Source organism: Cuculus canorus, chromosome 39 (assembly GCF_017976375.1).
Source record: "Cuculus canorus isolate bCucCan1 chromosome 39, bCucCan1.pri, whole genome shotgun sequence".
Classification (NCBI taxonomy): Eukaryota; Metazoa; Chordata; class Aves; order Cuculiformes; family Cuculidae; genus Cuculus; species Cuculus canorus.
In genome coordinates, this window is record NC_071439.1 from 82,985 (window position 1) to 216,166 (window position 133,182).

The 133,182-nt window shown below is 52.7% G+C and overlaps 7 protein-coding genes and 1 long non-coding RNA gene across 14 annotated transcripts; 6 read left to right on the forward strand and 2 right to left on the reverse strand.

Moving 5' to 3' along the window:
- Positions 1–4,132: 4,132 nt before the first annotated feature.
- On the reverse strand, positions 4,133–38,078 carry APEX1 (apurinic/apyrimidinic endodeoxyribonuclease 1). Of its 4 annotated transcripts, none has more exons than XM_054053093.1 (5): positions 37,949–38,078; positions 12,817–12,933; positions 12,457–12,611; positions 10,139–10,331; positions 4,133–4,662 (listed from the first exon to the last, which is right to left on the reverse strand). In XM_054053093.1, the coding sequence occupies exons 2-5, from the start codon at positions 12,866–12,868 to the stop codon at positions 4,148–4,150; spliced, it is 915 nt and encodes a 304-aa protein (XP_053909068.1). In that variant the 5' UTR covers positions 12,869–12,933; positions 37,949–38,078; the 3' UTR covers positions 4,133–4,147. The 4 variants fall into 4 exon arrangements, with proteins under 4 accessions (XP_053909068.1, XP_053909067.1, XP_053909065.1 ...); XM_054053092.1 differs by lacking the exon at positions 37,949–38,078 and adding an exon at positions 13,508–13,590 and having other exon boundaries at positions 12,817–12,955; XM_054053090.1 differs by lacking the exon at positions 37,949–38,078 and adding an exon at positions 13,508–13,590 and having other exon boundaries at positions 12,817–12,975.
- On the forward strand, positions 13,678–23,839 carry OSGEP (O-sialoglycoprotein endopeptidase). Of its 2 annotated transcripts, XM_054053086.1 has the most exons (11): positions 13,678–13,836; positions 15,159–15,278; positions 17,517–17,692; positions 18,715–18,810; positions 19,574–19,623; positions 20,684–20,762; positions 21,107–21,172; positions 21,447–21,537; positions 22,179–22,254; positions 22,521–22,619; positions 23,713–23,839. In XM_054053086.1, exons 1-11 carry the CDS (start codon positions 13,722–13,724, stop codon positions 23,750–23,752), a joined length of 1,008 nt encoding a protein of 335 aa, XP_053909061.1. In that variant the 5' UTR covers positions 13,678–13,721; the 3' UTR covers positions 23,753–23,839. The 2 variants fall into 2 exon arrangements, with proteins under 2 accessions (XP_053909061.1, XP_053909062.1); XM_054053087.1 differs by lacking the exon at positions 22,521–22,619 and having other exon boundaries at positions 23,713–23,816.
- Positions 37,967–53,323, forward strand: TEP1 (telomerase associated protein 1). The gene is made up of 15 exons (XM_054053099.1): positions 37,967–38,136; positions 38,298–38,366; positions 39,061–39,185; positions 39,453–39,515; positions 40,924–41,064; positions 42,219–42,392; positions 43,903–44,002; positions 44,820–44,938; positions 46,618–46,734; positions 46,852–46,954; positions 48,548–48,709; positions 49,998–50,191; positions 50,547–50,679; positions 52,882–53,031; positions 53,312–53,323. Exons 3-15 carry the CDS (start codon positions 39,070–39,072, stop codon positions 53,321–53,323), a joined length of 1,584 nt encoding a protein of 527 aa, XP_053909074.1. The 5' UTR covers positions 37,967–38,136; positions 38,298–38,366; positions 39,061–39,069.
- Positions 53,324–54,440: 1,117 nt separating this feature from the next.
- On the forward strand, positions 54,441–63,897 carry LOC128850112 (uncharacterized). Its single transcript, XM_054053100.1, has 12 exons — positions 54,441–54,552; positions 56,032–56,161; positions 56,979–57,072; positions 57,742–57,926; positions 58,235–58,323; positions 58,911–59,025; positions 59,887–60,229; positions 61,582–61,696; positions 61,942–62,066; positions 62,309–62,402; positions 62,897–63,000; positions 63,630–63,897. The coding sequence occupies exons 1-12, from the start codon at positions 54,460–54,462 to the stop codon at positions 63,895–63,897; spliced, it is 1,755 nt and encodes a 584-aa protein (XP_053909075.1). The 5' UTR covers positions 54,441–54,459.
- On the forward strand, positions 62,901–75,005 carry LOC128850106 (telomerase protein component 1-like). 2 transcript variants are annotated; one of them, XM_054053084.1, is made up of 13 exons: positions 62,901–63,052; positions 63,630–63,893; positions 64,905–65,281; positions 66,011–66,259; positions 66,571–66,725; positions 66,989–67,093; positions 67,635–67,742; positions 69,273–69,387; positions 70,948–71,015; positions 71,553–71,883; positions 71,993–72,139; positions 74,670–74,770; positions 74,870–75,005. In XM_054053084.1, exons 3-12 carry the CDS (start codon positions 65,083–65,085, stop codon positions 74,714–74,716), a joined length of 1,524 nt encoding a protein of 507 aa, XP_053909059.1. In that variant the 5' UTR covers positions 62,901–63,052; positions 63,630–63,893; positions 64,905–65,082; the 3' UTR covers positions 74,717–74,770; positions 74,870–75,005. The 2 variants fall into 2 exon arrangements, with proteins under 2 accessions (XP_053909059.1, XP_053909060.1); XM_054053085.1 differs by lacking the exon at positions 71,993–72,139.
- An 11,476-nt stretch (positions 75,006–86,481) lies between these two features.
- Positions 86,482–96,546, forward strand: TTC5 (tetratricopeptide repeat domain 5). The gene is made up of 10 exons (XM_054053101.1): positions 86,482–87,015; positions 87,246–87,375; positions 88,540–88,640; positions 90,124–90,340; positions 91,642–91,733; positions 91,975–92,031; positions 93,066–93,209; positions 94,015–94,184; positions 94,944–95,088; positions 96,019–96,546. The coding sequence occupies exons 1-10, from the start codon at positions 86,971–86,973 to the stop codon at positions 96,139–96,141; spliced, it is 1,224 nt and encodes a 407-aa protein (XP_053909076.1). The 5' UTR covers positions 86,482–86,970; the 3' UTR covers positions 96,142–96,546.
- Positions 96,547–99,238: 2,692 nt separating this feature from the next.
- On the reverse strand, positions 99,239–130,009 carry HNRNPC (heterogeneous nuclear ribonucleoprotein C). 2 transcript variants are annotated; one of them, XM_054053139.1, is made up of 9 exons: positions 129,931–130,009; positions 125,547–125,572; positions 115,930–116,191; positions 108,813–108,927; positions 108,619–108,666; positions 106,145–106,305; positions 102,947–103,048; positions 100,499–100,644; positions 99,239–99,482 (listed from the first exon to the last, which is right to left on the reverse strand). In XM_054053139.1, exons 3-9 carry the CDS (start codon positions 116,168–116,170, stop codon positions 99,399–99,401), a joined length of 897 nt encoding a protein of 298 aa, XP_053909114.1. In that variant the 5' UTR covers positions 116,171–116,191; positions 125,547–125,572; positions 129,931–130,009; the 3' UTR covers positions 99,239–99,398. The 2 variants fall into 2 exon arrangements, with proteins under 2 accessions (XP_053909114.1, XP_053909115.1); XM_054053140.1 differs by having other exon boundaries at positions 99,245–99,482; positions 108,852–108,927.
- On the forward strand, positions 122,893–123,764 carry LOC128850156 (uncharacterized). Its single transcript, XR_008447554.1, has 3 exons — positions 122,893–123,192; positions 123,224–123,254; positions 123,348–123,764. It is a non-coding gene; the product is annotated as an uncharacterized LOC128850156 (long non-coding RNA).
- Positions 130,010–133,182: the final 3,173 nt, after the last annotated feature.

A 133,182-nucleotide genomic window follows, 5' to 3' on the forward strand; every position in this document is an offset into this window, starting at 1 on the left:
AATGGTTTAAAACGATGAAAATTCAATGAAAAAGTGGGAAATGAAGGAAGAAAATGGTTTAAAACGATGAAAATTCAGTGAAAAAGTGGGAAATGAGGTTAAAAAGTGGTTTAAAGTGATGAAAATTCAGTGAAAAAGTGAGAAATTGGGTTAAAAATCGTTTAAAATGATGAAAATTCATTGAAAATTTGGGAAATTATTGAAGAAAAGTGGTTTAAAGCAGTGAAAATTTAATGAAAAAGTGGGAAATGAGGGAAGAAAATGGTTTAAAACGATGAAAATTCAGTGAAAAAGTGGGAAATGAGCGAAGAAAATGATTTAAAGCGATGAATATTCAGTGAAAAAGTGGGAAATTTGATTAAAAATGGTTTAAAATGATGAAAATTCAATAAAAAGTGGGAAATGAAGGAAGAAAATGGTTTAAAATGATGAAAATTCAGTGAAAAAGTGAGAAATTTGGTTAAAAAGTGGTTTAAAATGATGAAAATTCAATAAAAAGTGGGAAATTATTGAATAAAAATGGTTTAAAATGATGAAAATTCAGTGAAAAAGTGAGAAATTTGCTTAAAAATGGTTTAAAACAGTGAAAATTCAATGAAAAAGTGGGAAATGAGGGAAGAAAATGGCGTAAAACGATGAAAATTCAATAAAAAGGGGAAAATGAGGTAAGAAAGTGGTTTAAAACGATGAAAATTCAGTGAAAAAGTGAGAAATTTGGTTAAAAATGGTTTAAAATGATGAAAATTCAATGAAAAAGTGGGAAATTATTGAATCAAAAGGGTTTAAAGCAGTGAAAATTCAGTTAAAAAGTGGGAAATTTGGTTTAAAATGCATTAAAACATGAAAATTCAATGAAAAAGTGGAAAATGAAGTAAGAAAATGGTTTAAAACTATGAAAATTCAGTGAAAAAGTGAGAAACTGGGTTTAAGATGATGAAAATTCAGTGAAAAAGTGGGAAATGAGGGAAGGAAATGGCGTAAAACGATGAAAATTCAGTAAAAAAGGGGAAAATGAGGTAAGAAAGTGGTTTAAAGTGATGAAAATTCAGTGAAAAAGTGAGAAATTGGGTTAAAAATGGTATAAAATGATGAAAATTCATTGAAAATTTGGGAACTTATTGAAGAAAATGGTTTAAAGCGATGAAAATTCCGTTAAAAAGTGAGAAATTTGGTTTAAAATGCATTAAACCATAAAAATTCAATGAAAAAGTGGAAAATGAAGTAAGAAAATGGTTTAAAACAATGAAAATTCAATGAAAAAGTGGGAAATGAGGGAAAAAAATGGTTTAAAACAATGAAAATTCAGTAAAAAAGTGGGAAATTTGGTTTAAAATGGTTAAAATGATGAAAATTCAGTGAAAAAGTGGGAAATTATTGAATAAAAATGGTTTAAAGCAGTGAAAATTCAGTGAAAAAGTGGGAAATGAGGTTAAAAAGTGGTTTAAAGTAATGAAAATTCAGTGAAAAAGTGGGAAATTTGGTTTAAAATGGTTTAAAATGATGAAAATTCAATGAAAAAGTGGGAAATTATTGAATAAAAATGGTTTAAAGCAGTGAAAATTCAGTGAAAAACTGAGAAATTTAGTAAAAAATTCATTGAAACGATGAAAATTCAGTGAAAAAGTGGGAAATTATTGAAGAAAATGGTTTAAAATAATGAAAATTCAGTGAAAAAGGGGGAAATTTGGTTTAAAATGGTTTAAAATGATGAAAATTCAATGAAAAAGTGGGAAAGGAGAATAAAAATTCAGTGTAAAAATGAAATTCTCGCGAAAATTCGCGAAATTCTTTACAAAAATGTTTAATACGATGAAAATTGAGGGGAAAAGAACGGAAAATGGGGGAAAAATGGGGGGAAAAATGGGTTTATGGCGCCGCCCACCCCCTATGTGTGGGTCCCACCCCCTATATGTGGGTCCCAACCCCCTATATGTGGGTCCCACCCCCTATATGTGGGTCCCACCCCCCTATATGTGGGTCCCACCCCCTATATGTGGGTCCCACCCCCTATATGTGGGTCCCGACCCCCTATATGTGGGTCCCACCCCCTATATGTGGGTCCCACCCCCTATATGTGGGTCCCACCCCCCTATATGTGGGTCCCACCCCCCTATATGTGGGTCCCACCCCCTATATGTGGGTCCCACCCCCCTATATGTGGGTCCCACCCCCCTATATGTGGGTCCCACCCCCCCCCGACCCCCACTTTGGGCCAAATTCCCGCGGATTTGAGGTCCTTTATTGGTACAAAACGAAACAGGGGAGGGAGGGGCGGAGCCCTGAGGAGGAGGGGGCGGAGCCTACAGAGCCAGAGGGGTCACGGGGGGGTCAAGGAGATCCATAGGGAAAAGGGGGGATCCATAGGGGGGCGTTTTGGTGGGGTTTACGCCCATTTCGGATGAATTTATCCCCATTTCGGTTAAACCTCAATTGAATTTCTCCCCATTTCATCCAATTTTCCCCCATTTCACCCCATTTTTCCCCCATTTCACCCCATTTTTTCCCCATTTCTCCCCATTTTCCCCCATTTAATCCAATTTTCCCCCATTTACTCCCATTTTTCCCCCATTTAATCCCATTTTTTCTGCATTTAATCCCATTTTTTCCCAATTTAATCCCCTTTTTTCCCATTTCATCCCCTTTTTTCCCCCATTTCACCCCATTTTCTCCCCATTTCATCCAATTTTCTCCCCATTTCACCCCATTTTCCCCCATTTCATCCCATTTTCTCCCCATTTCATCCCATTTTTTCTCCATTTAATCCCATTTTCTCCCCATTTAACCCAATTTTTCCCCCATTTCATCCATTTTTTCCCCATTTCACCCCATTTTCTCCCCATTTTCCCCATTTTTTCCCATTTCACCCCATTTTTTCCCCATTTCACCCCATTTTCCCCAATTTAATCCAATTTTCTCCCCATTTTCTCCCCATTTCACCCCATTTTTTGCCATTTTTTCCCCTTTTCTCGCCATTTCATCCAATTTTCTCCCCATTTCATCCAATTTTTCCCCCATTTCATCCAATTTTTCCCCATTTCATCCCATTTTTTCCCATTTCATCCAATTTTCTCCCCATTTCACCCCATTTTTTCCCCATTTCATCCAATTTTTCCCCATTTAATCCAATTTTCTCCCCATTTCACCCCATTTTCTCCCCATTTCCCCCCATTTTCCCCCATTTAACTCAATTTTTTTCCCATTTTTTCCCATTTTTTCCCCATTTCACCCCATTTTTTCCCCTTTTTTCCCCATTTCACCCCATTTTCCCCCATTTAATCCCATTTTTTCTGCATTTAATCCACTTTTCCCCCCATTTCCCCCCATTTTTTCCCCATTTTCCCCCATTTCATCCAATTTTCTCCCCATTTCACCCCATTTTTTCCCATTTAATCCCATCTTTTCCCATTTAATCCCATCTTTTCCCCATTCCCCCCCATTTTTCCCCCATTTTTCCCCCATTTCCCCCCATTTCCCCCCATTTCACCCCATTTCCCCCCATTTTTTCCCATTTCACCCCATTTTCCCCCCATTTCACCCCATTTTCCCCCATTTAATCCCAATTTTCCCCCATTTCTCCCCCATTTTTCCCCCATTTCACCCCATTTCCCCCCATTTCACCCCATTTCCCCCCATTTCACCCCATTTTTCCCCCATTTCACCCCATTTTCCCCCATTTAATCCCATTTTTTTCTGCATTTAATCCCCTTTTCCCCCCATTTTCTCCCCATTTTCCCCCATTTTTTCCCCATTTCACCCCATTTTTCCCCCATTTCCCCCATTTCACCCCATTTTTTCCCCATTTCACCCCATTTTCTCCCCATTTCACCCCATTTTTCCCCCATTTCCCCCCATTTCCCCCCATTTTTTCCCCATTTCCCCCCATTTCACCCCATTTTTTCCCCATTTCCCCCCATTTTCTCCCCATTTCACCCCATTTTTCCCCATTTTCCCCCATTTAATCCAATTTTTTCCCCATTTCACCCCATTTTTCCCCCATTTTCCCCCATTTTTACCCCCATTTTTCCCCCATTTTCCCCCATTTTCCCCCATTTTTCCCCCATTTTCCCCCATTTTCCCCCATTTTTTACCCCCATTTTTCCCCACTTATCCCCATTTTTTCCCTATTTTCCCCCCCGGATCCCCCCCTTTACACCGCCATCAACAGCGTAATGGGACAATGATCGCTCCCCAACACCTTATTCCGGATCTTACTATCGCACAACCCCTCCCGGAGCCGTTCGGACAACACGAAATAATCCAACCTCCACCCCACATTCCGTTCCCGAGCGTTCCCTAAATAGGTCCAAAACGTATACGCGTGTAAAAAATCGGGATAAAGGTACCGGAAAGTATCGATAAAGCCTTTCTCTAAGAGAGCTCCGAAGTTTTCCCGTTCTTCGGCGGTGAATCCGGCGGAGCGGCGGTTGGGCCGCGGGTGCCGGAGGTCCTTTTCCGTATGGGCGACGTTGAGGTCGCCGCAAAGGATGATGGGTTTGCGGTGATCCAAACGGGATAAATAAGAGCGGAAAGCCGCGTCCCAGCGTTGGCGGTACGGGAGGCGGATTAAAGCCCGCCCGGAATTAGGGACGTAAGCGGAAACCAGGAAAAAAGAAGGGAATTCCGCCGTCACCACGCGGCCTTCGCCGTCGTGTTCGTCGGCGCCTGAAAAAAGGGGGGGGAGGGGTTAATGGGGGGGTGGGAGGGGACTGGGAGTCAACTGGGATGGACTGGGAGTCAACTGGAGTCAACTGGGATGGACTGGGAGTCAACTGGGAGGGACTGGGAGGGACTGGGAGGGGATTGGGAGGGACTGGGAGGGGATTGGGAGGGGATTGGGAGGGACTGGGAGGGACTGGGAGGGACTGGGAGGGACTGGGAGGGACTGGGAGGCAATTCGGAGCGAGAAAGGGCAAAAGGTGGAGTTGGGGGTCAACTGGGAGGGACTGGGATGGAATGGGAAGGACTGAGAGTCAACTGGGATGGAGTGGGAGTCAATTGGGGGTCAACTGGTGTCAATTGGGGTCAACTGGGAGGGACTGGGGGTCGACTGGAGTCAACTGGGATGGACTGGGGGTCGACTGGGGTCAACTGGGAGGAACTGGGGGTCAACTGGAGTCAACTGGGATGGACTGGGGTCAACTGGGGGTCAACTACAGTCAACTGGGATGGATTGGGATGGACTGGGGGTCAACTGGAGTCAACTGGGATGGACTGGGAGTCAACTGAGAGGGACTGGGAGTCAACTGGGATGGACTGGGGGTCAACTGGGGTCAACTGGAGTTAACTGGGATGGAGTGGGAGTCAACTGGGGTCAACTGGGATGGACTGGGGGTCAACTGGGGTCAACTGGGAGGAACTGGGGGTCAACTGGGGTCAACTGGGAGGAACTGGGGGTCAACTGGGGTCAACTGGGAGGAACTGGGGGTCAACTGGGGTCAACTGAGAGGGACTGAGGGTCAACTGGGGTCAACTGGGATGGACTGGGAGTCAACTGAGAGGGACTGAGAGCAACTGGGAGTCAACTGGGATGGACTGGGAGGGACTGGGAGTCAACTGGGAGAGACTGGGAGGGGATTGGGAGGGACTGGGAGGGGATTGGGAAGGGATTGGGAGGGATTGGGAGGGACTGGGAGAGACTGGGAGGGATTGGGAGGGGATTGGGAGGGGATTGGGAGGGGATTGGGAGGGGATTGGGAGGGACTGGGAGGGACTGGGAGGGGATTGGGAGGGGATTGGGAGGGGATTGGGAGGGGATTGGGAGGGACTGGGAGGGACTGGGAGGGGATTGGGAGGGGATTGGGAGGGGATTGGGAGGGGATTGGGAGGGACTGGGAGGGACTGGGAGGGGATTGGGAGGGGATTGGGAGGGGATTGGGAGGGGATTGGGAGGGACTGGGAGGGACTGGGAGGGACTGGGAGGGGATTGGGAGGGGATTGGGAGGGGATTGGGAGGGGATTGGGAGGGGATTGGGAGGGATTGGGAGGGGATTGGGAGGGACTGGGAGGGACTGGGAGGGGATTGGGAGGGACTGGGAGGGACTGGGAGGGGATTGGGAGGGGATTGGGAGGGGATTGGGAGGGGATTGGGAGGGACTGGGAGGGACTGGGAGGGGATTGGGAGGGGATTGGGAGGGGATTGGGAGGGGATTGGGAGGGACTGGGAGGGACTGGGAGGGGATTGGGAGGGGATTGGGAGGGGATTGGGAGGGGATTGGGAGGGGATTGGGAGGGACTGGGAGGGGATTGGGAGGGGATTGGGAGGGGATTGGGAGGGGATTGGGAGGGACTGGGAGGGACTGGGAGGGACTGGGAGGGGATTGGGAGGGGATTGGGAGGGGATTGGGAGGGGATTGGGAGGGGATTGGGAGGGGATTGGGAGGGGATTGGGAGGGACTGGGAGGGACTGGGAGGGGATTGGGAGGGACTGGGAGGGACTGGGAGGGGATTGGGAGGGGATTGGGAGGGGATTGGGAGGGGATTGGGAGGGACTGGGAGGGGATTGGGAGGGACTGGGAGAGACTGGGAGAGACTGGGAGGGACTGGGAGGGGATTGGGAAGGACTGGGAGGGACTGGGAGGGATTGGGAGGGACTGGGAGGGACTGGGAGGGGACTGGGAGGGGACTGGGAGGGACTGGGAGGGATTGGGAGGGACTGGGAGAGACTGGGAGGGATTGGGAGGGGATTGGGAGGGGATTGGGAGGGACTGGGAGGGGATTGGGAGGGGATTGGGAGGGGATTGGGAGGGACTGGGAGGGACTGGGAGGGGATTGGGAGGGGATTGGGAGGGGATTGGGAGGGGATTGGGAGGGACTGGGAGGGACTGGGAGGGGATTGGGAGGGGATTGGGAGGGGATTGGGAGGGGATTGGGAGGGACTGGGAGGGACTGGGAGGGACTGGGAGGGGATTGGGAGGGGATTGGGAGGGGATTGGGAGGGGATTGGGAGGGGATTGGGAGGGACTGGGAGGGACTGGGAGGGGATTGGGAGGGACTGGGAGGGACTGGGAGAGACTGGGAGAGACTGGGAGGGACTGGGAGGGGATTGGGAAGGACTGGGAGGGACTGGGAGGGATTGGGAGGGACTGGGAGGGACTGGGAGGGGACTGGGAGGGGACTGGGAGGGGACTGGGAGGCAATTCGGAGCGAGAAAGGGCAAAAGGTGGAGTTGGGGGTCAACTGGGAGGGACTGGGATGGACTGGGAAGGACTGAGAGTCAACTGGGATGGAGTGGGAGTCAATTGGGGGTCAACTGGTGTCAATTGGGGTCAACTGGGAGGGACTGGGGGTCAACTGGAGTCAACTGGGATGGATTGGGGTCAACTGGGACGGACTGGGAGGGGATTCGGAGCGAGAAAGGGCAAAAGACGGAATTGGGAGTCAACTGGGATGGACTGGGGGTCAACTGGGAGGGACTGGGATGGACTGGGAGTCAACTGGGAGTCAACTGGGAGGGACTGAGAGCAACTGGGAGTCAACTGGGATGGACTGGGAGGGACTGGGGGTCAACTGGGATGGACTGGGAGGGACTGGGGGTCAACTGAGTGGAATTGGGAGTCAACTGGAGTCAACTGGGATGGACTGGGAGTCAACTGGAGTCAACTGGGGTCAACTGGGATGGACTGGGGGTCGACTGGAGTCAACTGGGATGGACTGGGAGGGACTGGGGGTCGACTGGGGTCAACTGGAATGGAGTGGGATGGACTGGGAGTCAACTGGAGTCAACTGGGGTCATCTGAGGTCAACTGGGATGGACTGGGGATCAACTGGGAGGGACTGGGAGTCAACTGGGTGGAATTGGGAGTCAACTGGAGTCCACTGGGAGGGACTGGGGGTCAATTGGGAGGGACTGGAGATCAACTGGGAGGGACTGGAAGGGAATTGGGAGCAACTGGGATCAAGAAAGGTAAACTGGGATGGACTGGGGGTCAACTGGGAGGAACTGGGGGTCAACTGGGGTCAACTGGGATGGACTGGGGGTCAACTGGGAGGAACTGGGGGTCAACTGGGGTCAACTGGGAGGGACTGGGGGTCAACTGGGAGCACTGGGAGGGAATCGGTGGCAATCGGAGCAGTTGAGGTCCATTTTGGGGCCATTCCTGAAGCTTTTGAGGTCCTTCAAGAAGCGTTTTGAAGGCCGTGAGGTCACTTATGGGTCTCAAAGTGGGGACTTATGGGTCTGATAACATAGTTATGGGTCACAAGAGGTCACTTATGGGTCAGAGGAGATCACTTATGGGTCCAGAAGTCACTTAGGGGTCACCAGAGTGGATTTTGAAGTGGTTCATGAAGCTTTTGAGGTCCTTCAAGAAGCGTTTTGAAGGCCGTGAGGCCACTTATGGGTCTCCAAGTGGGGACTTATGGGTCTGAGGACGTACTTATGGGTCACAAGGGGTCACTTATGGGTTCAGAGGTCACTTAGGGGTCACCAGGATGGATTTTGGGGCCATTCCTGAAGCTTTTGAGGTCCTTCAAGAAGCGTTTTGAAGGCCGTGAGGCCACTTATGGGTCTCGAAGTGGGGACTTATGGGTCTGAGGACGTAGTTATGGGTCACAAGAGGTCACTTATGGGTCCAGGGGTCACTTAGGGGTCCCAGGAGGTCACTTAGGGGTCACCAGAGTGGATTTTGAGGTGGTTCATGAAGCTCTGAGGTCCTTCAAGAAGCGTTTTGAAGGCCGTGAGGCCACTTATGGGTCTCAAAGTGGGGACTTATGGGCCTGAGAACGTAGTTATGGGTCACAGGAGGTCACTTATGGGTCCAGAGGTCACTTAGGGGTCACCAGGATGGATTTTGGGGCCATTCCTGAAGCTTTTGAGGTCCTTCAAGAAGCGTTTCGAGGGCCGTGAGGCCACTTATGGGTCTCGAAGTGGGGACTTATGGGTCTGACGACGTAGTTATGGGTCACAAGAGGTCACTTATGGGTCCAGGGGTCACTTAGGGGTCCCAGGAGGTCACTTAGGGGTCACCAGGGTGGACTTTGAGGTGGTTCCTGAAGCTTTTGAGGTCCTTCAAGAAGCGTTTCGAAGGCCGTGAGGCCACTTATGGGTCTCGAAGTGGGGACTTATGAGTCCGAGAACGTAGTTATGGGTCACAAGAGGTCACTTATGGGTCCAGAGATCACTTAGGGGTCACCAGGATGGATTTTGAGGCCATTCATGAAGATTTGAGGTCCTTCAAGAAGCGTTTTGAAGGCCGTGAGACCACTTATGGGTCTCAAAGTGGGCACTTATGGGTCTGAGGATATACTTATGGGTCACAAGGGGTCACTTATGGGTCCAGAGGTCACTTAGGGGTCACCAGGATGGATTTTGGGGCCATTCCTGAAGCTTTTGAGGTCCTTCAAGAAGCGTTTTGAAAGCCGTGAGGTCACTTATGGGTCTCGAAGTGGGGAGTTATGGGTCTGAGAACGTACTTATGGGTCACAAGAGGTCACTTATGGGTCCAGGGGTCACTTAGGGGTCCCAGGAGGACACTTAGGGGTCACCAGGATGGATTTTGGGGCCATTCATGAAGATTTGAGGTCCTTCAAGAAGCGTTTTGAAGGCCGTGAGGCCACTTATGGGTCTCCAAGTGGGGACTTATGAGTCCGAGAACGTAGTTATGGGTCACAAGAGGTCACTTATGGGTCCAGAGGTCACTTAGGGGTCACCAGGATGGATTTTGGGGCCATTCCTGAAGCTTTTGAGGTCCTTCAAGAAGCGTTTCGAAGGCCGTGAGGTCACTTATGGGTCCCCAAGTGGGGACTTATGGGTCTGAGGATGTACTTATGGGTCACAAGAGGTCACTTATGGGTCCAGAACTCACTTAGGGGTCACCAGGATGGATTTTGGGGCCATTCCTGAAGCTTTTGAGGTCCTTCAAGAAGCGTTTTGAAGGCCGTGAGGCCACTTATGGGTCTCAAAGTGGGGACTTATGGGTCTGAGGACGTAGTTATGGGTCACAAGAGGTCACTTATGGGTCCAGAGATCACTTAGGGGTCACCAGGATGGATTTTGAGGCCATTCATGAAGATTTGAGGTCCTTCAAGAAGCATTTTGAAGGCCGTGACGCCACTTATGGGTCTCCAAGTGGGGAGTTATGGGTCCGAGGACGTAGTTATGGGTCCCAGGAGGTCAGTTATGGGTCAGGGGTCCACTCACCGATGCCGTAGGTGACGCAGATGGGCTCGGAGCGGGTCAGGAGCCCCACACCGCTATAGCCGGGCCGATCCTTGGGAGAGGCCCAGTACTGGTGGGGCAGAGCTTGGAGGTCGCGGACTTCGGGGGGTACCGATTCTGCCCCACATTTGGTCTCTTGGAGGCACAGCACATCCGGAGCCTCTTCCTGGATCCACTGCGGACGAGAAAGTCCCTATGGGGCTCTATGGGTCTCTATGGGGCTCTATGGGTCTCTATGGGGCTCTATGGGGGCTCTATGGGGGCTCTATGGGTCTCTATGGGGCTCTATGGGGGCTCTATGGGCTCTCTATGGGGCTCTGTGGGGTCTCTGTGGGGTCTCTGTGGGGTCTCTGTGGGGTCTCTGTGGGGTCTCCATGGAGCTCTATAGGGGCTCTATGGGGCTCTATGGGGTCTCTATGGGGGCTCTATGGGGGCTCTGTGGGGGCTCTATGGGGGCTCTGTGGGGGCTCTATGGGGGCTCTATGGGGGCTCTATGGGGGCTCTATGGGTCTCTATGGGTCTCTATGGGTCTCTATGGGGGCTCTATGGGGGCTCTATGGGGTCTCTATGGGGTCTCTATGGGGCCTCTATGGGGCCTCTATGGGGCTCTATAGGGTCTCTATGGGGTCTCTATGGGGCCCTATTGGTTCTATTGATCCCATTGGTTTCTATGGGTCTCTACGAGCCCCTAAGAGGCTCTATGGGCTCTATGTGTCCCTATGGGTCTCTATGGGGTCTCTATGGGGTCTCTATGGGGTCTATTAATTCCATTGGTCTCTATGGGCCTCTATGGGGGCTCTATGGGGCTCTATGGGGCTCTATGGGGCTCTATGGGGTCTCTATGGGGGCTCTATGGGGGCTCTATGGTCTCTATGGGGTCTCTATGGTCTCTATGGGGCTCTATGGTCTCTATGGGGGCTCTATGGGGTCTCTATAGTCTCTATGGGGCTCTATGGGGCTCTATGGGGGCTCTATGGGGGCTCTATGGGGCCATATTGGTTCTATTGATTCCATTGGTTTCTATGGGTCTCTATGGGGCCCCATGGGGACCCTATTGATTCCATTGGTCTCTATGGGGTCTTTATGGGTGTCTGTAGGTTTCTATTGGCTCTATGAGATCTCTATAGGGCCCTATTAGTTCTATTGATTCCATTGGTTTCTATGGGTCTCTACGGGTCCCTATGGGGCTCTTATGGGGTCCCTATTGACTCTATTGATTCCACTGGTTTCTATGGGGTCTCTATGGGGGCTCTACGGGGCCATATTGGTTCTATTGATTCCATTGGTTTCTATGGGTCTCGATGGGTCTCTATGGATCCCTACGGGTCTCTATGGGGTCTCTATTGATTCCATTGGTTTCTATAGGTCTCTATGGGTTCCTATGGGGGTCTATGGGCTCTATGGATCCCTATGGGGCTCTTACGGGGTCTCTATTGGTTCTATTGATTCAATCGGTTTCTATGGGTCTCTATGGGGCCTCTATACGTTCTATGGGTCTCTATGGGGTCACTATGGGTTCTATTAATTCCATTGGTCTCTATGGACTTCTATGGGTCCCTATGGGGCTTTTATGGGGCTCTATGGGTCCCTATGGGCTCTTATGGGTCTCTATTGATTCCACTGCTTTCTATGGGCCTCTATGGGGTTCCTATTGGTTCTATTGATCCCATTGGTCTCTATGGGTCCCCATTGATCCCCATTGATCCCATTGGTCTCTATGGGTCTCCATTGACCCCATTGGTCTCTATGGGTCCCTATTGATCCCATTGGTCTCTATGGGTCCCCATTGACCCCTATTGATCCCATTGGTCTCTATGGGTCCCCATTGACCCCTATTGATCCCATTGGTCCCCATTGACCCCTATTGATCCCATTGCTCTCTATGGGTCCCCATTGACCCCTATTGATCCCATTGATCTCTATGGGTCCCCATTGATCCCTATTGATCCCATTGGTCTCTATGGGTCCCCATTGACCCCTATTGATCCCATTGATCTCTATGGGTCCCCATTGACCCCTATTGATCCCATTGGTCTCTATGGGTCCCCATTGACCCCTATTGATCCCATTGGTCTCTATGGGTCCCCATTGATCCCTATTGATCCCATTGGTCTCTATGGGTCCCCATTGACCCCTATTGATCCCATTGGTCTCTATGGGTCCCCATTGATCCCTATTGATCCCATTGGTCTCTATGGGTCCCCATTGATCCCATTGGTCTCTATTGATCCCTATTGATCCCCTTGGTCCCTATAGCCCCCCCGCCGGTCCCCTATAGCCCGTAACGGCCCCTCTCTCACCTGCAGCCCCCCCTTGCGCACCCACGCCCGCAGTCCGTCCACGTTCCATGAGGTGACCTTGAGGGTAAAGCGTTTCCCGCTCGGCGTCTCCTCCCGTACGGGGGGGTCCTCGTAGGTCGCCACTTCCTCCCGTCCGGCCTTGGGGGGGCGACGGCCTGGGGAGGGGGGACAGAGGCACTGGGAGGCACTGGGAGGCACTGGGAGAGGATTGGAGGGGATTGAGGGGCACTGGGAGGGGATTGAAGGGCACTGGGAGGGGATTGGGGGGCACTGGGAGGGACTGGGAGGGACTAAAGGAAGCAAATACCAGTCCGTACTGGTTCTTACTGGTCTCTACTGGTTTGTACTGGTGTCACTCACCTCCTTCGTCGCTCGCCTCCCCCGCCGCCTCCTTCTTGCTTCGCTTCGGCATGGCTTTGATCCGGATCAATGGGGCCCAAAGCCGATCAATAACCCTCAAAATGGAGCAGTCCGGGCCTGGAAGGGGATCAATCACTCCCTAAATCCAATCAATAACCCCTAAAATGGATCAATCGCCCTCAAAATCCCATCAATAACCCCCAAAATCGATCAATCACTCCCTAAATCCAATCAATAACCCCTAAAATCCAATCAATAATGCCTAAAATCGATCCATCACCCCCAAATTCCAATCAATAACCACTAAAATTGATCAATCGCCCCCGAAATCCAATCAATAACCCCCAAAATCCAATCAATAACCCCTCAAATCGATCAATAAGCCCTTAAATCCAATCAATAACCCCCAAAATCCAATCAATAACCCCTCAAACCGATCAATAAGCCCTTAAATCCAATCAATAACCCCCAAAATTGATCAATAAACCCCTAAATCCGATCAATAACCCCTCAAATCAATCAATAACCCCTCAAAGCCGATCAATCACCCCTCAAATCGATCAATAAACCCCTAAATCCAATCAATAACCCCTCAAATCAATCAATAACCCCTCAAATCGATCAATAACCCCTCAAAGCCGATCAATCACCCCTCAAATCGATCAATAACCCCTCAAAGGCGATCGATCACCTTCAACGCCGATCGATCCCCTCAGAGCACCTCCAGGCGCGCTCGTGCTCGTCCCCCTCCCCCCCAAAAACCGGAAGCGGAAGTCCCTCCTCCTCCTCCCCCTCCACTTCCTGTTTGTGTTCTCTAGGAACGAACCGCAGCGAAAAAAAAGGCGGGAAAAAGGGGGGGCGGGGGGAGTCGCAGGGAAGTGACGTCACCAAGAGGCGCCGCGGCGATGGCGACGGTGTTGGGCCTGGAGGGATCGGCCAATAAAGTGGGAGCGGGAATAGTGCGCGATGGGAAAGTGCTGAGTAACCGCCGAGAGACCTTCGTCCCCCCCCCCGGCACTGGTGGGACTGGGAGGGGACTGGGAGGGGATTAGGGGGGACTGGGAGGGGACTGGGAGGGGATTAGGGGGGACTGGGGGGTACGGGGGGGACTGGGAGGGGACTGGGAGGGGATTAGGAGGGGATTAGGGGGGACTGGGAGGGACTGGGAGGGGATTAGGGGGGACTGGGAGGGACTGGGAGAGGATTAGGGGGGACTGGGAGGGGATTAGGGGGTACTGGGATGGACTGGGAGGGGACTGGGAGGGGATTAGGGGGTACTGGGATGGACTGGGAGGGGAATGGGGGGGACTGGGATGGACTGGGAGGGGATTAGGGGGGACTGGGAGGGACTGGGAGGCAGTGGTTTTGAGCCCCCATTGACTTCAGTGGAGGGGGCGTGGCTTGAGCCCACATTGACTTCAATGCAGGAGGCGTGGTTTGAGCTCCCATTGACTTCAGTGGAGGGGCGTGGCTTGAGCCCCCATTGACTTCAATGGAGGGGGCGTGGCTTGAGCCCCCATTGACTTCAATGGAAGAGGGTGTGGCTTGAGCCCCCATTGACTTCAATGGAGGGGGCGTGGTTTGAGCCCCCATTGACTTCAATGGAGGGGGCGTGGCTTGAGCCCCCATTGACTTCAATGGAGGGGGCGTGGCTTGAGCCCCCATTGACTTCAATGGAGGGGGCGTGGCTTGAGCCCCATTGACTTCAATGGAGGGGGCGTGGCTTGAGCCCACATTGACTTCAATGGAGGAGGCGTGGCTTGAGCCCCCATTGACTTCAATGGAGAGGGCGTGGCTTGAGCCCCCATTGACTTCAATGGAGGGAGCGTGGCTTGAGCTCCCATTGACATCAATGGAGGGGAGACTGGGGGACTGGGGGGGACTGGGAGGGGACTGGGAGGGACTGGGAGGGGACTGGGAGGGGACTGGGAGGGACTGGGAGGGGACTGGGAGGGACTGGGAGGGGATTGGGGGGGAGTGGGAGGGGATTGAGGGGAACTGGGAGGGACTGGGAGGGACTGGGAGGGGATTAGGGGGGACTGGGAGGGACTGGGAGGGGATTAGGGGGAACTGGGAGGGACTGGGAGGGGATTAGGGGGGACTGGGAGGGGATTGGGGGACACTGGGAGGGATTAGGGGGTCCATACTGGCCCATACTGGTCCATACTGGTTTATACTGGTGCTCAGGCTTCACTCATACCCCATCAATTCCGAGTTCCACTGGGATTGAGGGGCACTGGGAGGCACTGGGGGGGTCCGTACTGGTCCCTACTGGTCCCTACTGGTCTATACTGGTCCATACTGGTCCATACTGGTTTATACTGGTCCATACTGGTTCTCAGGCTTCGCCCCGGGCCCCGTCGGGCGCCATCACCGCCGAGTGCTGTTGGAGTTGGTGTCGTCGGCGCTGAGCGACGCCGGATTAACCCCTCGGGACGTGGACGCCATCGCTTTCACCCGAGGTCGTTCATTCACCCCCCCCTAATTAGCTCTTAATTAACCCCTCATTAGGCCATTAATTAACCTTAATTCAGCCCTTTCATCAGCGCTGGAGACGCTCCAATTTGGAGACCAAGAGAGAGTCTGTGGGCCCTTAATGAGCCCTTAATGAGCCCTTAATGGGCCCTTAATTAGCCCTTAATGAGCCCTTAATGGGCTCTTAATAAGCCCGTAATTAGCCCTTAATGGGCCCTTAATGAGCCTTTCATTAGGGCTTAATGGGCCTTTAATTGGCCCTTAATTAGCCCTTAAGGGGACTTTAAAGAGCTCTTAATAGGGCCTTAATTGGCCCTTATTGGGCCCTTAATGAGTCCTTAATTAGAGCTTAATGAGCCCTTAATGAGCCTTTCATTAGGGCTTAATGGGCCCTTAATTGGCTCTTAATGAGCCCTTATTTGGCCCTTAATGGGCCCTTAATGAGCCCTTATTTGGCCCTTAATGGGCCCTTAATGAGCCCTTAATGGGCGCTTAATTGGCCCTTAATGAACCCTTAATTAGGGCTTAATGGGCCCTTAATTGGACCTTAAGGAGCCCTTAATAAGCCCTTAATGGGCCATTAATGAGCCCTTAATGGGCCCTTCAGGAGCCCTTAATTAGGGCTTAATGGGCGCTTAGAGAACCCTTAATGGGCCCTTAATTAGTCTTTAATGAGCCCTTAATTGGCCCTTAATGAGCCCTTATTTGGTCCTTAAAGAACCCTTTATGAGCCCTTAATGAGCCCTTAAAGGGCCCTTAATGAGCCCTCAGTTAGGGCTTAATCGGCCCTTAATTGGTCCTTAATTAGCCCTTAATTAGCCCTTAATTAGCATGTAGATTTGGGGCTTTTCAAGGGCGACTCCACTGGGTCCTAATGCCCACCCGGTCCCATAGAGAGCATCAATGGGGCCCATAGAGAGCCTCAATGGGCCCATATAGAGCCCGAATGGGTCCATATAGAGCCCGAAGGAGCCCCATAGGGCCTGAATGGGTCACATGTTCTTAGCATGTTCTTAGCATGTTCGTAGCGTGTAAATTTGGGGGTTTTAAAGAGCGACTCCGCTGGGTCCTAATGCCCACCCGGTCCCATAGAGAGCCTCAATAGGGCCCATATAGGGCCTGAACGGACCCATATATAGCCCGAATGGGTCCACATAGAGCCCGAAGGAGCCCCATAGGGCCTGAATGGGTCACGTGTTCTTAGCATGTTCTTAGCATGTTCATAGCGTGTAAAATTGGAGGTTTTAAAGAGTGACTCCGCTGGGTCCTAATGCCCACCCGGGCCTATAGAGAGCACCAATGGGGCCCATAGAGAGCATCAATGGGGCCCATATAGAGCCTGAATGGGTCTATATAGAGCCTGAATGGGCCCATATAGGGCCTGAATGGGTCCATATAGAGCTTGAAGGAGCCCCATAGGGCCTGATTGGATCACGTGTTCTTAGCATGTTCTTAGCATGTTTGTAGCATGTAGATTTGGGGGTTTTCAAGAGCGACTCCGCTGGGTCCTAATACCCACCTGGTCCCATAGAGAGCATCAGTGGGGCCCATATAGAGCCTGAATGGGCCTATATAGAGCCCGAATGGGTCCATATAGGGCTCAAAGGAACCCCATAGGACCTGAATGGGTCACATGTTCTTAGCATGTTCTTAGCATGTTTGTAGCGTGTAGATTTGGGGGTTTTAAAGAGCGACTCCGCTGGGTCCTAATGCCCACCCGGTCCCATAGAGAGCATCAATGGGGCCCATATAGGGCCTGAACAGGCCCATATAGGGCCTGAATGGGTCCATATAGAGCCCGAAGGAGCCCCATAGGGCCTGAATGGGTCACGTGTTCTTAGCATGTTCTTAGCATGTTCGTAGCGTGTAGATTTGGGGGTTTTAAAGAGCGACTCCGCTGGGTCCTAATGCCCACCCGGTCCCATAGAGAGCATCAATGGGGCCCATATAGGGCCTGAACGGGCCCATATAGAGCCCGAATGGGTCCATATAGAGCCCGAAGGAGCCCCATAGGGCCTGAATGGGTCACGTGTTCTTAGCATGTTCTTAGCATGTTCATAGCGTGTAAAATTGGAGGTTTTAAAGAGCGACTCCGCTGGGTCCTAATGCCCACCCGGTCCCATAGAGTGCATCAATGGGGCCCATAGAGAGCCTGAATGGGTCCCTATGGGGGTCACGTGTTCTTAGCATGTTCTTAGCATGTTGGTGGCGTGTTCCCGGCACAGGGCCCGGCATGGGGGCTCCGCTGGCGGTGGTGGCGGTGGTGGCGCGAGCGTTGGCGCAGCTTTGGGCGCTGCCCCTTTTGGGGGTCAATCATTGCGTGGGGCACATCGAGATGGGGCGATTGTTGGGGGGCGCCCGGGACCCCGTTATCCTCTACGTTAGCGGGGGCAACACCCAGGTGGGACTGGGAGGGGACTGGGAGGCACTGGGAGGGACTGGGAGGGGATTGGAAGGGGTTAAAAGGGGGTTTGGGGGCACTGGGAGGGACTGGGAGGGGGTTTGGGGGTACTGGGAGGGGACTGGGAGGCACTGGGAGGGGATTGGAAGGGGTTAAAAGGGGGTTTGGGGGGACTGGGAGGGACTGGGAGGGAACTGGGATGGGATTTGGGGGCACTGGGAGGGACTGGGATGGGGTTTGGGGGCACTGGGAGGGACTGGGAGGGGACTGGGATGGGGTTTGGGGGCACTGGGAGGGACTGGGAAGGAACTGGGAGAGGTTTTGGGTGTACTGGGAGGGACCGGGAGGGGGTTTGGGGGCACTGGGAGGGACTGGGAGGGAACTGGGGTGGGGTTTGGGGGCACTGGGAGGGACTGGGAAGCACTGGGAGAGGATTGGAAGGGATTAAAAGGGGGTTTGGGGGCACTGGGAGGGACTGGGAGGGGACTGGGATGGGGTTTGGGGGCACTGGGAGGGACTGGGAGGGGGTTTGGAGGCACTGGGAGTGGACTGGGAGGGACTGGGAGGGGGTTTGGGGGCACTGGGAGTGGACTGGGAGGGACTGGGAGGGACGAGGAGGGGACTGGGATGGGGTTTGGGGGCACTGGGAGGGACTGGGAGGGACTGGGATGGGGTTTGGGGGCACTGGGAGGGACTGGGAGGGGACTGGGATGGGGTTTGGGGGCACTGGGAGGCACTGGGAGGGATTGGGAGGGGACTGGGAGGGGGTTTGGGGGCACTGGGAAGGACTGGGGGGACTGGGATGGGGTTTGGGGGCACTGGGAAGGACTGGGAGGGGAATGGGGGTGTACTGGGATGGACTGGGAGTCACTGGGAGGGCTCAGACTGGGACTGGGATGAACTGGGAGGCCCTTCAGTGGCTGCTAAAGCCTTTGCGGCTCCCAGTTTGGCCCAGTGGCTCCCAGTTTGGGCCGGTCAGGTTTCCAGTTTGGCCCAGTAGCTCCCAGTTTGGCCCCCTGTAGGTACTGGTTTTCTCGCGGCACCGATACCGGATCCTCGGAGAGACTCTGGATTTGGCACTGGGGAACTGCCTGGATCGACTGGCGAGGGAACTGGGGGTACTGGGAGGCACTGGGAAGCACTGGGAGGGCACTGGGAGGGAACTGGGAGGGACTGGGAGGGAACTGGGAGGGACTGGGAGGCACTGGGAGGGAATTCGGAGGCACTGGGGGGGCACTGGGAGGCACTGGGAGGGAACTGGGAGGGAACTGGGAGGCACTGGGAGGGAACTGGGAGGCACTGGGAGGGACTGGGAGGCAGTGGCTTCAGCTCCCATTGACTTCAATGGAGGGGGCGTGGCTTGAGCGCCCATTGACTTCAATGGAGGGGGCGTGGCTTGAGCCCCATTGACTTCAATGGAGGGGCGTGGCTTGAGCCCCATTGACTTCAATGGAGGGGGCATGGCTTGAGCCCCATTGACTTCAATGGAGGGGGCGTGGTTTGAGCCCCCATTGACTTCAATGGAGGGGGCGTGGTTTGAGCCCCCATTGACTTCAATGGAGGGGGCGTGGTTTGAGCCCCATTTATTTCAATGGAGAGGGCGTGGCTTGAGCTCCCATTCACTTCAATGGAAGGGAGACTGGGGCAACTGGGAGGGGATTGGGGAGACGGGGAGGGACTGGGAGGGACTGGGAGGGGACTGGGAGTGGATTGGGAGGAACTGGGAGGGACTGGGAGGCGACTGGGATGCAACTGGTTTGGACTGGTCGAAACTGGGATTGCTTTCTACTGCTTCCTACCGCTCTGAACTGGTTTGTATAGGTCTATACTGGTCTGAACTGGTCTGAACTGGTCTAAACTGGTCTAAACTGGTCTCCGCAGCTCTCCAACGACCCCAGTCCCGGCTACAACATCGAGCTCTTGGCCCGCAGGTGAGTGTGGCCGCTGAAAACCCCCCTTTGGTGGCCACCAAACCCCTTTAGTAGCCCAAATACCCCTCCTTTTTGGTAGCCACGCCCCCTTTTAGGTAGCCACGCCCCCTCTAGTAGCCTAAATCCCCCTTTAATAGCCCCAAACCCCCCTTTAACAGCCTCAAACCCCCTTTAATAGCCCCTTTTCTTGGTAGTCACGCCTCCTTTTTAGTAGCCACGCCCCCTTTGGTAGCCACGCCCCCTCTAGTAGCCCAGATACCCCTTTAATAGCCCCAAATTCCTCTTTAATAGCCCCAAACCGCCTTTAGTTGTCCCTTTTTTAGTAGCCACGCCTCCTTTCTGGTAGCCACGCACCCTTTTTGGTAGCCACGCCCCCTCCAGTAGCCCAAATACCCCTTTAGTAGCCCCAAATACCCCTTTAATAGCCCCAAATACCCCTTTAGTAGCCCCAAATACCCCTTTAATAACCCCAAACCCCCCTTTAGTAGCCCCAAACCCCCTTTAGTAGTCCTCTTTTTAGTAGCCACGCCCCCTCTTTGGTAGCCACGCCCCCTCTTTGGTAGCCACGCCCCCTCCAGTAGCCCAAATACCCCTTTAATAGCCCAAATACCCCCTTTAGTAGCCCCAAATTCCCCTTTAATAGCCCCAAACCCCCTTTAGTAGTCCCTTTTTTAGTAGCCACGCCTCCTTTTTTAGGTAGCCACGCCCCTTTTAGGTAGCCACGCCCCTTCTAGTAGCCTAAATACCCCTTTAGTAGCCCCAAATACCCCTTTAATAACCCCAAACCACCCTTTAGTAGCCCCAAACCCCCTTTAGTAGTCCCCTTTGTGGTAGCCACGCCCCCTTTTAACGTAGCCACGCCCCCTTTCAGTAAGCCACGCCCCTTCCCTACCCCACCAAACCCCTTTCATAGCCCCAAACGGCTTTAATAGACCTCTTTTAAATGGTAGCCACGCCCCTTTTCCGACTAACCACGCCCCCTTTTCGGCTAGCCCCGCCCCCTCGGGGGTTGGTAGCCCCCAGGGGGTGGTTGGTAGCCACGTTTTTCCTCTCCCTTTAGGGGCCGTCGCCTACTGGAACTGCCCTATGGGGTGAAGGGCCTCGACCTCTCCTTCTCGGGGCTCCTGGCGCACCTCCAGGTACTTATGGGGCTGAGCCCCACACTTGTGGGGCTGAGAGTCACATAGAGGGGTCGGGGGGGCACTTATGGGGCAGAAGGGCCCCAATCTATGGGGCTGAGACCCCACTTATGGGGCAGAGACCCATATATAGGGGTCGGGGGGTCACTTATGGGGCAGAAGGGCCCCAATCTATGGGGCTGAGACGCCACTTATGGGGCTGAGACCCACATATGGGGCTCTGAGACCCACATCTATGGGGCTGAGACCCACAAATAGGGCTCTGGGACCCCACTTATGGGGCTGAGCCCCACATAGAGGGGTCGGGGGGGCACTTATGGGGCAGAGCCTCTCTCCCCCCTCAGGCCGTGACCCCCAAGTTGTTGGAGTCGGGAGAGGCGACGCCGGAGGATCTCTGCTTTTCCCTTCAGGTTTGGGCTACCAAGATGGCCGCCGTGGCTACTAACTGGGGGGGCGGGGCTACTAAAAGGGGGCGTGGCTACAAGAGGGGGCGGGGCTACCAAAGGGCTCTGGTGGCTATTTATGGTGGTTGGTGGCTATTTAGGGGGTTTGGTGGCTATTAAGGGGGTTCGGTGGCTACTAAAGGGGGTGTGGTGGCTACTAAGGGGGTGTGGTGGCCCGGTAGCCCCCCGAGGGGGTTCGGTAGCCCCCCGGAGGCCCTTTGGTAGCCACGGTTGCCCACAGGAGACGGCGTTCGCGATGGTGTCGGAGGTGTCGGAACGAGCGCTGGCGCTGACGGGAGCCGAAGAGCTGCTGCTCGTGGGGGGCGTGGCCTGTGAGGAAGGGGTTAAAGGGGCGGGGCTTCAGCGCCTATTGACTATCATGGAGGGGGCGGGGTTTCAACCTCCATTGACTATAATGGAGGAAGCGGGGCTTCAACCTTCATTGACTATAATGGAGGGGGCGGGGCTTCAACCCCCATTGACTATAATGGAGGGAGCGTGGCTTCAGCTCCCATTGACTATAATGGAGGGGGCGTGGCTTGAGCCCCCATTGATTTCAATGGAGGGGGCGTGGCTTTATCTCCAATTTAATTCAATGGAGGGGGCGTGGCTTCAGCTTCCATTGGTTTCAATGGAGGAAGAGTGGTTTCAGCGCCCATTGATTTCAATGGGGGGGCGTGGCTTAAGTCCCCATTGACGTCAATTGAGGGGGCGTGGCTTGAGCCCCCATTGGTTCCAATGGAGGGGGCGTGGCTTTACCTCCCATTGACTCCAATGGAGGGGCGTGGCTTCACCTCCCATTGACTCCAATGGAGGGGGCGTGGCTTCACCTCCCATTGACTATAATGGAGGGGGCGTGGCTTCACCTCCCATTGACTCCAATGGAAGGACTGGGGGGAACTGGGGGGGTTACTTATGGGGCAGAGTGGGTCACTTATGGGGCAGAGGGAGTGACTTATGGGGCGCCCCACAGGTAACCAACGGCTCCAGGAGATGCTGAGGACCATGTGCAGCGCCCGAGGGGCTCGACTGTGCCCCATAGATGAGAGGTGGGGCTGCGACCCACATCTGGGGGGCTGCGACCCACATCGAGGGGGCTGGGACCCACATCTGGGGGGCTGGGACCCACATCTAGGGGGGTGGGACCCACATATAGGGGTCGGGGGGGCACTTATGGGGCAGAAGAGCCCCAATCTATGGGGCTGAGACGCCACTTATGGGGCTGAGCCCCACATATAGGGGTCGGAGGGGCACTTATGGGGCAGAAGGGCCCCAATCTATGGGTCTGCCCCCCACTTGTGGGTCTGCCCCCCAGGTACTGTGTGGACAATGGGGCGATGATCGCGCAGGCCGGCGCCGAGATGCTGCGTGTGGGGCAGGAGACGGCGCTGAGCGACTCGGGGGTCACGCAGAGGTCAGCCCCACACTTAGGGGGCACAGACCCACAGCTATGGGGGCTGAGAGCCACATCTAGGGGGCTGGAGGTGGATCTATGGGGCTGGGACCCCAATCTATGGGGCAGAGGGGTCAATCTATGGGTATACAGCCCCAATCTATGGGGCAGGGAGTGAATCTATGGGGCAGAGAGCCCAATCTATGGGGCAGAGAGCCCAATCTATGGGGCAGGGAGTGAATCTATGGGGCAGAGAGCCCTTTCTATGGGGCTAGAACCCAATCTATGGGGCTCAGACCCCCATCTATGGGGCAGGGAGTGAATCTGTGGGGCAGAGGGGTCAATCTATGGGTCTAGACCCCAATCTATGGGGCAGAGAGATCAATCTATGGGGCAGAGGGGCCAATCTATGGGGCTCAGACCCCATTCTGTGGGGCAGAGGGGCCAATCCATGGGGCAGAAGAGCCAATCTATGGGGCTAGAACCCCAATCTATGGGGCAGAGAGTGAATCTATGGGGCAGACAACCCAATCTATGGGGCAGAGGGATCAATCTATGGGGCAAGAACCCCAATCTATCGGGCAGGGACTCAATCTATGGGGCAGGAAGAGCCTCTGTGGGGCAGAGGGGTCAATCTATGGGGCTCAGACCCCAATCTATGGGGCAGAGGGGCCGATCTATGGGTCTAGAACCCCAATCTATGGGGCAGGGAGTGAATCTATGGGGCAGAGGGGTCAATCTGTGGGTCAAGAACCCCAATCTATAGGGCAGAGATCCCAATCTATGGGGCAGTGAGTCAATCTATGGGGCAGAGAGCCCAATCTATGGGGCAGAGACGTCAATCTATGGGGCAGGGAGCCAAATCTATGGGTCTAGAACCCAATCTATGGGGCAGAGACCCCAATCTATGGGGCAGGGAGTAAATCTATGGGGCAGAGGGGTCAATCTATGGGGCAGGGAGCCCTTTCTATGGGGCAGGGAGTGAATCTATGGGGCAGAGGGGTCAATCTATGGGGCTAGAACCAAATCTATGGGGCAGAGACCCAAATCTATGGGGCAGAGACCCCCATCTATGGGGCAGAGACCCCCTCTGACCGCTCCTCTCCCCCCACAGGTTCCGCACAGACGAGGTCGAAGTCACGTGGAGGGACTGAGGCTCCGCCCCCTCCCTCTCGAGCCACGCCCCCTCCTCTCAAGCCACGCCCCCTCCCCGCGCTTCAATAAACCCGCGCTTTGGTTTCTTGGCTCCGCCCCTTTATGCAAATGAGGTCGCGGCGGGAGGGGGAAAAGGGGAGAGGGGGGAGAGCGCCTATGGGGCACTTATGGGGCAGAAGGGCCCCAATCTATGGGGCTGAGACGTCACTTATGGGGCTGAGACCCACATAGAGGGGTCGAGGGGGCACTTATGGGGCAGAAGGGCCCCAATCTATGGGGCTGAGGCGCCACTTATGGGGCTGAGACCCACATAGAGGGGTCGGGGGGGCACTTATGGGGCAGAAGGGCCCCAATCTGTGGGTCCCTTTTATGCAAATGAGGCCCGGGAGGGGGCGGGGCGGTCGCAAAGGATTGTGGGAACCCGGAAGTGAAGGCGATGGACGGTGAGAAGTGGCTCTGCCCCATAGATTGAGGCCTTTGCCCCATAGATTGGGGGCTCTGCCCCATAGAAGAGGGCTCTGACCCAGAGATTGAGGTCTCCGCCCCATAGATTTGGAGCTTTGCCCCATAGATTGGCTCTCTGCCCCATAGGAGGTGGTTCTGCCCCATAGATTTGGGTCCCTGCCCCATAGATTCGCTCCCTGCCCCATAGATTGGGCTCTCTGCCCCATAGATTGGCTTTTCTGCCCCATAGATTTCGGCTCTTGCCCCATAGAAGGGTTCCCTGTCCCATAGATTTGGGTTCCTGACCCATAGAAGGTGGCTCTGCCCCATAGATTTGGGTCTCTGCCCCATAGATTGCCTTCTCTGCCCCATAGATTGTTTCTCTGCCCCATAGATTGTCTCCCTGTCCCATAGATTCGCTCTCTGCCCCATAGGAGGTGGCTCTGCCCCATAGATTTGGGTCCCTGCCCCATAGATTCACTCCCTGCCCCATAGATTGGGCTCTCTGCCCCATAGATTCGCTTCCTGCCCCATAGATTGAGCTCTCTGCCCCATAGATTCGCTCGCTGCCCCATAGATTTGGGTCTCTGCCCCATAGATTGGGCTCTCTGCCCCATAGATTTGCTCCCTGCCCCATAGATTGGGCTCTCTACCCCATAGATTCGCTCTCTGCCCCATAGATTTGGCTCTCTGCCCCATAGATTGGGCTCTCTGCCCCATAGATTCGCTCTCTGACCCATAGATTGGGCTCTCTGCCCCATAGATTCGCTTCCTGCCCCATAGATTTGGCTCTCTGCCCCATAGATTGGGCTCTCTGCCCCATAGATTCGCTCTCTGACCCATAGATTGGGCTCTCTGCCCCATAGATTCGCTTCCTGCCCCATAGATAGGCTCCTCTGCCCCATAGATTGAGCTCTCTGCCCCATAGGTTCGCTCCCTGCCCCATAGAAAGGGCTCTCTGCCCCATAGATTGGGCTCTCTGCCCCATAGATTCACTTCCTGCCCCATAGATTGGGCTCTCTGCCCCATAGATATGTCTCCCTGCCCCATAGATTGAGCTCTCTGCCCCATAGTTGTGCATCTCTGCCCCATAAGTGGGGCTCTCTGCCCCCTAAGTGTGGGTCTCTGCCCCATAGATTGGCTGCGAGAGCCTCGACCGCCGCCCTCCATGGACGAGGTGAGGGGGGCACTTATGGGGCACTTGTGGGGCACTTGTGGGTCACTTATGGGGCTGGAGGGCACTTATGGGGCACTTGGGGGGCACTTATGGGGCACATGTGGGTCACTTGTGGGTCACTTATGGGTCACTTATGGGCCCGGAGGTCACTTGTGGGGCAGTTGTGGGTCACTTATGGGGCTGAGAGTCACTTATGGGTCACCTCTTGGTCACTTGTGGGTCAGTTATGGGTCTGAGGGTCACTTATGGGGCACTTATGGGTCACTTATGGGTCACTTATGGGGCTGAGGGTCACTTATGGGACACTTATGGGTCACTTATGGGTCACTTGTGGGTCACCTATGGGGCTGAAGGTCACTTATGGGTCACTTGTGGGTCACTTATGGGTCTGTGGGTCACTTATGGGTCACTTGTGGGTCACTTATGGGGCTGAAGATCACTTATGGGTCACTTGTGGGTCACCTATGGGGCTGAAGGTCACTTATGGGTCACTTGTGGGTCACTTATGGGTCTGTGGGTCACTTATGGGTCACTTATGGGTCACTTGTGGGTCACTTATGGGGCTGAAGGTCACTTATGGGTCACTTGTGGGTCACCTATGGGGCTGAAGGTCACTTATGGGTCACTTATGGGTCACTTATGGGTCTGAGGGTCACTTATGGGGCACTTAGGGGTCACTTCTGAGTCACTTATGGGGCTGAGGGTCACTTATGGGGCACCTGTGGGTCACTTATGAGGCAGTTATGGGGCAGTTATGGGTCTGGGGGTCACTTGTGGGGCACTTATGGGTCTGGAGGTCACTTATGGGGCACTTATGGGTCCCCTCTGGGTCCCTACTGCCTCGGGGAGGGGTCACTTCCGGCTCTCTGTCCGTCACTTCCGGTTTCTCCCCTTCAGGCCACGCCCCCCGAGGCGGATCCGGACCCGGAAGAAGTGGCGGAGCTCACGGTTTGACATCACGTGACACCCTCCGGGGGGGGTGGGGGAAGAGAATCACGTGGTACTCCCGCGCGCGCGGCACCACGTGACTCCGTTGCCAGGCGCGCCTCTCGCGGGGGGGGGGGAGGAAATACAACACGCGTGTCACATGACCGGAAGTCTCTCTCTCTCTCCCCACAGGCGGAAGTGACGTTGGCGGCGCTGGGGGCGGGGCGGGGCCTGCGGGAGCGCGCGGAGCGGCTGGGAAAGCGCCAACCGGAGAGGCTCCTCCAGGTCTGACCCATAAGTGTGGGGCGAGACCCATAGATTGGGGCCCTTCTGCCCCATAAGTGCCCCTCCGACCCCTATATGTGGGTCTCAGCCCCATAAGTGGCGTCTCAGCCCCATAAGTGTGGGTCTCGGAGCCCTATGGGTGGGGCTCAGCCCCATAGATGTGGGTCTCAGCCCCATAAGTGGCGGTTCAGCCCCATAGATTGGGGTCCTTCTGCCCCATAAGTGCTCTTCCGACTCCTATATGTGGGTCTCAGCCCCATAAGTGAGGTCTTAGCCCCATAGATGTGGGGCTCAGCCCCATAAGTGGGGGCTCAGCCCCATACATGTGGGTCTCAGAGCCCAATATGTGGGTCTCAGCCCCATAAGTGGCTTCTCAGAGCCATAGATTGGAACCCTTCTGCCCCATAAGTGCCCCTCAGACCCCTATATGTGGGTCTCAGCCCCATAAGTGGCATCTCAGCCCCATAAGTGGGGTCTTAGCCCCATAGATGTGGGTCTCAGCCCCATAAGTGGCGGCTCAGCCCCATAGATGTGAGTCTCAGCCCCACAAGTGGTGTCTCAGCCCCATAGATTGGGGCCCTTCTGCCCCATAAGTGTCCCTCCGACCCCTATATGTGGGTCTCAGCCCCATAAGTGGCGTCTTAGCCCCATAGATGTGGGGCTCAGCCCCATAAGTGGCGTCTCAGCCCCATAGATGTGGGTCTCAGCCCCATAAGTGGCGTCTCAGCCCCATAGATTGGGGCCCTTCTGCCCCATAAGTGCCCCTCCGACCCCTATATGTGGGTCTCAACCCCATAGATGTGGGTCTCAGCCCCATAAGTGTGGGTCTCGGAGCCCTATGGGTGGGGCTCAGCCCCATAGATGTGGGTCTCAGAGCCCTATATGTGAGTCTCAGCCCCATAAGTGGCGCCTCAGCCCCATAGATTGAGGCTCTTCTGCCCCATAAGTGCCTCTCTGACCCCTCTATGTGGGTCTCAGCCCCATAAGTGGTGTCTCAGCCCCATAGATGTGGGTCTCAGAGCCCCATATGTGGGTCTCAGCCCCATAACTGGCGTCTCAGCCCCATAGATGTGGGTCTCAGCCCCATAAGTGGCGTCTCAGCCCCATAGATTGGGGCCCTTCTGCCCCATAAATGCCCCTCCGACCCCTATATGTGGGTCTCAGCCCCATAGGTGTGGGTCTCAGCCCCATAAGTGTGGGTCTCGGAGCCCTATAGGTGGGGCTCAGCCCCATAAGTGGCGGCTCAGCCCCATAAGTGTGGGTCCCAGTGTCCTATATGTGGGTCTCAGCCCCATAGATTGGGGCCCTTCTGCCCCATAAGTGTCCCTCCGAGCCCTCTATGTGGGTCTCAGCCCCATAAGTGTGGGTCCCACCCCCTATATGTGGGTCTCTGACCCTCTTTGTGGGTCTCAGCCCCATAAGTGGCGCCTCAGCCCCATAGATTGGGGTCCTTCTGCCCCATAAGTGCCCCTCCGACCCCTATATGTGGGTCTCAGCCCCATAAGTGGCATCTCAGCCCCATAAGTGTGGGTCCCAGTGCCCTATATGTGGGTCTCAGCCCCATAAGTGGTGCCTCAGCCCCATAGATTGGGGCCCTTCTGCCCCATAAGTGCCCCCCCGACCCCTCTCTGTGGGTCCCAGCCCCATAAGTGGCGTCCGTGCCCCCTAAGTGTGGGTCCCGCCCCCCAGGTGGCTCTGTTCTGCCGCCGCGCCGTGGGGCAGCGCGCCGTGGGGAGTTTCCTGCTGGCCTTGGCCGCCACTCTGCCCCACTGCCGGCCCCACTTACGACGCTACTTATGGGGCGCAGCTCCTCTGCCCCCCGACTGGGCCGCCGTGCCCTACAACTACCAGGTAACCCCCTTCCCTGCCCCATAGATGGGGGTCTCAGCCCCAGAGATGGGATTTCTGCCCCATAGATGGGGATTTGTGCCCCATAGATGGGATTTCTGCCCCATAGATGGCGTTTCTGCCCCATAGATCCCCTCTCCAGCCCCATAGATCCCCTCTCTGCCCCATAGATCCCCTCTCTGCCCCATAAATCTCCTCTCCCGCCCCATAGATCCCCTCTCCTGCCCCATAGATCCCCTCTCCAGCCCCATAGATCCCCTCTCCTGCCCCATAGATCCCCTCTCCAGCCCCATAGGTCCCTCTCCAGCCCCATAGATCCCCTCTCCCGCCCCATAGATCCACCTCCTGCCCCATAGATTTGGCTTCAGCTCCATAGATGTGGGTCCCAGCCCCATATATATAGGTTCCAGCCTCCTATATGTGGGTCGCAGCCCCATAGATCCCCTCTCCCGCCCCACAGATCCCCTCTCCTGCCCCATAGATGTGGGTCCCAGGCCCCTATATGTGGGTCCCAGCCCCATAGATCCACCCCCAGCCCCATAGATCTGCCTCCAGCCCCATAGATGTGGGTCCCAGCCCCATAGATCCCCTCTCCAGCCCCATAGATCCCCTCTCCAGCCCCATAGATCCACCTCCTGCCCCATAGATGTGGGCTCCAGCCCCATAGATATGGGTCCCAGCCCCATAGATATGGGTCCCAGCCCCATAGATGTGGGTCTCAGCCCCATAGATCCCCTCTCCCGCCCCATAGATCCGCCTCCAGCCCCATAGATATGGGTCCCAGCCCCATAGATTTGGCTCTCAGCTCCCTATATGTGGGTCCCAGCCCCATAGATCCCTCTCCAGCCCCATAGATCCTCTCTCCAGCCCCATAGATGTGGGTCCCAGCCCCATAGATCCCCTCTCCAGCCCCATAGATCCACCTCCAGCCCCATAGATCCGCCTCCAGCCCCATAGATGTGGGTCCCAGCCCCATAGATGTGGGTCCCAGCCCCATAGATCCCTGTCCAGCGCCATAGATATGGGTCCCAGGCCCCTATATGTGGGTCACAGCCCCATAGATCCACCTCCAGCCCCATAGATATGGGTCCCAGCCCCCTATATGTGGGTCACAGCCCCATAGATCCCCTCTCCAGCCCCATAGATCCCTCTCCAGCCCCATAGATGTGGGTCCAAGCCCCATAGATGTGGGTCTCAACCCCATAGATGTGGGTCCCAGCCCCATAGATATGGGTCCCAGCCCCATAGATCCCCTCTCCAGCCCCATAGATCCCCTCTCCTGCCCCATAGATGTGGGTCCCAGCCCCATAGATCCACCCCCAGCCCCATAGATCCGCCTCCAGCCCCATAGATCCGGGTCCCAGCCCCATAGATCCCCTCTCCAGCCCCATAGATCTGCCTCCAGCCCCATAGATGTGGGTCCCAGCCCCATAGATGTGGGTCCCAGCCCCATAGATCCACCCCCAGCCCCACAGATCCGCCCCCAGCCCCATAGATCCGGGTCTCAGCCCCCTGTCTGTGAGTCCCTGACCCCCGGCTCTGCCCCACAGCGCCTGGTTGGGGGTCAGGGCCCCATAGCGCCGCTCCCTCGCGCCCTCCGCGACGCCCTCAGCGCGGCCTTCGCTCGCTTCGACCCACACCGAGTGGCCAAATACCGCCGGAGGCCCGGAAAGGTGTGGGGCTGCCCCATAAGTGGGGGGCGGGGGGGTGGGGGGGGGGCTCTGACCCCTATCTATGGGTCCCAGTGCCCTATAGGTGGGTCTCAGCCCCATAAGTGGCATCTCAGCCCCATAGATTGGGGCCCTTCTGCCCCATAAGTGCCCCCCTTATTCCTATCTGTGGGTCTCAGCCCCATAGATTGGGGCCTTTCTGCCCCATAAGTGCCCTCCGATTCCTATATGTCGGTCTCAGCCCCATAAGTGCCCTCTCAGCCCCATAGATTGGGGCTCTTCTGACCCATAAGTGCCTCTCCGACCCCTATATGTGGGTCTCAGCCCCATAAGTGGCATCTCAGCCCCATAGATTGGGGCTCTTCTGCCCCATAAGTGCTCCCCCGACCCCTATATGTGGGTCTCAGCCCCATAAGTGGCGCCTCAGCCCCATAGATTGAGGCCCTTCTGCCCCATAAGTGGCCCCCGACCCCTATATGTGGGTCTCAGCCCCATAAGTGGGGTCTCAGCCCCATAGATTGGGGCCCTTCTGCCCCATAAGTGCCCCCCCCGACCCCTCTATGTGGGTCTCAGCCCCATAAGTGGCGCCTCAGCCCCATAGATGTGGGTCTCAGCCCCATAAGTGACTCTTCTCCCTTCTCCTCCACAGCAAAAACGAGGCGGGAGGAGGTGGGGGCGGGGCCAAAAGGTGAGGGGCGGGGCTAATAAGGGAGGGGGCGGGGTTAATGAGAGAGGGGGTGTGGCCAAAAGGTGGAGGGCTTATAAAGGGGGGGCGGGGCTAATGTCGGGGGGTAATACGGGAGTGGCTAATAAGGGAGGGGGCGTGGCCTAAAGGGAAGGGGAGGGGCTAACATGGAGGGGGCGTGGCTAATAAGAGCCTGGGCGCCATTTTGGGGGGGGAAGGGGAGACATTTTGGGACATTTGGGGTTTTTGGGGGCGATTTTGAGGGGTTTTGGGGTCATTTTGGGGCAATTTTGGACGTTTGGGGATATTTTTGAGGTGATTTTTGTGGCTTTGGGGATTTTTGAGGCGGTTTTGGGGGTTTTGAGGTGGTTTTTGAGGTAATTTTTTGTGGTTTTGGGGATTTTGAGGAGATTTGAGGGTTTTTTGGGTCTTTCTGAGGTGATTTTTTGTGGTTTTGGGGATTTGAGGGAAATTTGGTGGTTTTTGGGTGGTTTTCAGGCGTTTTTTTTGTGGTTTTGGGGGTTTTTGAGAGGATTTTGGGGTTTTATTGGTGGTTTTGAAGTGGTTTTGGGGATTTTGAGGCGGTTTTGGGTGTTTTGAGGTGGTTTTTGAGGTGATTTTTTGTGATTTTGGGGAAATTTTGGGGTTTTTTGGGTCTTTCTGAGGTGATTTTTTGTGGTTTGGGGGATTTTTGAGAGGATTTTTGGGTTTTTTTGGTGCTTTTAAAGTGGTTTTGGTGATTTTGAGGCTCTTTTGGGTGTTTTGTGGTGGTTTCTGACGTGATTTTTTGTGGTTTGGGGGATTTTGGGGGAATTTTGGGTTTTTTTGGGTGTTTCTGAGGTGATTTTTTGTGGTTTTGGGGATTTGAGGGAAATTTTGCGGTTTTTGGGTGGTTTTGAGGCGATTTTTTTGTGGTTTTGGGGGTTTTTGAGAGGATTTTGGGGGTTTTTGGTGGTTTTGGTGATTTTGAGGCATTTTTGGATGTTTTGAGGTGATTTTTGAGGTGATTTTTTGTGGTTTTGGGGATTTTGAGGGGATTTTGGGGTTTTTTGGGTCTTTCTGAGGTGATTTTTTGTGGTTTTGGGGATTTTGAGGGAAATTTTGTGGTTTTTGGGTGGTTTTCAGGTGATTTTTTTGTGGTTTTGGGCATTTTTAAGGGGATTTTGGATTTTTTTGTGGTTTTGAAGTGGTTTTGGTGACTTTGAGGCGGTTTTGGGTGTTTTGAGGTGGTTTTTGAGGTGATTTTTTGTGTTTTTGGGGATTTTGAGGGGATTTGAGGGTTTTTTGGGTCTTTCTGAGGTGATTTTTTGTGGTTTTGGGGATTTTGAGGGAAATTTTGTGGTTTTTGGGTGGTTTTCAGGCGATTTTTTTGTGGTTTTGGGCATTTTTAAGGGGATTTTGGATTTTTTTTGTGGTTTTGAAGTGGTTTTGGTGATTTTGAGGCAGTTTTGGGTGTTTTAAGGTGGTTTTGAGATGATTTTTTGTGTTTCGGGGGATTTTGGAGAAATTTTGGGTTTTGAGGGTTTTTTGGGCGATTTGGGGTTTTTTGGGGGGGATTTGGGTAGTTTTGGGGTGACTCTCATCTCCCTCCTCCCCACAGCCCCCCCCTCCCCTCCCCCCCTCCCTTTTCTCTCTTCGTTCTCTCGTTCGACGTCTTCACATCCGCGAACCCTCCGACACCGTCCGAGCCCTTCTGGGGCGCAGGTTAGACCCCCAAAACCCCCAAAATTCACCCCAAAAACCCCCAAATCCATCCAAAAAACCCAAAATTCACCCCAAAAAAACCAAAATTCACCCCAAAAAACCCAAATTCACCTCCAAAAACTTTAAATTTGCCCCAAAATCCCACAAATTTACCCAAAAAAACTTCAAATTTACACCAAAAATCTTCAAATTTACCCCAAAAACCCCCAAATCTGCCAGAAAAAAATCAAATCCACCCCAAAACCACCAATTTCACCCCCAAAAACCCCCAAATTCACCCCAAAAACCTTCAAATCTACCCCCCCAAAAAAAAACTCTCTCAAATTCACCCTAAAACCCCCAAATTTACCCCAAAAACCTTCAAATTTACCAAAAAAAGCCCTAAATCCACCCCAAAAATGCCAAATTCACACAAAAAAGCTTCAAATTTACCTCAAAACTCCCCAAATTCACCCCAAAAACCACAAATCTATCCTAAAACCTCCAAATCCACCCAAAAAATCCCCCAAATTTACCCCAAAAGCCCACAAATCCGCCCCAAAACCCCCAAATCCACCCCAAAAATCTCTAAATTCACCCCAAAAATCTCCAAATTCACCCAAAAACCTCCAAATTCACCCCAAAAACCTTCAAATTCACCCCAAAAAACTCCAAATTCACCCCCAAAATCTCCAGATTTACCCCAAAAACCTTCAAATTCACCCCAAAACCCTTCAAATCTACCCCAAAACCCCCCAAATCCACCCCAAAACCCCCAAAATTCTCCTCCAAGATGGCCGCCCATCCCCTCCCCTGCCAAGATGGCCGCCAAAGCCCCTCCTCCCACCCCGTGAGGCCCCATTTTACCCCCAAAATCACCCCAAAACCCCTAAAATCCATCTCCTCCCCTTCAAGATGGCCGCTAAGCTCCTCCCCCTTCCAAGATGGCCACCCTCTAAGCTCCTCCTCCTTTTTTTCCTCACAGGGGTGGGGGAGGGGCACCCCCTCCCCGCCTTTCGCCCCCCGCGACGTGGGAGCGAGCGCTCAGTAGGGGCGGAGCCAATCGCACCTCCCCCCGGGTCACATGGGAGCGGCTGATAGGTGAGTGACCCCCAAGTGACCCCTAAGTGATCTCCATGACCTCAATATGGCTTCACCTGACCCCTAAGTGACCCCTAAGTGACTCTACGACCTCAATATGGCCTCACCTGACCCCTAAGTGACCTCAAAATGGTCTCTTGTGACCCCCAAGTGACCCCATGACCCCTCAGTGATCTCACCTGACCCCCAAGTGACCTCAATGGGGCCTCATCTGACCCCTAAGTGACCTCTTGGTGACCCCCACATGACCCCTGTGACCCCCAAGTGACCCCATGATCTCTCCGTGACCCCGTGACCTTTGGGTGACCTCTATGGTCTCCTGACCTTTTGTTGACCTTATGACCTTTGAGTGACTCTTGTGACCTCTGTGTGACCCCTGCGTGGCCCCATGACCTCTGGGTGACCCCTCAACCCCCCTGACCCCTCTCTGACCCCGTGACCTTGGTGTGACCCCGTGACCCTTAGGTGACTCCCCCGGCCCTTCAGTGACCTCTTGACCCCCAGTTGACCCCGTGACCTCTGTTTGACCCCTCCCAGCACGAGGCCAAGTGCCTCTCCAGGCCCTGGTGAGGAACCTGCGGTCGATTTGGGCCTCGAGGCCGAGCGAGTCCTGTTTGCGCCGCATCGAACAGCGGCTGCGAGACCCGGTGGGCGTGGCTTCCGGTGGGGTGGAGGCACTTCCGGACCCGGGGGGGGCAAGCTTTGCCATTAGGAAGTCTCCTGGGGCAAAAAGAGGGGCACTTCCGGTCATTCTGGGGGTACTTCCGGTTTGAGGGAAGGCACTTCCGGTGTGGAAATAGGCAATTCCGGTGTGGGGGAAGGCACTTCCGGTGTGGGGAGAGGTTTTTAGCAGTCTGGGGGACGCTTTTCTGCTGGGGGGGCACTTCCGGTCCCTCTGAGGGTACTTCCGGTTTGGAGGAGGTCAATTTCAATATGGGGAAGACACTTCCGGTCTGAGAAGAGGGGTTTTCCCCATCTGGGGAAGGTTTTTCTGCTCTGGGAGTGGCACTTCCGGTCCCTTTGAGGCTACTTCCGGTTTGGGACACAGCACTTCCGGTGTTGTAAAAGCTCCTTTACACTCTGAAGAGGGTTTTTCTGCTTTGGGAGAGGCGCTTTGTGTCGTTTGAGGGCACTTCCGGTGTGGGGAAAGGCACTTCCGGTTTGGGGGGGTTTAACTTAATGAAGGTCGAGGGGTTAATTAGAGGGTTAATGAGGTCTTAATTAATGCAGAGAGCGATCGCCGGAAGTCTCCTCCCCCCCTCCCAGTTCCTGCGAGCGCACAGCGCCCTCTGCAACCCAGGTGAGACCACTATAAACCACTATAGACCAGTATGGACCAGTATGGACCAGTATGGACCAGTATAGACCAGTATGGACCAATTACCCCCTGATCCTCTTTCTCTCTCCCAGTTCAGCATCGGCGAAGGCGTCGGGAGAGGTACTGAGAGGGGATCTATGGGTCTCTATGGGGCTCTATGGGTCTCTATGGGCTCTAAGGGGTCTCTATGGGTCTCTATGGGTCTCTATGGGTGTCTGTGGGGTCTCTATGGGGCTCTATGGGGTCTCTATGGGCTCTATGGGGGCTCTATGGGTCTCTATGGGGTCTCTATGGGTCTCTATGGGGTCTCTATGGGTCTCTGTGGGCTCTATGGGTCTCTATGGGGGCTCTATGGGTCTCTATGGGGGCTCTATGGGGTTCCTATGGGTCTCTGTGGGTCTCTATGGGTCTCTGTGGGTCTCTGTGGGTCTCTATGGGTCTCTATGGGGTCTCTATGGGGTCTCTATGGGTCTCTATCGGTCTCTGTGGGGGCTCTATGGGCTCTATGGGTCTCTATGGGTCTCTTTGGGCTCTATGGGGCTCTATGGGGTCTCTATGGGTCACTATGGGGTCTCTATGGGGTCTCTGTGGGTCTCTATGGAGTCTCTATGGGGTCTCTGTGGGTCTCTATGGGGTCTCTATGGGGTCTCTATGGGGTCTCTGTGGGTCTCTATGGGGTCTCTGTGGGTCTCTATGGGGTCTCTATGGTCTGTATGGGGTCTCTATGGGTCTCTATGGGGTCTCTATGGAGTCTCTATGGGTCTCTATGGGTCCCTATGGGGTCTCTGTGGGGTCTCTATGGGGTCTCTGTGGGGTCTCTATGGGGCTCTATGGGGTCTCTATGGGTCTCTATGGGCCTCTATGGGGCCTCTATGGGGCCTCTATGGGGTCTCTGTGGGTCTCTATGGGGTCTCTACGGCCTCTATGGTTCTATCTATGGTTTCTATGGTCTCTATGGTCTCTATGGTCCCTATGGGTCTCTCTATGGTCTCTATGCTCCTCTCTATGGTCTCTATAGTCCCTATGGGTCCCTATGGTCCCTATAGGTCCCTCTACCCCCTCAGCCCCCCATCTCCGCCCCACGGATTCCTCCGGGCGCTGTCAGTGGCCGCCGTGGGGTCAGCGCGGCTCCAGCCCCCCCTGCCGGGGGTCACCCACGTCCTGCTGCGCCGTGGGGTGAAGGTACGTGGGGGGCGCTATGGGGCAGGGGAGGGCGCTATGGGGCAGGGGAGGGCGCTATGGGGCACGGGAGGGGCTTAGGGGGCTGCTATGGGGGGGATTTGGGGGGCGCTTGTGGGGCTGAGGGAGGTTTGGGGGGGTTTAGGAGTCACTTATGGGGCAGTTGGGGGGCACTTGTGGGGCAGAAAGGGACTTATGGGGCAGCTGTGGGGCAGTTGGGGGCACTTATGGGGCAGCCATGGGGTAGTTCTGGGGCACTTGTGGGGCAGAAGGGCACTTATGGGGCAGGTTGGGGGATGGATGGGGCAGTTGGGGGGCACTTATGGGGTAGGAGAACACTTATGGGGCAGCTGTGGGGCAGGAAGGGCACTTATGGGGCAGCTGTGGGGCAGTTCTGGGGCACTTATGGGGCAGAAAAGCACTTGTGGGGCAGTTTGGGGTCACTTATGGGGCAGAAAGGCACTTATGGGGCAGAAAGGGCACTTATGGGGCAGAAAGGGCACTTATGGGGCAGTTGGGGGTCACTTATGGGGCAGAAAGGCACTTATGGGGCAGAAAGGGCACTTATGGGGCAGAAAGGGCACTTATGGGGCAGTTTGGGGTCACTTATGGGGCAGTTTGGGGTCACTTATGGGGCAGCTGGGGGTCACTTATGGGGCAGAAAGGGCACTTACGGGGCAGTTGGGGGTCACTTATGGGGCAGAAAGGGCACTTATGGGGCAATTAATGACCTTGAATGGTAATTAATGACCTTAATATGCAAATTAATGACCTCAAAATGGTAATTAATGACTTGAAAGCAGTAATTAATGACTTCAAAGTGGTTATTAATGAGCTGAAAGTGATAATTAAAGACTCAAAGACGGTAATTAATGATAGAAAATGTTAATTAACGACTCCAACATAGCAATTAGTGGTGTTAAAGGGTTAATTAACGCTGTCAAAGTACTAATTATGCCCTCAAATTGCTAATTAGTGTCTTGAAAGTGCTAATTAATGACGTGAAATGACCAATTAACCCCTTGAAATGCTTAATTAGTCCCTCCAAGCGCTAATTAATGCCCTAAAGTGACCGATTAACCCCTTGAAATGCCTAATTAGTCCCTCCAAGTGCTAATTAACGTCCTTAAATGACCAATTAAGCCCTTGTAATGCTTAATTAGTCCCTCCAAGCACTAATTAATTGCCTGAAATGACTAATTAGCCCCTTTAAATGCTCAATTAGTCCCTCTAATCGCTAATTAATGCCCTGAAATGACCAATTAACCCCTTTAAATGCTTAATTAGTCCCTTCAAGTGCTAATTAACGCCCTTAAATGACCAATTAACCCCTTGAAATGCTTAATTAGTCCCCCCAAGCACTAATTAATGCCCTGAAATGACCAATTAACCCCTTGAAATGCTCAATTAGTCCCTCCAAGCGCTAATTAATGCCCTTAAATGACCATTTAACCCCTTTAAATTCCTAATGAGTCCCTCCAAGCACTAATTAATGCCCTGAAATGACTAATTAACCCCTTGTAATGCCTAATTAGTCCCTCTAATCGCTAATTAATGCCCTGAAATGACTAATTAACCCCTTGAAATGCTTAATTAGTCCCTTTAATCGCTAATTAATGCCCTAAAGTGACCAATTAACCCCTTTAAATTCCTAATTAGTCCCTCCAAGCGCTAATTAATGCCCTTAAATCACTAATTAACCCCTTGAAACGCTTAATGAGTCCCTCAAAGTCGCCATTAACGCCCTGAGGTGACCGTTTAACGCCTTTCAATGCTCAATTAAAGGCCCTCCAATTCCTCATTAACGCCCCGAAATGACCAACGAACCCCTCGAATCGCTTCCCGAGCCCCTCCGCTCCCTAATGAGTCCCTCATTACCGCTAATTAGGCGTTAATTGCAGGGCGGGGCGGGTCTTTTGGCTCTCCTCCTCGAAGCCCGCGCTGAGGCGGCGCCATTTTGGCTCTACGGGGGAGGGCCGGCGCGTCACGTGACCCGCGGGGAAGGGGCACGTGACCGGAAGGGGCTGCTGGAAGCGGCGCGAGCGCTGGAGGAGGAGGAGCTGAAGGTGAGGGCACGTGACACACACACACCCCCCCCGCGCGCGCGCCCATATATTATAGTCCCCCTGGAGTCACGTGGTGGCGGCTGAATCACGTGGCCGCGCGGATCACGTGACAGGGGGCGGTGGCGCCTCCGCCCTCTCCTCTCTTCCCCCCCTCCCAACAGGAGGAGAGCGATGACGTCAGCAGCTCCTTGAGTGACGTCATCTGGGGCTTCGTGGAGAGGGGAGAGGAGGTGAGGACACCCCCTCCCCCCCATATATGGGGGTCCCGACCCATAAGTGAGGCTCTATGGGTCGCTATGGGTCTCTATGGGGTCTAAGGATCTCTATGTGTCTCTATGGGTCACTATGGGGCTCTGTGGGGCCTCTATGGGCCTCTATGGGTCTCTATGGGGCCTCTATGGGTCTCTGTGAGGTCTCTATGGGGTCTCTATGGGTCTCTGTGGGTCTCTATGGGGTCTCTATGGGTCTCTATGAGTCTCTATGGGGTCTCTGTGGGTCTCTATGGGTCTCTATGAGTCTATGGGTCTCTATGGGCCTCAATGGGGTCTCTATGGGGTCTCTATGGTTCTCTATGGGGCCTCTATGGGGTCTCTATGGGGCCTCTATGGGGCCTCTATGGGCCTCTATGGGCCTCTATGGGCCTCTATGGGCCTCTATGGGTCTCTATGGGTCTCTATGGGGTCTCTATGGGCTTTATGGATCTCTATGGGTCCCTATTGGCCCCCATTGATCCCTATTGGTCCTTTTGGTTCCCATTGACTTCTATTGAACTCTATGGGCTCTATTGGTCCCTATTGGTTCCCATTGATCCCTATGGGTCCCTATGGTCTCTATGGTTCTCTATGGCTCTCTATGGGTCCCTATGGTCCCTATGGGTCTCTATGGGTCCCTATGGTCCCTATGGGTCTCTATGGGCCCCTCCAGGTGCAGACGATGGTCATTCTCAGTCCGCAATTGGAGCTTCCGGAGGCCATGGAGGCTCTGACGTCTCTCCGACGCCGACAGCTCCGGCCGTGCCGCGTCATCAACGTCACCTCTCGCCCCACACCGTCAGTCCTGACCCACAACTTGGGGGGCAGAGCCCCACATGGCACCCCCACCCCCCTATATGTGGGTCCCACCCCCCTATATGTGGGTCCCACCCCCCTATATGTGGGTCCCACCCGCCTATATGTGGGTCTCTGCCCCCTATATGTGGGTCCCACCCCCTATATATGGGTCTCTGCCCCCTATATATGGGTCTCTGCCCCCTATATGTGGGTCCCACCCCCTATATATGGGTCTCTGCCCCCTAAGTGTGGGTCTCTGCCCCACAGAGTCCATTGGGAATCCCGCACCGACACTATGACCTTCGTGGGCTTCAATGAGTCTGTGCTCAGGTGGGATATATGTGGCCATATATGGGCATAAAGCGCTCTCTGTGCCCATATATGGGCAGGAGGGAATCCCCCATGCCTATATATGGACATGGGGGATTTCCCCCATGCCCATATATGGTTATAAGGGGCTTTCCGTGCCCTTATATAGGTTTAAGCCCTTCCCTGTGCCTATATATGGGCATCAAGGCTATGCCATACCCATATATGGTCCTTTAGCCTCGCCTTTATGCCTATATATGGGCATTAACGCTCCCCAGTGCCCATATAAGGCCATTAACCCCTTAAACGCCACTCCGTACACCCACATATGGCCCTTAAGCCCCTCCTTTTTGCCCATATATGGTCAATAACCCCTTAAACTCCACTCCCTACACCCACATACGGCCGTTAAGCCCCACCTTTTTGCCCTTATATGGTCATTAACCTTTTCCACTCCCTCTCCAATACCCAGATAAGGCCTTTAAGCCCCTCCTTTTTGCCCATATATGGTCATTAACCCCTTGAACTCCCTCTCCAATACCCATATATGGCCTTTACGCCCCTCCTTTTTGCCCATATATGGTCATTAACCCCTTCCATGCCGCTCCCCACACCCACATATGGCTCTTAAGCTCCTCCCTTATGCCCATATATGGTCATTAACCCCTTCCACACCCTCTTCAATGCCCATATAAGGCCATTAACCCCTTAAACGCCACTCCCTACACCCACATTTGGCCCTTAAGCCCCTCTTTTTTGCCCATATATGGTCAATAACCCCTTAAACTCCACTCCCTACACCCACATACGGCCCTTAAGCCCCTCCCTTATGCCCATATATGGCCATTAACCCCTTCCATACCCTCCCCAATACCCATAGAAGGCCTTTAAGCCCCTCCCTTATGCCCATATATGGCCATTAACCCCTTCCACACCCTCCTTTTTGCCCATATATGGCCATTAACCCTTCCATACCCTCCCCAATACCCATAGAAGGCCTTTAAGCCCCTTCCTTATGCCCATATATGGTCATTAATCCCTTCTATACCATCCCCAATACCCATATATGGTCCTTAGGCCCCTCCCTTATGCCCATATATGGCCATTAACTGCTTCCACTCCCTCCCCAATACTCACATGTGGCCCTTAAGCCCCTCCTTTTTGCCCATATATGGTCATTAACCACTTCCATACCCCCAAACACCCATATATGGCTTTTAAGCCCCTCCCTTTTGCCCATATATGGTCATTAACCCCTTCCATACCCTCCCCACTACCCATATAAGGCTTTAAAGCCCCTCCTTTTTGCCCATATATGGTCATTAACCCCTTCCACTCCCTCCCCAATGCCTATAGAAGGTCTTTAAGCCCCTCCCATATGCCCATATATGGTCATTAACCCTTTCCTCCCCTTTTCCCCCCTCTCCAGACTGGTGGCTTTGGGCGATCCGGGTCGTTTAGCGGCGGAAGTATCGGCGTGTCCGTCTCGTTTCGGAATAGCTCCTCCCCCTCCGCCTCCCCCCGAACCCCCAAATCCCACCGGATCCCTCCCACCCCCTCCGCTCGGCAGGTAAACTGGGAAGGGAACTGGGAGGTACTGGGAAGGGGATAAAGGGGGGGGGAAGGGACCCCGTATCCATTGGGATGGACTGGGATGGACTGGGATTGACTGGGATTAACTGGGATTTGAGGGTCTGGGGGGGTCCAGAGGGGTGGAAGGACCCCATATCCATTGGGATGGACTGGGATTAACTGGGATTAACTGGGATTTGGGGGTCTAAGAGCATCCAAGTGGGTGGAAAGGAGTGAGAGATGCACCATATCTATTGGCGTTGACTGGGATGGACTGGGATTAACTGGGATCTACTGGGATTAACTGGGATTTGAGGGTCTGGGGGTGTCCAGAGGGGTGGAAGGACCCCATATCCATTGGGATGGACTGGGATTAACTGGGATTAACTGGGATTTGGGGGTCTAAGAGGCTCCAGATGGACGTAAAGGAGTGAGAGATGCACCATATCCATTGCCGTTGACTGGGATGGACTGGGATTGACTGGGATTAACTGGGATTTGAGGGTCTGGGGGTGTCCAGAGGGGTGGAAGGACCCCATATCTATTGGGATGGACTGGGATTGACTGGGATTAACTGGGATTTGAGGGTCTAAGATGGTCCAGATGGGCGTAAAGGAGTGAGAGATGCGCCATATCCATTGGCGTTGACTGGGATGGACTGGGATTGACTGGGATTAACTGGGATTTGAGGGTCTGGAGGGGTCCAGAGGGGTGGAAGGACCCCATATCTATTGGGATGGACTGGGATGGACTGGGATTAACTGGGATTTGGGGGTCTAAGAGGGTCCAGATGGTCGTAAAGGAGCGAGAGATGCGCCATATCCATTGGCGTTGACTGGGATGGACTGGGATTAACTGGGATTAACTGGGATTTGAGGGTCTGGAGGGGTCCAGAGGGGTGGAAGGACCCCATATCCATTGAGATGGACTGGGATTAACTGGGATTAACTGGGATTTGGGGGTCTAAGAGGGTCCAGATGGGCGTAAAGGAGTGAGAGATGCGCCATATCTATTGGCATTGACTGGGATGGACTGGGATTAAGTGGGATCTACTGGGATTTGAGGCTATGGGGGGTTCTCGGAGGGTATTTAGGGGGTTTCTATGGGGCAGGGGCTCCCCCCGGGTTAACCCCTTCGTCCCCACGGCGACAGGTCGGGTCGGCGCGTGCGCCTCTTCGTCTCGTCGTCGCTGCGGGACATGGCGGCCGAGCGGGAGGCGCTGGTCAGGGCGGCGCTGCCGCGGCTCCGGGCGATGGCGGCACCTCGGGGGCTGCGCCTGCAGGAGGTCGAGCTGCGATGGGGGCTGCGGGCGCCGAGCCTCGAGAGGTAACGGGGGCGCTGTGGGGCGCTATGGGGCGCTATGGGGCTCCATTGATTCCTGTTGGCTTCATTGGTTCTATTGAATCCATTGGGTTCATTGGTTCCCATTGGGTTCTATGGGTCTCTATGGGTCTCTATGGGTTTCTATGGGTCTCTCTGGGGCTCTATAGGTCTCTATGGGGCTCTATGGGTCTCTATGGGGCGCTATGGGGCTCTATGGGGCTCTATGGGGCGCTATGGGCCCCCATTGATCCCTATGGGCTCCATTGGTTCTATTGAACCTATTGGGTCCATTGGTTCCTATTGATTCCCATTGGGTTCTATGGGTCTCTATAGGGCTCTGTGGGTCTCTATGGGCTATATAGGGCTCTATGGGGCTCTATGGGGCGCTATGGGGCACTATGGGGCTCCATTGATCCCTATTGGCTCTATTGGTTCTATTGAACCTATTGGGTCCATTGGTTGCCATTGTTTCCCATTGGTTTATATTGGGCTCTATGGGTCTCTATGGGTCTCTATGGGTCTCTATGGGCTCAATGGGTCTCTATGGGGCGCTATGGGGCGCTATGGGCCCCCATTGATCCCTATTGGCTCCATTGGTTCTATTGAACATATTGGGTCCATTGGGTCCCATTGATTCCCATTGGTTTATATTGGGTTCTATGGGTCTCTATAGGGCTCTATAGGGCTTTATGGGTCTCTATGGGCTCTATGGGTCTCTATGGGGCGCTATGGGCCCCCATTGATCCCTATGGGCTCCATTGGTTCTATTGAACCTATTGAGTCCATTGGTTCCTATTCATTCCCATTGGTTTCTATTGGATTCTATGGGTCTCTATGGGTCTCTATAGGGCTCTATGGGGCTCTATGGGTCTCTATGGGCTCTATAGGTCTTTATGGGGCTCTATGGGGCGCTATGGGCCCCCATTGATCCCTATGGGCTCCATTGGTTCTATTGAACCTATTGGGTCCATTGGTTCCTATTCATTCCTATTGGTTTCTATTGGGTTCTATGGGTCTCTATGGGTCTCTATAGGGCTCTATGGGGTCTCTATGGGGCTCTATGGGGCTCTATGGGTCTCTATGGGGCTCTATGGGGCTCTATGGACCCCATTGATCCCTATTGGCTCCATTGATTCTATTGAACCCATTGGGTCTATTGGTTCCCATAGGGTTCTATTGGGTTCTATGGTCTCTATGGGCTCTCTATGGGTTTCTATGGGCTCTATGGGGCTCTATGGGCTCTCTATGGGTCTCTATGGGGCTCTATGGGTCTCTATGGGGCGCTGTGGGGCTCTGTGGACCCCATTGATCCCTATTGGCTCCATTGGGTCTATTGAACCTATTGGGTCTATTGATTCCCATTGGGCTCTATGGGGTCTCTATGGGTCCCTATGGCTCCCTATGGGTCCCTATGGTCTCTATAGGGTCCCTATGGTTCCCTATGGCTCCCTATGGGCTCTATGGGGCTTTCTATGTCCCCATAGGCCCCTATAGGTCCCTCTCTCCCCTATAGGCGAGTGGAGCTCTGTCTGGAGGAGGTCGATCGCTCCGACATCCTGGTGGGAATTCTGGGCGAGAGATACGGAACCCTGGCCCCCAGCCCCGCCCCACGGGTAAGCCACGCCCCCTCCTTCAAGCCACGCCCCCTCCTTCGAGCCACGCCCCCTCCAGTGTCCTCCCTCCACCCCTTCTTTTCTCCTTTGGCTTTGGTGCTCTTCTCCCCTTCCTCTTTTGTCTCGGTGTCACCGTGTTTCCATCCCCCCGACCCTGAGCTTTGGTTCCGCCTCACTTTGGTTCCTCCCTATGGGGCTCTATGGGCTCTATGGGGCTCTATGGGTCTGTGTGGGGCTCTATGGGGCTCTATCGGGTCTATGAGACTCTATGGGTCCCTATGGGTCCCTATGGGTCTCTATTGTTTCTATGGGTCTCTGTGGGTCTCTATGGAGTCTCTATGGGGTCTGTATGGGTCTCTATGGGGGTCTATGGCTCTCTATGGGGTCTATGGGTCTCTATGGGTCTCTATGGGTCCTTATGGGGTCTGTATGGGTCTCTATGGGTCTCTATGGGTCTCTGTGGGCTCTATGGGGTCTTTATGGGTCTCTGTGGGTCTCTATGGGGTTCTGTTCTTTCTGTGGGTCTCTATGGGTCTCTATGGGGTCTCTATGGGGTCTCTATTGGGTCTCTATGGGGTCTCTATGGAGTCTCTATGGGGTCTCTATGGGGTCTCTATGGGTCTCTATGGTCTCTATGAGTCCCTATGGGTTTCTATGTGTCCCACCTTTCCCTTTCCCCCAACCCCTTCCCTTTGGTTCCGCCCCACTTTCGTTCCCCCCACCTTCTCCACCCCATAACCCTCTATTCCCCCACCAACCCCTGCCCCACAACCTCCCCCCCCTCCTCAACCCCTGCCCCACAACCACTGCCCCCCAGGGACTGCCCGACGGCCGCTCGGTGACGGAACTGGAGCTGCGCACGTTCTTGGGGCGCTGGAAAGAGGGGGAACCCCCATTGCCCGCCCTCATCTACATCCGTGACCCCGAGGTGCTCAGGTGAGGGGCGCTATGGGGTCTCTATGGGTCTCTATGGGTCTCTATGGATTTCTATGGGGCTCTATGGGGCTCTATGGATCCCATTGATCCCTATTGGCTCCATTGGTTCTATTGAACCTATTGGGTCTATTGGTTTCCATTGGGTTTTATGGGTCTGTATTGGTTTCTATGCGTCTCTATAGGGCTCTATAGGACTCTATGGGTCTCTATGGGCTCTATAAGGCACTATGGGTCTCTATGGGACTATATGGGGCCCTATGGGGCGCTATGGGGCTCTGTGGACCCCATTGATCTCTATTGGCTCCATTGATTGTATTGAATCTATTGGGTTTATTGGTTCCCGTTGGGTTTTGTTGGGTTCTATGGGTCTCTATGGGTATCTATAGAGCACTACGGGGCTCTATGGGGCGCTATGGGGCTCTATGGGTCACTATAGATCTCTATGGACCCCATTGATCCCTGTTGGCTCCATTGGTTCTATTGAACCCATTGGGTCCATTGGTTCTCATTGGGTTCTATTGCGTTCTATGGGTCTCTATGGGATCTCTATGGGGTCTCTATGGGGTCTCTATGGGTCTCTATGGGGTCTCTATGGGTCTCTATGGGGTCTCTATGAGGTCTCTATGGGTCTCTATGGGTCTCTGTGGGGTCTCTATGGGTCTCTATGGGGTCTCTATGGGCTCTATGGGGTCTCTATGGATCTCTATGGGGTCTCTGTGGGTCTCTATGGGTCTCTATGGGGTCTCTGTGAGTCTCTATGGGTCTCTATGGGGTCTCTATGGGTCTCTATGGGGTCTCTATGGGGTCTCTATGGGTCTCTATGGGGTCTCTATGGGTCTCTATGGGGTCTCTGTGGGTCTCTATGGGTCTCTATGGGGTCTCTATGGGGCTCTATGGGGTCTCTATGGGTCTCTATGGGTCTCTATGGGGTCTCTGTGGGTCTCTATGGGGTCTCTATGGGTCTCTATGGGGTCTCTGTGGGGCTCTATGGGTCTCTATGGGGTCTCTATGGGGCTCTATGAGGTCTCTATGGGGTCTCTGTGGGGTCTCTATGGGTCTCTATGGGTCTCTATGGGGTCTCTATGGGTCTCTATGGGTCTCTATGGGGTCTCTGTGGGTCTCTATGGGTCTCTATGGGGTCTCTATGGGGCTCTATGGGTCTCTATGGGTCTCTATGGGGTCTCTATGGGGTCTCTATGGGGCTCTATGGGGTCTCTATGGGGCTCTATGGGTCTCTATGGGTCTCTATGGGGTCTCTATGGGTCTCTATGGGTCTCTATGGGGTCTCTATGGGGGCTCTATGGGTCTCTATGGGGTCTCTATGGGTCCCTATTGGTCTCTATGGTCCCTTTCAGCCCCCATTGATCCCTATTGGGTCCCATTGGTTCCCATTGGCCTTTATGGGTCCTTATGGGTCATTAAAGCATTAATGCGTTAATTATGCCCTAAAAAACATAACAAAGACAATAATTAAAGCGTGAAATGATTAATTAAGACACGAAACCACTAATTAAGAGCATAATTAACGCTTATGAGGTGTAATTAGGGTGTTAACGAGCTAATTAAGGGCAGTAATTGGCTAATGAAGGTGATGAGAATATCAATGGGGGTATTAAGAGTAATTGAGGTTCTAATGAAGCGCTAATTAAGCACTAATTAAGCACTAATTAACCCTTCAGGGAGGTCCCTCCGGCTCTCCTGGAGGATTTCGTCTGCCGGGATCCATCGTCGGCCTCGAAGCTGTCGGCGCTGAAGGAATATCTCCGACACCATCCGGGAGTCGCCGTCCTCAGGAGGTACCGGAATGTCTTCCATTCCTCCATCTATGGGTCGTGGGTGGCCCCCCCTAAATGGATCTATGGGTCCCTCTGCCCCATAGATCTATGGGTCACACCCCACTGGGTCTTCCGTAGTTTCCGGTGCCGTTGGGGCGGCTCCGAGACGATGGATTTGGGCGATTTCGTGGAGGAGGTGGTGACGGACGTCTGGAACCTCCTGGAGAGACGATTCCTGACGGTGGGGCGCTATGGGGCTCTATGGGGCGCTATGGGGCTCTATGGGGCGCTATGGGGCTCTCTTGGCCCCCATTGATCCCTATTGGACCATTGGTTCCATTGGTTCCCATTGGTTTCTGTTGGGGTCTATGGGGACTCTATGGGTCTCTATTGGGTCTCTATGGGGTCTCTATGGGGTCTCTATGGGTCTCTATGGGGTCTCTATGGGGTCTCTATGGGGTCTCTATGGCTCTATGGGTCTCTATGGGTCTCTATGGGTCTCTGTGGGGTCTCTATGGGGTCTCTGTGGGGTCTCTATGGGTCTCTGTGGGGTCTCTATGGGGTCTCTATGGGGTCCCTATGGGTCCCTATGGGGTCTCTATGGGGTCTTTATGGGTCTCTATGGGGTCTCTATGGGTCTCTATGGGGTCTTTATGGGTCTCTATGGGTCTCTATGGGGTCTCTATGGGGCTCTATGGGGTCTCTATGGGGTCTCTATGGGGCTCTATGGGGTCTCTATGGGGGCTCTATGGGGCCTCTATGGAGTCTCTGTGGGTCTCTATGGGGTCTTTATGGGGTTTCTATGGGTCTCTATGGGGTCTCTGTGGGGCTCTATGGGGTCTCTATGGGTCTCTATGGGTCTCTATGGGGTCTCTATGGGTCTCTATGGGGTCTCTGTGGGTCTCTATGGGGTCTCTATGGGGTCTCTATGGGGCTCTATGGGGTCTCTATGGGTCTCTATGGGGTCTCTATGGGTCTCTATGGGTCTCTATGGGGTCTCTATGGGTCTCTATGGGTCTCTATGGGTTTCTATGGATCTCTATGGGGTCTCTATGGGTCTCTATGGGGTCTCTATGGGGTCTCTATGGGTCTCTATGGATCTTTATGGGGTCTCTATGGGTCCCTATAGGGTCTCTATGGGTCTCTATGGGTTCTCTATGGGCTCTATGGGTCCCTATGGGGTCTCTATGGGTCTCTATGGGTCTCTATGAGGTCCCTATGGGTCTCTATGGGTCTCTATGGGTCTCTATGGGGTCTCTATGGATCTCTATGGGGTGTCTATGGGTCCCTATGGGGTCTCTATGGGGTCTCTATGGGTCTCTATGGGGTCTCTATGGGGTCTCTATGGATCTCTATGGGTTTCTATGGATCTCTATGGGGTCTCTATGGGTCCCTATGGGGTCCCTATGGGGTCTCTATGGGTCTCTATGGGGTCTCTATGGGGTCTCTATGGATCTCTATGGGGTCTCTATGGGTCCCTATGGGGTCTCTATGGATCTCTATGGGGTCTCTATGGGTCCCTATAGGGTCTCTGTGGGTCTCTATGGGGCCTCTATGGGTCCCTATGGGGTCCCTATGGGGTCTCTATGGATCTCTATGGGTCCCTATTGACCCCTATTGGTTCCCATTGATCCATATTGACCCCATTGGTTCTATTGCTCCCATTGATTCCCATTGACTTCTATTGCTCCCTATGGGTCCCTATGGGTCCCTATGGGTCCCTATGGGTCTCTATGGGTCTCTATGGGTCCCTATGGGTCTCTATGGGTCCCTATTGGTCCCTATGTGTCCCTATGGTCCCTATAGGTCCTTACAGCCCCCTCTCTCCCCTCAGGGCCCCCCCCCTTCCCCCCAGGCCTCCTTCTTGGCCGCCCAACGCGGCTCTTTCGTAGCCCGTTCCCGCCTTTTAGTGGCCACCGTGGAGTCCCTCCTGCGCGCCCACCAGCGACGCCTCCTCGTCACCGGCGCCCCCGGCAGCGGCCGCACCGTCTTCATGGTGGGCGGGGCCTCAAGGCCATATATGGGCGCGGGGGGAGGGGCTTAGGGGCCATATATGGGCATAAGGGTGGGATTAGTGGCTTTATTGGGTGGGATTATGACCTTAGAGGGTGGGATTATGACCATATATGGCCATAAGGATGGGATTAGTGGCCTTATATGGTGGGATTATGATGTTATAGGGTGGGATTATGACCATATATGGGCATATTGGGGGGATTAATGACGTTATATGGTGGGATTATGACCTTATAGGGTGGGATTTTGACCATATATGGGCATATTGGGGGGATTAGCGATCTTATAGGGTGGGATTATGACCATATATGGGCATATTGGGGCATTAGTGGCCCTATATGATGGGATTGTGACCTTATAGGGTGGGATTATGATCATATATGGGCATATTGGGGCATTAGTGGCCCTATATGATGGGATTGTGACCTTATAGGGTGGGATTATGACCTTATAGGGTGGGATTATGACCATATATGGGCATATTGGGGGGATTAATGACATTATATGGTGGAATTATGACCTTATAGGGTGGGATTATGACCATATATGGGCATATTGGGGGGATTAGTGGCCTTATAGGGTGGGATTATGACTTTATAGGGTGGGATTATTACCATATATGGGCATATTGGGGGGATTAGTGGCTTTATAGGGTGGGATTATGACCTTATAGGGTGGGATTATGACCATATATGGGCATATTGGGGGGATTAATGACATTATATGGTGGAATTATGACATTATAGGGTGGGATTATTACCATATATGGGCATATTGGGGGATTAGTGACCTTATATGGTGGGGTTATGACCTTATAGGGTGGAATTATGACCATATATGGGCATATTGGAGCGATTAGTGGCCTTATATGTGGGATTATGACCTTATAGGATTATATTATGACCATATATGGGCATATTGGGCGGATTCGTGACCTATAGGCTGGGGTTATGACCTTATAGGGTGGGATTATGACCATATATGGGCATATTGGGGGATTAATGACCTTATAGGGTGGGTTTGTGACCTTATAGGGTGGGATTATGACCTTCTAGGGTGGGGTTATGACCATATATGGGCATATTGGGGAGATTAGTGACTATATATAGTGGTATTATGCTGATCTATGGTGGGATTATGCCCTTATATGGTCATATTGATGGGTTTATGGTCCTTTATGGTGGGATTATGGCCTTTTATGGTGGGATTATGACCTTTTACGATGGGATTATGGCCGTTTATGATGGGATTATGACTCTTTCCGGCAGGCGGCGCTGGTGGGGTCCTTACAGGCCCCTCCCCCCGCCGGGCCCCGCCCCCCTCGCCGCCGCCGTGCCGCCATTTTCCACTTAGCCGGAGCTGGGGGCGAACAAAGCGACGTCCGCGTGGCCCTCTCTCACCTCATCCAACAGCTCCGGAGCCTCCGTGGGGCGGAGCAAAGGGCTCTGCCCCACACTTATAGGTCAGTCACGTGACCCACTTCAACTTGGGGCGGTCACATGACTTCCCTACTCCAATCCAGGACCATTATGTTCTTCTGAGGGTCCAAGATGGCCACCACCGCCGTACGGAAACCATTGAGTTTCTTAACCCCTAAGTGACCCCTACGTGACCTCTGTGACCCCGAGACTCCATAACACGTCACATGACCCCCGCGTGACCCCTACGTGACCCCGGGAACCACCATGTTCTCCGTGACCCACCATGATTCTGAGAGACCTATTGAATCTCCTGACCCCTAAGTGACCCCTATGTGACCTCTGTGACCCCGGGACCCCATAACACGTCACGTGACCCCCACGTGACCCACCCCACAGGGAGCTGCGGGCTCTCTTCTGGCGCCTTTTGGCCACCCCGGGACGTCGCTTGGTCCTCGTGGTGGACGACGCCGATGACCTCCATGAAGGGGGGACCCCTCGGCCCCATTGGCTGCCCCCCAACCTGCCCCCGGTGAGGCACTGGGAGGGGACTGGGAGGGGACTGGGAGGCACCGGGAGGGAACTGGGAGGCACTGGGAGGCACTGGGAGGGACTGGGAGGGAACTGGGAGGGCACTGGGAGGGAACTGGGAGGGGATTCGGATGTGCTATAAGGCCTTATTGGAAGGGAGAGGTGGGGCTTTAGGACCCTGTTAGAGGAGAGGGGCGTGGCTTGAGGGGAGGGGGGCGGGGCTTCAGACCCTATTGGAGCTTTCTATGGGCTCAATGGCTCTCTATGGGTGTCTATGGGGTCTCTATGGGTCTCTGTGGGGTCTCTATGGGTCTCTATGGGGTCTCTATGGGTCTCTATGAGTCTCTATGGGTGTCTATGGGGTCTCTATGGGTCTCTGTGGGGTCTCTATGGGTCTCTATGGGTCTCTATGGGGTCTCTATGGGGTCTCTATGGGTCTCTATGGGGTCTCTATGGATCTCTATGGGTCTCTATGGGTCTCTATGGGGTCTCTATGGGGTCTCTATGGGGTCTCTATGGGGCTCTATGGGTCTCTCTATGGATCTCTATGGGGTCTCTATGGGGTCTCTATGGATCTCTATGGGGTCTCTGTGGGTCTCTATGGGTCTCTATGGGGCTCTATGGGTCTCTATGGGGTCTCTATGGGGTCTCTATGGGTCTCTATGGGGTCTCTGTGGGTCTCCGTGGGTCTCTATGGGGTTTCTATGGGTCTCTATGGGGTCTCTGTGGGTCTCTATGAGGTCTCTATGGGTCTCTATGGGTCTCTGTGGGTCTCTATGGGGTCTCTATGGGGTCTTTATGGATCTCTATGGGGTCTCTATGGGGTCTCTATGGATCTCTATGGGGTCTCTGTGGGTCTCTATGGATCTCTATGGGGTCTCTATGGATCTCTATGGGTCTCTATGGGGTCTCTATGGGTCTCTGTGGGGTCTCTATGGGTCTCTCTATGGGGTCTCTATGGGTCTCTATGGTCTCTCTATGGGTCTCTATGGGGTCTGTGGGTCTCTATGGGGTCTCTATGGGTCTCTATGGGGTCTCTATGGGTCTCTATGGGTCTCTATGGGCTCTATGGGGTCTCTATGGGTCTCTATGGGGTCTCTATGGTCTCTCTATGGGGTCTCTATGGGGTCTCTATGGGTCTCTATGGGGTCTCTATGGGGTCTCTATGGGTCTCTATGGGGGTCTCTATGGGTCTCTATGGGGTCTCTATGGGGTCTCTATGGGGTCTCTATGGTCTCTCTATGGGGTCTCTATGGGGTCTCTATGGTCTCTCTATGGTCTCTCTATGGGGTCTCTATGGGGTCTCTATGGGTCTCTATGGGGGTCTCTATGGGTCTCTATGGGGTCTCTATGGGGTCTCTATGGGGTCTCTATGGGGTCTCTATGGTCTCTCTATGGGGTCTCTATGGGGGTCTCTATGGGTCTCTATGGGTCTCTGTGGGGTCTCTATGGGGTCTCTATGGTCTCTCTATGGGGTCTCTATGGGGTCTCTATGGTCTCTCTATGGGGTCTCTATGGGGTCTCTATGGGGTCTCTATGGGGTCTCTATGGTCTCTCTATGGGTCTCTATGGGGTCTCTATGGGGTCTCTATGGTCTCTCTATGGGTCTCTATGGTCTCTCTATGGGGTCTCTATGGGGTCTCTATGGGGTCTCTATGGGGTCTCTATTGGGTCTCTATGGGTCTCTATGGGGTCTCTATGGGGTCTCTATGGGTCTCTGTGGGTCTCTATGGGGTCTCTATGGGTCTCTATGGGTCTCTATGGGGTTTCTATGGTCTGTCTATGGGGTCTCTATGGGGTCTCTATGGGTCTCTGTGGGTCTCTATGGGGTCTCTATGGGGTCTCTATGGGGTCTCTATGGGGTCTCTATGGGTCTCTGTGGGTCTCTATGGGGTCTCTATGGGTCTCTATGGGTCTCTATGGGGTCTATGGTCTGTCTATGGGGTCTCTATGGGTCTCTATGGGGTCTCTATGGGTCTCTATGGGGTCTCTATGGGGTCTCTATGGGTCTCTATGGGTCTCTATGGGTCTCTGTAGACTCTATTCTCCCCCATTACTCTCTATGGCATTAAAGACCCTATTGGAGGGAAGGGGGCGTGGCTTCACCCTTTATGGGCGTGGCTTCACCCCTTTGAGGGCGTGCCTTAGCCCTTTATGGGCGTGTCCTCCTCTAACCCCGCCCCCTTTCTCCCCCCCCCTTTAGCACGTGACCGCAGTGCTCAGCGCTCGCCGCCCCCCCCCCGGGTGGGAGGGGTCCCCGCGGCTGGAGTTGGGGCCCCTCCCCCCCCCCGACCGACGCCTCTTGGTGGAGGCGGAGCTAAAGGGGGCGGGGCGGAGCCTGGGGGGGCAGCAGGTGAGGACCCCCCCTATATGGCCCCCCCTGACCCCTATATGACCCCTCCAGACCCCTATATGGCCCTCCCCGGTCCCTATATGGTCCCTCCAACTCCTTATATGGGACCCCCGACCCCTATATAGGACCGCCAGATCCCTATATGGCTTCTCCAGACCCCTATATGGCCTCTTTGACCCCTTATATGGGATCCCCGACCCCTATATGGCCCCCCCCGACTCCTTATATGGGACCTCCAACCCCTATATGGGACCCCCGACTCTCTATATGCCCCCCGCAGACCCCTATATAACCCCTTTGACTCCTTATATGGGACCCCCAGCCCCTATATGGGACCCCCAACCCCTTATATGGCATCATTGAGTCCTTATATGGGACCCCCGACCCCTATATGATCCCTTTGACTCTTTATATGGGACCCCCAGACCCCTATAAGGCCCCCCCAGACCCTATATGGTTCCTCCGACTCCTTATATGGGACCCCCGACCCCTATATGGCCCCCCCAGACCCCTTATATGGGACTCCCAGACCCCTATATAGTTCCTCCGACTCCTTATATGGGACCCCGAACCCCTATATGGGACCCCCAACCCCTTATATGGGACCTCTGACCCCTATATAGGACCCCCAGAACCCTGTATGGTTCCTCCAACTCCTTATATGGGACCCCTGACCCCTATATGGCCCCCCCAGACCCCTATATGGTCCCTTTGACTCCTTATATGGGACCCCTGACCCCTATATGGCACCCCCAGACCCTTTATATGGGACCCCCAACCCCTTATATGGGACCTTTGACCCCTATATAGGACCCCCAGACCCCTATATGGCCCTTCCAACCCCTTATATGGGACCTTCAACCCCCTATAGGGCCCCCCCAGACCCCTATATGGCCCCTTTGACCCCTTATATGGGACCCCGAACCCCTATATGGGACCCCCAACCCCTTATATGGCATCTCTGAGTCCTTATATGGGACCTCTGACCCCTATATGGGACCCCAGACCCCTATATGGCCCCCCCAGAACCTATATGGTTCCTCCAACTCCTTATATGGGACCCCCTACCCCTATATGGCCCCCCCAGACCCCTTATATGGGACTCCCAGACCCCTATATGGCCCCTTTGACCCCTTATATGGGACCCCTGACCCCTATATGGCACCCCGAGACCCCTTATATGGGACCCCCAACCCCTTATATGGGACCTTTGACCCCTATATAGGACCCCCGACCTCTATATAGGCCCCCCCGACCCCTATATAGGACCCCCAACCCCTTATATGGGACCTACAACCCCTTATATGGCACATCTGACCCCATATATGGCACTTCTGACCCCCTATATGGGCCCCCCGACCCCTATATAGACCCCCCGCCCCCTCCATACGACCCCCCGGCCCCCTATATGTGGGTCCCGCCCCCCAGATGGGACTGATCCTGGCCAAGGTGGGGGCGCGGCAGCCCCTCTACCTCAAGTTGCTCCTGACCGAGCTGCGCGGCTTCGCCCGCCACGACGACGTAAGAGCCGTGGGGCGCTATGGGGCGGGAGGGGACCTGTGGGGCGATATAGGGCGCCTGCGGGGCCATATTGGACCATATTGGCCCCTATGGAGCTCTATTGGTTCCTATTGGTTTCTATTGGGGTCTATTGGGGCCATTGGTTCCTATTGGTTTCTATGGGGCTCTATGGGTCTCTATGGGGTCTCTATGGGTCTATGGGTCTCTATGGGGTCCCTATGGGGTCTCTGTGGGTCTCTGTGGGTCTCTATGGGGTCTCTATGGGGGCAAATGGGTCTCTATGGGTCTCTATGGGTCTCTCTGGGGTCTCTATGGGTCTCTATGGGGTCTATGGGTCGCTATGGGGTCTCTATGGGCTCTATGGGTCTCTATGGGGTCTCTGTGGGGCTCTATGGGGTCTCTATGGGGTCTCTATGGGGTCTCTATGGGTCTCTATGGGGTCTCTGTGGGTCTCTATGGGGTCTCTATGGGGTCTCTATGGGGGCTCTATGGGTCGCTATGGGGTCTCTATGGGGTCTCTGTGGGGATCTATGGGGTCTCTATAGGTCTCTATGGGGTCTCTATGGGTCTCTATGGGTCTCTATGGGTCTCTATAGGGTCTCTATGGGCTCTATGGAGTCTCTATGGGGTCTCTATGGGGTCTCTATGGGTCTCTATGGGGTCTCTATGGGCTCTATGGGGTCTCTATGGGGTCTCTATGGGGTCTCTATGGGTCTCTATGGGTCTTTATGGGTCTCTATAGGGTCTCTATGGCTCTCTATGGGGTCTCTATGGGTTTCTGTGGGTCTCTATGGGTCTCTGTGGGGTCTCTATGGGTCTCTATGGGTCTCTATGGGGTCTCTATGGGGTCTCTATGGGTTTCTGTGGGTCTCTATGGGTCTCTATGGGGTCTCTATGGGTTTCTGTGGGTCTCTATGGGGTCTCTATGGGGTCTCTATGGGTCTCTATGGGGTCTCTATGGGGTCTCTATGGGTCTCTATGGGTCTCTATGGGGTCTCTATGGGTTTCTGTGGGTCTCTATGGGTCTCTGTGGGGTCTCTATGGGTCTCTATGGGGTCTCTATGGGTCTCTATGGGGTCTCTATGGGGTCTCTATGGCTCTCTATGTGGTCTCTATAGGCTCTATGGGGTCTCTATGGGTCTCTATGGGTCTCTATGGGGTCTCTATGGGGTCTCTATGGCTCTCTATGGGGTCTCTATGGGGTCTCTATGGGGTCTCTATGGCTCTCTATGGGTCTCTATGGGTCTCTATGGGGTCTCTATGGGGTCTCTATGGGGTCTCTATGGGTCTCTATGGGTCTCTATGGGTCTCTATGGGGTCTCTATGGGTCTCTATGGGTTCTTATTGGTTCCATTGGTTCCCATTATTCTCTATGGGTCCCTTTGGTCTCTATGGGTCCCTATGGTCCCTATGGGTCCCTATGGCTCTCTATGGCTCTCTATGGCCCCCTATGGTCCCTATGGTCCCTATACCCCCCAGGTGGGTTCCCTGCTCTCCTCGGCCCCCCCCTCCCTCCCGGGGCTCCTCTCCCGCCTCCTGCACCGCCTCCAGCGCCGACACGGCCCCGCCCTCGCCCTCGTCCTCGCCGCCCTCGACGCCGCCCCACACGGTACGGCCCCACCCACACCTCCCCATATGGGGCAAAACCGCCTCCTTTGGGGCAAAACCGCCTTTGAATTAAAAATCACCTTATATGGCTAAAATCACCTTATTTGGCCAAAATTGCCTTATATGGCTAAAATTCCCTTATGTGGTCATTTTCCCCTTATATGGCAAGAATGACCGTATATGGTAAAAATCACCTTATATGGGCATTGCAGCACCAGGGCAATGCTATTGCTCCTATATTGCCTTATGTGGGCGCCGTTAATTGCCTTAATGAGCTTAATTGGCTTCTATGGGTGTCATTAATTGCTTTGGTGCTCATCATGGCTTTATATGGGTGTCGTTAATTGGCTTAATTAGCATTGTGTGGGTCATTAATCGCTCTAACGACGTCATTGCCTTATATGGGCGTCATTAATTGCATTAATGAGTGTAATTGCCTTATATGGGCGTCATTGATCGCCTTAATGAGCGTTATCACCTTATAAGGGTATCATTAATTGCATTAATGAGCCTCATTGCCTTATATGGGCATCTTTCATTACCTTAATGAGCATCATTGCCTTATATGGGCATGTTTACCTTATATGGTATAACTGTTAGTCTTAATTAGTGCCATTATCTTAATGAGTTGTTACCTTCCGTGGGCAAAAATGCCCATATATGGGCAGGGGCGGCCCATACAGGCCCCGCCCACAGGGCCATATATAGAGCCCTGCTATGCATTATTGCCTTATATGGCAAAAATGACCATATATGGTTTTGGAGGGTTTAAGCCACGCCTCTATGCCCATATATGGTGCATGGCCCCGCCCCCAAAGGCCTGCGGGAGGGGCTCCTGGTGGCCGTGGCCCGGTCGGCCATGATGGCGGAAGGGGACGGCGCCGGATGGGAACTGCTGCGGGACCTGCGCTGGTGAGACCAGTATAGACCAGTATAAACCAGTATGGACTAGTATAGACCAGTATAGACCAGCATAGACCAGTATGGACCAGTATAGGTTGATATGAGTCAGTATAGACCAGTGAGAGCACCCAGTCACCTCTCTGGCCCTTCCCAGTATAAACCAGTATACACCAGTATAGATCGGTATGGACCAGTATAGACCAGTATAGACCAGTATGGACCATTATGGACCAGTATAGGCTGATATGAGTCAGTATAGACCAGTGAGAGCACCCAGTCACCTCCTAGACCTTTCCCAGTATAAACCAGTATAGACCAGTATGGACCAGTATAGACTAGTATAGACCAGTATGGACCAGTATAGACCAGTATAGGCTGATATGAGTCAGTATAGACCACAGTGGCAGTCCCCAGTCACCTCTCAGGCACTTCCCAGTATAAACCAGTATAGACCAGTAGAGATTACTGTATCCTCCCAGTCCCTCCCAGTAAGTCCCAGTACCTCCCAGTCCCCCTCAATCCCCTCCCAGTCTCTCCCAATTCCCTGCCAGTCCCTCCCAGTCCCCTCCCAGTCCCTCCCAGTCCCCCCTAATCCCCTCCCAGTCCCTCCCAGTCCCCCCTAATCCCCTCCCAGTCCCTCCCAGTCCCCTCCCAGTCCCTCCCAGTCTCTCCCATTAGGTTACTGGAAGCACTGGGCTCTCCCCTCGAGCTCCGATTGGTTCCCGCCCTCCGCGAGGCCTGCGCGAAGCTCCGCCCACCAGACCCCGCCCCTCTGACCATATATGGGCATGGCTCCTTATATGGGCGTCGCCGAGGGGAGGGGTGGGAGGAGTGGAAGAAGAGGGGGAGGAGGGAGTTGGCAGGTGAGGGACTGGGAGGGACTGGGAGGGACTGGGAGGGGACTGGGAGGGACTGGGAGGGGACTGGGAGGGGATTAGGGGGGACTGAGAGGGACTGGGAGAGACTGGGAGGGGATTAGGAGGGACTGGGAGGGGACTGGGAGGCACTGGGATGGACTGGGAGGGGATTAGGGGGGACTGGGAGGGACAGGGAAGGGATTAGGGGGGACTGGGAGGGGACTGGGAGGGACTGGGAGCGACTGGGAGGGGATTGGGGGCTACTGGGAGCAGTGGTGGTGGTCACTGGTCCGTACTGGTTTGTACTGGTGCAGCCGTGATGCTGCGCGAGGCCGATCCCAGTGGGAAGGGAGAATTCAATGGGGCCGAAGTGGAAACCCTGAGGGCCCTCCCGGAGTTACTGGTGAGACTGGGAGGGACTGGGAGGCACTGGGAGGGGACTGGGAGGGGATTAGGGGGGACTGGGAGGGACTGGGAGGGGATTAGGGGGGACTGGGAGGCACTGGGAGGGACTGGGAGGGGATTGGGGGGGACTGGGAGGGACTGGGAGGGGACTGGGAGGGGATTAGAGAGGACTGGGAGGGCACTGGGAGGCACTGGGAGGGGACTGGGAGGGACTGGGAGGTACTGGGAGGGGATTCGGATGTGCTTTAAGGCCTTATTGGAAGGGAGAGGTGGGGCTTTAGGACCCTGTTAGAGGAGAGGGGCGGGGCTTGAGGGGAGGGGGCGGGGCTTCAGGCCCTATTGGTGCTTTCTATGGGATTAATGGGACTCTATGGATCTCTATGGGCTCAATGGGTGTCTATGGGTCTCTATGGGCTCAATGGGTCTCTATGGGGCTCTATGGGTCCTTATTGGTCCCCATTGATCCCTGTTGGTTCCATTGGTTCCCATTGGTCTCTATTGGGTTCTATTGGTCTCTATGGGTCTCTATGGTCCCTATGGGTCCCGGTATGTCGCCGTGGGTCACGCTATGGGTCTGCCCCACAGGCGCAGTCGGAGCTGTGGCCGCAGCTCTGGGCTCTGCTCTGCTCTCCCGGATTCCTCCGAGTCCTCGTGACCCACGGGCACTTGGGGGTCCTCACCCACGGCGTGGGGCGGCTGCGTGAGTGGGGACAGGGGCGCTATGGGGCTCTATGGGGTCTCTATGGGGTTTCTATGGGGTCTCTATGGGGTCTCTATGGGGTCTCTATGGGGTCTCTATGGGTCTCTATGGGGTCTCTATGGGCTCTATGGGGCACTATGGGATCTCTATGGGGTCTCTGTGGGGAGAGCCATAAAGAGGGAGAGGTGGGGCATTAGGACCCTGTTAGAGGAGATGGGCGTGGCTTGAGGGGAGGGGGCGGGGCTTCAGGCCCTATTGGAGGTTTCTATGGGCTTAATGGGTCTCTGTTGGTTTCTAATGGGTCTCTATGGGTCTCTATGGGGTCTCTATGGAGTCTCTATGGGGTCTCTATGGGTCTCTATGGGTCTCTATGGGGTCTCTATGGAGTCTCTATGGGGTCTCTATGGGCTCTCTATGGGGCTCTATGGGGTCTCTATGGGTCCCTATGGGTCTCTATGGGGTCTCTATGGGTCTCTATGGGTCTCTATGGGGTCTCTATGGGGTCTCTGTGGGTCTCTATGGGGTCTCTATGGGGTCTCTATGGGTCTCTATGGGCTCTCTATGGGGCTCTATGGGGTCTCTATGGGTCTCTATGGGGTCTCTGTGGTCTCTATGGGGTCTCTATGGGGTCTCTATGGGTCTCTATGGGTCTCTATGGGGTCTCTATGGGGTCTCTATGGGTCTCTATGGGTCTCTATGGGGTCTCTATGGGTCTCTATGGGTCTCTATGGGGCTCTATGGGTCTCTATGGGTCTCTGTTGGTCTCTATGGGGTCTCTATGGGGTCTCTATGGGGCTCTATGGGGCTCTATGGGGTCTCTATGGGTCGCTATGGGTCGCTATGGGTCTCTCTGCCCCCCAGGTGAGGCCCAGCGCCGTGGGGCAGTGCTCGCCGTGGGGCTGGACGAGCTGGCGGCTGTCTTGGACTCACTTGTGGGGCTGGCGGAAGAAAAACCCGCCGTGGGGCAGGAGCCCCTCATCGCTATGGGGCAGGATGACGACGCTATGGGGCAGAATGGAGCCGCTATGGGGCAGGAGCAGGCCGCTATGGGGCGGCTGGCCCTCGCCGTGGGGCTGGCGCAGGAGGTGGCCAACGCTCCGCCCCACTGCCCGCTCCTGCCCCACATCGCACGGCTCCTGCCCCACGGCGTCCAACGGCTCCTGAGGTGCCCAAACCCACCGCCGGACACCAGGTACCCCCCAAGGTGGGTCCTGACCCATAAGTGTGGGTCACACCCCATAGAGACCCATAGAGACCCATAGAGACCCATAGAGACCCCCATAGAGACCCCATAGAGACCCCCATAGAGACCCCATAGAGACCCCCATAGAGACCCCATAGAGCCCCCATAGAGCCCCATAGAGCCCCATAGAGACCCCATAGAGACCCATAGAGACCCCATAGAGACCCATAGAGCCCCATAGAGACCCCATAGAGACCCATAGAGACCCCATAGAGACCCCATAGAGACCCACAGAGACCCCACAGAGACCCCATAGAGACCCATAGAGACCCCATAGAGACCCATAGAGACCCATAGAGTCCCATAGAGACCCATAGAGACCCAATAGAGACCCATAGAGACCCCATAGAGACCCCATAGAGACCCATAGAGACCCCATAGAGACCCCATAGAGACCCATAGAGACCCCACAGAGACCCCATAGAGACCCATAGAGACCCCATAGAGACCCCATAGAGACCCATAGAGACCCCACAGAGACCCCATAGAGACCCATAGAGACCCCATAGAGACCCATAGAGACCCATAGAGTCCCATAGAGACCCATAGAGACCCAATAGAGACCCATAGAGACCCCATAGAGACCCCATAGAGCCCCATAGAGCCCCATAGAGCCCCATAGAGGCCCCATAGAGACCCATAGAGACCCCATAGAGACCCCATAGAGACCCATAGAGACCCATAGAGACCCATAGAGCCCATAGAGATCCATAGAGATCCATAGAGACCCATAGAGACCCATAGAGACCCCATAGAGACCCATAGAGACCCCATAGAGACCCATAGAGACTCCATAGAGCCCATAGAGACCCACAGAGACCCCACAGAGACCCCACAGAGACCCATAGAGCCCCATAGAGGCCCCATAGAGACCCATAGAGACCCCATAGAGACCCCATAGAGACCCATAGAGACCCATAGAGACCCCATAGAGATCCATAGAGACCCATAGAGACCCCATAGAGACCCATAGAGACCCATAGAGCCCCCATAGAGACCCATAGAGCCCCATAGAGACCCCATAGAGCCCCATAGAGACCCCATAGAGACCCCATAGAGCCCCATAGAGACCCCATAGAGACCCATAGAGACCCCATAGAGACCCCATAGAGAGCCCATAGAGCCCCATAGAGCCCCATAGAGACCCCATAGAGACCCATAGAGACCCATAGAGACCCCATAGAGAGCCCATAGAGACCCCATAGAGACCCCATAGAGAGCCCATAGAGCCCCATAGCGCCCCATAGAGCCCCATAGATATGGGTCCCACCCCCTGCCTGTGGGTCTGTGCCCCCTAAGTGTGGGTCGCACAGGTCTCTGCTGGTTGGGGGTCGCGGGTCGGTGCTGTCGTTGAGCCGCTGCGGCACTTGGGGGGCGACGGGGGGAGAAGGGGGAACCGTCACCTGGAGCCGAGTGCAGAGCGGAGAGGTAACTGGGAGGGACTGGGAGGGACTGGGAGGGACTGGGAGGGGATTAGGGGGGACTGGGAGGGACTGGGAGGGGATTGAGAGGGACTGGGAGGGGATTAGGGGGGACTGGGAGGGACTGGGAGGGACTGGGAGGGGATTAGGGGGGACTGGGAGGGACTGGGAGGGGATTAGGGGGGACTGGGAGGCACTGGGAGGGACTGGGAGGTCCCAGATACTGGTTTATACTGGTTTATACTGGGCCAGGTGGTGCAGGAGATCCAGGGGAGCTGCGGCAGCGTCCGGGCTGTACTGGTTTTGACTCCTGAACTGGTGGCACTGGGAGGAGCTGGAGGGGAACTGGAGCTGTGGAGCATCCCCGGAGGCAAACGGTACTGGGAGGGGACTGGGAGGGATTGGGAGGAACTGGGAGGGAACTGGGAGGGGGTTTGGAGGGCACTGGGCGGGACTGGGAGGGACTGGGAGGGGGTTGAGGGCAACTGGGATGGACTGGGAGGGAATGGGATGGGGTTTGGAGGGCACTGGGAGGGATTGGGACCGCTCGGGTGGTCCATACTGGTCTATACTGGTCTGTACTGGTTCATACTGGTCCATACTGGTCTGTACTGGTCAGGCTGTGGGCGGTCCCAGCGCATCGCGCTCCCATCAGTGCTCTCAGCCCCCACCCGGGGGGCGTGGCCTCGGCTGGGCTCGATGGCGTCATCAAGGTGGGCGGGGCTTCGGGTAATGGGTGTCTATGGGAGGGGGCGTGGCTTAGAATAAATGGGGGTCTATGGGGGGAGTGGCTTAGAATAAATGGGGTCTATGGGAGGGGGCGTGGCTTAAAATGAATGGGAGTCTATGGGAGGGGCGTGGCTTAGAAGGAATGGGAGTGTATGGATGGGGCGTTGCTTAGAATGAAGGGGTTTATGGGAGGGGGCGTGGCTTAGAATGAACGGGGGTCTATGGGAGGGGGCGTGGCTTAGAATTAATGGGAGTCTATGGGAGGGGGCGTGGCTTAAAATGAATGGGAGTCTGTGGGAGAGGCCATGGCTTAAAGGCAATGGGAGTCTATGGGAGGGGGCGTGGCTTAGATGGAAGGAGTCTACAGGAGAGGGCGTGGCTTAAGGGCGATGGGAGTCTATGGGGGCGTGGCTTAGGGGCAATGGGACTCTATGGGAGGGGCGTGGCTTGCATTTGATTGACAGCTGTTTCCCTATAGGTGTGGACGCTGATGGGCGGAGCTCCGGTGGGGGGCGTGGCCTTGGGCCCGCCGGTCACGTGTCTGGCGCTGCACCCCGGGGGGGCGTGGCTTGCGGCGGGCGGGTGGGCGGGGCTTCTGCTCGTCCTCCCCTTAGACCGACCCGGAGCCCCCACTGTGAGTACTGGGAGGGGACTGGGAGGCACTGGGAGGGAACTGGGAGGGGATTGGGGGTACTGGGAGGGACTGGGAAGGGACTGGGAGGCACTGGGAGGGGACTGGGAGGGACTGGGAGAGGACTGGGAGAGAACTGGGAGGGACTGGGAGGGACTGGGAGGGGACTGGGAGGAACTGGGAGGGGATTGGGAGGAACTGGGAGGGACTGGGAGAGGACTGGGAGGGACTGGGAGGCACTGGGATGCACTGGGAGGGGATTGGGAGGCACTGGGAGGTCCCAGATCCATCCCAGTGTCCATACTGGTCTATATTGGTTTATACTGGTCTATACTGGTTTATACTGGTATGCACCCAGAGAGCTTTAGGGACACTCCATGAGCCCCTCTGACCCCGTTTTGGCCCATTCTGACCTATTTTAAGCCATACTGGTCCATACTGGTTTATACTGGTTTATACTGGTTTATACTGGTTTATACTGGAGTGCCTTCCTACGCCCCCAGGGACCCCCGAGGACCCTCCCTGACCCCCCCTTTACTGGTCCATACTGGTTTATACTGGTTTCTCTCCTTTTTAACAGGCTCTGGGCCAGCGCGGGGCCGGATCTTCGACCTGGGCTTTGGCTTGGGGAGGGGAGGGGCTACTGGCTGGGGGCGTGGCCTTCGGGGCGGGAAGGGGCGTGGCCGTCCGCTTGTGGGCGTGGCCAAGCACCCGCCTCCTCGCCAACCTGCCCCTCCCACCGGGTTCCCCCCACCCGCCCCGAGCGCTCGCCTTCGCACCCCCCCCACCGGACGGGACCCCCCGATATCGCCTATGGCTCTTGGGAGCCGGGCCTGGAGGAAGGGTGAGGGCCATATAGGGGCTTTGGGGGTCCATATAGGGGCTTTGGGGGTCCATATAGGGCTTTTGGGGTCCATATAGAGGGGTTTGGGGTCCGTATATGGCCTTTATGGGGGTCCTATGGGGGGTTTGGGGGACATATAGAGGGGTTTGAGGTCCATATATGGGGGTTTGGGTCCATATAGGGGAGTTTGGGGTCCATATATGGGAGTTTGGGGTCCATATAGAGGGGTTTGGGGTCCGTATATGGCCTTTATGGGGGTCCTATGGGGGGTTTGGGGGACATATAGAGGGGTTTGAGGTCCATATATGGGGGTTTGGGTCCATATAGGGGAGTTTGGGGTCCATATATGGGGGTTTGGGGTCCATATAGGGGGGTTTGAGGTCCATATATGGGGTTTTGGGGTCCTTATAAGGGGATTTGATGTCCATATATGGGGGTGTGGGGTCCATATGGGGGGGTTTGGGGTCCGTATGTGGCTTTTAAGGGGGTCCTATGGGGGGTTTGGGGGCCATATAGGGTGGATATGGGGTGGAGTTGGAGGGTTATATGAGCTTTAAGGGGGTCCTATGAAGGTTTGGGGTCTATATAGGGGGGTTTGGGGTCCATATAGAGGGGTTTGGGGTCCATATGTGGCCTTTAAGGGGGTCCTATGGGTGGTTTGGGGGCCATATAGGGCGGATATGGGGTGGGGTGGGGGGCTTATATGAGCTTTAAGGGGGTCCTATGGGGAGTTTGGGGTCTATATAGGGGGGTTTGGGGTCCATATATGGGGTTTAGGGTCCATATAGGGGGGTTTGAGGTCCATATAGGGGGGTTTGGGGTCCATATAGGGGGGTTTGGGGGTCCATATAGGGGGTTTGGGGTCTGTATGTGGCCTTTAAGGGGGTCCTATGCGGGATTTGGGGGCCATACAGGGGGTCTGGGGGCCATATAGGGGGTGTGGGGGTCTCTATGGGTCCCTATAGGTCTTTAGGGTCCCCTCTCACCCCTATATTTCCCCCCCCTCCTCAGGTGCTGATGTGGCCGGGGGGGCTGGGCCGGCTGCGAGCAACATTAAGCCCCGCCCCCTCCATTGGAGTCAATGGGAGCTCAAGCCACGCCCCCTCCATTGGAGTGAATGGGAGCTCAAGCCACGCCCCCTCCATTGGAGTGAATGGGCGCTCAATCCACGCCCTGTCCATTGGAGTGAATGGGAGCTCAAGCCACGCCTCCTCCATTGGAGTCAATGGGAGCTCAAGCCACGCCCCCTCCATTGGAATCAACGAGGACTCAAGCCACGCCCCCTCGGCCTTTGGCCCCGCCCTCTGCGCTGCCTTCGACGCCACCGGATCCCGTTTGGCCGTGGGGCACTGGGGGGGGGGCGGTGTGTGTGCACCGCGTACCCTGGGGTGAGTGCACCAGTACGGACCAGTATAAACCAGTATGGGCCAAGGACCACCCCCAGGGCCTTCCCAGTCCCTCCCAGTCCCCTCCCAGTGCCCTCCCAGTCCCTCCCAGTCCCCTCCCAGGGCCCTCCCAGTCCTTCCCAGTCCCTCCCAGTCCCCTCCAATCCCTCCCAGTCCCTCCCAGTCCATCCCAGTCCCCTCTTAATCCACTTTAAGCTTTGCTCCGCCCCTTTCCCTGCCCTTTAAGCCCCGCCCTTTCAAACCACGCCCCTTCATTAAGCCACATCTCTCCATTGGAGTAAATTGGAGCTTAAGCCACGCCTCCTCCTTTGGAGTCAATGGGAGCTGAAACCACTCTTATTCCATTGAAACCAATGGGAGCTGAAGCCACTCCCCCTCCATTGAAACCAATGGGGCTCAAGCCACGCCTCCTTCATTGTAGTCAATGAGAGCTGAAGCCACGCTCCCTCCATTATAGTCAATGAGAGCTGAAGCCACGCCCCCTCCATTATAGTCAATGGGAGCTGAAGCCACGCCCCCTCTATTATAGTCAATGGGAGCTGAAGCCACGCCCCCTCCATTATAGTCAATGGGAGCTGAAGCCACGCCCCCTCCATTATAGTCAATGGAGCTGAAGCCACGCCCCCTCCATTACAGTCAATGGGAGCTGAAGCCACGCCCTCTCCATTATAGTCAATAGGCGCTGAAGCCACGCCCCCTCCCCTTTTCCAGGTTCCCCCCCCCTCGTGCTGCCGGCGGCCAGCGGTCACGTGACGAGCCTGGCGTGGGCGGGGCCCTGCGCCCTGGTGGGAGGCGGAGCCTCAGGCTCGCTCTGGCTATGGGCGTGGCCTCGTCTCGGCTACACCCCCTCTTCCTCCTCCCACCACCACTTCCGGCCACGCCCACCCCGGGAACTGCCATTGGGCAGAGGGGGAGTGAGAGCGATGGGAGGGGCCGAGGGGAGAGTGGTGGTGGCTACTGGTGAGACTGGGAGGGGACTGGGAGGGACTGGGAGGGACTGGGAGGGGACTGGGAGGGACTGGGAGGGGATTGGGGGGGACTGGGAGGGACTGGGAAGAACTGGGAGGGACTGGGAGGGGATTGGGGGGGACTGGGAAGGGACTGGGAGGGGACTGGGAGGCACTGGGAGGGACTGGGAGGGACTGGGAAGGACTTGGAGGGGACTGGGAGGGACTGGGAGGGGACTGGGAGGGGACTGGGAGGGCACTGGTTTATACTGGTCTATACTGGTCTATACTGGTTTGCCTTGTGTTTCTCTCCCCCCCCCCCAGACGACGGCTCTGTGGCTGTAATGGGCGCTATGGGGCAGCCCCACACTTGGGGGGCGCCGAGGGAAACGCTGTGGATAAGGCCTCATTTGGGCCCCACGGAATGTGTGGGGCTGAGCCCCACGGGCGCTGCGCTGGCGACCGGCGGCGCCGACGGGGTGTGTGGGGCAGAGCTATGGGGCAGAGAGGGGATCTATGGGGCAGAGAGGGGATCTATGGGGCGGGAGAGGGGATCTGTGGGGCGGGAGAGGGGATCTATGGGGCGGGAGAGGGGATCTATGGGGCGGGAGAGGGGATCTATGGGGCAGAGAGGGGATCTGTGGGGCAGAGAGGGGATCTATGGGGCAGAGAGGGGATCTATGGGGCAGAGAGGGGATCTGTGGGGCAGGACGTGTGGGTCAGGGCTGTCTCTATGGGGCAGGCTGTGGCCGTGTGGGGCGTGGGCGACGCCGTGGGGCTGAAACGCCGTTGGCTCCGGGCCCACAGCGATGGCGTCTGCGCCGTGGGGTGGACGGGAGACCTCCTGGTGAGAGCGCTATGGGGCGCTGTGGGGCGCTATGGGGCACTATGGGTCCCTATGGGGTTTCTATGGGGTCTCTATGGGTCTCTATGGGTCTCTATGGGGTCTCTATGGGGTCTCTATGGGTCTCTATGGGGCTCTATGGGGCTCTATGGTCTCTATGGGGTCTCTATGGGGTCTCTATGGGTCTCTATGGGTCTCTATGGGTCTCTATGGGGTCTCTATGGGTCTCTATGGGGTCTCTATGGGTCTCTATGGGGTCTCTATGGGGTCTCTATGGGGTCTCTATGGGTCTCTATGGGGTCTCTATGGGTCTCTGTGGGTCTCTATGGGGTCTCTGTGGGTCTCTATGGGGTCTCTATGGGGTCTCTATGGGTCTCTATGGGGTCTCTATGGGGTCTCTATGGGTCTCTATGGGTCTCTATGGGGTCTCTATGGGTCTCTATGGGGTCTCTATGGGGTCCCTATGGGTCCCTATGGGTCCCTATGGGTCTCTGTGGGTCGCTATGGGTCTCTATGGGTCGCTGTGGGTCGCTGTGCCCCATAGGTCTCCGGTGGCTCCGGGGGTTCGCTGTCGCTCTGGGCTGTGGTTTCGGGGCAGCGTCTCCGCACTCTGGAGGGGCTCCGAGGAGCGCCCTCTGCCCTCGGCGGAGAGGTGACGGCGAATCCGGGGGGAAATGGGGAATTTGGGGGAAAAATGGGGAAATTGGGGGAAAAAATGGGGAATTTGGGGGAAAAATGGAGAATTTGGGGGAAAAATGGAGAATTTCGGGGAAAAATTGGGAAATTTGGGGGAAGAAATGGGAAATTTGGGAGAAAAATGGGAAATTCTGGGAGAAAAATGGGAAATTTGGGGGAAGAAATGGGAAATTTGGGGGAAGAAATGGAGAATTTGGGGGAAAAATGGAGAATTTGGGGGAAAAAATGGGAAATTTGGAGGAAAAAATGGGAAATTTAGGGGAAAAATGGGAAATTTGGGGGAAAATGGGAAACTTGGGGGGAAATTTGGGGGAAAAAGGAAAATTTGGGGGAAAAATGGAAAATTTGGGGGAAGAAATGGGAAATTTGGGGAAAAATGGAGAATTTGGGGGAAGAAATGGGAATTTGGGGGAAGAAATGGGAAATTTGGGGAAAAAATGGAGAATTTGGGGGAAGAAATGGGAAATTTGGGGGAAAAATGCAAAATTTGGGGGAAGAAATGGGAAATTTGGGGAAAAAATGGGAAAATTGGGGAAAAAATGGAAATTTAGGGGGAAAAAAATAGAAAATTTGGGGGGAAATTGGAAATTTGGGGAGAAAAATGGGAAATTTGGGGGAAAAATGGGAAATTTATTGGGAAATTTGGGGGAAATGGGAAATCTGGAGATTTGGGGGAAATTGGGAAATCTGGGGAGAAATTGGGAAATTTGGGGGAAGAATGGAAAATTTGGTGAGAAATGGGAAATTTTGTTTGAAATTTGCGGTTGAAGTGGGAAATTTTGGGGGAATTGGGAAATTTTGGGAGGGAAATGGGAAATCGTGGCAGAAATTGGAAATTTGGGGAGAAATCACAATTTGGGTGAAACGGGAAGGAAATTTGGGGGAAATGGGAAATTTTGGGTGGAAATTGGGGAATTCGGGAAAGTTGGGAAAATTTGGGGGGAGAAATGGGAAATTTGCGTGGAAATTGGGAAATCTGGGAAAATTTGGCGGGAATTGAGAATTTGGGGAAAATTCGGAAATTTGGGGGAAATTAGGACTTTTTCTGGAAAATTTGGGTGGAAATTGGGTAATTTGGAGAGAATGGGGAATTTTTGGGAGGAAAAATTGGGAAATTTGAGGGAAAAATTGGGAAATTTGGGGGGAAAATGGGAAATTTGGAGGGAAATTGTGAAATTTGGGGAGAAAACCGGGAAATTTGGAGGGAAACGAAGGTTTGGGGCAAAATGGTGGAACTTGAGGGGAAAGAATGGAAAATTTGTGGAGAAATGGGAAAATTGGGTGAAATCGGAGGGAAAAATGAGGCATTTTGGGGGAAAAATGGGGGTTTTGAGGGGAAATTGGGGTCAATTCGCCATTTCCGTGTGGCTCAAAGAGGGCTTTTGGGGTTAAAATGGCGTCGGAGGAATAGAGGGGAGACGGGAGGGCAGAGTGTCTCTCTCCCCCTCCCCAACCCGGACGTGCTGAGTGACGTCACTTCCGGCAGGGCCGCTGGGTGCTGGCGGTGTCACGTGACGGCTCGCTGGCGGCGTGGGAAGGGGCGGAGCTCGTCGGTCACGTGGGGGGGCGGGGCCAGAGCCGAGGAGACATCGCCCCACCCGGTGAGGGCCTCTTTGGCGCTAATTAACAGCCCCCAATTAACGCTCCTCGGGGCCGAATGAACCCTAATTAGTGGTCATTAGCCGTTAATTAACCGTAATCAGCGCTAATTGGCTCTGAAACGCTAAAGAGAAGCGATGAATCGTCGCTAATTAGCGTTAATTAGCTCCTATTGATGTTAATTAGCGCTAATTAACACTTAATTAGTGATGATTGGTGCTAATTAACCTCAAATTAGCGCTAATTGCCTCTAAAGTGTAAATAAGAAGCGATTAATCATCGCTAATTATGGTTAATTAGCTGAAAAATATGTTAATTGGCTAATTAACTAATTATTTCATTAACGAACTGATTAATTAATTAGTTAATTAACTAATTGAAGCTTAATTAGTGGTGATTAGTGCTACTAATTAGCTAAATCGATACTAATTGAGGCGAATTGATGGTAATTACCCTAAAATGAGTATTGTATGTGGTTAATTATCACTAATTAACCCTAATTAGCGCTAATTACTGCTAATTAGCGCTACTTCACGCTTAAGGAATGCTTAATTAGTGATAATTAGCACGAATTGGTCGTGGAATGCTAATGAGTTCTCACTAATGGATGCTAATTAGGGCCAATTAAGGCTAATTAGCGCTAATTAGTGCTAATTAGGGCGAGTTCTCATGTAAATGAACGCTAATTAGCGCTAATTAACACTGAAGTAGTGCCGAAGGGTCGATAATTACTGATAATTAACGTCGAAATGCTTAAATGAAGGTAAAATCGACGCTAATTGGCTCAAAAATACCAATTAATTAATGGATTTGCACTAATTAAGCCCTAATTAAGCACTAATTAAGCACTAATTGACGATAATCAGTGCTCATCGGCTCTTATAAGGCATTAATTAGTGCTAATTTATTGCTAATGATCGATTATTTTCGCTATCTAATGATAATTAGTGCTAATTAGTGCTAATTAAGTGATAATTCGTCCTAATTAGTGATACTTAAGCGGTAATTAATGATAATTAGTGCTAATTAAGTGCTAATTAGTGCTAATTAAGTGATAATTAGTCCTAATTAGTGCTAACTAAGCAATTATTAATGATAATTAGTGCTAATTAAGTGCTAATTAGTGCTAATTAAGTGATAATTAGTCCTAATTAGTGCTAATTAAGCGATTATTAATGATAATTAGTGCTAATTAAGTGATGATTAATGATAATTAACACTAATTAGCGCTAATTGGTGGCAGTCGGCGCTCATTTGCCGCTAATTAACCGCTAATTAAGGCAAATAAGTGGTGTTGAAGCACTAACGAACCATTATTAGTGGTGAATCAACACCGATAAACGCTAATTAATGCCTAATAATGCCAATTAATTGAACAGCTGCTAATTAATAGCGATGTTTTGTGCTAATTAATGACGTTCGGTGCTAATTAGTGACCGCTGCTGCGTGGCAGTGGCGTTCAATTAGCGTTTATGCGTGTTAATTAGCGATATTAGTCATTAATTAGTGGTTTCTTGGTGGTAATTAGTGCTAATTAACGCTAATTAACCTTAATTACTTAGGGCGTCGTCAGCCGCTCGTCGCCGTGGTCGGACCTGACGAACTTACCCACCTGTGGGAGCCGCTCAAGGTTAATTAGTGGGTAATTAAGGGTTGATTAATTAACTAATTAGCTCTAATATGTCTTAATTTTAGGATAAGAAGTGCTAATTAGGGGTTAATTAGCCTTATTACTGCTAATTAGCACTGATACAACCTTAATTTTGGGATAACAGGAGCTAATTTGGTGTTAATTTGCACTAATTAGCGCTAATTAGTGCTAATTAGCGCTAATAAGGCACTAATTATGTGATAATAGCCGTGAATTAGGAGGTGTTTTTCATTATTAGTTCCTAATGACTGCTAATTAAGGGGAGGAAGTGATTAATTATAGGCCGAGGGTGGCTCATTTGCTAAGTAGTGGTCACGTGGCGCTGCTAATTGCTAATTAGCCCTAATTAGGCGCTAATTACACCCTATTTCCCGCTAAGGATGGGTTATTCTTCGTTATCCATTGCCGTTAATCGCCGATTTATGCTCATTAAGTGCTCCTGAAAGGAGAAGCGTCGCTAATTGCGGCGGTTTTAGCCTTAATGAGCCTTAATTAGCGCTAATTAACCCCCAACAGGAGCCGCGTCCCATCACCCTCTGCAGCGCGGGGGGGGCGGAGGTGGTGGGCGTGGCCGTGGCTGGCCACGCCCCCTCCGCCTCAAGCCACGCCCCCGCCTTCAACGCCAACGGGAGAACATCCGCTGAGCACGCCCACACAGCATCTGGCCACGCCCACCCAGCCTCTGGCCACGCCCACTCAGTCTCTGGTTACGCTTACCCGCGCTCAAGCCACGCCCCTTCTTCCGGCTTTGGCCACGCCCCCTCTTCCGGCTCTGGCCACGCCCCTCCCGTAGCGGTGGCGGCGGCGTCTGATGGGAGTGTGAGAGTGATCCCACTGCCCCCCCCAGGTGGGACTGGGAGGGCACTGGGAGGGCACTGGTTTATACTGGTCCGTACTGGGAGCTCTGACCCCTCCCTTCTTTCTCTCTCTCTCTCTCTCTCTTTCCCCTCTCCCAGAGTCGCCCCCCCCGCCGGATCTCGGCGCGTGGGGGCGTGGCCGCGTGACGTCACTGGCCTGGAACCCCGCCGGGAGTCACGTGGTGGCGGGGGGGGGCGGGGGGAACGCTCAGCCTCTGGGGGGAGGGGCTGGAGGCGGAGGCGAAGGTGGGTCACGTGGTGATGGGGGCGGGGGTCACGTGGGAGGGAGGAGTCACGTGGTCAGGGAGGGAAAGTAGTTTTGAGGGAAAATGGGGGATTTTGAGGGGGGTTTGGGGGGAAAATGATGGATTTTGAGGGAAAATGGGGGATTTTGAGGGAAAATGGGGGATTTTGAAGGGATTTTGAGGGAAAATGGGGGATTTTGAGGGAAAATGGGGGATTTTGAAGGGGATTTTGAGAGAGAATGGGGGATTTTGAGAAAAATGGGGGATTTAGAGGGAAAATAGCGGATTTTGAGTGAAAATGGGGGATTTTGAAGGGGGTTTGTGAGGGAAAATGATGGATTTTGAGGGAAAATGGGGGATTTTGAAGGAGGTTTTGAGGGAAAATGGTGGATTTTGAAGGGGGTTTTGAGGGAAAATGGGGGATTTTGAAGGGATTTTGAGGAAAAATAGTGGATTTTGGGGGAAAATGGAGGATTTTGGAGGAAAATAGTGGGTTTTGAGGGAAAATGGGGGAATTTGAAGGGGTTCTGAGAAACAATGGGGGATTTTGAAGGGGGTTTTGAGGAAAAATGGGGGATTTAGAGGGAAAATAGCGGATTTTGAGGGAAAATGGGGGATTTTGAAGGGGGTTTGTGAGGGAAAATGATGGATTTTGAGGGGAAAATGAGGGATCTTGATGGAAAATGGGGGATTTTGAAGGAAAATGGGGATTTTGAGGGAAAAATGGGAGATTTTAAGGGGGTTGTGAGGAAAAATAGTGGATTTTGAGGGAAAATGGGGGATTTTGAAGGAGGTTTTGAGGGAAAACAGTGGATTTTGAGGGGAAAATGAGGGATCTTGATGGAAAATGGGGGATTTTGAAGGAAAATGGGGATTTTGAGAGAAAATGGGGGATTTTGAAGGGGATTTTGAGGGAAAACAGTGGAATTTGAGGGAAAACAGTGGATTTTGAAGGGGGTTTTGAGGGAAAATGGGGGATTTTGAAGGGATTTTGAGGGAAAATAGTGGATTTTGAGGGAAAATGGAGGATTTTGAAGGAAAATAGTGGGTTTTGAGGGAAAATGGGGAATTTTGAGGGCGGTTTGGAGGGAAAATGATGGATTTTGAGGGAAAATGGGGGATTTTGAAGGGATTTTGAGGGAAAATGGGGGATTTTGAGGGAAATTGGAGATTTTGAAGGAAAATAGTGGATTTTGAGAGAAAATGAGGGATTTTGAAAGGGGTTGTGAGGGAAAATGATGGATTTTGAGGGAAAATGGAGGATTTTGAAGGGATTTTGAGGAAAAATAGTGGATTTTGATGGAAAATGGGGGATTTTGAAGGGGGTTTTGAGGGAAAATGATGGATTTTGAGGGAAAATGGGGGATTTTGAGAGAAAATGGGGATTTTGAAGGGGGTTTTGAGGAAAAATGGGGATTTAGAGGGAAAATAGCAGATTTTGAGAGAAAATGGGGGATTTTGAAGGGGGTTTTGAGGGAAAATAGTGGATTTTGAGAGAAAATGGGGGATTTTGAAGGAAATTTGGAAGAAAATGAGGGGTTGTGAGGGAAAATGGGAGGAAATCGAGAACGTTGAGGGGAAATTGGAGATTTGAGGCGAAATAATGTTGAGGAAATGGGGAATTCTTTGAGGGAAAACAGTGAATTTTGAAATGCTGAGGATAATGGGGGATTTTCGGCTGAAAGAGTGGATTTTGAGGGAATTTCAACGGAAAGGAGGGGTTTGGGGGGAAAAGAAGGAGTTTTGAAGGGAACGGGGGACTTCAAGGGGAAAATAGTGAATATTAAAGGGAATTTGGATGACAGTGAGGATTTTTCAGGGAAATTTTGAAATTGGGTGGGAAATTTTGAAATTGAGTGGGAAATTTTGAAATTTAGAGGGAAATTTTGAAATTTAGAGGGAAGTTTTGAAATTTGATGGGAAGTTTTGAAATTTGGAGGGAAATTCTCAAATTGGGTGGGAAATTTTGAAATTTCATAGGAAATGTTGAGATTTGATGGGAAATGTTGAAATTTAGAGGGAAATTTTGAAATTTGATGGGAAATTTTGAAATTTAGAGGGAAATCTTGAAATTTGATGGGAAATTTTGAAATTGAGTGGGAAATTTTGAAATCAGGTGGGAAATTTTGAAATTTGATGGGAAATTTTTAAATTGGGTGGGAAATTTTGAAATCGGGTGGGAAATTTTGAAATCAGGTGGGAAATTTTGAAATTTGATGGAAAATGTTGAAATTTGATGGAAATTTTAAAATTTGATTGGAAATTCTGAAATTTTGAGGGAAATTTTGAAATATAGAGGGAAATTTTGAAATTTGGAGGGAAATTTTAAATTTTATATGGGAAATTTTGAAATTTGATAGGAAATTATGAAGTTTAAAGGGGAATTTTGAAATTTAGAGGGAAATTTTGGAATTTATAGGGAAATTTTAAATTCTATGAGAGAAATTTAGATTTTTTGTGGAAAATGGGGATTTTGGGGGAAAAAAAGGTATTTTTTGGGGCTGTTTGAAGTTTCTCACCCCCCTCCCCAGGTCGCAGCCCCTCCCATCTCGGCGCTGCTCTTCCGGAACCCCAATGAGATCCTGGTGGCGGCCGGAAAACGCCTGGAACTGTGGGAGCTGCGGGGGCGCAGGTGAGCCCCGACCCATAGATGTGGGTCTCAGCCCCATAGATGGCCCCCCCCGACCCCTATATGTGGGTCCGGACCCCTAACTCTCTCCCGTATCCGCAGGCTTCTCCCCATGGATTCCGTGGGGCGACTGCCCCTCCCTGTGCTGCAGCTGCTGCTCCCTCAGGCCACGCCCCCTCCGGCCACGCCCCCTCCGGTGCTGCTGCTCTTGGGGGGGGGGCAGCTCTGGCAGATGGGGAGGGGCGCCCCCAGGCCCCTCAGGTAAGGGGGCGGGGCTTAGGGGAGGGGGCGGGGCTGAAGGGACGGGCGGGGCTACACACTAGGGGTGCGCTTTGCTAGGGTGGCTTAAACGAGGGGGCGTGGCTATGCACTAGAGGGCGTGGCTACATAATACATGGTATGGTTGGGGGCGTGGCTTAAGGGAAGGGGCGTGGCTACACACTAGAGGGTTTGCTTGGGAGCGTGGCATTGCACGAGAGGGTATGTTTAGGGGCGGGGCTTAAGGGAGGGGGCGTGGCTAGGCGCTAGAGGGCATGTTTTGGGCGGGGCTTAAGGGAGAGGGAGTGTGGTTATGCATTAGAGGGCATGTTTAGGGGCGTGGCTTAAGGGAGGGGGTGTGGTTATGCATTAGAGGGGATGTTTGGGGCGTGGCTATGCGCTAGAGGGTCTGTTTAGGGGCGTGGCTTAAGGGAGGAGGCATGGTTATGGCTTAGAGGAGCTATTTAGGGGCGTGGCTTACGGGAGGGGGGCGTGGCCATGCAGTAGAGGGGATGTTTGTGGGCGTGGCTTAAGGGAGGGAGCTTGGTTATGCGTTAAAGGGATGTTTAGGGGCGTGGCTTAATGGAAAGGGGCGTGGTTATGCATTACAGGGTTATTTAGGGGCGTGGCTTAAGGGAAAGGGGCGTGGTTATGCATTAGAGGGGATGTTTGGGGCGTGGTTTAAGAGCAGGGGTGTGACTATGCACTAGAGGGTATCTTTTGGGGGCGTGGCTTAAATGAAGGGGCGTGGCTATGCACCAGAGGGACTGTTTGGGGGCGGAGCTATGCTGTAGAGTGTCCTTTGGGGGCGTGGCTTTAAGGGAGAGAGCGTGGCTATGTCCTAGAGGGTCTATTTAGGGGCGTGGCTTAACGGAGGGGGAGTGTCTATGCACTTGAGGGGCTGTTTGGGGGTGTGGCTTCAGCCAAGAGGCGTGGCTTGAGGGAGGGGGCGTGGCTTAAGGGTGGTGTTGGGGCTTTGCTTTCCAAGTCAGACGTGGCCCAAAGGGGTTCTAATAGGGAAGGGGCGTGGCTTGAGGGAAAGGGGGCGTGGCTTAAGGGTAAAGGGGCGTGGCTTAAGGGTAAAGGGGTGTGGCTTAAGGGAAGGGGCGTGGCCTAAGGCTCCCAGAGAGGGGTCAAAGGGGTGTTTTGTCCTTCCCAGGATTGTGCACCGGGAGCCCCTCCCGCACTCCGTGGAGTTCCTGTTGGAGCTGCAGCACTCCGGGAAAGCCCCTCCCCCTTCTTCCCAGTCTCCTCCCACTCCCAGTTCAACTCCCGAACTGGGAATCGGGACCCCCTGGGCCGTGAAAGCATTGCCGGAAGGTTCCGTCCTCGTTTGGGGGGGGGAGGAGAGGCCGCGGCTGAGCCGCTTGGTGAGTCACGTGACTTGGAGTGGGGTCACGTGATGGGGGGAGTCATGTGACTGGGGGGGTCACATGACTGGGGGGGGGGTCACGTGATGGGAACCACCTCCTAATTGCTTCCCAGTTGCTCCCAGTATGGCCCAGTGCAGCACCAGTGCCTCCCAGTATGGCCCAGTGCAGCACCAGTGCCTCCCAGTATGGCCCAGTACAGCCCCTGTGCCTCCCTGTATAGCCCAGTGCAGTCCCAGTGCCTCCCAATTGCTGCCAGTATGGCTCAGTGCAGCCCCAGTGCCTCCCAGTATGGCCCAGTGCAGCACCAGTGCCTCCCAGTATGGCCCAGTGCAGCCCCAGTGCCTCCCAGTTGCTCCCAGTACAGCCCCAGTGTCTCCCAGTTCCTCCCAGTATAGCCCCAGTGCCTCCTAGTTGGTCCCAGTACAGCCCCAGTGCCTCCCAGTTGCTCCCAGTATAGCCCAGTGCAGCCCCAGTGTCTCCCACTTGCTCCCAGTATAGCCCAGTGCAGCCCCAGTGCTTCCCAGTTGCTCCCAGTTCAGCCCCAGTGCCTCCCAGTTGCTCCCAGTATGGCCCAGTTCAGCCCCAGTGCCTCCCAGTTGCTCCCAGTATAGCCCAGTGCAGCCCCAGTGCCTCCCAGTATGGCCCAGTGCAGCCCCAGTGCCTCCCAGTTGCTCCCAGTACAGCCCAGTGCCTCCCAGTTGCTCCCAGTTCAGCCCCAGTGCCTCCCAGTTGCTCCAGTATGGCCCAGTTCAGCCCCAGTGCCTCCCAGTTGCTCCCAGTATAGCCCAGTACAGCTCCAGTGCCTCCCAGTATAGTCCAGTGCAACCCCAGTGCCTCCCAGTTTCCTCCCAGTTGCTCCCAGTACAGCCCCAGTGCCTCCCAGTTGCTCCAGTGCAGCCCCAGTGTCTCCCAGTTGCTCCCAGTATAGCCCAGTGCAGCCCCAGTGCTTCCAGTATGGCCCAGTGCAGCCCCAGTGCTCCCACTTGCTCCCAGTATGGCCCAGTGCAGCCCCAGTGCCTCCCAGTATAGCCCAGTGCAGCCCCAGTGCCTCCAAGTATGGCCCAGTGCAGCCCCAGTGCCTCCCAGTTGCTCCCAGTGCAGCCCCAGTGCCTCCCAGTTGCTCCCAGTTCAGCCCCAGTGCCTCCCAGTTGCTCCCAGTTCAGCCCCAGTGCCTCCCAGTTGCTCCCAGTATGGCCCAGTTCAGCCCCAGTGCCTCCCAGTTGCTCCCAGTATAGCCCAGTACAGCTTCAGTGCCTCCCAGTATAGTCCAGTGCAGCCCCAGTGCCTCCCAGTTCCTCCCAGTTGCTCCCAGTTCAGCCCCAGTGCCTCCCAGTTGCTCCCAGTTCAGCCCCAGTGCCTCCAGTTGCTCCCAGTATGGCCCAGTTCAGCCCCAGTGCCTCCCAGTTGCTCCCAGTATAGCCCAGTACAGCTCCAGTGCCTCCCAGTATAGTCCAGTGCAGCCCCAGTGCCTCCCAGTTCCTCCCAGTTGCTCCCAGTACAGCCCCAGTGCCTCCCAGTTGCTCCCAGTGCAGCCCCAGTGTCTCCCAGTTGCTCCCAGTATAGCCCAGTGCAGCCCCAGTGCTTCCCAGTATGGCCCAGTGCAGCCCCAGTGCCTCCCACTTGCTCCCAGTATGGCCCAGTGCAGCCCCAGTGCCTCCCAGTATAGCCCAGTGCAGCCCCAGTGCCTCCCAGTATGGCCCAGTGCAGCCCCAGTGCCTCCCAGTTGCTCCCAGTGCAGCCCCAGTGTCTCCCAGTTGCTCCCAGTGTAGCCCCAGTGCCTCCCAGTTGCTCCCAGTATGGCCCAGTCCCCTCCCAGTCCCTCCCAGTTGATCCCAGTGCCGTTGCAGGTGCCGGAGGGGGAGGGGTGGGTGCAGCAATGGGCGGAGCTTCCGGATCCGCCCCTCCCCCGCCACGGCCACACCCGCTGGTTCACCGGAGCCGAACTGGTGCCGGGTGAGTGAACTGGGTGAACTGGGAGGGGGCGGGGTCAAACTGGGAGGGTTCCGGGGAAAATCCGGGGGAAATTGGAGAAATTTGGAGAAATTTGGGGGAAAATTGTAAGATTTGGGGGAAAATTTTAAGAATTGGGGGGAAAATTAGGAGAATTTGAAGAAATTTAGGGAAAATTTTAAGATTTGGGGGAAATTAGGAGGATTTGAAGAAATTCGGGGAGATTTGGGGGAAATTTGGAGAATTGGAGGAAAAGAGGAGAAATTGAAGGAATTTGAGGGAGATTTGGGGAAAATTAGGAGGATTTGAAGAATTTCGGGGGGAATTTGGAGGACAATTTGGAGATTTGGGGGAAATTAGGATTTGAAATTTGGGGGAGATTTGGGGAAATTTGGATATTTGGGGGAAAATTGGGAGGATTTGAAGAAATTTGGGGGAAAATTTGGAGATTTGAGGGAAAATTTGGAGGATTTAAAGAAATTTGGGGAGATTTGGGGAAATTTGGATATTTGGGGGAAAATTAGGATTTGGATGATTTTGGGGCCAATTTGGACGATTTTGAGACCAATTTGGACGATTTTGGTGCCAATTTGGACGATTTTGGGACCAATTTGGACAATTTTGAGACCAATTTGGATGATTTTGGTGCCAATTTGGACGATTTTGAGACCAATTTGGACGATTTTGAGACCAATTTGGACGATTTGAGACCAATTTGGACAATTTTGGGGCCAATTTGGACGATTTTGATACCAATTTTGGACAATTTTTGGGGCCAATTTGGACGATTTTGATACCAATTTGGACAATTTTGGGCCAATTTGGACGATTTTGAGACCAATTTGGACGATTTTGGACCAATTTGGGACGATTTTGAGACCAATTTGGACGATTTTGGGGCCGATGGACAATTTTGAGTACCAATTTGGACGATTTGAGACCAATTTGGACGATTTTGAGACCAATTTGGACGATTTTTGGTCCAATTTTGAACAATTTTGAGACAATTTGGGACAATTTTAAGACCAACTTGATGATTTTGAGACCAATTTTGGACGATTTTGGGACCAATTTGGACGATTTTGGGACCAATTTGACGATTTTTGAGACCAATTTGGACAATTTTGGGCCAATTTGGATGATTTGAGACAATTCGGACAATTTTGGGGCCAATTTGGATGATTTTTAAGCACCAATTTGGACAATTTCATACCAATTTGGACGATTTTGAGACCAATTTGGACGATTTTGGGTCCACAATTTGACGATTTTGAGACCAATTTGGACGATTTTGGGACCAATTTGGACGATTTTGGGCCATTTGGACGATTTTGAGACCAATTTGGACGATTTTTGAGACCAATTTGGGACGAATTTTGAGACCAATTTGGACGATTTTGGTCCAATTGGACGATTTTGAGACCAATTTGGACGATTATTGAGGCAATTTGGACGATTTTGAAGACCAATTTGGACGATTTGGTCCAATTTGGACGATTTTGGGGCCAATTTGGACGATTTTGAGACCCAATTTGGCGATTTTGGTCCAATTTGGAACGATTTTGAGACCATATTGGACGATTTTGAGACCAATTTGGACGATTTTGGGGCCAATTTGGACGATTTTGATACCAATTTGGACAATTTTGGGGCCAATTTGGACGATTTTTGATACCAATTTGGACAATTTTGGGGGTCAATTTGGACGATTTTGAGACCAATTTGGACGATTTTTGGGGCCAACTTGGACGATTTTGAGACCAATTTGGACGATTTTGAGACCAATTTGGATGATTTTGGGACCAATTTGGACGATTTTGAGACCAATTTGGAAGATTTTTATACCAATTTGGACAATTTTGGGGCCGATTTGGACGATTTTGGGGTCAATTTGGACGATTTTGGGGCCAATTTGGACGATTTTGAGACCAATTTGGACGATTTTGAGACCAATTTGGACGATTTTGGTCCAATTTGGACGATTTTGAGGCCAATTTGGACGATTTTGGGGCCAATTTGGACGATTTTGGGTCCAATTTGACGATTTTGAGACCAATTTGATGATTTTGAGACCAATTTGACGATTTTGGGACCAATTTGGACGATTTTGGGACCAATTTGGACGATTTTGAGACCAATTTGACGATTTTGAGGCCAATTTGACGATTTTGAGGCCAATTTGGACGATTTTGGGTCCAATTTGACGATTTTGAGACCAATTTGGACAATTTTAGGTGGTTTTTTGGTGGATTTTGGTGATTTTTGGGGCAGATTTGAATGATTTTGGGGTGAATTTGGATTTTTTGGGGGCGGATTTGGTGGTTTTTGGGGGTGTTTTGGTGACCCTTTTGCTCCGTAGGTGCCGGAATGTTCTTATCTCGCTCCGATGGGACCCTTTGGCTCCTGCGGGAATGGGGGCAGCCCTGGATCCGGCGCAGGGTGAGACCCACACTTAGGGGGCAGAGACCCACACTTAGGGGGCAGAGACCCACATCTAGGGGGCAGAGACCCCCATAGAGGGGCAGAGACCCATATATATGGGGTGGGACCCACATATAGGGGACAGAGACCCATATAGAGGGGTTTGGGACCCACATATTGGGGGATCGGGACCCCACATATAGGGCACTGGGACCCATATATAGGGGGGTGGGACCCACATATGGGGGGCTGAGACCCACATATAGGGCACTGGGACCCACATATAGGGGGGTGCGACCCACATATAGAGGGGTGGGACTCACATATAGGGGGCTGGGACCCACATATAGGGGTCAGAGAACATATATAGGGGAGTGGGACCCACATATAGGGGTCAGAGGATCACATATAGGGCATTGGGACCCACATATAGGGGCTGAGGTCACATATAGGGGGATGGGACCCACATATAGGGGGTCAGAAGGTTACATATAGTGGGGTGGGGGACCACATATAGGGCATTCAGACCCACATATAGGTGGGTGGGACACCACATATAGGGGGTTGGGACCCACCTATGGGCACTGGGGACCCACATTAGGGGGGTGGGACCCACCTATGGGGCACTGGGCCCACCTATAGGGGGTGTGGCCCCCGGCAGGTGTCGGGGCGGGCGGTGACGTCGCTGCGGGCGCTGAGGGGCCGTCTGCTCACCACCGCCATGGACGGCACCGCCCCGGCTCTGGAACCCCGGGGGGGGCACCCGGTGAGGGGCGGGGACACCGGGAGAGGGGCGGGGCTTGAGGGAGGGGGCGGGGCTTAACCGGAGAGGGGAGCGGGGTAAGGGTGGCTGCGTGGCTTACATGGTGAAATGGGGAGGGGCGTGGCTTGAGGGAGGGGGCGGGGTTTGAGGAGGGGCGCGACTCGAGGGGGCGTGGCTTGGGGGTGCTGCATAGCTTGAATGGGGAGATGGGGAAGGGGCGGGGCTTAAGGGTGGCTGCTTGGATTAAATGGTGAAAATGGGGAGGGGGTGGGCTTGAGAGGGGGCGTGGCTTAAGGGTGACTGGGTGGCTTGAATGGGGAGATGGGGAAGGAGGCGTGGCTTAAGGAAAGGGGCGTGGCTTGAGGGTGGCTGCTTAGCTTAAATGGGGAGGATGGGGAAGGGGCGTGGCTTTAGGGTGGTTTCAATGGGGATGGGGGAAGGGGCGTGGCTTAAAGGTGGCTGCATGGAGAGATGGTGAAAGGGGGGCGTGGCTTAAGGAAAGGGGCGTGGTTTAATGAAAGGCTTAAGGAAAGGGGCGGGGCTTAAGGGTGTCTGCATGCATTGGAGGGGTGGCTTGAGAGGGGGCGTGGCTTAATGAAAGGCACGTGGCTTAAGAGTGGCTGCATGGCTCGAATGGGGAGGATTGGGAAGGGGCGGTGGCTTTAAGGAAAGGGGCGTGGCTTAGGGGTGGATGAGTGGCTTGAATGGGGAGATTGGGAAGGGGCGTGCTTAGAGGGTGTGGGCGTGGCTTTAGGGGTTATTGTCAGAGCTTAAGGGTTATGGGTGATGCTTAAGGCTTGTGGATGGACTAAAGGGTGGTGGGCGTGGCTTATAGGCTATGGGCGTGGCTTAAAGAGCAGTGGGCGTGGCTTAGAGGGTGTTGTCAGGGTTTTAAAAGGGTTATGGGTGATGCTTGAGGCCTTGTGGATGGACTAAAGGCTGGTGGGCGTGGCTTGTGAGTCCATGGGCGTGTCTTAAAGGTAGTGGGGCGTGGCTTAACACCCCTCTCCCCGCCCCCCAGGAGGCCCATTACCGGTGCGCGGGGTCCGTGACGTGCAGCGCGGTGCAGCCCGGAGACCCGATCGAGCTCCGACGCCATCGAATCGTCCTCGGAGACGAGTGGGGGACACGTGTACCGCCTGCTGTGGGGCCCGGCCTGAAGCGGTGAGGGGGCGGAGACCCAACGGATAGGGGGCGGAGACCCACATATAGGGGGGGGCGGGGACCCATATAGGGGGGTGGGACCACATATAGGGGCTGCAGGGTGCATATAGGGTGCTGGCGCCATATATAGGGGGTTGGGGGCCCACATATAGGGGGGCCTACGACCACATAGAGGGGACTGGGACCCACATATAGGGGTCTGGAGCCCACGTATAGGGCGCTGGACCCATATATATGGACCTAGGAGTCACATATAGGGTCTGGACCCAATATAGGGGTCTGGAGCCCATATATAGGGGTTAGGACAACATATAGGGTCTGGAGTCCACATATAGGCCCTTGGGGACCCACATATAGGGGTCTGGAGCCCACATATAGGGCGCTGGGACCCATATATAGGGATCCTAGGGGGTCACATATAGGGTCTGGGACCCCACATATAGGGGGCTGAGACCCACATATAGGGCGCTGGGACCCACATATAGGGGTCTGGATCCACGTATAGTCCCTTGGGACCCATCAATAGGGGGCTGGGACCTATATATAGGGATCTATAGGGATCACATATAGGGTCTGGACCCACATTATAGGGGTTGGACCCACATATAGGGGGCTGAAACCCACATATAGGGTAACTGGGACCCATATATAGGGACCTGGGACCCACATATAGGTGTCTGGAGCCCACATATAGGGCCCTGGGACCCACATATAGGGGTTTGGAGCCCATATATAGGGAGTTGGGACCACATATAGGGGGGCTGAGACCCAAGCATATAAGGGGCTGAGACCCACATATAGGGCCCTGGGACCCACATATAGGGCCCACATGAGACCCAATGGGAGCGCGCGGGGAGGGGGGCGTGGCCTTACAGCGCGCCACACTCAGTGGGAGGGGGGCGTGGCATCTTGCTATAAAAAGGCGTTCCGTGGGCGTGGCTTCCTAGCGCTGCAGTCCATGGGAGCGCGGGGGGGCGTGGCTTTCTTAGACCGCCGCCAATGAAAGCGAGGGGGCGTGGCTTTATAGCGCGGCCGCCAATGGGAGCGCGCGGGGGGCGTGGCCTCGCGGCCGCGGCTATAAGGCGGAGGGGGACACGGCCCGCCATTTGCGGCGGGAGTGGCGGGAGGTAAGATGGCGGCTCTGTGGTGGTGTTTGGGGTGGGGGGAAGGAAGACGATGGCGGCTCCGCTTCAACCGACCCGCGTTCCCCCCCCGCCTCCAGCACAGGGCGAGAAGGGGTTTTAGCGGCGTCGCAGAGGTAAAACGAAAAGCGGCTCTTTCCTTCACCCGGAGCCGGAGGAGAAAGCCGAGCCGCTCCGGATTTTGCGGGGGTCGCACAGCGCCATTCCCCCCCTTTATCCCCGTTTTATCCCTCCCTCTATCCCTCCTTTATTTCCGCCTTTTATGGCCCCTTTTATCCCCCTAATTCCCCCTTTATTGCTCCCGTTATTCCCCACCTTTATCCCCTTTATTCTCCCCTTTATTCCCCCCTAATTCTCCCTTTATCCCCTAATTCCGCCCTTTATTCCCCCTTTATTCTCCCCTTTATTCCTCCTTTATTCCCCCCTTTATTCCTCCCCCTTATTTCCCCCCTTTATTCCCTCCTTTATTCCCCCCCATTATTCCCCCATTATTCCCCCTTATTCCTCCCTTATTCCTCCTTTTATCCCCCCTTTATTCTCCCATTATTCCCCCCTCATCCCCTCTTCCCTTTTCTTCCTCACCATTTATCCCGGTTTTCCCGCTTTATTTCTCCCATTTCTTCCCTCTTTTTTCCTCTTTTCCTTTCCCACTCATTTATTACCGCCTTTTCTCCTTTATTCCAATTTCTTCCCTCCTTTTCCCCTCCTTTTCCCCCTCCTTTTCCTTTTTCTTTTCCCCTTTTCCCTCTTTGTTTTCTCCTCTTTTTCCCCTTCATTCTCCCTTTGGTTCCAATTCTCCATCTCTATCTCCCTTGTTATTCCCTCTTTTTCCCACTTTATTCCCATTTTTTCTGAGTTTTCTCCCCTTTTTGCCCCCTTCTTCCCCTCTCTTCCCCCTATTTTTTCCTCGTTTTCCCCTTATTTCTTTCTCATTTCTAATTTCCATTCTTATAAAGACCCTTTTCCCCCATTTTTGGACCCTTTCCCCCATTTTTGGACCCTTTTCCCCCATTTTTGGACCCTTTATCCCCCAATTTTTGGACCCTTTATCCCATTTTCGTCCCTTTTTAATGCACATGTCCCCTTTTTCCTCATTTTTCTCTCTTTTTCTGCTCTTTTTCCAGGATTTTCCCATCAGGAAGACGCGGATCTTGGCTGGAATCGCCTTGAAAATGTCCACATTTGGGTTCAGAGCTTTAAAATGATCATTTTTTAATTTAAAAGCCTTTAAAATAGCCGATTTTTGGGTTAAAGCCTTAAATTTGTTGATTTTTGGATGTATATCCTTAAAAATGTAATAAGTGGTGGGAAAAGGGAAAATTATGCAAAAAAAGGGTTTGAAATCGTGGAAGTGGGGGAAAAAAGTGAATAAAAACTGATAAAATGAGGGAATGGAGCAAAAAACTTGTTTGCAAAGAGGCAAAATTGGTTGAAAATGGGTGAATTTGGTTTAAAAAGGGGAATAAAAGAAGGAAAAGGCAAAAAATGGAGCATAAAGGGGGGAATTGGGTTAAAATGCAAAGAAAGGCTTTAAAAAAACGGGGAATAAAGGGCAAATTGGGTTAAAAAGGAGTGAATTTAAAGGGAGGAAAAAAAGAAGGGAATGGGTTAAAAATCCCGAAAGTGGGTTTAAATAAGGGGGAAAAGTTTAAAAATGGGAATAAAAGTTTAATGAGGGAATAAAGAGTTGAATAAAGGAATAAAATGGGGAATAAAAGAGCCAAAATGGGTCAAAAGGGAGAATAAAAGCGGAAAAAAGCAGTTTTAAAAGGAGGAAAAATGGTAGAAATGGGATAAAATGGGGAATAAAGGGGAAATTTGGGTTTAAAAAGGGGAAATTTGGGTTAAAAAGGGGGAATTTGGGTTAAAAGGGAAAATTTGGGTTAAAAAGGGAGAAATTTGGGTTAAAAGGGGGGGAATTTGGGTTAAAAGGGGGAATTTGGGTTAAAAGGGAAAATTTGGGGTAAAGGGGAAATTTGGGTTAAGGGGAATTTGGGTTAAAAGGGGGAAATTTGGGTTAAAAGGGGGAATTTGGGTTAAAAAGGGGGAAATTTGGGTTAAAGGGGGGAATTTGGGTTAAAAAGGGGGAAATTTGGGTTAAAAGGGGAAATTTGGGTTAAAAAGGGGGAAATTTGGGTTTAAAAAGGGGAAATTTGGTTTAAAAAGGGAGAAATTTGGCTTAAAAGGGAGAAATTTGGGTTAAAAAGGGGGAAATTTGGGTTAAAAAGGGAAAATTTGGGTTAAAAAGGGAAATTTGGGTTAAAAGGGGAAATTTGGGTTAAAAAGGGGAAATTTGGGTTAAAAGGGGAAATTTGGGTTAAAAGGGAAAATTTGGGGTAAAAGGGGGAAATTTGGGTTAAAAGGGGGAATTTGGGTTAAAAGGGAGAAAATTGGGTTAAAAAGGGGAAAATTTGGGTTAAAAAGGGGGAAATTTGGGTTAAAAAGGAAAATTTGGGTTAAGGGGGAAATTTGGGTTAAAAAGGGGGAAATTTGGGTTAAAAGGGAAAATTTGGGTTTAAAAGGGGAAAATTTGGGTTAAAAAGGGGGAAATTTGAGTTAAAAGGGGGAAATTTGGGTTAAAAGGGGAAATTTGGGTTAAAAAGGGAGAAATTTGGGTTCAAAAGGGGAAAATTTGGGTTTAGAAGGGGAAATTTGGGTTAAAAAAGGGGAAAATGGGTTAAAAAAGGGAAAATGGCTTCAAGAGGAGTCAAAAAATGAGTTGAAAAGTAACTGAAGGGGGAAATGGGTCCAAAAATAGCGCAAATTGATAAATAAAAGGGGGGAAATTGGGTCCAAAAAGGGGGAAAATGGGTCCAAAGTACTTAAAAGGTTCAAAAAAAGGCGGGAAAGGAGGAGAAAAAGGCGGGAAAAGCTCTTTGCGTAGAGTGCGCATGCGCAAAGCTACGTTAAGGCGATCCCTATGGGTTCGCTGCGCTATTGGCGTAGCGCTGCGCTGATGGCGAAGAACCCCCTTTTGGGTGTTGCCCTCTACGCACGCGCAAAGCCCCATAAAAGGCACTGTCCGCTGCACCGCTGCGCAATTGGCGTAGCGGCACGCCTTTTTCCCCCCTTAGCGCTCGCTACGCCGTTGGCGTAGCGGCATCGGCGCATGCGCAGAGCGCTCTCCGGGCAATGGCGGCGCCGGCGGAGCCTGAGGAGGCGCTGAGGCGGCTCGAGGTGAAACCCTAAAAACGCCTCTTTTCACCCCAAAACCCTCTGCCCCCCCCAACCCCGCAAGAGCCCCAAAACCGCCTCTTTTCACCCCAAAACTCCCCGTTCCCCCCATCCCTCTGTTTTCCCCCCCGTCCCCCCCCCCAACCCTTAAGGCCCCCAAAATGCCTGTTTTTACCCCCAAAATCTCGCCTTCCCCCCCCCATGCCCCAAACCGCCTCTTTTCGCCCCAAAAGGAGCTGCTCACGGAGCTCTTCCGCTTCCGGGATGGACTTCCCGCCCCCAAAGAGAGCGGAAGTGAGGCCGGAAGTGACGCGTTGGAGGAGGAGATGGAGAAGACTCTGAAGTTGATGGAGGAGGTGGAAGGTAGAGAGGGGCGGGGCCTGGAGGGGCCCATAGAGCCCATAGGACCAATAGGGGCCAATAGAGCCCATCGAGACCAATAGGGACCCATAGAGCCCACAGAGATCTATAGAGCCCTAGAGACCCATAGAGACCCATAGGATCAATAGGGACCAATAGAGTCCATAGAGACCAATAGAGACCAATAGGGACCCATAGGGACCAACAGAGACCAATAGGGACCAATAGAGCCCATAGAGACCCATAGAGACCAATAGGGACCAATAGAGCCCATAGGGAGCAATAGAGGTCATAGGGACCAATAGAAGCCAATGGGAACCAATGGAACCAATATGGATCAATGGTGCCAACAGTGACCCACAGTTACCCCATAGAGACCCATAGAGCCCGTAGTGATCCATAGAGACTATAGAGCCCCGTAGAGACCAATAGAGCCCATAGAGAGCCCATAGGAACCAATGGAACCAATAGGGGCCAATACGGATCAATGGGGGCCAAGAGGGACCCAGAGCCGCCCCATAGAGACCCCATAGAGACCCCATAGAGACCCATAGAGAGCCCATAGAGAGCCCATAGAGACTCATAGAGCCTATAGAGACCCATAGAGACCCTGTAGAGACCCCATAGAGACCCCATAGAGCCCCATAGAGACCCCATAGAGACATATAGAGACCCATAGAGACCCATAGAGACCCCATAGAGCCTATAGAGACCCATAGAGACTTCATAGAGCCCATAGAGACCCATAGAGACCTCATAGAGCCCATAGAGACCTCATAGAGCCCCATAGAGACCCCATAGAGGCTCATAGAGACCCATAGAGCCCATAGAGAACCCATAGAGACCCATAGAGACTCCATAGACACCCATAGAACCCATAGGAACACATGGAGATCCATGGATCTTCCCTACCCCATAGCGACCTCCTGCTCCATAGAGGCCTATAGGGCCCCATAGAGCCCCACAGAGCCCCATAGAGCCCATAGAGACCCATAGAGACCCCATAGAGACCTATAGAGCCCATAGAGAGCCCATAGAGACCCATAGAGATGGATGGATCCTCCCCACCCCATAGCGCCTTCCTCCTCCATAGGGCCTCATAGAGACTCCAAGCCCCCTATAGCCGCCCCATAGCGCCCCATAGCGCCCCATAAGTCCTCGTTTCAGTGTCCCCACAGGGGTCGAGCGAGGGCTTTGGTGCTTCGGGCTCGAGCTCTGGCGTTTGCGAAGCTGGAGCTTCGCGTGCCGAAGAAGCTTTGAGCCGAGCGGTAAAAACTGGAACCCGGCGTTTGGCTTCGGCCTGGAATCGTCTCGGAGAGCAAACGGTGGCAGCGAGGGGACCTGACGGGAGCCAGGGCTTGTTTCGCCGGAGCCCTGAGCGCACGTGAGGGGGGGGTCTAAGGGGGGATTCGGGGGGATATAGGGGGGGATTTGGGGGGTTTAAAGGGGGGATTTGGTGGGTCTATAGGGGGAGATATGGGGGTTTAAGGAGGGGGATTTGGGGGTCTAAGGGGGAGATATGGGGGTGTTAAGGGGGCTTTTGGGGGTCTAACGGGGGAGATATGGGGTCTAAGGAGGGGATATGGGGTCTACGGGGGAGATTTGGGGGGTCTAAGGGGGAGATATGTGGGTTGAAGGGGGGGATTTGGGGGTCTAAAAGGGTCTAAGGGGGAGATATGGGGGTTTAAGGGGGGATTTGGGGGTCTAAGGGGGAGATATGGGGTCTAAGGGGGAGATATGGGGGATTAAGGGGGGGATATGGGGGTTTAGGGGGGGATTTGGGGGTCTGAGGGGGAGATTTGGGGGTGTAAGGGGGGATATGGGTCTCTATGGGCTCTATATGTGCCTGTGTGGCGTATGGGTCTTTATGGTCTCTATGGGTCTCTATGGGTCTCTGTGGGTCTCTATGGGTCTCTATGGGTCTCTGTGGGTCTCTATGGGTCTCTATGGGTCTCTGTGGGTCTCTATGGGGTCTCTGTGGGCTCTATGGGGGCTCTATGGGCTCTATTGGTCTCTATGGGGTCTCTATGGGGTCTCTGTGGGGTCTCTATGGGTCTCTGTGGGGCTCTATGGGGGCTCTATGGGGCTCTATGGGGTCTCTATGGGTTCCTATGGGGTCTTTATGGGCTCTATGGGTCTCTATGGGTCTCTATAGGTCTCTATGGGGTCTCTATGGGGTCTCTATGGATCTCTATGGGTCTCTGTGGGGTCTCTATGGGTCTCTGTGGGGCTCTATGGGGCTCTATGGGTTTCTATGGGTCTTTATGGGCTCTATGGGTCTCCATAGGTCTCTGTGGGGTCTCTATGGGTCTCTATGGGGTCTCTATGGTCTCTATGGATCTCTATGGGTCTCTATGGGGTCTCTATGGTCTCTATGGATCTCTATGGGTCTCTATGGGGTCTCTATGGTCTCTATGGATCTCTATGGGTCTCTATGGGGTCTCTATGGTCTCTATGGGTCTCTATGGGTCTCTATGGGTCTGTATGGGGTCTCTATGGTCTCTATGGGTCTCTATGGGTCTGTATGGGGGCTCTATGGGTCTCTATGGGTCTCCGTGGGGTCTCTGTGGGGTCTCTATGGTCTCTATGGATCTCTGTGGGGTCTCTATGGGTCTCTATGGGTCTCTATGGGTCCCTTTTGGTTCCATTGGTTCCCATTGGTTTCTATTGGGTTCAGTGGGTCCCATTGGGTCTCTATGGGCTCTATGTATCCCTATGGGCTCTATGGTCCCTATGGGTCCCTATGGTCCCTATGGGTCCCTATGGTCCCTATGGGTCCCTGTGGGCTCTATGGGTCGCCGTGGGTCACGGTGGCTCACGGTACAGGGCGAGGACGCCGAGGCGCACCGCCTGCTCTCCATGGCTCTCCGAGCCGGCGCTACGGGCGCTGAGCCGGGGCCGTTACGCGAGAGCCTGGCCCAGGCCGAGGCCGCCGTGCGCTGTGACCCCACCGACGGGCGCTCCTGGTGTGAGTGGGGCAGAGATGTGGGGCTGGGGGGGACAGATGTGGGGCTGGGGAGGAGAGATGTGGGGCTGGGAGGGAGAGATGGGGGTCTAGGGAGGGTATATAGGGGTCTGGGAGGGTATATGGGGGTCTGGGGTGATATATGGGGGCCTGGGAGGGAGATATGTGGGTCTGTGGGGGAGATATGGGCTCTGTGGGGGAGATATGGGCTCTATGGGTCACTTTGGATCCCTATGGGTCGCTGTGGGTCTCTGTGGGTCTCTATGGGGCGGCTCTGGGTCCCTCTTGGCCCCCGTTGATTCCTATTGGTTCCATTGAGACCCATTGGAACCCATTGGGGTCTATGGGTCCCTGTGAGATCTATGGGGCTCTATGGGTTGCTGTGGGCTCTATGGGCTCTGTGGGGCTCTATGGGGTCTCTATGGGGCTCTATGGGTCACAATGGGTCCCTATGGGATCTGTGGGGCTCTATGGGTCGCTCTGGGCTCTATGGAGCCCTATGAGATCTATGGGGCTCTATGGGTCACTATGAGCTTTGTGGACTCTGTGGGGCTCTATGGGTTTCTATGGGTTCTGTGGGTCTCTATGGGGCTCTATGGGTCTCTATGGGATCTCTATGGGGCTCTATGGGTCTCTATGGGCTCTGTGGGTCTCTATGGGGTCTCTATGGGTCTCTGTGGGCTTTATGGGTCTCTATGGGGTCTCTATGGGGTCTCTATGGAGCTCTATGGGTCTCTGTGGGTCTCTATGGGCTCTATGGGTCCCTGTGGGTCTCTATGGGGTCTCTATGGGGTCTCTATGGGTCTCTATGGGCTCTATGGGGTCTCTATGGGTCTCTATGGGTCTCTATGGGTCTCTATGGGCTCTATGGGGTCTCTATGGGTCTCTATGGGTCTCTGTGGGTCTCTGTGGGTCTCTATGGGTCTCTATGGGTCTCTGTGGGTCTCTGTGGGTCTCTGTAGTCTCTATGGGTCTCTATGGGGTCTTATGGGTCTCTATGGGTCTCTATGGGGTCTCTATGGTCTCTATGGGTCTCTATGGGGTCTCTATGGGTCTCTGTGGGTCTCTATGGGCTCTATGGGTCTCTGTGGGGTCTCTATGGGTCTCTGTGGGTCTCTATGGGGTCTCTATGGGTTTCTGTGGGTCTCTATGGGTCTCTATGGAGCTCTATGGGTCTCTGTGGGTCTTTATGGGCTCTGTGGGCTCTCTGGGGGTCTCTATGGGGTCTCTATGGGTCTCTATGGGGTCTCTATGGGTCTCTATGGGCTCTATGGGGCTCTATGGGTCGCTATGGGTCTCCCCAGACGTTCTCGGCAATGCCTACGTCGCTCTCTTCTTCGCCGTGGGGCAGAGCCCAGACCTGGCCCGGCGAGCGCTGGCCGCCTACGCGCAGGCCGTATGTGGGGCAGCCGTGGGGCGGAGGAGGGAGGGGGGCTGCTATGGGGCAGGGAGCTTGCTGTGGGGCTGGGGGGGGCGCTATGGGGCAGGGAGCTTGCTATGGGGCTGGGGGGAGCGCTATGGGGCAGGGAGCTTGCTATGGGGCTGGGGGGAGCGCTATGGGGCAGGGAGCTTGCTATGGGGATGCTATGGGGCAGGGCGGTTGCTATGGCAACGACTTCATCCTCCCCCAATCCCAGGAGCGTGTGGATCCAGAAGCTTCCAAGAATCCAGATCTGCACCTGAACCGCGCCACGGTGAGAATCTATGGGGCGCTGTGGGTCTCTATGGGGCGCTATGGGTCTCTATGGGTCTCTATGGGTCTCTATGGGGCGGCTGTGGGTCCCTATTGGCCCCCATTGATCCCTATTGGTGCCATTGGTTCCATTGGGTTCCATTGGCCTCTATTGGCCTCTATGGGTCCCTATGGGCTCTATTGGGCGCTATGGGTCCCTGTGGTCTCTATGGGGTCTCTATGGGTCTCTATGGGTCTCTATAGGTCCTTATGGGTCTCTATGGGGCAGCTGTGGGTCCCATTTGGCCCCCATTGATCCCTATTGCTTTCCATTGGGTCCCATTGGTACCATTGGGTTCAATTGGGTCTCATTGGTTTCTATTGGCTCTATGGGGTCCCTATGGGTCTCTATGGGGGTCTCTATGGGTCTCCATGGGGCTCTATGGGCTCTATGGTCTCTATGGGGTCTCTATGGGGCTCTATGGGTCTCTGTGGGGTCTCTGTGGGTCTCTATGGGTCTCTATGGTCTCTACGGGGCTCTGTGGGCTCTATGGGCCTCTATTGGGTCTATGGGCTCTATGGGGCTCTATGGGGTCTCTATGGGGTCTCTATGGGTCTCTATGGGGTCTCTGTGGGTCTCTGTGGGTCTCTATGGGTCTCTATGGGCTCTCTATGGGATCTCTATGGGTCTCTATGGGTCTCTATGGGGGCTCTATGGGTCTCTATGGGGTCTCTATGGGTTCTCTATGGGTTTCTATGGGGCGCTATGGGTCTCTATGGGTCCCTATGGGTCTCTATGGGTCCCTATGGGTTTCTATGGGTCTCTATGGGTCTCTATGGGACAGCTTTGGGTCCCTTTTCTCCCCCATTGATCCCTATTGGTCCCATTGATCTCTATGGGTCCCTATGTTTCCTATGGGTCTCTATGGATCCCTATTGGTCCCTATGGGCTCTATGGGTCCCTATGGGCTCTATTGGCACCTATGGGTCCCCGTGGGCTCTGTTGGCCCCTCTGGGTCCCTATGGGCTCCATATGGCCCCTCTGGTCCCCTATAGCTCCTGCAGTACGAGGAGCGCTGGGCGCAGGCGTTGGACGGCTTCGCGACGGCCTCGGCGCTGGCTCCGCAATGGCCGGAGCCGCGGAAACGCCGGGCACAGCTCCTCGACTTCCTGGGGCGTCTCTGCCAGGGGCTGCGGGCGGTGAGGCACTGGGGGGCACTGGGAGGGGACTGGGAGGCACTGGGAGGGGATTGGGAGGGACAGGGAGGGACTGGGAGGGGATTGGGAGGGACTGGGAGGCACTGGGGCTGTGGGTTACTATGGGCCCCTCTTGGCCCTCATTGATCCCTATTGGTTCTATTGGTTCCCATTGGCTTCTGTGGGGCTCTATGGGTCTGTATGGATCTCTGTGGGGTCTCTATGGGGTCTCTATGGGGTCTCTATGGGGTCTCTATGGGGTCTCTATGAGTCTCTAATGGGTCTCTATGGGCTCTGTGAGTCTCTATGTGTCTCTATGGGGTCTCTATGGGTCTCAATGGGTCTCTATGGATCTTTATGGGGTCTATGGGTCTCTATGGGGTCTCTATGGGGTCTCTATGGGTCTCTATGGGTCTCTATGGGGTCTCTATGGGTCTCTATGGGTCTCTATGGGGCTCTGTGGGGTCTCTATGGGCTCTATGGGGTCTCTATGGGTCTCTATGGGTCTCTATGGGGCTCTGTGGGGTCTCTATGGGCTCTATGGGGTCTCTATGGGGTCTCTATGGGCTCTATGGGGTCTCTATAAGGTCTCTATGGGGTCTCTATGGGTCTCTATATGGTCTCTATGGGTCTCAATGGGTCTCTATGGATCTTTATGGGGTCTCTATGGGACCCTATTGGCTCTATAGGTCTCTATGGTCTCTCTGATGGTCTCTATGGTAGTCTCTATGGTAGCCCTTCTGGTTCTCTATGGCCCCTGTGGTTCCTAGAGCGCCCCCTCTCTCTCTCTGTCTCTCTCCCCTCTCAGGTGTCCCCCCAGAGCCGCTCCCGCCGCCGTCGCCCCCCTCTGTCCCCCCCTCGCTGTCCCCCCGGTGCTGCTCTGTCCCCGCTGGCGGCTCTCCAGCCCGGCCCCAACGCTCGGCGCCTCCTCGGCGGACGCGTCCTCTTCTGCCTCCGCCCCGACGGCGGCGTCCCCGTGTGAGTATAAACCAGTACAAACCAGTACAAACCAGTATAAACCAGTATAAACCTCTCCCCGACCACACCAACCCTCTACCTCACTCCCAACACCCCCCAAATCCGCTCCCAGTGACCCCAATCCCCTCCCCGTCCCCCCTAATCCCCTCCCAGTCCCTCCCAGTGCCCCCAACCCCCTCCCAGTCCCTCCCAGTCCCCTCCCAGTTCCCCCTCCATTGAAGTCAATGGGGGCTGAAGTCATGCTCCCTCCATTGAAGTCAATGGGGGCTCAAGCCACGCCCCCTCCATTGAAGTCAATGGGGGCTGAAGCCACGCCCCCTCCATTGAAGTCAATGGGGGCTCAAGCCACGCCCCCTCAATTGAAGTCAATGGGGGCTGAAGTCATGCCTCCTCCATTGAAGTCAATGGGGGCTCAAGCCACGCCTCCTCCATTGAAGTCAATGGGGGCTCAAGCCACGCCCCCTCCATTGAAGTCAATGGGGGCTCAAGCCACGCCTCCTCCATTGGGGTTAATGGGGGCTGAAGCCACTGCCTCCCAGTCCCTCCCAGTCCCTCCCAGTCCCTCCCAGTCACCCCCAATCCCCTCCCAGTCCCTCCCAGTGCCTCCCAGTCCCCCCTAATCCCCTCCCAGTCCCTCCCAGTCACCCCCAATCCCCTCCCAGTCCCCTCCCAATCCCTCCCAGTCCCCCCTAATCCCCTCCCAGTCCCTCCCAGTCCCTCCCAGTTGCCTCCCAGTGCCTCCCAGTAGCTTTATCGCAGGGCTCTGGGGTTGATGGACGCTTCGGGTTCCGTCGCCGCCGTCACCGTTTACAACGCGGCTCCGAACTGGGGAGCGTCGATGGGCGACAGCATCGCCGTCACCGACCCCGTCCTGAGCCACCAGCACGTCCTGCACCAGGGACAGGTACTGGGAGGGACTGGGGGGGACTGGGAGGGACTGGGAGGGGATTGGGAAGGACTGGGAGGGACTGGGATGGGACTGGGAGGGACTGGGAGGGACTGGGAGGGGATTGGGAGGGACTGGGAGGGGATTAGGGGGGACTGGGAGGGGATTGGGAGGGACTGGGAGGGACTGGGAGGGACTGGGAGGGGATTAGGGGGGACTGGGAGGGACTGGGAGGGGATTAGGGGGGACTGGGAGGGGATTGGGAGGGACTGGGAGGGGATTGGGGGGACTGGGAGGGACTGGGAGAGACTGGGAAGGACTGGGAGGGGATTGGGGGGGGACTGGGAGGGGATTGGGAGGGACTGGGAGGGACTGGGAGGGGATTGGGGGGGACTGGGAGGGGATTGGGAGGGACTGGGAGGAACTGGGAGGGGATTGGGAGGGACTGGGAGGGGATTGGGAGGGACTGGGATGGGACTGGGAGGGACTGGGAGGGGACTGGGAAGGGACTGGGAGAGGATTGGGGGTGACTGGGAGGGGACTGGGAGGGACTGGGAGTGAACCTGGAGGGATTGGGATGGAACTGGGACTTACTGGGAGGCAACTGGGACATACTGGGAGGGACTGGGAGTGAACTGGGAGGAACTGGAAGGGCACTGGGACTTACTGGGAGGGACTGGGATGCACTGGGAGGGAGTGGGACTTACTGGGAGGCAACTGGGATGCACTGGGATGGAACTGGGACTTACTGGGAGGGCACTGGGAGGTACTGGGATGGAACTGGGAGGCACTGGGACTTACTGGGAGGGACTGGGAGGCAACTGGGGGGGTCCTGAATGGCCTTATATGGCTTCGTGGTGGCTCCTACTGGTCCATACTGGTCCATACTGGTCCATACTGGTCTATACTGGTCTATACTGGTTTATACTGGTCCGTACTGGTCCGCAGACGTTCTCCTTCGCCGCCGTCCGAGCGCCGTCGCCGCTGTCTCTGCTCCTCAACGGGCGCCGCCCGCCCCCCCCCGCCCTGGCGCCCCCCACCCTCGCCCTCTCCGCCCCCCCCGAGCCTTAATTAGCGCCAATTAACACTCATTAACCCTCATTAACCCTCATTAACCCTCATTAACCCTCATTAACGCTCATTAACGCTCATTAACGCCAATGAACCTTCGCCCCTTCCTCCCGGCGGCGCTCGAAGGGTTAAAAGCGGCGCCCGAAAGGGGTTCATTAGGGGTTAATGAAGCTAATTAGGGCTTAATGGAGCCAATTAGGGGTTAATGAAGGTAATTAGGGGTTAATGGAGCCAATTAGGGGTTAATGAAGGTAATTAGGGGTTAATTAGGGGCCCCGAAAGGGTTAATCGGTGGTTTCCAAGAGGTTCAAAAGGGGTCGTTGGGGACCACAAAGGGTTAATTAGTGGGAAGGGGGTTAATTAGGGCCACTGAAGGGGTTAATTAGGACCCAGAGGGGTTAATTAGGCGCCCAAAAGGGTTAATTAGGCCCCTGAAGGGGTTAATTAGGACCCAGAGGGGTTAATTAGGACCCAGAGGGGTTAATTAGGCGCCCAAAGGGGTTAATTAGGACCCTGAAGGGGTTAATTAGGCGCCTAAAGGGGTTAATTAGGCACCCAGAGGGGTTAATTAGGCACCTAAAGGGGTTAATTAGGACCCTGAAGGGGTTAATTAGATACCTAATGGGGTAATTAGTCACCCTGAGGGGGGTAATTACCTAATTAAAGGGGTAATTAGTCACCCTAAGGGGTTAATTAGTTACCTAAGGGGTTAATTAGTGTTACCTCAGGGCTAATTAACGACACTCAAGGGCTAATTAGCTTTCTGCAGCTAATTAATGCCGCTTCAGGGCTAATTATTGGACTAATTAAGCCATTCCAGGGGGAGTTAATTGGTTCGGACCTAATTAATGGCAGTAAAGGGTTAATTACCCCTCGCGATATTATCCCCGGGGTAATTAATTCTAATTAGGGGCTAATTAGCGGTAATAGAGGGCTGAGGAACAGTAATCAGTGCCGTTTAGCGGTCATTAAGTACCTTTCGGGTGGTAATTAGTGCTAATTAGTGGCGCTTTAGACCTAATTAACCCCCACCAGGGGTAATTAATGCTAATTAGAGCCTCATTAACGCCACTCGAGCTTTAATTGACTCCAATCGCCCTTCATTCCCCCCTTCCGCGGTGTTAATGAGGCCCTCTCGGGGTTAATTAACGCCTCCCAGGGCTTAATTAACCCTTCTCTGGTATTAATTAACCCCTTCTGAGGGGGTAATTAAAGAGGAGGCGCTGCCTGGAGTCACGTGGTCAATGCCGAGCGCCGCCATCTTGGGAAGGTCGGGAGTGACCGGAAACGCCGCCATCGTGGGAGGGTCGGGAGGTATCGCCGCCATCTTGGGAACGTCAAGCGGGACGGCGGCCATTTTGAGAGGGTCGAAAGCGATCGGGACCGCCGCCATCTTGAGAGGGTTCAGGTCTTCCATCTTGGGAGTGGCGCCGCTCGGCGTCTCCTTCTCAGCCGCCATCTTAGGAGGGGTCTCCACAGCCTCTATTACATCAGGAAAAGGCGCCTCCAAGGCCGCCATTTTGAAAGGGACCGGTATGAGCGCATCCGGCGCCATCTTGGTAGGGGCAGCCGCCATCTTGGGGAGGTGAGGCTGCGCAGTCACCTCTGTGGCCGTAAAGATGTGGGCAGGCGCCATATTGGTGAGGTCAGCCGCCACGTTAGGAGCTTCGGCGGCCATATTGGTGAAGTCAGGCACCACATTCAACGCTTGGGCGGCCATATTGGTAAGGTCAAGTGCCACATCGGTGTTAGCGGCCATGTCGGAAGGGGCAGGCGCCATGTTGGTATGGTCAGACTCCAGATTAGGCGCCCAGACTGCCATATTGGTGAGGTCAGACTCCATATTAGCGTCCCAGACCGCCATATTAGTGAGGTCATGCGCAATATTAGGTTCCCATACCGCCATATTGGTGAGGTCAGGCGGCATTATAGGCTCCCAAGTCGCCATATTGGTGAGGTCAGAGCCCATTATAGGACTCCAGACCGCCATATTGTTAAGGTCAGAGTCCATTATAGGGATCCAGCCCGCCATATTGGTAGGGTCGGGCGCCATCTTGGTAAGGTCACCCCCCGTATTTGGCAACAAGACCATATTGTTGAGGTCAGCCATGAAGACCACCCTTCCATCCGCCATATTGGTGAGGTCGGCGTCCATATTGGTAGTGGCATCCGCCATTGTTGCTCCTTCAGTCCATAACATCTCAGCCACATCGGCGCCTGTTGCGTCGGGCGCCATCTTGGTGAGGTCAGACGCCATATTGGTGAGGTCGGTGGCCATGTTAAGTGACTCTAGCGCCATGATGGTGAGGTCAGACGCCATATTGTGTGGGTCTGGCGCTAGATTGCTGGGGTCGGCAGCCGTATTGAGTGGTTCGGTCGCCATATTGGTGAGCTCCGGCGCCATGTTAGTGAGGTCAGACGCCATCTTGGTGAGGTCCCCTCCCAGAATACCCCGGATGAAGTGGGGCTGCAGCAGCGCCGCCGCCCATCGCAGCACCTGTGGATCCCCGAGGGGTTCCGGAGGCGCTTCTTCCACCTCCTCCTCCTCCTCGAGCTGCCGCAGAGACCCCATGGCTGCCTCGTACTCCATCAGCGCCGCCAACGGGAGCCCCCGCGGAAATGGGGGCCGTGGGGACATCGCCCAAACCTTTGGGGGGGACAACAGAAGGGCTGTGGGGCGCTATGGGGCCCGTGGGTCAATATGGGTCTCTATGGGGTCTCTATGGGACCCTATGGGGCAGCACTCACAGCAGGGGTTGGGCTCTGCCTCTCTCCTCCTCCACCGCAGAGCATTGTGGGAAACGGCCCCGCCCAACGGAAAAGGGGCGTGGCCAGCGGGGCAATGGGCCCCTATGAGTCTCTATAGGCCTCTATGGGTCGCTATGGGGTCTCTATGGGTCTCGATGGGTGTCTATGGGTCTCTATGGATCCCTATGGGTTCCTATGGGGTCTCTATGGGGTCTATGGTCTCTATGGGGTCTCTATGGGTCCCTATGGGTCCGCTGTGGGTCGCTATGGGTCGCGGTGTGGGTCGCTCCGTACAAACCATCCTCCTTTACTCTCTCCCGAGGTATCAAAACAGCGCTTTGGGGGGCGGAGGGCGAATCCGTGGGGCACAAACGTGGGGGGTTTGGGGGATATGGGGGGAAGGGGGGAGTGGGAGGGTTTAATGACCGAAGGGGGCGGGGTTTGGAGGGACCGGAAAAGGGCGTGGCGTGTGTGTGGGCGGGGCCAAAGGGGGGCACTTCCGGTGGTTCTCAGGGCTCGTCTTCGCCGTTGGCGCTGTCCCTCTCCTCTTCGCCCTCTTCGGGCTCCTTCTCTTCGCCTTTGGGGGACTCGGCCTGCAGGGAGGGGTCAGGGAGGGGGTGACGGAGGGGGCGGAGCTTCCTACGGCCCCGCCCACCCCTTCCGGTGGGCGTTATTGAGGGCTTTATAGCCCTCCCCCCCTCCTTCCATTCATGGCTCCATTCGTAACTCTGCAGCGGTCACGTGACCCCCATTCATAACCCGTTTTCGGTCACGTGACTCCATTCATGGCTCAGGCGGTCACGTGACCCCCATTCATAACTCCTTCCCCAGTCACGTGACCCCCATTCATGCTTTAAAGGCCGTTCTATGGGTCTGACTCCATTCTATGGGGCTGCCCCACACATTCTATGGGTCCCACTCCATTCTATGGGGCTGCCCCACACATTCTATGGGTCCCACTCCATTCTACGGGGCTGCCCCACACATTCTATGGGTCCCACTCCATTCTATGGGGCTGCCCCACACATTCTATGGGTCCCTCTCCATTCTATGGGGCTGCCCCACACATTCTATGGGTCCCTCTCCATTCTATGGGGCTGCCCCACACATTCTATGGGTCCCTCTCCATTCTATGGGGCTGCCCCACACATTCTATGGGTCCCACTCCATTCTATGGGGCTGCCCCACACATTCTATGGGTCCCTCTCCATTCTATGGGGCTGCCCCACACATTCTATGGGTCCCACTCCATTCTATGGGGCTGCCCCACACATTCTATGGGTCTGACTCCATTCCATGGGGCTGCCCCACACATTCTATGGGTCCCTCTCCATTCTATGGGGCTGCCCCACACATTCTATGGGTCCCTCTCCATTCTCCATTCATGACTCGAGGGCGGTCACGTGACCCCCATTCATGGTTTGGGGCGGTCACGTGACCCCCATTCATAACTCGAGGGCGGTCACGTGACCCCCATTCATAACTGGAGGGCGGTCACGTGACCCCCATTCATCCCCCTTCCAAGGCCGTTCTTGGCTGCTGCCCCACACATCCTCTGGGGCTGAACCCCATCCTATGGGGCTGCCCCACAGATCTATGGGGCGCTCACCTGATCGTCGCCCCTCTCCGCCTCCTCCTCTTCCAGGAGATCCCCCTCTTCTCCCGATTCTTCGCCCCCTTTGGCTCCGGCGTTGCCCTCCTCCTTCTGCCCCACGGCGCCGCTCCCCTCCTCCGACGCTTTTTCGCTCTTCTGCTCTGCAGAACCGGGGGGGACACACGGGGGGGGGACAGCTCAGACCCACACGTGTGGGGCACAGCCCCACAACTCACATTGCAACGCTTATAGATGGGTTTCGGCCCTTAAAGTGGGAGTTTTGGACCCATAAGTGCGCGTTTGAGCCCCATAAGTGAGAGTTCTGCCCCTCATATGTGGGTCTGAGCCCCATAAGTGGGAGTTTGAGCCCCATAAGTGGCAGTTCCGCCCCTTCTATGTGGGTCTCAGCCCCATAAGTGTGACTTTCAGCCCCATAAGTGGCAGTTCTGCCCTCTATATGTGGGTCTGAGCCCCATAAGTACAAGTTTGAGCCCCATAAATGGGACTTTCAGCCCCATAAGTGTCAGTTTCACCCCTTGTATGTGGGTCTGAGCCCCATAAGTGCAACTTTCAGTCCCCTAAGTGGCAGTTCTGCCCTCTATATGTGGGTCTGAGCCCCATAAGTGGGAGTTTCAGCCCCATAAGTGCGAGTTCCACCCCTTATATGTGGGTCTGAGCCCCATAAGTGGGAGTTCCGCCCCTTATATGTGGGTCTGAGCCCCATAAGTGGGAGTTTCAGCCCCATAAGTGGGAGTTTCAGCCCCATAAGTGCGAGTTTGAGCCCCATAAGTGTCAGTTTCACCCCTTATATGTGGGTCTCAGCCCCATAAGTGCGGCTTTGAGCCCCCTAAGTGTGACTTTCAGCCCCATAAGTGTCAGTTCCACCCCTTATATGTGGGTCTCAGCCCCATAAGCGTGACTTTGAGCCCCATAAGTGCGAGTTTCACTCCCTATATGTGGGTCTCAACCCCCTAAGTGCAACTTTGAGCCCCATAAGTGGCAGTTCCGCCCCTTCTATGCGGGTCTCAGCCCCATAAGTGCAACTTTCAGCCCCATAAGTGTGACTTTCAGCCCCATAAGTGGCAGTTCCACCCCTAATATGTGGGTCTGAGCCCCATAAGTGTGACTCTGAGCCCCATAAGTGTGACTTTCAGCCCCATTAAGTGTCAGTTCCACCCCTTATATGTGGGTCTCAGCCCCATAAGTGCGGCTTTGAGCTCCATAAGTGTGACTTTCAGCCCCATAAGTCCGAGTTCTGCCCCTTATATGTGGGTCTGAGCCCCATAAGTGGGAGTTCTGCCCTCTATATGTGGGTCTGAGCCCCATAAGTGGAAGTTTCAGCCCCATAAGTGCGAATTTGAGCCCCATAAGTGTGAGTTCCACCCCTTATATGTGGGTCTCAGCCCCCCAAGTGTGACTTTCAGCCCCATAAGTGCAAGTTTCACTCCCTATATGTGGGTCTGAGCCCCATAAGTGCGGCTTTGAGCCCCATAAGTTTAAGTTTCAGCCCCATAAGTGCGAGTTTCGCCCCTTATATGTGGGTCTCAGCCCCATAAGTGTGACTTTCAGCCCCATAAGTGCCAGTTCCACCCCTTATATGTGGGTCTGAGCCCCATAAGTGGGAGTTCTGCCCTCTATATGTGGGTCTGAGCCCCATAAGTGTGACTTTCAGCCCCATAAGTGCGAGTTTGAGCCCCATAAGTGTGAGTTCAGCCCCTTATATGTGGATCTCAGCCCCATAAGTGCGACTTTCAGCCCCATAAGTCTGACTTTCAGCCCCATAAGTGTCAGTTCTGCCCCCTATATGTGGGTCTCAGCCCCATAAGTGCAAGTTTCAGCCCCATAAGTGTCAGTTCCACCCCTTATATGTGGGTCTGAGCCCCATAAGTGTGACTTTCAGCCCCATAAGTGTCAGTTCCACCCCTTATATGTGGGTCTGAGCCCCATAAGTGTGACTTTCAGCCCCATAAGTGCGAGTTTGAGCCCCATAAGTGCCAGTTCCACCCCTTATATGTGGGTCTGAGCCCCATAAGTGGGAGTTTCAGCCCCATAAGTGTGAGTTCCACCCCTTATATGTGGGTCTGAGCCCCATAAGTGGGAGTTTCAGCCCCATAAGTGGCAGTTCCACCCCTTATATGTGGGTCTGAGCCCCATAAGTGCGACTTTACGCCCCATAAGTGCCACTTTGAGCCCCATAAGTGTGAGTTCCGCTCCTCTCTATGGGTCCCACCCCCCTATCTATGGGTCCCAGCCCCCCAAGTGTGGGTCCCGCCCCCCAAGTGTGGGTCTGCGCCCCCCAAGTGTGGCTCCCACCCCCTCTCTACGGCTCTGAGCGGCGCAGATGTGGCTCTCAGCCCCCTCTCTGTGGGTCCCACCCCCCCCCCTATGGGTCCCAGCCCCCTCTATGTGGGTCCCGCCCCCCAAGTGTGGGTCTGCGCCCCACAGGTGTGGGTCGGGGCTCACTCTGGTCGCGCTCGAGCCGCTCGAGGCTCTCCAGGAGGGCGTCCACCTTGGCTTTGATCTGGCCCAGCTCCTTCTTGATGCTCTGCAGGTCCTCCCCCTTCACTGGGGGGGCACAAAACGGGGGTCACCGCCGCCCCATAGCTGCCCCACAGCCGCCCCAGAGCTGCCCCATAGCCGCCTCCGCCCATTCCCACTCCCTTTTCTCCCCTCGGCTCCGTTTGCCCTCAGTTTGGCCTCAGTTTCCCCCATTTCCCCCTTATTTTCCCCCATTTTCACCCCATTTCCCCCATTTTCACCCCATTTCCCCCTTATTTCCCCCCATTTCCCCCTCATTTCCCCCATTTTCACCCCATTTCCCACTTATTTCCCCCCATTTCCCCCTCATTTCCCCCATTTTCACCCCATTTCCGCCTTATTTTCCCCCATTTCCCCCTCATTTTCCCCATTTTCACCCCATTTCCCCCTTATTTCCCCCCATTTCCCCCTTATTTTCCACCATTTCCCCATTTTCACCCAATTTTTACCCCATTTCCCACTTATTTTACCCCATTTTCCCCCATTTCCCCCCCATTTCCCCCTTATTTTCCCCCATTTCCCCCTAAATTTCCCCCATTTCCCCCTTATTTTATCCCATTTTCCCCCAACTTTACCCCATTTTCCCCCAAAATTTCCCCATTTCCCCTCATTTTTCCCCATTTCCCCCTTACTTTTCCCCATTTCCCCCTTCTTTTACCCCATTTTCACCCAATTTTCACCCCATTCCCTTATTTTCCCCTCATTTACCCCATTTTCACCCCATTTCCCCCATTTCCCACTTATTTTCCCCCATTTCCCCCAATTTAACCCCATTTTTACCCCATTCCCCCTTATTTTCCCCCAATTTCACCCCATTTCCCCCCCAGTTCCACCTTATTTTCCCCCATTTCCCACTTATTTCCCACATTTCCCCCTAAATTTACCCCATTTCCCCTTATTTTACCCCATTTTCCCCCAACTTTACCCCATTTTCCCCCCAAATTTCCCCATTTTCACCTCATTTTCCCCCATTTCCCCCCCATTTTCCCCCATTCCCCCCAAAATTTCCCCTATTTCCCCCTATTTCACCCCAGTTCCACCTTATTTTCCCCCATTTCCCACTTATTTTCCCCATTTCCCCTGAAATTTTCCCCATTTCCCCCTTATTTTACCCCATTTCCCCAATTTTACCCCATTTTCCCCCCAAATTTCCCCATTTCCCTTTTCTCCCCTTTCCCCCATATTCCCCCCATTCCCATTTCTCCTCATTTTCTTCCATTTCCTCCCCATTTCCCCCCCTATTCTCCCCATTTCCCCCCATTCTCCCCCATATTCCCCCCCATTTCCCCCCCCTTTCTCCCCATTTCCCCCCATATTCCCCCTTTCCCCCCATTTTTCCCTCATTTCCCCCCATTTCCCCCCATTTCCTCCCCCTTTCCCCCATATTCCCCCCATTTCCCCCTCATTTCCCATTTCTCCTCGTTTTCTTCCATTTCCCCCCACTTCTCCCCATTTTCCCCCCTATTCCCCCTCATTCCCACATTTTCCCCCTCATTTCCCCCCACTTTCTCCCCATTTCCCCCTCATTTCCCCCATATCCCCCCTCATTCCCCCCATTTCTCCCCATATTCCCCCCATTTCCCCTCCATTCTCCCATTTTCTCTCCGTTTCATTCCATTTCCTCCCCATTTCCCCCCCATATTCCCCCTCTTTCCCCCTTTCCCCCCATATCCCCCCATTTCCCTTCATTTCCCCTCATTTCTCCCCATTTTCTCTCCGTTTTCTTCCATTTCCCCCTCATTTCCCCCATATTCCCCCCATATTCCCCCCCTTTCCCCCTCATTTCCCCCAATTTCTCCTCATTTTCTTCCATTTCCTCCCCATATTCCCCCTCATTCCCCCCATTTCCTCCCCATATTCCCCCCCTTCCCCCTCATTCTCCCATTTCCCTCTCATTTCTCCCCATTTTCTTCCATTTCCCCTCATTTCCCCCATTTTCTCCCCACTTCCCCCTCATTTCCCCCATATTCCCCCCATTTTCCCTCCTTTCTCCCATTTTCTCTCCATTTTCTTCCATTTCCTCCCCATTTCCCCCCATATTCCCCCCCTCATTCCCTCCATTTCTCCCCTCATTCCCCCCATTACCCCATTTTCCCTCATTTCTCCCCATTTTCTCTCCGTTTTCTTCCATTTCCTCCCCATTTCCCCCTCATTTCCCCCATATTCCCCCCATATTCCCCCTCATTCCCCTCATTTCCCCCATTTCCCCCTCATTCCCCCATTTCCCCCCATATCCCCATTTCCCTTCATTTCCCCTCATTTCTCCCCATTTTCTCTGTTTTCTTCCATTTCCTCCCCATTTCCCCCCATATTCCCCCTCATTCCCCCCATTTCTCCCCATATTCCCCTCATTTCTCCCATTTTCTCTCCGTTTCATTCCATTTCCTCCCCATTTCCCCCTCATTTCCCCCCATATTCCCCCTCATTCCCCCCATTTCCCCCCCATATTCCCCCCTTTCCCCCCCTTTCCCCCTCATCCCCCCACATTCCCCCTCATTCCCCCCTTTTCTCCCCATATCCCCCCTCATTCCCCCCATATTCCCCCCATTTCCCCCTCATCCCCCCCTTTCCTCCCCATATCCCCCCATTTCCCCCCCTTTCCCCCTCATTTTTCGCTATTTCCTCCCCATTTCCCCCCATTTTTCCCCATTTCCCCCCCATATTCCCCCATTTCCTCCCCATTTCCCCCTCATTTCCCCCCTCATTCCCCCATATCCCCCCTCATTCCCCCATATTCCCCCCATTTCCCCCCCTTTCCCCCTCATTTCCCCCCGTTTTTTGCTATTTCCTCCCCATTTCCCCCCTCATTCCCCCCATATTCCCCCTCATCCCCCCATATTCCCCCTCATCCCCCCCATATCCCCCCCATTTCCCCCCCTTTCCCCCCCATTTTTCGCTATTTCCTCCCCATTTCCCCCCATTTTTCCCCATTTCCTCCACATTTCCCCCTCATTTCCCCCCACATTCCCCCTCATTCCCCCCATATCCCCCCTCATTCCCCCTCATTCCCCCTCATTCCCCCCCATATTCTCCCCCTTTCACCCCGTTTTTCGCCATTTCCTCCCCGTTTCCTCCCCGTTTCCTCCCCATTTCCCCCCCATTTCCCCGCCGTTTCCCCCTTACGCCGCCCGGATTTGGAGGAGGAGCCCCTCTGGCCGCTCTTGGAGTTGAAGCCGCTCTTGGCGCGCCGCGAGGTGGTCCCCGACAGCCGCTGCCTCTTGGACGGCGCCACGGGACGCGGCAGCGGCGGCGGCGGCGGCACTCGCGCCGGGTACGAATACATCCTGACCCACAACACCCCCTATAGATGTGGGGCTCACCCTATAGAGGGGCCCCCACCCCCTATATGGGGGTCCCGACCCCCTATATGTGGGTCCCGACCCCTATATGTGGGTCCCAACCCCCTATATATGGGTCTATACCCCCTATATACGCCTCTATACCCCCTATATGTGGGTCTCTGACCCCTATATGTGGGTCCCGACTCCCTATATGTGGGTCCCATCCCCCTATATGTGGGTCCCGACCCCCTATATATGGGTCTATACCCCCTATATACGCCTCTATACCCCCTATATGTGGGTCTCTGACCCCTATATGTGGGTCCCGACTCCCTATATGTGGGCCGCGACCCCTATATGTGGGCCCCGACCCCCTATATGTGGGTCCCATCCCCCTATATGTGGGTCCCGACCCCCTATATATGGGTCTATACCCCCTATATACGCCTCTATACCCCCTATATGTGGGTCTCTGACCCCTATAGGTGGGCCCCAACCCCCTATATGTGGGTCCCGACCCCCTATATGTGGGTCCCGACCCCTATATGTGGGTCCTGACCCCCTATATGTGGGTCCCGACCCCTATATGTGGGTCCCGACCCCCTATATATGGGTCTATACCCCCTATATACGCCTCTATACCCCCTATATGTGGGTCTCTGACCCCTATAGGTGGGCCCCAACCCCCTATATGTGGGTCCCGACCCCCTATATGTGGGTCCCACCCCCCTATATACACCTCTATACCCCCTATATGCGGCTCTATACCCCCACATATGGGTCTCACCCCCCTATATATGGCTCTACACCCCCTATATGTGGGTCTCTGACCCCTATATGTGGGTCTCTGACCCCTATATGTGGCTCCCAGACTCCTATATGTGGGTCACAGCGCCCTATATGTGACCCTCTGCCCCCTATATGTGACCCTCTGCCCCCTATATGTGGGTCCCGACCCCTATATGTGGCTCTATACCCCCTATATATGGGTCCCACCCCCCTATATGTGCATCAAAAGCCCCTCTATATGGCTCTCAGCCCCCTATATGTGGGTCCCACCCCCTATATGTGGGTCCCAAACCCCTCTACATGGGTCTCTGCCCCCTATATATGGCTCTCAGCCCCCTATATGTGGGTCCCACCCCCTATATATGGCTCTCAGCCCCCTATATGTGGGTCCCACCCCCTATATATGGCTCTCAGCCCCCTATATGTGGCTCTATACCCCCTATATGTGGGTCCAAGTGCCCTATATATGGGTCTATACCCCCTATATGTGGGTCCCACCCCTCTATATGGCTCTATACCCCCTATATACGCCTCTATACCCCCTATATACGCCTCTATACCCCCTATATATGGCCCTATACCCCCTATATATGGGTCCAAACGCCCTCTCTATGGGTCCCACCCCCTATAGGCCCCTATAGATCCCCTATATATGCCTCTATACCCCCTATATACGCCTCTATACCCCCTATATATGGCCCTATACCCCTCTATATGGCCCTATACCCCTATATATGGGTCCAAACGCCCTCTCTATGGGTCCCACCCCCTATAGGCCCCTATAGATCCCCTCTATACCCCCTATATACACCTCTATACCCCCTATATACGCCTCTATACCCCCTATATACGCCTCTATACCCCCTATATACGCCTCTATACCCCCTATATACGCCTCTATCCCCCTATATACGCCTCTATACCCCCTATATACGCCTCTATACCCCCTATATACGCCTCTATACCCCCTATATACGCCTCTATACCCCTATATATGCCTCTATACCCCCTACATACGCCTCTATACCCCTATATACGCCTCTATACCCCCTATATATGGCCCTATCCCCCCTCTATATGGCCCTATACCCCTCATATATGGGTCCAAATGCCCTCTCTATGGGTCCCACCCCCTATAGGCCCCTATAGATCCCCTATATACGCCTCTATACCCCCTATATACGCCTCTATACCCCCTATATATGGCCCTATACCCCTCTATATGGCCCTATACCCCTCATATATGGGTCCAAACGCCCTCTCTATGGGTCCCACCCCCTATAGGCCCCTATAGATCCCCTCTATACGCCTCTATACCCCTATATACGCCTCTATACCCCCTATATACGCCTCTATACCCCCTATATATGGCCCTATCCCCCCTCTATATGGCCCTATACCCCTATATATGGGTCCAAACGCCCTCTCTATGGGTCCCACCCCCTATATGTGGGTCTGTCCCCCCTCTCTATGGGTCCCCCCCCCCCCTATAGATCCCCTATAGGTCCCCTATAGGCCCCTCTTTACCTGTCGTAATAATCCCTCTGAAAGTCATAATCGAGGTCGAAGGAGGATCTGTGGGGACCGAAGCGCAATGACATCAGCGGCGCCGCTGCCGTGGGGCAGAGACGCTGCGCTATGGGGCAGCCCCACAGCGCTATAGGGGGGGGGGATATAGGGGATATAGGGGGAGGGGATATAGGGGGTATATAGGGTCCGACCTGACGAGGGGGGACGGAGAAGGTGGGGCGGGTACTGACCCGTACATCTCGGCCGCCGAGCGCTTCACCCCCGCCTTCCCCCGGTTCACCTTCGGCTCCGCCGCCAGGTTGATGTCTGTGGGGGGGGGAGAGAGACAGGGGGGGTCACTTGGGGGGCAGGAGGGGGCATCTATGGGGCGGGAGGGGGGAGATATGGGGCGGGAGAGGGGATTTGGGGGGATCTATGGGGCTGGAGAGGGAGTTTGGGGGGATCTATGGGGTGAAAAGTGGGATCTATGGGGCAGGAGAGGTGATTTGAGGGGATCTATGGGGCTGGAGAGGGGATCTATGGGGCTGGAGAGGGGGTTTGGGGGGATCTATGGGGCTGGAGAGGGGGTTTGGGGGCATCTATGGGGTTGGAGAGGGGGTTTGGGGGGATCTATGGGGCTCTTTGGGGGATCTATGGGGCAGGAGAGGGGATTTGGGGGGATCTATGGGGCTAAAAGGGGGATCTATGGGGCTGGAGAGGGGATCTATGGGGCTAAAAGGGGGATCTATGGGGCTGGAGAGGGGATCTATGGGGCTAAAAGGGGATCAATGGGGCGGGAGAGGGGAGATATGGGGCTGGAGAGGGGGTTTGGAGGCATCTATGGGGTGAAAAGGGGGATCTATGGGGCGGGAGAGAGGATCTATGGGGCTAAAAGGGGGATCTATGGGGCTGGAGAGGGGATCTATGGGGCTAAAAGGGGATCTATGGGGCTAAAAGGGGGATCTATGGGGCTAAAAGGGGGATCTATGGGGCAGAGAGGGGGTTTGGGGGCATCTGTGGGGCTCTTTAGGGGATCTATGGGGCTGGAGAGGGGATCTATGGGGCTGGGACCCACATCTATGGGGCTGGAGAGGGGATCTATGGGGTAAAAGGGGGATCTATGGGGCGGGAGAGGGGATCTAAGGGGCTAAAAGGGGATCTATGGGGCTAAAAGGGGGATCTATGGGGCTAAAAGGGGGATCTATGGGGCTGGAGAGGGGATCTATGGGGCGGGAGAGGGGATCTATGGGGTAAAAGGGGGATCTATGGGGCTGGAGAGGGGATCTATGGGGCGGGAGAGGGGATCTATGGGGTAAAAGGGGAATCTATGGGGCAGGAAAGGTGATTTGAGGGGATCTATGGGGCTGGAGAGGGGATCTATGGGGTAAAAGGGGGATCCATGGGGCGGGAGAGGGGATCTATGGGGCTAAAAGGGGGATCTATGGGGCTGGAGAGGGGATTTATGGGGCTAAAAGGGGGATCTATGGGGCGGAGAGGGGGTTTGGGGGCATCTGTGGGGCTCTTTAGGGGATCTATGGGGCAGGAGAGGGGGTTTGGGGGATCGATGGGGCTGGAGAAGGGATTTGGGGGGATCTATGGGGCTCTTTGGGGGATCTATGGGGCTGGAGAGGGGAGATATGGGGCGGGAGAGGGGATCTATGGGGTAAAAGGGGGATCTATGGGGCAGGAGAGGTGATTTGAGGGGATCTATGGGGCTGGAGAGGGGATCTATGGGGCTGAAGAGGGGGTTTGGGGGATCTATGGGGCTGGAGAGGGGGTTTGGGGGATCTATGGGGCTGGAGAAGGGATTTGGGGGGATCTATGGGGCTCTTTGGGGGATCTATGGGGCTGGAGAGGGGATCTATGGGGCGGGAGAGGGGCTTTGGGGGGATCTATGGGGCGGGAGAGGGGGTTTGGGGGGATCTATGGGGCAGGAGGGGGGGTCTGTGGGGCCGCGGTTCACCTTCGGCTCCGCCGCCAGGTTGATGTCTATGGGGAGAAAGGGGTCACTGGGGGGGCGGGGGGGGCATCTATGGGGAGATAGGGGGCGGGAGGGGGGAGATAGGGGGCTAAAAGGGGGAGATATGGGGCTGGAGAGGGGATCTATGGGGCTAAAAGGGGGATCTATGGGGCTGGAGAGGGGATCTATGGGGCTGGAGAGGGGATTTATGGGGCTAAAAGGGGGATCTATGGGGTAAAAGGGGGATCTATGGGGCTAAAAGGGGGATCTACGGGGCTGGAGAGGGAGTTTGGGGGGATCTATGGGGCGAAAAGGGGGATCTATGGGGCAGGAGAGGGGATTTATTGGGTGAAAAGGGGGATCTATGGGGCTGGAGAGGGGATCTATGGGGCTGGAGAAGGGGTTTGAGGGGATCTATGGGGCTGGAGAGGGGATTTATGGGGCTAAAAAGGGGATCTATGGGGCTGGAGAGAGGATCTGTGGGGCTGGAGAGGGGATCTATGGGGCTGGAGAGGGGATCTATGGGGTAAAAGGGGGATCTATGGGGCTGGAGAGGGGGTTTGGGGGCATCTATGGGGCTCTTTGGGGGATCTATGGGGCTCTTTGGGGGATCTATGGGGCAGGAGAGGGAGTTTGGGGGCATCTATGGGGCTAAAAGGAGGATCTATTGGGCAGGAGAGGGGGTTTGGGGGGATCTATGGGGCTGGAGAGGGGACTTGGGGGGATCTATGGGGCTGGAGAGGGGATCTATGGGGCAGACAGGGGATCTATGAGGCTAAAAGGGGGATCTATGGGGCAGAGAGGGGATCTATGGGGCTAAAAGGGGGATCTATGGGGCAGAGAGGGGATCTATGGGGCTAAAAGGGGATCTATGGGGCTGGAGAGGAGGTCTATGGGGCTAAAATGTGATCTATGGGGCGGGAGAGGGGAATTGGAGGCATCTATGGGGCAAAGAGGAGGATCTATGGGGTAAAAGGGGATCTATGGGGCGGGAGAGGGGATTTGGGGGGATCTATGGGGCGGGAGAGGGGATCTATGGGGCGGGAGGGGGGGCTTTGGGGGGATCTATGGGGCGAAAAGAGGGATCTGTGGGGCAGAGAGGGAATCTATGGGGCACAGAAGGCATCTATGGGGCAGGAGAGGAGATCTATGGGGCGGGAGAGGGGATCTATGGGGCAGAGAGGAGATCTATGGGGCGGGAGAGGGGATCTATGGGGCAGAGAGGGGATCTATGGGGCGGGAGAGGGGATCTATGGGGCAGAGAGGGGATCTATGGGGCGGGAGAGGGGATCTATGGGGCAGAGAGGGGATCTATGGGGCGGGAGAGAAGATCTATGGGGCAGAGAGGGGATCTATGGGGCGGGAGAGGGGATCTATGGGGCAGAGAGGGGATCTATGGGGCGGGAGAGGGGATCTATGGGGCAGAGAGGGGATCTATGGGGCGGGAGAGGGGATCTATGGGGCAGAGAGAGGATCTATGGGGCGGGAGAGGGGATCTATGGGGCAGAGAGAGGATCTATGGGGCGGGAGAGGGGATCTACGGGGCAGAGAGGAGATCTATGGGGCTGGAGAGGGGATCTATGGGGCAGAGAGGGGATCTATGGGGCGGGAGAGGGGATCTATGGGGCAGGAGAGGGGATCTATGGGGCGGGAGAGGGGATCTATGGGGCAGGAGAGGGAAATCCTCCAAAATCTTCAATTTCACCTTCAAATTTCCGCACTGAACCCCTCAAAATTCCCGAATTTCACCTCCAAATTTCTCAATTTGATCCTCAAAATCCCCCAAATCTTCAATTTCACCACAAAATCTCCAAATTTCACCCCTAAACCCCTCAATTTCACCTCCAAATTCCAAATTTCCCCCCTTTTCCCCCCAAAATTCCTCTCCAAATTCCGAATTTCCCCCCTTTTCCCCCCCAAATTCCCCTCCAAACTCCCAAATTTCACCCCTAAACCCCTCAAACCCCCATAATTTCCTCTCCAAATTTCAAATTTTCCCCTAAATTCCTCTAAAATTTCCAATTTCCCCTAAACTCCTCTAAAATTTCAAATTTTCCCCTAAATTCCTCTAAAATTTCCAAATTCCCCCCTAAATTCCTCTAAAATTTCCAAATTTCCCCTAAATTCCTCTAAAATTTCCAAATTCCCCCCAAATTCCTCTAAAATTTCCAAATTCCCCCCTAAACCCCTCTAAAATTTCCAAATTCCCCCCTAAACTCCTCTAAAATTTCCAAATTTCCCCCTAAACCCCTCTAAAATTTCCAAATTCCCCCCTAAATCCCTCTAAAATTTCCAAATTTCCCCCTAAAATTTCCAAATTTCCCCCTAAATCCCTCTAAAATTTCCAAATTTCCCCCTAAAATTTCCAAATTTCCCCCTAAATCCCTCTAAAATTTTCAAATTTCCCCCTAAAATTTCCAAATTCCCCCTAAATCCCTCTAAAATTTCCAAATTTCCCCCTAAAATTTCCAAATTCCCCCCTAAATCCCTCTCAAATTTCCAAATTTCCCCCTAAAATTTCCAAATTCCCCCTAAATCCCTCTCAAATTTCCAAATTTCCCCCTAAAATTTCCAAATTCCCCCCTAAATTCCTCTAAAATTTCCAATTTCCCCCTAAACCCCTCAAACCCCCATAATTTCCTCTCCAAATCTCCAAATTTCACCCCTTTTCCCCCCAAATTCCCCTCCAAACTCCCAAATTTCACCCCTAAACCCCACAAATTCCTCTCCAAATTCCCAAATTTCTCCCCTTTTCCCCCCAAATTCCCCTCCAAACTCCCAAATTTCAGCCCTAAACCCCTCCAAACCCCTCCATTTCCCCTCCAAATCTCCAAATTTCACCCCTAAACCCCTCAAACCACCGTAATTTCCTCTCCAAATTCCAAATTTCCCCCCAAATTCCTCTCCAAATTCCAAATTTCCTCCCTTTTCCCCCTAAATTCCTCTCCAAATTCCAAATTTCCCCCCTTTTCCCCCCAAATTCCCCTCCAAACTCCCAAATTTCACCCCTAACCCCCTCAAACCACCGTAATTTCCTCTCCAAATTCCCAATTTCCCCTTTTCCCCCAATTTCCCCTCCAAACTCCCAAATTCCCCCTAAGCTCCTCTAAAATCTCCAAATTCCCCCTAAATCCCTCTCAAATTTCCAAATTTCCCCCTAAAATTTCCAAATTCCCCCCTAAATTCCTCTAAAATTTCCAAATTCCCCCCTAAATCCCTCTAAAATTTCCAAATTTCCCCCTAAAATTTCCAAATTCCCCCTAAACTCCTCTAAAATTTCCAAATTCCCCCCTAAACCCCTCTAAAATTTCCAAATTCCCCCCTAAATCCCTCTAAAATTTCCAAATTTCCCCCTAAAATTTCCAAGTTCCCCCCTAAATTCCTCTAAAATTTCCAAATTCCCCCCTAAATTCCTCTAAAATTTCCAAATTTCCCCCTAAATCCTTCTAAAATTTCCAAATTTCCCCCTAAAATTTCCAAATTTCCCCTTAAATCCCTCTAAAATTTCCAAATTCCCCCCTAAATCCCTCTAAAATTTCCAAATTCCCCCTAAAATTTCCAAATTTCCCCCTAAATCCCTCTAAAATTTCCAAATTTCCCCCTAAAATTTCCAAATTCCCCCTAAATCCCTCTAAAATTTCCAAATTTCCCCCTAAAATTTCCAAATTCCCCCCTAAATCCCTCTAAAATTTCCAAATTTCCCCCTAAAATTTCCAAATTTCCCCTTAAATCCCTCTAAAATTTCCAAATTTCCCCCTAAAATCTCCAAATTTCCCCCTAAACCCCTCTAAAATTTCCAAATTCCCCCCTAAATCCCCCTAAAATTTCCAAATTCCCCCAAATTCCTCTAAAATTTCTAAATTTCCCCCTAAAATTTCCAAATTCCCCCCTAAATCCCTCTAAAATTTCCAAATTTCCCCCTAAAATCTCCAAATTTCCCCCTAAACCCCTCTAAAATTTCCAAATTTCCCCCTAAATCCCTCTAAAATTTCCAAATTTCCCCCTAAAATTTCCAAATTCCCCCCTAAATCCCTCTAAAATTTCCAAATTTCCCCCTAAAATTTCCAAATTCCCCAAATCCCTCTCAAATTTCCAAATTTCCCCCTAAAATTTCCAAATTCCCCCCTAAATCCCTCTAAAATTTCCAAATTCCCCCCTAAATCCCTCTCAAATTTCCAAATTTCACCTAAAATTTCCAAATTCCCCCCTAAATCCCTCTCAAATTTCCAAATTTCCCCCTAAATCCCTCTAAAATCTCCAAATTCCCCCCTAAATCCCTCTCAAATTTCCAAATTTCCCCCTAAAATTTCCAAATTCCCCCCTAAATCCCTCTAAAATTTCCAAATTCCCCCTAAAATTTCCAAATTTCCCCCTAAATCCCTCTCAAATTTCCAAATTCCCCCCTAAACCCCTCTAAAATTTCCAAATTCCCCCCTAAATGCCTCTCAAATTTCCAAATTTCCCCCTAAAATTTCCAAATTCCCCCCTAAATCCCTCTCAAATTTCCAAATTCCCCCCAAACTCCTCTAAAATTTCCAAATTCCCCCCTAAATCCCTCTAAAATTTCCAAATTTCCCCCTAAAATTTCCAAATTCCCCCCTAAATCCCTCTAAAATTTCCAAATTCCCCCCTAAACCCCTCTAAAATTTCCAAATTCCCCCCTAAATCCCTCTAAAACCTCCAAATTTCCCCCTAAATCCCTCTAAAATTTCCAAATTCCCCCTAAAATTTCCAAATTTCCCCCTAAATCCCCCTAAAATTTCCAAATTTCCCCCTAAAATCTCCAAATTCCCCCCTAAACCCCTCTCAAATTTCCAAATTTCCCCCTAAAATTTCCAAATTTCCCCTTAAATCCCTCTCAAATTTCCAAATTTCCCCCTAAAATTTCCAAATTTCCCCCTAAATCCCTCTCAAATTTCCAAATTTCCCCCTAAAATTTCCAAATTCCCCCCTAAACCCCTCTAAAATCTCCAAATTCCCCCCTAAATCCCTCTAAAATTTCCAAATTTCCCCCTAAAATTTCCAAATTTCCCCCTAAATCCCTCTCAAATTTCCAAATTTCCCCCTAAATTCCTCTAAAATTTCCAAATTCCCCCCTAAATCCCTCTAAAATCTCCAAATTCCCCCCTAAAATTTCCAAATTTCCCCCTAAATCCCTCTAAAATTTCCAAATTTTCCCCTAAAATTTCCAAATTTTCCCCTAAACCCCTCTAAAATTTCCAAATTTCCCCCTAAACCCCTCTAAAATTTCCAAATTTCCCCCTAAAATTTCCAAATTCCCCCCTAAACCCCTCTCAAATTTCCCAATTTCCCCCTAAATTCCCCGTTTTTGCCCCCGAATTCTCCGTTTTTTTCGCGGCGGGGCTCACCCAGGACCTGGCCGGCGATCATGCGGCCGTCCTCGCCGGCGACGGCGGCGCGGGCGTTGCGCTCGGCCACGTATTGGACGAAGGCGAAGCCTTTGTGGACGGAGCAGCCGACGATTTTGCCGTATTTGGCGAAAATGGCCTCAACGTCGCCCTTCTTCACCACCAAAGTGTTGAGGTTCCCGATGAAAACGCGCGAGTTGAGCGACCGCGGGTCCGTCTTGTTGGTCACGTTGCTCGCCATGGCCGCCGGGAGGGGGAGGGGCTGACGGACAGCTCGTTAGCGGCGCTCGTTAACGAGGGGAACCCCCCAACAGTCATTAATTAACCCCAAAAGAGCTCCTCAGGGACCTCAAGACCTCCATCAACCTCATTATCTCCATCATTCAACCCCTATTCCTCCACCCCAGAGGCGTTTCCTCGTTAACAGAGCTCATTAGCAGCACTAATTAGCGATGTTCGTTAACTATAGGACCCCCTCGAGTCATTAATTAACCCTTAAAGTGGTTCTGAGGGACCTCAAGACCTCCATCAACCTCATTATCTCCATCATTCAACCCCTATTCCACCACCCCAGAGGCGTTTCCTCATTAAAACAGCTCATTAACACCACTAATTAGCGACTCTCATTAATGATCGGACCCTTAAGGTCATTAATTAACCCCAAAAGAGCTTCTGAGGGACCTCAAGACCTCCATCAACCTCAGCGTTCCCATCGTTCAACCCCTATTCCACCATCCCAGAGGCGTTTGCTCGTTAACAGAGCTCATTAACAGCGCTAATTAGCGACTCTCATTAACGACCGGACCCTTAAGATCATTAATTAACCCTCTGGAGTGGTTCTGAGGAGCTTTAAGGTCTCCACGACCTCCATCAACCTCATTGTCTCCATCATTCACCCCTATTCCACCACCGCAGAGGCGTTTGCTCGTTAACAGAGCTCATTAACACCACTAATTAGTGCCTCTCATTAACGATCGGACCCTTAAGATCATTAATTAACCCCAAAAGAGCTTCTGAGGGACCTCAAGACCTCCATCAACCTCATTGTCTCCATCATTCGACCCCTATTCCACCATCCCAGAGGCGTTTGCTCGTTAACAGAGCTCATTAACACCACTAATTAGCGACTCTCATTAACGATCGGACCCTTAAGATCATTAATTAACCCTCTGGAGTGGTTCTGAAGAGCTTTAAGGTCTCCACGACCTCCATCAATGTCATTATCTCCATCATTCAACCCCTATTCCACCATCCCAGAGGCGTTTCCTCGTTAACAGAGCTCATTAGCACCGCTAATTAGCGACTCTCATTAACGATCGGACCCTTAAGGTCATTAATTAACCCCAAAAGTGGTTCTGAGGGACCTCAAGACCTCCATCGACCTCATTGTCTCCATCATTCAACCCCTATTCCTCCACCCCAGAGGCGTTTCCTCGTTAACAGAGCTCATTAACACCACTAATTAGCGACTCTCATTAACGATCGGACCCTTAAGATCATTAATTAACCTTCTGGAGTGGTTCTGAAGAGCTTTAAGGTCTCCACGACCTCCATCAATGTCATTGTCTCCATCATTCAACCCCTATTCCACCACCGCAGAGGCGTTTCCTCGTTAACAGAGCTCATTAACACCACTAATTAGCGCCTCTCATTAACGATCGGACCCTTAAGGTCATTAATTAACCCCTAAAGACCTTCTGAGGGACCTCAAGACCTCCATCAACTTCATTGTCTCCATCGTTCAACCCCTATTCCACCATCCCAGAGGCGTTAGCTCGTTAACAGAGCTCATTAACACCGCTAATTAGCGCCTCTCATTAACGATCGGACCCTTAAGATCATTAATTAACCCTCTTAATCGCTTCTGAAGGCCCTTAAGGTCCCCACGACCCCCATTAACCTCATTATCCCCCATTCCCATCACGGCAGTGGCGTTTCCTCGTTAGCGGCGCCCATCGTTAACGACGCTCATCGTTAGCGCTTTCCCTGCTCATTAAGGCCCTCCTCGTTAACGCTCGGCCCTAACGAAGCCCTCCTCGGCCCTTTAATTAAGTACCGGGAGCCCAATTAGCACCGCCTCTTGAGGGTCTCCTCGTTAATTAACGGCCCTTAATTAACGATGGCGCGTCAGCGAACTCTAACGAAGCTCTTAATTAAGGGCCCTCATTAACGCCCTTAATTAAGGCCCCACCTTGTAATTAATACCCCTCATTAAAGCCCTAATGAGGGCCTCTATCCCTTAATTACTCGTTAACGACCCTCGTTAAGCCCTTAATTAACAGCGGTTGATGTTAATTACCCCTTCACCCTCATTAAAACTTAATTAATTAGCGGCGACCCCATAATTAAAGCTCTTAATTAGTGACCCCCACTGATTAACGCCGCTAATTAGCGACCCCCGAAGTCAATTAGCGACCATCAGCCTTAATTAGCGCCGCTCGTTAACACTCCTCGTTACTAACGAGCACTCATTACCTCGTTAAGGCCCCACCTCGTTAACCCCTCCCTCATTAACACCTAATTAACCCCCGCAGCCTCGTTAACGCTGTTAATTAACGCCCTATTGAGCACCGACGCCCTTAATTACTACTAATTAGCCCTCATTAGCGCTCATTAATGCTAATTAGCCCCTCGGTGACCCTCTCATTAACACTAATTAGTGCTCTGCGCCCCTCCTAATGAACTCCCTTCATTAGCAGCGCCTCATTAGTGCTAATTAGCATCAATTAAGCCTAATTAACCCTCTAATTAGTGCTAATTAGCCCCCAATGACCCTCTCATTAACACTAATTAGTGACCTCCGCACCCCTTCATCACCTCTTGATCGTTAACAACGCCTCATTAATGCTAATTAGCACTAATTAACCCTAATTAACCCTTCAATTAGCACTAATTAACCCTAATTTACCCTCTAATCACTGCTAATTAGGCCCAAATGACCCCCTCATTAACACTAATTAGTGCTCTGTGCACCTCCTAATCAACTCCCATAATTAGCAACGCCTCATTAATGCTAATTAGCATCAATTAACCCTAATTAATCCTCTAATTAGCACTCATTTACCCTCTAATTAATGCTAATTAGCCCCAATGACCCTCTCATTAACACTAATTAGTGCCCTCCCCACCCCTTAATCACCTCCTTTCATTAGCAACACCTCATTAACGCTAATTAGCAGTAATTAACCCTTTAATTAGCACTAATTAACCCTAATTAACCCTCTAATCACTGCTAATTAGCCCCAAATGACCCCTCATTAACACTAATTAGTGCCCTCCGCACCCCTTAATCACCTCTTGATCGTTACCAACCCCTCATTCATGCTAATTAGCACTAATTAACCCCAATTAACCCTTTAATTAGCACTAATTAACCCTCTAATTACTACTAATTAGCCCCAATGACGCCCTCATTAACACTAATTAATGCCCTCTGCCCCCCTTAATCACCTCTTGATCGTTACCAACCCCTCATTCATGCTAATTAGCACTAATTAACCCCAAATTAACCCTCTAATTAGCACTAATTAACCCTCTAATCACTAATTAACCCCTCAACGACCCCCTCATTAACACTAATTAGTGCCCTCCGCACCCCTTAATCACCTCCTTGCATTACCAACCCCTCATTCATACTAATTAGCACTAATTAACCCTCTAATTAGCACTCATTAACCCTAATTAACCCTCTAATTAGCACTAATTAACCCTAATTAGCGCCGCCACCACCTCATTAACCCCTCATTTATTCACCCCACCCCCTTTCCTCATTACAGGACCTCATTAATTAGTGATTCCCCCCATCCGCCGCTAATTAAGCACTAATTAAGTGCTAATTAAGCGCTAATTAAGCGCTAATTAGGCCACCAGACCCCTCCCCCCTCCCTTTTTTGGGGGGGTTTGAGGTTAATTACTGCCCTTTAACCCCTCCCCTTCGTTAAAGATGGCGGTTAACGAGGGAGCTCGTTAACGAAGAGGGTTAATTAAGGTTAATTAAGGCCTTACCGTGGGGGGAGGGGCGGCGCCGCTCCGGGGGGGTCGGCGGCGGTGGGGGGGGGAGAGAGGAGGAAAAGGGGCGGGGCTTAAGGAGAGGGGGCGGGGCTTAAGGAGAGGGGGGCGTGGCCTGCGGGGGAGGGGGGAGGGGCCAAACCCCCCCCTGAAAAAGCGGCAAAAAAAATTGAGGACAAAAAAACCAAAAAATAAAAAAAAAAAAAATAAAAAAAAAAAAAAATCAAAAAAAAAAAAAAAAAAAAAAAAAAAAAAAAAAAAAAAAAATTAAAAAAAAAAAAAAAAATTTTTTTTTTTTTTTTTTTTGTTTTTTTTTTTTTAATAAAAATTTTGTTTTCTCGGAGGAAAACGGCGGAAAATTCTTTGGTTTAAAGGGGGGTTGGAAAGGGGGGGGGGGAGGGGAAAAGGGGGGGGGGAAAACCACCCCCGAATTGGGGCGGTTTTGAGGGGGGGGGAAATAATTTTTTGGGGGGGTTTGAAATGGTTTCGATTGGAGGGGAAATTTTGAGCGATTTGGGGGGGAATTTGGGGGAATTGGAGGAATTTTGGGGGAAATTTAGTTGGATTTGGGGAATTTTGGGGGAAATTTGGTTGGATTTTGGAAATTTTGGGTGAAATTTGGTTGGATTTGACTCATTTTGGGTGAAATTTGGTTGGAATTGCTTTGAGCGGAATTTGTTGGGATTTGAGACATTTTAGGTGGAATTTGTTGGGATTTGAGATATTTTGCAGGAAATTTGGATGGATTTGAGACATTTTGCGGGAAATTTGGTTGGATTGGAGGGATTTTGGGTGAAATTTGGTGGGATTTGACTCATTTTCAGTGAAATTTGGTTGGAATTGTTTTGAGTGGAATTTGTTGGGATTTGAGGCATTTTGGGTGGAATTTGTTGGGATTTGAGGCATTTTGCGGGAAATTTGGTTGGATTTAAGACATTTTTGTTGAAATTTGGTCAGATTTTGGGCATTTTGAGTGAATTTTGGTTGGAATTGCTTTGAGTGGAATTCGTTGGGATTTGAGACATTTTAGGTGAAATTTGCTTGGATTTGAGGGATTTTGGGTGAAATTTGTTGGGATTTGAGGGATTTTGGGTGAAATTTGGTTGGATTTGACTCATTTTCAGTGAAATTTGGTTGGAATTGCTTTGAGCGGAATTTGTTGGAATTTGAGGCATTTTGGGTGAAATTTGTTGGGATTTGAGATATTTTGGGTGAAATTTGGTTGGATTTAAGACATTTTTGTTGAAATTTGGTCAGATTTTGGCCATTTTGAGTGAAATTTGGTTGGAATTGCTTTGAGTGGAATTTGTTGGGTTTTGAGGGATTTTGGGTGAAATTTGGTTGGAATTGAGGAATTTTGGGTGAAATTTGGTTGGATTGGAGGGATTTTAGGTGAAATTTGGTTGGATTTGACTCATTTTCAGTGAAATTTGGTTGGAATTGCTTTGAGCGGAATTTGTTGGGATTTGAGGCATTTTGGGTGAAATTTGGTTGGATTTGAGGGATTTTGGGTGAAATTTGGTTGGATTTGAGGCATTTTGGGTGAAATTTGTTGGGATTTGACTCATTTTCAGTGAAATTTGGTTGGAATTGCTTGGAGTGAAATTTGTTGGGATTTGAGGCATTTTGGGTGGAATTTGTGGGATCTGAGGGATTTTGGGTGAAATTTGGTTGGATTTAAGACATTTTTGTTGAAATTTGGTCAGATTTTGGCCATTTTGAGTGAAATTTGGTTGGAATTGCTTTGAGTGGAATTTCTTGGGATTTGATACATTTTTGGGTGGAATTTGTTGGGATTTGAGGCATTTTGCGGGAAATTTGGTTGGATTTGGGGAATTTTGGGGGAAATTTGGTTGGATTTTGGAAATTTTGGGTAAAATTTGGTTGGATTTGACTCATTTTCAGTGAAATTTGGTTGGAATTGCTTTGAGTGGAATTTGTTGGGATTTGAGACATTTTGGGTGGAATTTGGTTGGATTTGAGGGATTTTGGGTGAAATTTGGTTGGATTGGAGGGATTTTAGGTGAAATTTGGTTGGATTTGACTGATTTTCAGTGAAATTTGGTTGGAGTTGCTTTGAGTGGAATTTCTTGGGATTTGAGACATTTTGGGTGAAATTTGTTGGGATTTGAGATATTTTGGGTGGAATTTGTTGGGATTTGACTCATTTTGGGTGAAATTTGGTTGGATTTGAGGCATTTTGGGTGAAATTTGTTGGGATTTGACTCATTTTCAGTGAAATTTGGTTGGAATTGCTTTGAGTGGAATTTGTTGGGATTTGAGACATTTTGGGTGAAATTTGTTGGGATTTGAGATATTTTGGGTGAAATTTGGTTGGATTTGAGGCATTTTGAGTGAAATTTGGTTGGAATTCGGGTATTTTGGGTGAAATTTGGTTGGATTTGACTCATTTTCAGTGAAATTTGGTTGGAATTGCTTTGAGCGGAATTTGTTGGAATTTGAGGCATTTTGGGTGAAATTTGTTGGGATTTGAGATATTTTGCAGGAAATTTGGATGGATTTGACTCATTTTGGGTGAAATTTGGTTGGATTTGAGGCATTTTGGGTGAAATTTGTTGGGATTTGACTCATTTTCAGTGAAATTTGGTTGGAATCGCTTTGAGTGGAATTTGTTGGGATTTGAGGGATTTTGGGTGAAATTTGGTTGGAATTGAGGGATTTTGGGTGAAATTTGGTTGGATTTGGGGCATTTTGGGTGAAATTTGGTTGGATTTGACTCATTTTCGGTGAAATTTGGTTGGAATTGCTTTGAGTGGAATTTGTTGGGATTTGAGGCATTTTGGGTGAAATTTGTTGGGATTTGAGGCATTTTGCGGGAAATTTGGTTGGATTTAAGACATTTTTGTTGAAATTTGGTCAGATTTTGGCCATTTTGAGTGAAATTTGGTTGGAATTGCTTTGAGTGGAATTTGTTGGGTTTTGAGGGATTTTGGGTGAAATTTGGTTGGAATTGAGGGATTTGGGGTGAAATTTGGTTGGATTTTGGGTATTTTGGGTGAAATTTGTTGGGACTTGAGTCATTTTGAGTGGAATTTGTTGGGATTTGAGGCATTTTAGATGGAATTTGTTGGGATTTGACTCCCTTTTGGGTGAAATTGGGTTGGATTTGAGGCATTTTGGGTGAAATTTGGTTGGATTTGAGTCATTCTGAGTGGAATTTGTTGGGATTTGAGGCATTTTAGGTGGAATTTAAGACATTTTGGGTGGAATTTATTTGGACTTGAGTCATTTTGAGTGGAATTTGTTGGGATTTGAGGCATTTTAGGTGGAATTTGTTGGGATTTGAGTCATTTTAGGTGGAATTTGGTTGGATTTGAGACATTTTGATTGAAATTTGGTTGGATTTGAGTCATTTTGAGTGGAATTTGTTGGGATTTGAGACATTTTAGGTGGAATTTGGTTGGATTTGAGGCATTTTGGGTGAAATTTGGTTGAATTTGAGTCATTTTGGGTGAAATTTGTTGGGATTTGAGTCCTTTTGGGTGAAATTTCTTGGGATTTGTGCAAACGTCTGTGGAATTTGGGTGAATTTATGGCATCCTGGGTGAAATTCACACGGATTTCACTCGTTCTGGGTTAAATTTGGGTGGATTTGACTCAGTTTTGGATGAAATTTGGTTCACTTTGACTCATTTTGGGTGAAATTTGGTGGGATTTGCATCGTTTGAGTGAAATTTATTTGGATTTAAAGATTTTTGGGTGGAATTTGGTTGGATTTGACTCATTTTGGGTGGAATTTGAGTGATTTTGAGGCATCTTTGGTGAAATTTGCACGGATTTCACTCATTTTGAGCAAATTCTGGGTTGATTTGACGGATTTTTGGTGGAACTCGGTCGGATTTGACTCATTTTCTGTGGAATTCGAGTGGATTTAACTCATTTTTCATGGAATTTTGAGGACGTTGAGGCGCCGTGGTGAAATTTGGGGAGATTTGATCAGTTTCGGGTAAAATTTGGGCGAAATCTCAGTGAATTTGACGCATTTTGGGTGAAATCTGTGTGGATTTGACTCATTTTGGGTGGAATTCGGAGCAATTTGAGCCATTCCGGGCGACCATTCCTCGGATTTGAGTAATTTTGGGTGAAATTTGGTTGAATTCGAGTCATTTCTGGTAAATTCTGATCCATTTTAGTTTGGATCTGATCCATTTCGGTGAAATTTCGTCGAATTTGAGTCATTGTGGTCGAAACTGAAAGAGATTTGAGTCCTTTTTTTGTGGAAATTGTGTGAATTCCCTTCGTTTCGGTGGATTTGAATCACTTTTTATGACATTTGGGGCAAATCCGAACCACCGTGAGTGAAATTTGACGGAATCTGAGTGATTTGGGGCAAAATTTCAGCAGATTTGAGTCATTTTAGATGAAATTTTGTTGGATTTCAGTCTTTTTTTGTGGAAATTGTGTGAATTCCCTTCATTTTGGTGGATTTGAATCACTTTTTATGACATTTGGGGCAAATCCGAATCACCGTGGGTGAAATTTAACAAAATCCGAGTGATTTGGGGCGAAATTTAAACAGATTTGAGTCATTTGAGATGAAATTTTGTTGGATTTCACTCTTTTTTTGTGGAAATTGGGTGAATTCCCTTCATTTTGGTGGATTTGAATCACTTTTTATGACATTTGGGGCAAATCCGAACCACCGTGGGTGAAATTTAACAAAATCCGAGTGATTTGGGGCGAAATTTACGCAGATTTGAGTCATTTCAGATGAAATTTTGTTGGATTTCGCTCTTTTTTTGTGGAAATTGTGTGGATTCGATTCATTTTGGTGGATTTGAGTCACTTTTTATGACATTTGGGGCAAATCCGAACCACCGTGGGTGAAATTTAACAAAATCCGAGTGATTTGGGGCGAAATTTAAGCAGATTTGAGTCATTTCAGATGAAATTTTGTTGAATTTCACTCTTTTTTTGTGGAAAATGGGTGAATTCCCTTCATTTTGGTGGATTTGAATCACTTTTTATGACATTTGGGGCAAATCCGAATCACCGTGGGTGAAATTTGACAAAATCTGAGTGATTTGGGGCGAAATTTAAGCAGATTTGAGTCATTTTAGATGAAATTTTGTTGGATTTCACTCTTTTTTTGTGGAAATTGGGTGAATTCCCTTCATTTCGGTGGATTTGAATCACTTTTTATGACATTTGGGGCAAATCCGAACCACCGTGGGTGAAATTTAACAAAATCCGAGTGATTTGGGGCGAAATTTAAGCAGATTTGAGTCATTTCAGATGAAATTTTGTTGGATTTCACTCTTTTTTTGTGGAAATCGGGCGAATTCCCTTCATTTTGGCGGATTTGAGTCCTTCCAGGTGGACTCTGACACACCCGACGCGAAACTTCCGCCGATTTGTGCCGTTTTCAGCGCCGTTTCCGCTGAAATTTGGGCAGAGCGGCGGAATCGGGGGGGGGAAATTTTGACCGTTTGGAGTGAAATTTCGCCAGATTTGGGATTTTGCTGCGGAAAAGGGGGGGAGGGAGGGGTGGGGGGGGAGGGGAAAAGGGGGGATTGGGGCAAAACATCCCGAATTTTTTTTTTCCTGGGGGGGGAGGGGTAAAAAAAAAAGGAGAATTTGGCACTTACGGTCGCCGCCGGCTCTAAAAAAATCGCTGTGAAGAGATAAAAAAAAGAGGGGGGCGGGGGGGTTAACGGCGGGGGAGGGGCGGCCGCGGCCCCCCCCCCACTGCGCCCCACACCCCACACCCCCACGGGGGGCGGAAAAGGGAAATTTGGGATGAAAAGTCAGGAATTTGGGGGCGAAAAGATTGGGAAAGTTGAGAATTGTTGAGTTTGAAACTGAAATTTTTCTTCCCCTCCCCTTAAAATTCATCGATTTGGAAGAATTTGAAGGGTTTTTCCCCCCAAAATCCAAAGGGGGTGGAGGCCAAAAAGAGGGATTTGAAGGAATTTGGAGCCAAAAAGGAAAAGCGGGAAAGGAAACGGGAAAAATTTCCACCTCACAAAGCGCGGTTTGGATCGGTTTTTCCCTCCGAAAGGAGAAAGAAAGGGAATTGATTCCATTTTTCCCTCAAAAATGAGGCGGAAAAGGGGATTTATCCCATCGTTGTGCCCCAAAAAGACGGATAAGTGCGGATTTATCCCATTCTGAGCCCAAAAATGAGGTGGAAAAGGCGACTTTGCCGCTTTATTCCCTCAAAAATGAGGCGGGAAAGGGGATTTATCCCATTTTTCCCTCAAAAACGGGGTTGAAAATGGGGTTTATCCAAGTTTTTCCCTCAAAAATGAGGTGGAAAATGGCATTGATCCCATTTTGTCCCTCAAAAATGAGGCGGGAAAGGGAATTTATCCCATTTTTCCCTCAAAAATGAGGTGGAAAATGGCATTGATCGCATTTTGCCCCTCAAAAATGAGGCGGGAAAGGGAATTTATTCCATTTTTCCCTCAAAAATGAGGTGGAAAATGGCACTGATCCCATTTTGCCCCTCAAAAAAGACGGATAAGTGCGGATTTATCCCATTCTGAGCCCCAAAATGCGGTGGAAAAGGCGACTTTGCCGCTTTCGTCCCTCAGAAATGAGGCGGAAAAGGGGATCGATCCCATTTTGCCCTCAAAAATACGGTGGAAATGGGGATTTATCGCTTCTTTGCCCCAAAACTGAGGCGGAAAATGGAGTGATCCGATTTAGTCCCTCAAAAATGGGGTTGAAAATGGGATTTATCCGAGTTTTCCACTCAAAAATGAGGTGGAAAATGGCACCGATCCCATTTTGCCCCTCAAAAAAGAGGCGGGAAAGGGGATTTATCCCATTTTTCCCTCAAAAATGAGGCAGAAAAGTGGATTTATCCCATCTTTGCCCTCAAAAAAGATGGATAAGTGCGGATTTATCCCATTCTGAGCCCAAAAATGAGGTGGAAAAGGCGACTTTGCCGCTTTCGTCCCTCAGAAATGAGACGGAAAAGGAATTTATCCCATTTTTCCCTCAAAAATGAGGTGGATAAATGGCACTGATCCCATTTTGTCCCTCAAAAATGAGGCGGGAAAGGGGATTTATCCCATTTTTCCCTCAAAAATGGGGCGGAAAAGGGGATTTATCCCATCTTTCCCCCCCAAAAAGATGGACAAGTGCGGATTTATCCCATTCTGAGCCCCAAAATGAGGTGGAAAAGGCGACTTTGCCGCTTTTGTCCCTCAAAAATGAGGCGGGAAAAGGAATTTATCCCATTTTTCCCTCAAAAACGAGGTGGAAAATGGCACCGATCCCATTTTGCCCCTCAAAAATGAGGCGGGAAAGGGAATTTATCCCATTTTTCCCTCAAAAACGAGGCAGAAAAGGGGATTTATCCCATTTTGTCCCACAAAAATGAGGCAGAAAAGGGGATTTATCCCATTATGGCTCCTAAAATTGAGGTGGGAAAGAGGATTATCCCTGATTTGGCCCCAGGAATGAGGCGGAAAATGGGATTTATCCCATTATGGCTCCCAAAACTGAGGCGGGAAAGGGGATTATCCCTCATTTTGCCACAAACGTAAGGTGGGAATGGGGATTTATCACTCTTTTTGCCCCAAAAATGAGGCAGAAAATCGGATTTATCCTATTTTTTCCCTCAAAACCGAGGCGGGAAAAGGGATTTATCCCATTTTTCCCTCAAAAATACGGCAGAAAGGGGAATTTATCCCATTTTTGGCTCCTAAAACTGAGGCGGGAAAGGGGATTATCCCCGATTTGGCCCCAAAACTGAGGCGGGAAAGGGGATTTACCCCATTTTGTCGCTCCAAATTGAGGCGGGAAAAGGGATTTCCCCCCATTTGGCCTCAAGAAAGGGATGAGGGAGGGAAGGATGGGATTTTCCTGCGTTGAGCCTCGGAAATCAGGTGGGAAAAGGGATGTATTTCCTGGTTTGCCCCCTCAAAAGGATGTGGGAAAGTGGTTTTTTACCTGATTTGGCCCCAAAAAAAGGGGATGGAGGAGTATTGGCTGTATTTTCCCTGATTTTACCCCAAAAAATGAGGCGGAAAAGGCAATTTCTGCCATTTTAACCCCCCCGGAAAGGCGCGGAAAAGGCGATTTCTGCCGCTTTTGACTGAGAATTGAGGTGGAAAATGGTATTTCTCCTCCTTCGGCCCCTAAAGAGGGACAGGAAGGGAGGATTTACCCCCGTTGAACCCCCAAAAATGAGGCGGAAAAGGGGTTTGATGCTGTTTTGACCCCCCAAAACGTACGGAAAAGGAGATTTCTTTTAGGTTTGAGCAGAAACTGAGGGGGAAAACGGGATTTATCCTTATTTGGCCCCAAAAGCGGGATGTGAGGGGAGGATTGATCCCAGTTTCGCCCCAAAAATTAGGCGGGAAAAGGGGAATTTATCGCTCATTTCGACGCCCTAAAATGAGGTGGAAAAGGGGCTTTACGACATCATTAAAACGCGGAAAAGGGAGGATTTCTGCTGCTTTCGACCCAAAACTGCGGTGGAAAATGCTCTTTATCCTCGTTTGGCCCCTCAAGAGGGACGGGAGGGGAGGATTTACCCCGGTTGAGCCCCAAAACTGAGGCAGAAAGAGGGCTTCGGCCCATTTTGCCCCTCAAAAATGAGGCGGAAACGGGGTTTTAGCCCATTTTGCCCCTCAAAAATGAGGCGGAAAAGGGGTTTCAGCCCACCTGGACCCCCCCAAAATGAGGCGGTGAAGGGCTTTTTAAGCCATCTTTGCCCCCCCAACATTTCCCGGAAAAGGGGTTTTCAGCCTATTTTTTGCCCCCCCCCCCCCAAAACCATGAGGAAAAGCACTTTTCCCTGCCTGACCGCCCCCCCCAAAATGAGGTGGGGGGGAACAGCGGGGGGGGTGAAAAGTGGGGGTTTAACACCCCCCCCCCCCCCGCGTCACCCCCTTAAAACGAGGCGGGAAAGGGGATGGTTTCACCCCAATAATAAGGCTGAAATGGGGGGGGTGGCTTTCACCCCCATCTCTCTAAGGCTGAATTGCACCCCCGGAATAAGGCGGAAAGTGGGGGGGGGGGGAACCCCCAGAATAAAGACTTGGGGGGGGGGGGAGGAGCTACACCCCATAATAAGCCTGTGGGGAGGAGTTAACCCCCCAAATAAGGCTGAGGGGAGGGGCTACACCCCATAATAAGCCTGAGGGGAGGCGTTAACCCCCATAATAAATAGAGGGGGAAGGGTTAACCCCCATAATAAGTATAGGGGAAAGGTTTAACCCTCATAATAAGTATAAAGGGAGGGTTTAACCCCCATAATAAGTATAGGGGGAAGGTTTAACCCTCATAATAAGTATAAAGGGAGGGTTTAACCCCCATAATAAGTATAAAGGGAGGGTTTAACCCTCATAATATGTATAAAAAGAGGGTTTAACCCCCATAATAAGTATAAAGAGAGGGTTTAACCCCCATAATAAGTATAGGGGGAAGGTTTAACCCTCATAATAAGTATAAAGGGAGGGTTTAACCCCCATAATAAGTATAGGGGGAAGGTTTAAACCCCCCCCCCCCCGAGCCCCAAAACGAGGCTGCAGGAGGGGTTCCCTCCTAAATGATGGGATGGAGGGAGCAAAAGGGGATATTGGAAAGGGGGGTTTTGGGGGGGGGGTTGGGGGTTTGGGGGAGAGGGGGCTGTGTGACCCCGCTCTTGGCCGCTTCCAACAGGAGCCTGGAAGAAAAGCACAAGGAGCCGCCCCCACCATCACCCCCCCCCATCCCCCCCCTCAAATCCCCTTCCCCCCACACCCCCTCATTCCCTTTCTCCACCCCCCCCACACGCACCACACACCACACACATATATCCCATTTTGTGTCTATGTGGGGGCACCGCCGCCATTTTCCCCGCTTTAAACCCGCCCCCCCCCACACCTCCCCCCCCCCATCCCATCCCCCTCCCTCTCTTTTCCTCCTCCCACCGCTTTCAAACCCCTCTTTCCCCCTCACGCCTCCTCCGCTTAATCCCCTTTCTCGAAGCTTCTTCGCTTCGTTTAAACCACCCCTCCACCCCATCCCCCTCACCGCTCCGGCCCCTCCGCCACCGCCACCGCCGCCGCCACCGCCGCTGCTCGAAACAAAATGGCGCCCGCGCCGCCCCTCTTTGCGCCGCACGGGGACGAAGCCACGCCCACCCGCCCCTAAAGGCGAGCGGTGATTGGTCCGCGGCGCTGTCAATCACTGGCGCGGCCAATGGGATGAGAGGAGAGCGCCGCAGCGCGGGAGGGAGGGGGCGCCTGTCAATCAATGGTGGTGGGCGTGGCTTAACGCTGATTGGCTCACGGGCTCCATTACGTTCAATGGGGCAGCGCCTATCAATCAAAACGAGTGGGCGTGGCTTGAAGCTGATTGGCTCCAAGGCTCCATGGGGGAGGGGGTGTCAGTCAAGAGGAGTGGGCGTGGCTTGACGCTGATTGGCTCTTTAGCGCCATTGGTTTCAATGGGGCAAAAGCTGTCAATCAAAAAGAGGTGGGCGTGGCTTGAAGCTGATTGGCTCCAAGGCTCCAGAGGGGAGGGGCTGTCAATCAAGAGGAGTGGGCGTGGCTTGACGCGGATTGGCTCTTTAGCGCCATTGGTTTCAATGGGGCAGAAGCTGTCAATCAAAGGGAGTGGGCGGGGCTTGAGGGGCGCCTCAGCTCGGACGGGTTTCACCCCATTTACACTGGTTTTTGCCTCATTTATACTGGTTTTGCCCCATTTTGAACTGGTTTTGGCCCAGTTCAAACTGGTTTCCCCCCATTTCAAACTGGTTTTGCCCCCAATTCACTTCTGACCCCTTTTTACCCATTTTTCCCCACTTTCCCCCCATTTTTTACCCAATTTTCCCCCTTTTTGACGCATTTTTCCTGATTTCGGCCCAATTTTCCCCACTTTCAACCCCTTTTTACCCACTTTTTCCTCAGTTTGGACCCATTTTTACCCCTTTGGATCCATTTTTCCCTGTTTTTACCCATTTTTACCCGTTCTTGGCCCCTTTCTACCTCCTTTTGATCCCCTTTTAATCCACTTTTTCTTCCTTCTAATCGAGTTTGGCCCATTTTTACCTATTTTGACTCCTTTTTACCCACTTTGGACTCCTTTTTAGTGGGTTTTGACTCCTTTTTACCTCTTTTTGACTTCTTTTTACCTCTTTTTGATGCATTTTTCCTCACTTTTGACCCCTTTTCAGTGGGTTTTGACTCATTTTTCCCTATTTTTGATGCATTTTCCCCATTTTCGACCGATATTTCCCTATTTTTGACGCATTTTCCCTCACTTTTCACCCCTTTTTAGTGAGTTTTGTCTTATTTTTCCTCATTTTTGACAAATTTTCCCTCACTTTCGACCCCTTTTTCGTGGCTTCTGCCTCATTTTCCCTTTTTCCCCCCTTTTCAACTCCCTTTTCCCTATTTTTGATATATTTCTCCTCACTTTTGACCCCTTTTTAGTGGGTTTTGACGCATTTCCCCTATTTTTCCCTCATTTCCTCCTATTTTTACCTCATCTTCCCCTCTTTTTACCTCCTTTCCCCTATTTTTCCCTCTTTTCCCCCATTTTTCCCTCTTTTCCCCATTTTTCCCTCCTTTCCCCCTATTTTTCCCTCATCTTTCCCCATTTTTCCCTCCTTTCCCCCATTTTTCCCTCCTTTCCCCCATTTTTCCCTCCTTTCTCCCCATTTTTCCCTCCTTTCCCCTATTTTCCCCTCCTTCCCCCTCTTTTTCCCTCCTTCCCCCTTTTTCCCTCCTTCCCCCTCTTTTTCCCTCACTTCCCCCATTTTTCCCTCCTTCCCCCTATTTTTCCCTCCTTTCCCCCTATTTTTCCCTCCTTCCCCCATTTTTCCCTCATTTCCCCCTATTTTTCCCTCATTTTCCCCTCCTTTCCCCCCATTTTTCCCCTCCTTTCCCCCATTTTTCCCTCCTTTCCCCCATTTTCCCCTATTTTTCCCTCATCTCCCCCTATTTTCCCTCATCTTCCCCTATTTTTCCCTCATTTCCCCCATTTTCCCCTCATTTCCCCCTATTTTCCCCTCCTTTTCCCCCATTTTTCCCTCCTTTCCCCCATTTTCCCCTATTTTTCCCTCATCTCCCCCTATTTTCCCTCATCTTCCCCTATTTTTCCCTCCTTTCCCCCATTTTTCCCTCATTTCTCCCTTTTTCCCTCCTTTCCCCCTATTTTTCCCTCCTTTCCCCCTATTTTTCCCTCATCTTCCCCTATTCTTCCCTCATTTCCCCCCATTTTTCCCTCATTTCCCCCCATTTTCCCCTCCTTTCCCCCATTTTCCCCTCCTTTCCCCCATTTTCCCCTCACTTCCCCCTATTTTCCCCTCATTTCCCCCATTTTTCCCTCACTTCCCCCATTTTTCCCTCACTTCCCCCATTTTCCCCTCACTTCCCCCATTTTCCCCTCATTTCCCCCCATTTTCCCCTCACTTCCCCCCATTTTTCCCTCATTTCCCCCATTTTTCCCTCATCTTTCCCTGTTTTTCCCTCCTCTCCCCCAATTTTTCCCTCCTTTCCCCCATTTTTCCCTCATCTTTCCCCATTTTCCCCTCATTTCCCCCTATTTTCCCCTCCTTTCCCCCATTTTCCCCTCATTTCCCCCATTTTTCCCTCCTTTCCCCCTATTTTTCCCTCCTTTCCCCCATTTTTCCCTCCTTCCCCCCATTTTTCCCTCCTTTCCCCCCCATTTTTCCCTCCTTACCCCCCATTTTTCCCTCCTTTTCCCCCATTTTTCCCTCACTTTCCCCTATTTTCCCCTCCTTTCCCCCCATTTTCCCCTCATTTCCCCCCATTTTTCCCTCACTTCCCCCCATTTTTCCCTCCTTTCCCCCATTCTTCCCTCCTTTCCCCCTATTTTTCCCTCATTTCCCCCTATTTTCCCCTCATTTTCCCCTCATTTTCCCCCATTTTTGACTCATTTTCCCTCTTTTTCCCGCATTTCCCCCCCTTTTCCGCCCTTTTTCCCCCTCTCGGCCGCAATTTCCCCCTTTTTTTTCCGTAGAAACCCTTACAAAAAGGCCGTTTCCTTTATTCCCCGCCTGGAAAAGCGCTGCGGCGCGAGGGACCCCCCGGAATCCGGAGAATCCCCCCCCAAAAAAAAACCGGGAAGGGGACCCACAGCGCTCCCCATAAATACACCGACGTAAAAAAAAGGGGTTCGGGGGCTCCTCCGGAGGTTCTCGGGGGTCCCCTCGGGAATTTTCGGGATCTCCCGGATGGGATTTGGGGGTCCTTTCAAGGAGTTTTGGGGTCTCCGAAGGATTTTGGGGCTCCTCAAGAGGTTTTGAGGGCTTCTCGA

What these genes read in the sequence shown, in the direction of transcription:
- APEX1 (XM_054053093.1), bottom strand. Translation starts at nt 12,868, where the DNA reads ATGCCGAAGCGAAGCAAGAAGGAGGCGGCGGGGGAGGCGAGCGACGAA. An exon ending in GGAGGCGAGCGACGAAGGAG is followed by an intron (nt 12,612 to 12,816) that starts GTGAGTGACACC and finishes CCCCCTCCCCAG; the next exon opens with GCCGTCGCCCCCCCAAGGCC. An exon ending in CTGCGTCACCTACGGCATCG is followed by an intron (nt 4,663 to 10,138) that starts GTGAGTGGACCC and finishes CCCTTTTTTCAG; the next exon opens with GCGCCGACGAACACGACGGC.
- OSGEP (XM_054053086.1), top strand. Translation starts at nt 13,722, where the DNA reads ATGGCGACGGTGTTGGGCCTGGAGGGATCGGCCAATAAAGTGGGAGCG. An exon ending in TTAGCGGGGGCAACACCCAG is followed by an intron (nt 17,693 to 18,714) that starts GTGGGACTGGGA and finishes GGCCCCCTGTAG; the next exon opens with GTACTGGTTTTCTCGCGGCA. An exon ending in ATCGAGCTCTTGGCCCGCAG is followed by an intron (nt 19,624 to 20,683) that starts GTGAGTGTGGCC and finishes CTCTCCCTTTAG; the next exon opens with GGGCCGTCGCCTACTGGAAC.
- TEP1 (XM_054053099.1), top strand. Translation starts at nt 39,070, where the DNA reads ATGGTCATTCTCAGTCCGCAATTGGAGCTTCCGGAGGCCATGGAGGCT. An exon ending in CGGGCGCCGAGCCTCGAGAG is followed by an intron (nt 42,393 to 43,902) that starts GTAACGGGGGCG and finishes TCTCCCCTATAG; the next exon opens with GCGAGTGGAGCTCTGTCTGG. An exon ending in GCGGCCGCACCGTCTTCATG is followed by an intron (nt 48,710 to 49,997) that starts GTGGGCGGGGCC and finishes TCTTTCCGGCAG; the next exon opens with GCGGCGCTGGTGGGGTCCTT.
- LOC128850112 (XM_054053100.1), top strand. Translation starts at nt 54,460, where the DNA reads ATGGGACTGATCCTGGCCAAGGTGGGGGCGCGGCAGCCCCTCTACCTC. An exon ending in GACACCAGGTACCCCCCAAG is followed by an intron (nt 60,230 to 61,581) that starts GTGGGTCCTGAC and finishes TGGGTCGCACAG; the next exon opens with GTCTCTGCTGGTTGGGGGTC. An exon ending in GGCTCGATGGCGTCATCAAG is followed by an intron (nt 62,403 to 62,896) that starts GTGGGCGGGGCT and finishes GTTTCCCTATAG; the next exon opens with GTGTGGACGCTGATGGGCGG.
- LOC128850106 (XM_054053084.1), top strand. Translation starts at nt 65,083, where the DNA reads ATGGGAGCTCAAGCCACGCCTCCTCCATTGGAGTCAATGGGAGCTCAA. An exon ending in GAGAGTGGTGGTGGCTACTG is followed by an intron (nt 66,260 to 66,570) that starts GTGAGACTGGGA and finishes CCCCCCCCCCAG; the next exon opens with ACGACGGCTCTGTGGCTGTA. An exon ending in GGTGGACGGGAGACCTCCTG is followed by an intron (nt 67,094 to 67,634) that starts GTGAGAGCGCTA and finishes TGTGCCCCATAG; the next exon opens with GTCTCCGGTGGCTCCGGGGG.
- TTC5 (XM_054053101.1), top strand. Translation starts at nt 86,971, where the DNA reads ATGGCGGCGCCGGCGGAGCCTGAGGAGGCGCTGAGGCGGCTCGAG. An exon ending in AGGCGCTGAGGCGGCTCGAG is followed by an intron (nt 87,016 to 87,245) that starts GTGAAACCCTAA and finishes TCGCCCCAAAAG; the next exon opens with GAGCTGCTCACGGAGCTCTT. An exon ending in CACCGACGGGCGCTCCTGGT is followed by an intron (nt 90,341 to 91,641) that starts GTGAGTGGGGCA and finishes GGGTCTCCCCAG; the next exon opens with ACGTTCTCGGCAATGCCTAC.
- HNRNPC (XM_054053139.1), bottom strand. Translation starts at nt 116,170, where the DNA reads ATGGCGAGCAACGTGACCAACAAGACGGACCCGCGGTCGCTCAACTCG. An exon ending in GATCGCCGGCCAGGTCCTGG is followed by an intron (nt 108,928 to 115,929) that starts GTGAGCCCCGCC and finishes CCCCCCCCACAG; the next exon opens with ACATCAACCTGGCGGCGGAG. An exon ending in CGGAGAGGGGCGACGATCAG is followed by an intron (nt 99,483 to 100,498) that starts GTGAGCGCCCCA and finishes CCCTCCCTGCAG; the next exon opens with GCCGAGTCCCCCAAAGGCGA.